Below are 144,179 nucleotides of genomic sequence, written 5' to 3' on the forward strand. Positions count from 1 at the left end.
ATGTATTTGAGCTGTTGGGGTCCCAACTGAAATTCCAACAACCCCTACTTTTTCTTTTTCTTTTCTTTAAGGAAGAGATTTCGGTACGATTATCTCCCGAATGGATTGTATATATGTAAATTTTTTATATATCAGGAATACATATTTAAAATCATGATCTGTGTCGATGATAGATCTGTACCTATGAGATTTTTTGGTCCATGGTTCACCCAGGGTCCATCAAATCCACTAACTAGAGTGGAAGTTGATGGGTGGCCCACATCCTACTCCGATCTCTGCATTGTCGACGGTATGGTGACTTATCTCGGCAATTTCTCAAGAGATCCCCATATTTTGACATTTTTCTTGCAATATTACAGGAAAAATCTCACTAAAAATGAAACATTACAATTATAATTTAGAAAAATGTTCCTGTGCTCTCAGAGAAAAGTTATGGTTGTCCTAGTTGCATTTAATTGTATTTGGGCAGTTGAAGTGTCCACAGATCCAACATGCATTTTATTGGCAACCAATCTGATAAATATTAAACATTTCATCAATGGTCTTTAATTTGGACGGGCAAGATCATTTCCATAGAAGTACATTCAATCAACAATATTTTAGCTCATCTATTCGGTAGATACAGAGAATGACTTTGGTTAGCAATTCTAGCCATCTCATCCATGTCTTGGAAAGAGGAAGGCCATAGAAAATAAGGCAAAAATGTAATGCTGGCCTGATAAATATGTTCAGGACTGGGTCATGGACAACCTTACGCGTTTAAAGGCATGTTCATGATTTATCAATCTCCTTGTAAATGGGAACCAATACAAATTTGGACAATTAGTCATAGATATGTGACGGTTAGATAATCAATCCGGTGTCTCCAGTGGAGAAGTTGAGCTATTTGATATTTTTTGGTTTGTGTATATGAAAATCATATTTAGTGATGCAGGTGTATGACATATTTTCATGGGTCATGTGTGTCACTATTCAAGTTCGAGCATCCCAGATATATATATGTGCCACAATTAATTTTCAAGCATTAAAAATTGTATGGCACGTGTTAAATGCACATATGCACATTATCAGTAAATGTACCTTCACTTATACCACGTTCTATCCATACCATGATCAAGGTGCCTACTAATGAGGAGTGGAACATTAGATTAGCAACAACATGGCATTACTAATTAGAAAGTTGATTAGGTGTGTTGATGAAGAAATTTGGCTCACCCTCGTCGAGCTCTGAGCACTTGTGCCGAGCCCTGTAAGCTTGCACAGGAGGAAAACAAAGGAGACCCTAGCTAGAGCAGGAGGCATTCGATGCCAAAGTCATGCTAGAAATATGGGTCTAAGTAGTGTAGGTGGGTTTCGGGTGAGAGATTTTGCGTACATGTATCTGCAAATGAGTTTCCTATTTATACTGTTTGGTTGGAGTTAACGTGTCCACCGTTCTCGGCATGATCTTTGCCATTATATGGGAGTTAGGCGACTGGAGGTGTTAGCGGTTACCTTGAGATCGTGCACCGGATGTCACTTGCGTGCGTTACTGGAGATAATTCCTGGGCGTGATTATAGGTCGTTTCATCCGAGCTGACCCTATGTTTCGAACCTTACTAAGTAAGGACGATCCGAGTCCATGGCTAGGCCGAGCTCAATCGCTTGCAAACGAGGATCTGGTCGGGGTTAGAGGTTGGAGCATATAATGATTTCTTCTGGGTTCCAGGCCGACATGAAAGCTCTACAAAAGAACTTGGTAGGCAGGCACTTGATCTATCAGTATCCACGTTACACCAACCCGTTAAGTGACCTACTTGGATTCTAGATGGGTCCAACTCTGAGTTCTGCTTGTTGGCTCGGTAGGGGAGTGCTTTACATCTAGGTTCGGGAACACTGATGTTGTCGTGACTCTGCCGAGCTAAGCAAAACCATTTTTCCCATAACAAGGTGATACCTAGGTAGTGCATTGGTGGGTGTTGCCTTGACCTTGGGGCCTACCTTGATGTATGTGTTGTATATCCATGCTATCCATCACTTTTTCCCGCTCATTTAGGGCATGGTCACAAAATTGGAGCAAATCCAAATCTAAAGTAAACTAGGCATGAGGGATTGAATTGCATTTGGTACATGGGCTTAGATGGGATTAGGTGGGATGGAATTGCATTTGGTTCCTTGCACATTCCATATGCTATTTGGGGATGACGGGAAGGGTTGGTATTAGGTGGGATGGAATTGCATTTGGTCCCATGTGGAATTTTTGATGGATTTTGAAATCCACTGCACTTGTGGGTATCACATTGATGCATATGTTTTATTCATTCCATCCATCATTTATGTCCTTTACACATAACATTTTAGTTATATACATGTACAAGTGACTGACATTCATTGTGAATTTGGTTAATTGATTACAATTCCACATTCCACCAAACAAGTTTTTGCTTAATTTAGTATTTTTTTTCTAAGAATTTTATTCCAAACATAGGGATTAAATAGCCAAAATATCATGGTATTTCCAGACATGCAAGCATTGTATAATAATGGTGTTAATCCCATCTAATACAATTCTATACCATTTAATCCCACATACCAAAAGGGCCTAGGGCCACAAAAGTTTTGGATTGAGCTGATATTTGTGTTTTTGGTTCTTCACATCCATGTGACCTTATTAATAACTTGGATGGCAAACAAATATTATAATAATGGCCTTTGGAAGTTTTTATTGGTGGGTGCTCATTAACCACAATTTCCTATAGTATAGTCCACTTAAGATTTGAATCTGTTTCATTTTTGGAACCATGACCTAAAATGAACCGAAAATTGATACAAGGCCTTGATATACAACATATACATCGGCCTTGATATACAACATATACATTAAGGTGGCCCTCACGATCATGGCAACGCCAACTCATGTGTTACCCAGTGACACTCAATCCAATCCCTGCTAACTAGCCTTTAACATCATTCCATGGACCTTGTCACAACTTGGCCCAAATCCAAGTAGGCCCTTAGCGTGGCCATGACATGGGGTTTCTCAACGGATGGACAGATAAGATGTCAGGTGCACATATCACATAGGGCGCACAGAAGTAGAGCTGTATACGAGCAGAGTAAGCTCGGTTACTTGCTCGATTCGACTCGACTCGGCTCGAAATGAGTTTGAGCCGAGCATGAGCTGATTTTTGATACTCGAATGGATTTCGAGTAGAGTACGAGTTGGGCAATACTCGACTCGTACTCGACCAGGGGTATATATATACCCAAAACGAAAATACCGTAAAGGCCTAACTCCAGTCGCTTTCAGCTTACTCGCCCAAAACGAAAATACCCTTCTGCCCATTCCTTCCCTCCCAGCGCCCGTTCAAAACCATTCCCTCTCTCTCTCTCTCTCTCTCTCTCTCTCTCTCTCTCTCTCTCTCTCTTCTCTCATTCCCCTGTCCGGTGCCGTTCGACCCGTCCCTCTTCTTCCCTCTCTCTCTCTCTCTCATGTCCGGTGCTACTCCTGCGGCCTGCCCGGTGCCCTTGTCCGATGCCGCAGCTTGTCCCTGCCCCTGTTCTCCCTACCCTACCTCCCAAAAAACCCTCTCTCCCGTTTGGTCATTCCTTTAAAAAAAAAACCCCTCTCTCTTAAAAAACTCTAACCCGCATGGCCACAGCGACCGTCCGGTGGTCCCTACCCTGCTCGGTCGCCATTTCCCTTACCCTTCTTCTTTCCTCTCTCTCTCTCTCAGGTGCTCACATTTCCCAATCCGGTGGCTACAACGACTGTCCGGCGCCCCTGTCCGCAGCTTGTCACTACCTTACCCTTTCCGCAGCTCGTCCCTGCCCTGCCCGGTGCCCCTATCCCTACCGCAGCTCGTCCCTGCCCTGCTCGATGCCCCTGTCCGCAGCTCGTCCCTGCCCTGCCCAGTGCCCATGTCCGTCCATCAGGTAAGAATTATTATTTTAATCGTATATAAAAAATTATCAGCTGATTTTTATATTTTCATTTCATCCTAGTGATTTTCATCTGATTAATGGGTATGATGAAATTTGAATACGATAGTGGCCACGCACACAAATCTATGGTTGACATCCCATCTCCCTTGTTCCAAACGGTGTGGCCCACTTGAGTTGTACATATGGGTGATTTTTTTTGTCCAGGTCCTATAATCGATGATGAAACCTTATGGACAGATTGTTCAACCAATATGATTTTAGGATTGTTCAACCAATCTGATTTTAGGATTGTGGCTAAATGATAACAGGCTGCATAATTTATATGGTTTAATTTGAATTAATGTATGCCACTCATTGAATTTTCATGTGTAACCAATCATAGCCATTCAAAATCGTGGGCCCCATTGGGGTGGGATAAACTAGCAAAGTACAAAAGATGGATCCTAACCATCTTATTAAAGGCTACAAAAGATCTGGTTCGATATCTACTCGAACTCGACTCGAAAACTCGGACTCGATTCGGCTCGATATCTGCTCGAACTCAGCTCGTACTTGGACGAGTAGAGCACGAGCAGGGCATCCATGCTCGATGCCCGAGTCGAGCCGAGTACGAGCTGGGACTCGGGTAGTGCGAGCCGAGCACGAGCTGGGCAATACTTGGCTCGGCTCGACTCGTGTACAGCTCTACACAGAAGTGAGGTGTTGCGCGCTCTTAACACAACAGCTACAGCGGAAGATTCCATTCCCTTAGGGCTTGTTTGGATATGCGTTTTTAGTTGTATTGTATCGTATTAGATGGTATGATGTGATGTTTACTGTGTTTGGATTAGAGTGAATAGGCGTTGAATCCCATGCGTGTGAATACAACCGCGAGCCAAAATTTCCAAAAAGCGGTAGAGTATTGTCAGGATGGTCATAGTCCGTCAGTACTGCACTCTTTATTGTGCTGTATTCGGCAGTGGACGAGTTTTTCAAAGAGTATTGCATTTTTATGGTCATGATGGTGCAAAACGAAGTGGACCAACATCTCCTCTTTTTTCTTTTTTCTTTTTTTCTTTTTCCTATGCTCCATTGCTTGCTCTATCTTGTTTTAACCAGAAGAACAAATCCATGAATCCACCATACCTTCACCTCTTGAAGATGCATTCTCTGCCCCTTTCTCTATATGGAAATTAGACGACGATGCCGTGAAGTTCATCTTGCAGCTACTAACCTGCTGTAGAAGAATAATAAAGAGTATTGCATTTTTATGGTCATGATGGTGCAAAACGAAGTGGACCAACATCTCCTCTTCTTTTTTTCTTCTTCGTCTTTTTTTTTCCCCCTATGCTCCATTACTTGCTCTATCTTGTTCTCATCAAAAGAACAGATCCATGAATCCACCATACCTTCACCTCTTGAAGATGCATTCTCTGCCCCTTTCTCTATATGGAAATCGGATGACGATGCCGTGAAGTTCATCTTACAGCTACTAACCTGCCGTGGATTCCCATAATTCCCATTGAAAGTCTTCAAATGACCTTGATCACCATTATTCAATCCAATTCCATCGCCCTAAATTAGAGAATTGCTGCCTCTTAATGGCATTGCATCTGAGGTAGTCAGATTCGGAAGTGAACCAAGATGTGCGCCAACGGACCCACGGATTCCAGCAAATTCATCCATCATCTGATTTGTCATCGACCGTCCTTGAGATTTTGCACCGAAGATGGGTAGATTAGGGTTTAGGGTTTAGGGGTCCACATATCACAGGTGGGTTGCTACCCAAACGTGGGTTGACCATTCGTACCGGTAGAGTTGAAATTTGTATGATTGTACAATACCCAGTTTTAATACCTCTTATCCAAACATTGATCTATATAAGGGATTGTATATTATGCCAACCAATACCTCCAATCCAAACATTGATTAGTATTTGCATGATTTGGATGTATTCTGAAAACCGTCCAATGTATACATGAACAATACCCAAATACAATACAATACAATACTATACACGAATCTAAGGGCCTGTTTGGATATGCGTTTTGGGATGTATTGTATCGTATTAGAAGTTATGATTTGACGTTTAGGGTTTAGGGTGAATAGGAGTTGAATGCCATGCGTGCGAATACAAACTCCAACCAAAATTTTGAACTGACGGTAGAGTATTGTTAGTGGGTTTTGTTGCCATCAATACTTCGTATTCATTGCGCTGTATTCAGCAGCGGATAAAAGTTTGAAATTTGTACAATTATAAGATATCTGGTACCTATGCAGTGTAAGATCGGAACCGTTCATCTGGTACATTTCAACGTGAAAATCATCTGGGCTAGAAATTAGAAAGTTCCATACGTCAAACAGGCCACCCGACCCAAGTAAGATTGTACAATACGCAAACATAATACGTCCTACCCAAACATTGATCTGTATAACGTATTGTATACTATGCCAAACAATACGTCATATCCAAACATTGATTAGTATTTGATTGATTTGGATGTATTCTAAAAACCGTCCAATATATACATGAACAGTACCCAAATACAATACAATACAATACTATATGCAAATCCAAACAGGCCCTAAGCAAACATTGGTGATTAAAGGTTACCATCAAAAACTTCCTAAGATCCATTGTGATGTTTGTTTACCATTCAACCTGTTGATTAAGTCCAACGGCCTAGATTAAGGGAAAGCATAAAAATAGCTTGATTCAAAACTTTTGTGGGCTCACACAAATTTTAATAGTGGGTATTCAATCACCACAATTTCCTGTTGTGTGGTCTACCTGAAATTTTGATATGCATCATTGTTTGGTTCGTGCCCTAATGGATGGACAAATACATCGTCGTGGGCTCATCGACCGCGACAGCAGCTAGTGGCTACTGGCAATGTCCATAGAGGCAATCCGCGTTCTGCAAAACCGTGGTTTCATATTAGAATAACAAAAGCCGCTTTTATGTTGCAGCGGTTTTCCAAAACAATTGATAAAGGACAGTATATTTATACTGAAATTCAGCCGGTGCTAAAACTAAATAATTTTAATTTTTAATTTTCCAATATATTTTCCAACACCATTCACCATAGCCCACATAATAAAATGGATGGACTGTTGCACCACCGTCCTGGGGTAGTTGGGGGTCACTGTCCGTAGCCATCAGACACGTCCCAGTGGTAGACTAAAAAAATAAAAGCGGATTAGCTGGTCACACACAACGGACTTGGCTGGTGTGGGTACACGTGGTGCGAGTTGAACAGTTCCAAAGAAATCAAAGTTATGTTGCCCACAATGATGTATTTAACCTTCAATCGTTAGAATATGAGCTCAAAAATAAGTTCTATCCTAAACCTTGGACCACTCCACGGATAGCAATAGGGCCGATAATTATCACCATTAAAACATTGGTAATGTTGACCATAACATTTATTCTCTTGTTGGGGAGCTCAGACAGATATGAGTGGGGAGTAAAATCAAATATCATATTGATGCAAAACTTTTTTGACCTCAAGACGATTTTAACGGTGGACGTTCAATCCTCGTTACCTTTTGCCGCGTGGTTCACTTGATTTGGATCTTTCTTATTTTCAATGAAGACTTAGCACTAGCTCACCAAATAAATGGACGATTTGAATATAACATATGCATCATTATGTGGCCCACAGAACTTAGTGACCTCAAACACACTAGGCCGGTGGGTGGTGTGTGTTATACCCAATGTTAAAAATTTCTTAAAGGCCAGAGGAGTACCTATTTTCCATCCAATCTGTTGATAAGGTGACAAAGATCCGGACGAAGGGACCACATAAATATTAGATTTATCCAAAACTTATGTGGCCCACAAGAAATTAATGGTCAATCACTTCGGTCTCCTGTGGTGCGGTCCACCTGATAGGTTGATATGCTTCAGTTTTTAAGATCATGCTCTGAAATGAGCTGTCAAAACGGATGTACGGCGTGGATGTAAGGCAAATACATCAGAGTGCTCCCCACAGTCAGGGATCTACTCACCTTGGTGGATCCGGGGGTTCACCGAACTCGCGACCACACGCATCACCGGAGCGGGGCCGGGAAACTCACGTATTGCACGCGCTTCGTACAACCGTTGTAAGCAGATTCCGCTACTGCGCAAAAACCGTGGTTTCTATTAAAAAACACAAAAGCCGCTGGTATGTTGTAGAGGAGATGGCGGTTTTCCAAAACGAGTACCTCGTAGATAAAAATCCGCCTCTGGTTTCTGTAACCTCTCATCTCTCCTTATCTGTACTCTATATAATCTCTCTTTGCCACTCCTCTTTCCTCATCCAAAAACACAACAATCCACTCCTAAAAAAATCCCTTCTTTTCAAACCCAACCCAAGAAGTAGCAACATCAATACTGGACAGAGATGAGTTCGGCGAGCAGAGCATGGATTGTCGCTGCAAGCGTCGGAGCGGTTGAAGCACTGAAAGATCAAGGTATTTGTAGATGGAATTACGCTTTCAGATCTCTACATCAGCAAGCGAAGAAGAGCATCGGATCGTATGCACAAGCCAAGAGACTCTCTCCTTCTTTAGATTCCTCTCTCGTAACAAAGAGAATAGATGGAATCGAGAAAATGAAGCAGTCTGAAGAGTCATTGAGGAAAGTAATGTATTTGAGCTGTTGGGGACCCAACTGAAACTAAAGAAGAAAACCAAAACAGAGAAAAATCATGGGCGGGAATCCCACACCGGAGATCCTAAAATTGGATTTTGTATAGAAAGTTGTAATTTTGGCTGGCGATTTATACTAATGTCTATTCGGCAAAGATTAGTTCTATGTGTGTGTGTGTTTTCTCCCTTTTTGTTCTTCTTTTCTACTTTTAATGACTCTTGGACAATCCTATCCGTTGATCTTGCCAAATCATTTTGGTTAACTGGTATGATTAACATACGGATTGCGTATGCATTAATTTCCAGTCAAATGCATTCGCATTACTTTCGAAATCAAAATATTGGGCATCCACCCTTAGGCTTGTTTGGCAGAGAGGATTTCTGTTTTCTGATTTTTCTTTTTGAGGTTAGTAGCAAGGATTTGTAGAGGAATCAAAATCTTCCAAAACAGCCTTTTTGTTTTTTTGGAATTTCATCTTCATCTCAAACTTACTTGCAAAATGCACTCAATTCCACAAGTTGCAAAATACTAATTCCTATATGATTTAAAATTCATATATACTTCCAAACAAGCCCTTGAATTAAGTGCCATTTGGATATTTTCATTCATCAATTCTCAATCTATCATTGCCTTCGTGGGTCGACCCATCTTAGGATTCGATTAATAAGTGCATAGGGTATCTAACCAACCCCAATATTCTAATTGGTTGGATTATTGAACCAGGCCCCCACTTGACACAAATGACTAACTTTCACCTAACCATGGGCTAATTAGGGCTATCAATTTTTACTCGGACCCTTGGCTACCTAATGGAATAATCGGGTTCGGTATAGGTCTACCATTTTGTACCTGGTTTAAAATTGGGTCTTAATTGAGTTGGGGTTGGGTCAACCACTGTCTTGAACTAGGTTGAAATCAAGTTGGGTCAAGTCAGCTTTGAGTCTAGTTAATTTTGTTATAAATATTATTTAAATGAAACATATACTAATTAATGTAGGAATGTAATGAGTTTTGGTAAGGATACAAGTAAGATAGCATGCTTAATCTAAATTAACAAAGCTTTCCATTTGGATGTGAAAAATGAATTGAGTTGTGAAGCCTCAGATGTTGAATCACATCCTAAGGTTGTTTCTAAGAAGCAACCCTCAAATGGCCGTTACATTCTTTTCCAGACCAACTTCAAAGCAACTGGATTCACTTGAAGCCCAACCCCTGCCCACATGAATAGTAATGAAGGTGATGATGATCTTGATCATTTCTTGCTTATCAGAAGAACTATAACACAGCTGAATTGACATCAGTGATGCTCATGGCCAGGAAAAGTAAAACATCCAAACACAAGAACGCCGAGTGCTCGTCTTGAAATTGTACCAACAAAATCCCAATTGATCTTTCTTTCTTCATGTTTTAGTTGGGACCCCGACGGCGCAAATGCATCACTTTCTTTTTTTTCAATTGCATTAGCTTTTCCATCTCTCCTCTTAGGCAGAGAAAAATTGGGATTAGGGGAGAGTCTCCTTGCTTATGTTATGACTTGTCACCTGTTGATGGAAACATGTGAAGGTGTAATTCCATCTACGTCAGCCTCAATCTCGCTTCCAAGGCCTCAATGCTCGCAACAAAGTTCATAGTTTCATGACTCCTTTACTGGAAAAGTTAAACTTAGCCTCGAGTTTAGAATGGTAGTCACTCATTGTGGTGACCTGCTCTTGTAGTGCGTCTTATTTATCTTCGGCAACAACTGATGGTGAAAGCTTATATGATGGATCAGAATTTTATTCGTGAAGTAAAATCTTAGAAAATGCCTTCTTACCTTCCATTTCTTTGCAATCTTTTGCATGTGATGCATAAATGTATGCCTCTTTTGTAGCAATGGATTTGCGATCCTCACTATTGGCCTTCGACACGTGTACTTCAATTGTTGTTGTAAAGGTAGAAGGGTGTTGATCTTGTAGAACATGAAGAGATGATCATGAAAGTATTCATCAAGTCATTGTATTTGTCAATATCGGTATCCTGTCTATTGATTCATCTGGTATCCTGTCTATTGATTCATCCATAAATTAAGGTTTTGCCTAAATTAGTATTTTCTTAGATTAATTGTCAATCCATCTGTGGCTCCATACAGCAATCCAATGGTTGTTTCCTCTTGGTGTCATGGCGCATGTTGATACATGTGGGGAGCATTCAATCCATCATTGGATCCATTAAGTAATTTGATGGTGGATTCCTAGAGAATAACTCCTTCATTCACAATGGTCAACTCTTTTTTTTTTTCGTCCTCGAGTAGTAGTCTTTCATCTGCATGGATCTGATGTTCTTTTTCAATATTTGACTGGCTGAAAAGCATTTGACCATAAACCGATTGACTATAAGACCTTTTGACAGTCACAAGTCTTTTATCGCCGCGATTGTATTTGCAATCCATGACCTTAGTCAACCAAACTATTGTTGCATTCATCTCTTGCATTGATAAATTCTGTAAGGACCTAAACTTCAGCTCAGGTAATGCTTGCTTTCCAAAGGAATACCACCCTTGGGAATTTCGTTCCTCAATTTTCTATTAGGTGCTATGACTCTCCAGGAAAGACCTCGCATAAATACCAAAGAACTTAACGGATGCAAGAACAAAAAAAAAGATTGCTAACTTCTATTCAAAATAGCTTTTGAATCCATAAGAAAAGAGAAATTTCTAAAAAAGTTTTTTTTTTTTTTAAATCATTGATTATTCAATTTGTAACTTTTGTGAAATAGCAAAACTTTCATAAAATAATAAATTTATTAAAAATGGTAAATGAGTTCTAAAGTGATTCAAACTCTCTCATAATTCAAACAAGAAAATTAAGCTATTATAGAACTCTTAAAGCCCTAAAATACCTTAAAATAGTGAAAATTATAACTTCCTAAAAATGATAAAACTTTCAGTTAAAAACTAAAATTAAACCCTAAGATATCACATAGAGCACGCAGATAACTTTCCAACTATGCGTGAAACAAATAACTAATCCCAAAATATGGCCACTGGAAGCTATAGTGCGTGTTGGGTCCTTGGATTGAATTCTCAGCCTAATTTCTTTTGGTCTTAACCATTCATATAATGGTCCTTTACTTTTTCCTACATCTTTGTTTCCACGTGCGTGCACATGCTATAATGCTTATGTAGAAAAAGAGAGGAGTAATTAAATTCAAAAGTTCTCCATTTTTGTTGAATGTTCTAGAATGATCTCTTAGTCACAAACATCACGGTGGCCCCACCTACCTTCTAATGTTGGAACTTCCCATGACTTCCAACACAGGAACTTTCTGCGAAAGGCTTTTTGCAAGAAATTTGCTTCCCATGTTGCATGGCAAAAACAACATCGTAGTGGGCCCCTAAATTTTATTTTATTTTACTACCAAGCATTCAATCCATATTGTTTCTTGTGGTGTAGTCTACTTAAGCTTTAGATCTGTCTCATATATGAGCTTATGCCCTAAAAATAGCTAGCAAAATGGATGGACCACCAACTCGAAAATTAGATAGCATACTAGATAGAGGCGTACACGAGTCGAGCCAAGCCGAGCTTTGCCCAGCTCGCTCGACCTTTGAGCTCCGAACAGCAGCTCGTGCTCAGCTCGACCAAGTTCGAGTAGAGTTTTCGAACTGACCGAGGAGGAAGAGAGAGAGGAAGACGGGCCATCAGCCGTGTGGCCATGCGGGTAAGGGAGGATGAGGGAGAGAGTAGAGAGAGAGAGAGGGAGGAGCTTTGCCAGCCGAACTGGCGGAGAGGGAGGAAGATGGCCATGCATCGGTGCGACCATGCGGGTAAGGAAGGATGAGGGAGAGTTAGAGAGTAGAGAGAGAGAGAGAGAGAGAGGGGGGGGGGGGGGGGAGGAGAGCTTCGCTGGCTGGACTAACAGAGAGGGAGGAAGAGAGGGAGGAAGAGAGGGAGAAAGAGGTGGGGTAGAGTTAGGGTCGTGCGGGCGAGATGTATTTTGAAAAGGGTAGGTTTTTTTTTTAAGGGTATATATACTCTGTACCGAGTCGAGCTGAGTTCGAGCAGTATTCGAGTCGAGTCTAGTCGAGATAAGTCCAACTCGGACTCGACTCAAAATGTTTCGAGCTTCCAAAAAATGGCTCAACACGGTTCAAACAGAGTTTCGATCTGAGTCGAGTCGAGCTTTTTCGAGTTGATTCGAGTGAGTTACCTAGCTTTTACTGCTCCTGTACAGCTCTAATGCTAGATAACTCAATATGCTTTACTGTACTAGGTAAACTCTTTTTTTAAAAAAAATTTATTTATTTACACTGGCACTCACATCCCCACGCCACAATGGGTACTCGAATTCATGACCTCGTCTATTAAGCAAACCTTAGTAGGCTCACCATGATTGCACGTGGCTAATGTGGCTTATCCACCATTGCTTTCTCCGTATCATTGTAAGGGTTAATTATATCAAAAACTCAATTACATCCCACCCCAGGAAACAGTGGGGACTATGAAGTCCTGGTGGAAACCTTCCTCAGGATAAGAATGATATTTATTTGCCGAACAACCTTTTGATAAGGTCACACGCAATCATAGATGAAGGGAAAACTCAAATATATCCAAAACCTGTGGCCTATTACGATTTCAATGGTAAGTATTCAATTCACTTTCCTATAATATGGTTTACTTGAACTTTGGATGTGTTTCGATTTTGGTCTCATGTTTAAAATAAGGATATGGATGGATAAGACTCATGAATCACCATGGGCCCTATAGAGTTTACACACTACCTCTTTGGCTAGTTGCATTAGGTGAGATTAAGGTGGATAAAATTGTAAAAGTAACCATAAATGCATGTGTAAGGTATTTTACCTGAACTGGGTGTCTCCTATGTTTTTTAATTCTATGTTTGGAACGTATGCATCAATGAATAAATCCAGAATTAACTTTCAAATTGCATTTGCATTGAACTACATGAAACAAAAATCCATCTTCAGTGGGATTAGTAATTTCATCTCCCACTTTCCAACATGGGACTCATTTTCCAAAGCATACAGGCTTAAGGGCCCGTTTGGCCGGTCGGATTGGAAGGGACTGGATGGCATTGGAAGGGATTGGAAGTTAAATCCCAGGATTGGCCGGGCGTGCCAAACAGGGCCGGTGATCTGATCCCAATCCCATGGATCTCAAGACAATTCACTGACAACACCATCATTACCTTTAAATCCCATCCAATCCACCCTAATCCGTTCAAATTTGCCTGGGACGTGTTTGGTTTGAGGGATTGGAAGGGATGGGAAGGTTGAATCCCGGGATTGGCCGGGCGTGCCAAACAGACTGGATATAGAAATCCAGGGATATAGCAATCCCATGGATCTCAAGACAATCCACTGACAACACCATCATTACCTAGAAATCCATGCCATCCACCCTAACACCATTCAATCCCTTCCAATCCACCCGGCCAAACGGGCCCTAATTTTAATCCCATCTCACACTCTTTCCCAACATGCCATTCCGAATTTCAAAGTGGTATTAATAATGCAGTCCCATTTCATACAACTTAATACCACTGTCCAAACGGAAGGCCGATTTCACCAACTTGGCAGTGGACGGGGTCACTATCCAATCCGAGTCGTCCATCATACACGCGTCCCGTTGGGCCCAAGAAACTCACGACGTATTGCACGCTCTTCGTACAACAGGTGTTAAAGCAGATTCCGCTCCTTTGCAAAACGGTGCTTTTTATATAAAAAACAAAAGCCGCCGGTATGTTGGATAAGAGAGAGCGGTTTCCCAAAACGAGCAAAACAAAGCCGCCTCTGGTTTTTGTAACCTCCCATATGTCATGAGCTGTATATATAATCTCTCTCACTCCCACTCCTATCTCATCAAAAAAAAACCAACAATCCACTCCTTGGAAATTCCCTTCTTGTCAAACCCAACCCAAGTAGCAGCATCAGCAGTGGACAGAGATGAGTTCGACGAGCAGAGCATGGATGGTCGCTGCAAGCGTGGGAGCAGTTGAAGCACTGAAAGATCAGGGCTTTTGTAGATGGAACTACCCTTTGAGATATCTACATCAGCAAGCAAAGAAGAGCATCGGATCGTATGCACAAGCCAATAGACTCTCTCCTTCTCTCGATTCATCTCTTGTAACAAAGAGAAGAGATGGAGTTGAGAAAACGAAGCAGTCAGAAGAGTCATTGAGGAAAGTAATGTATTTGAGCTGTTGGGGACCCAACTGAAACTATAGAAGAAAAGCAAAATAGAGAAAAATCATGGGCGGGAATCCCACGACGGGGATCCTAAAAGTTGAATTTTGTATAGTAGTTGTAATTTGGCTGGTGATTTATACTAATGCCTATTTTGCAAAGATTGGTTCCAAGTGCTTTTATTTATTTATTTATTTATTTTAATTCCTTTTTTTCCCCTTTTGTGTTTCTTTTATAATTTTTGATTCTCGGACAATCCTCGCCGTTAGTCTTCCCAAATCATTTTGGTTAGCAAATATAATTCTTCTTGCTGCATTTCTGACTCCGAGCAGCGAAAAAAAAAGAAGAGATTTTTCAAGGGTCTGAATCATGGACTGCAAATACACCCATGTGGCCGGGTGGATTGGAAGGGATTGAATGGTATTAGGGTGGATGGCATGGATTTCAAGGTAATGATGGTGTTGTCAGTGGATTGTCTTAAGATCCATGGGATTGCTATATCAAGTCTGTTTGGCACGCTCGGCCAATCCCAGGATTAAACCTTCCCATCCCTTCCAATCCCTCGAACCAAACACGTCTCAGGCAAATTTAAACGGATTAAGGTGGATTGGATGGGATTTAAAGGTAATGATGGTGTCATCAGTGGATTGTCTTAAGATCCATGGGATTGTTATATCCCGGGATCAGATCACCCAGTCTGTTTGGCACGCCGGGCCAATCTCAGGATTTAACTTCCAATCCCTCCCAATACCATCCAATCCCTTCCCATCCGCCCGGCCAAACGGGCCCTTCACAGTATTACTTGCAAATTCAAAGTATTGGGCATGCACCCTTCAGCTCGTTTGGCAACCTTCTGAATTCCTGTTTTTTCATTTTTTTAATTAAGGGGTTCGTATGTTATAAAGGACTTTTAGAGGAATCAAAATTCCTCGAAAAACTTTTTTTTTTTGTAGCATTTCCAACTCAAAGCTAATTTGCAAAATGTACTGAATTTCATTAGTTGAAAGATTCAAACTGCCAAACAAGTCCTAGCAAATTCCATATGCCTTTTGGGGATGACGGGAAGGATTGGGATTAGGTGTGATGGAATTGCATTTGATCCATGTGGAATTTTTGATGGATTTTGAAATCCAATGCACTTGCGGGTATCACATTGATGCATATGTTTAATTCATTCCATCCATCGTTTATGTCCTTTACACGTAGCATCCTATTTATATAAATGTACAAGTGATTGACATTTGTTGTGAATTTGGTTAATTGATTACAATTCCACATTCCACCAAGTAAGTTTTTGCTTAATTTAATAATTTTTTTATAAAAATTTATTTCAAACATAAGGATTGAATGGCCAAAATATCATGGTATTTCCAGACATGCAAGCATTGTGTAATAATGGTGTTAATCCCATCTAATACAATTCTATACCATTTAATCCCACATACCAAAAGGGCCTAGGGCCACAAAAAGTTTTAGATTGAGCTATATTTGTGTTTTTGGTTCACTGCATCCATGTGACCTTATTAATAAGTTGGATGGCAAACAAATATTATAACAATAGCCTTTTGAAGTTTTTATTGGTGGGTGCTTAATGACCGCTATTCCCTATAGTGTAGTCCACTTAAGATTTGAATTTGTTTCATTTTTGAAACCATGACCTAAAATGAACCAAAAATTGATACAAGGCCTTGATATACAACATATACATCAAGGTTGCCCTCACCATCATGACGACTCCAACTCATGTGTTACCCAGTGACACTTAATCCAATCCCTGCTAACTAGCCCTTGACATCATTCCATGGACTACGTCACAACTTGGCAGGTGCACATATCACACTGGGCGCACAGAAGTGAGGTGTTGCGTGCTCTTAACACAGCAGCTGCAGCAAAAGATTCCATTCCCTTACAAAACTAGACGCGTATTGATTTTGAGCCATTGACACTGCCAGTAGCCACATAGATGGTGCTCCACAGGCCTCAATGATCTATGTATTTCATGCACGTTGTTGATCCATTTGAATTATTATTTTGGAATACGAGTCAAAAAATAAGGTAGATCTAAATCTAAATTTGACCATACTAAGCAAACATTGGTGATTAAAGGTTACCATTAAAAACTTCTTAAGATCCATTGTGATGTTTGTTTACCATTCAACCTGTTGATTAAGTCCAATGGCCTAGATTAAGGGAAAGCATAAAAACAGCTTGATTCAAAACTTTTGTGGGCCCACACAAATTTTAATAGGGGGTATTCAATCACCATAATTTCCTGTTGCGTGGTCTACTTGAAATTTTGATATGCATCATTGTTTGGTTTATGGCCTAATGGATGGACAAATACATCGTGGTGGGCTCATTGAGCACAACAACAGCCAGTGGCTACTGGCAATGCCAGTAGAGGCAATCCGCGTCCTACAAAGCCGTGTTTTCATATTAAAATGACAAAAGCTGCTTTTATGTTGCAGCGGTTTTCCAAAACAATTGATAAAGAGCTTTAAGGACAATATATTTATACTGAAATTCAGCCGATGATAAAACTAAATAATTTTAATTTTTAATTTTCCAATATATTTTTCAACACCAATCACCTTAATGTCTCACGTCCTTTTCAAACCCCCAAGGTGTAATTTGCAGAGCATTTGCAATTCATCTTACCCCACATAATAAAATGGATGGACCGTTCCACCACCGACCTGGGGTAGTTGGGGGTCACTGTCCATGTAGCAATCAGACACGTCCAGTGGTAGACTGAAAAAAATAGAAGTGGATTGGCTGGTCACACACAATGGACTTGGCTGGTGTGGGTACATGTAATGTGAGTTGAATAGTCCAAAAGAGATCAAAGTTACATGGCCCACAATGAGGTATTTACCCTTCAATCATTTTAGAATATGAGCTCAAAAATAAGTCATATCCTAAGCCTTGGACCACTTCACAAATAGCACCAGGGACAATGATTATCACCTTTAATACATTGGTAATGTCGACCACAACATTTATTTTCTTTCCAATCTCTTGTTCGGGAGCTCAGATAGATATGGATGGATAATAAAAACAAATATCATATCGAAGCAAAACTTTTTTGAACTCGAAACGATTTTAACAGTAGACGTTCAATCCTTATTACTTTTTGCCGTGTGGTTCCCTTGATTTGGATCTTTCTTATTTTCAATAAACACTTAGCACTAGCTCACCCAATAAATAGATACTTTGGATATAACACATACGTCATAATGTGACCCACACAGCTTGTGACCTCAAATACACTCTCCCGGTGGGTGGTGTATGTGTTATACACAATGTTAAAAATTTCTTAAAGGCCGAAGGAATACTTATTTGCCATCCAATCTATTGATAAGGTGACAAAGATCCGGACGAAGGAACCACATAAATGTTAGATTTATCCAAAACTTATGTGGCCCCACAAAAAATTAATGGTCAATCACTGCAGTCTCCTGTGGTGTGGTCCACCTGATAGGTTGATATGCTTCATTTTTAAGATCATGCTCAAAAATGAGCTGTAAAAAGGGATGTACGGAGTGGATGTAAGGCAAATACATCAGAGTGCGCCCCACAGTCAGGGATCTACTCACCTTGGTGGATCCGGGGAGCCACCGAACTCGCGACCACACGCATCACCGTAGCGGTAGCGGATTGCGTACTGAGTAACTCAGTACCTTCAGCGTACTGAGTAAACTCTGTGGGGTCCACCGTTATTTATTTATTTTATCCACTACATTCATCCGTCTTAGTAGATAAATTTAGGTCTTGAATACAAAAAGGAAGCATATTCAAAGCTTAAGTGGACTACACCACAGAAAATAGTGTGATTGAACCTTTACCATTGAAAAATTCTTGTAGTCCCTAGAAGTTTCTCCATGTCTTTTTAATATTATAAACAGGTTGGATGGCAAATAAATATTACTGTGAGCCCTAGGAAGGTTTCAGCGTTGAAAATCATTATTCCATGCTGTTTCATGTGGCATGGTCCACCTGAGCTTTGAATTTATTGCAATTTTGGGATCAACTTCTAAAATTAGCAGGAAAAATGGATGGACAGTGTGGATAAACCACATACATTCACAATAGGCCCAACTGAGTTTACTTAGTATGATAAAAGAATAACTCGGTACGCAATCCGATTTCCTACGTGGAAGCGGATTGCCTACCGAGTAACTCAGTACCTTCAATGCACTGAGAAAACTCTATGTGGTCCACTGTTATTTATTTATTTTATCCACTCTATTCATCCATCTTAATAGATAATTTTAGGTCTTGAAGATAAAAAGGAAGCATATTCAAAGCTGATGTCTGTGGCAAGGCCAGAAACTCACGTATTGCACGCGCTTCGTACAACCGTTGTAAGCAGATTCCGCTACTGCGCAAAAACCGTGGTTTCTATTAAAAAACACAAAAGCCGCTGGTATGTTGCAGAGGAGATGCGGTTTTCCAAAACGAGCACCTTGTAGATAAAAATCCGCCTCTGGTTTCTGTAACCTCTCATCTCTCCTTATCTGTACTTTATATAATCTCTCTTTGCCACTCCTCTTTCCTCATCCAAAAACCCAACAATCCACTTCTAAAAGAATCCCTTTTTTCAAACCCAACCCAAGAAGTAGCAACATCAATACTGGACAGAGATGAGTTCGGCGAGCAGAGCATGGATTGTCGCTGCAAGCGTCGGAGCGGTTGAAGCATTGAAAGATCAAGGTATTTGTAGATGGAATCACGCTTTCAGATCTCTACATCAGCAAGCAAAGAAGAGCGTCGGATTGTATGCACAAGCCAAGAGACTCTCTCCTTCTTTAGATTCCTCTCTCGTGACAAAGAGAATAGATGGAGTCGAGAAAATGAAGCAGTCTGAAGAGTCATTGAGGAAAGTAATGTATTTGAGCTGTTGGGGACCCAACTGAAACTAAAGAAGAAAACCAAAACGGAGAAAAATCATGGGCGGGAATCCCACACCGGAGATCCTAAAATTGGATTTTGTATAGAAAGTTGTAATTTTGGCTGGCGATTTATACTAATGTCTATGCGGCAAAGACTAGTTCTAAGCGTGTGTGTGTGTTTTCTCCCTTTTTGTTCTTCTTTTCTACATTTAATGACTCTTCGACAATCCCATCCGTTAATCTTGCCAAATCATTTTGGTTAACTGGTATGATTAACATACGGATTGCGTATGCATTAATTTCCTGTCAAATGCATTCGCACTACGTTCGAAATCAAAATTTTGGGCATCCACCCTTAGGCTTGTTTGGCAGATAGGATTTCTGTTTTCTGATTTTTCTTTTTGAGGTTAGTAGCAAGAATTTGTAGAGGAATCATAATCTTCCAAAACAGCCTTTTTGTTTTTTTGGATTTTCTTCTTCATCTCAAACTTGCAAAATGCTCTCAATTCCACAAGTTGCAAAATACTAATTCCTATATGATTTAAAATTCATACTTCCAAACAAGCCCTTGAATTAAGTGCCATTTGGATATTTTCATTCATCAATTCTCAATCTATCATTGCCTTCGTGGGTCGACCCATCTTAGGATTCGATTAACAAGTGCATAGGGTATCTAACCAACCCCAATATTCTAATTGGTTGGATTATTGAACCAGGCCCCCACTTGACACAAATGACTAACTTTCACCTAACCATGGGCTAATTAGGGCTATCAATTTTTACTCGGACCCTTGGCTACCTAATGGACCTTCTCTGGAACTGTTGTGTAATCGGGTTCGGTATAGGTCTACCATTTTGTACCTGGTTTAAAATTGGGTCTTAATTGAGTTGGGTTTGGGTCGACCACTGTCTTGAACTAGGTTGAAATCAAGTTGGGTCAGGTCAGCTTTGACTCTAGTTAAGTTTGTTATAAATATTATTTAAATAAAACATATACTAATTAACGTAGGAATGTAATGAGTTTTGGTAAGGATACAAGTAAGATAGCATGCTTAATCTAAATTAACAAAGCTTTCCATTTGGATGTGAAAAATGAATTGAGTTGTGAAGCCTCAGATGTTGAATCACATCCTAAGGTTGTTTCTAAGAAGCAACCCTCAAATGGCAGTTACATTCTTTTCCAGACCAAATTCAAAGCAACTGGATTCACTTGAAGCCCAACCCCTGCCCACATGAATAGTAATGAAGGTGATGATGATCTTGATCATTTCTTGCTTATCAGAAGAACTATAACACAGCTGAATTGACATCAGTGATGCTCATGGCCAGGAAAAGTAAAACATCCAAACACAAGAACCCCGAGTGCTTGTCTTGAAATTGTACCAACAAAATCCCAATTGATCTTTCTTTCTTCATGTTTTAGTTGGGACCCCGACAGTGCAAATGCATCACCTTCTTTTTTTTCAATTGCATTAGCTTTTCCATCTCTCCTCTTAGGTAGAGAAATATTGGGATTAGGGGAGCGTCTCCTTGCTTATGTTATGACTTGTCACCTGTTGATGGAAACATCTGAAGGTGTAATTCCATCTACGTCAGCCTCAATCTCGCTTCCAAGGCCTCAATGCTCGCAACAAAGTTCACTGTTTCACGACTCCTTTACTGGAAAAGTTAAACGTATCCTCGAGTTTAGAATGGTAGTCACTCATTGTGGTGACCTGCTCTTGTAGTGCGTCTTATTTATCTTCGGCAACAACTGATGGTGAAAGCTTATATGATGGATCAGAATTTTATCCGTGAAGTAAAATTTTAGAAAATGCCTTCTTACCTTCCATTTCTTTGCAATCTTTTGCATGTGATGCATAAATGTACACCTCTTTTGCAGCAATGGATTTGCGATCCTCACTATTGGCCTTCGACACGTGTACTTCAATTGATGTTGTAAAGGTGTAAGGGTGTTGATTTTGTAGAGCATGAAGAGATGATCATGAAAGTATTCATCAAGTCATTGTATTTGTCAATATCGGTATCCTGTCTATTGATTCATCCAAAAATTAAGGTTTTGCCTAAATTAGTATTTTCTTAGATTAATTGTCAATCCATCTGTGGCTCCATACAGCAATCCAATGGTTGTTTCCTCTTGGTGTCATGGCGCATATTGATACATGTCGGGAGCATTCAATCCATCATTGGATCCATTAAGTAATTTGATGGTGGATTCCTAGAGAATAACTCCATCTACAATGGTCAACTCTTTTTTTTCGTCCTCAAGTAGTAGTCTTTCATCTGCATGGATCTGATGTTCTTTTTCAATATTTGACTGGCTGAGAAGCATTTGACCATAAACCGATTGACTATAAGATCTTTTATTTGCAATCCATGACCTTAGTCAACCAAACTATTGTTGCATTCATCTCTTGCATTGATAAATTCTGTATGAAAGGGCCTAAACTTCAGCTCAGGTAATGCTTGATTTCCAGAGGAACACCACCCTTGGGAATTTCGTTCCTCAATTTTCTATTAGGTGCTATGACTCCAAAGGAATACCACCCTTGGGAATTTCGTTCCTCAATTTTCAATTAGGTGCTATGACTCCAGGAAAGACCTCACATAAATAACAAAGAACTTAACGGATGCAAGAACAATAAAAAAAAAGATTGCTATCTTCTATTCAAAATAGCCTTTGAATCCATAAGAAAAGAGAAATTTCTAAAAAGTTTTTTTTTTTTTTTTTAAATCATTGATTATTCAATTTGTAACTTTTGTAAAATAGTAAAACTTTCATAAAATAATAAAGTTATTAAAAATGGTAAATGAGTTCTAAAGTGATTCAAAATCTCTCATAATTCAAACAAGAAAATTAAGTTATTATAGAACTCTTAAAGCCCTAAAATACCTTAAAATAGTGAAAATCATAACTTACTAAAAATAATAAAACTTTTAGTTAAAAACTAAAATTAAACCCTAAGATATCACATGGAGCGCGCAAATAACTTTCCAACTATGCGTGAAACAAATAACTAATCCCAAAATATGGCCATTGGAAGCTATAGTGCGCGTTGAGCCCTTGGATTGAATTCTCAAGCCTAATTTCTTTTGGTCTTAACCATTCATATAATGGTCCTTTACCTTTTCCTACATCTTTGTGTCCACGTGCGTGCACATGCTATAATGCTTATGTAGAAAGAGAGAGGTGTAATTAAATTCAGAAGTTCTCCATTTTTGTTGAATGTTCTAGAATGATCTCTTAGTCACAAACATCACGGTGGCCCCACCTACCTTCTAATGTTGGAACTTCCCATGACTTCCAACACGGGAACTTTCTGCGAAAGGCTTTTTGCAAGAAATTTGCTTCCCATGTTGCATGGCAAAAACAACATCATAGTGGGCCCCTAAATTTTATTTTTTTTACTACCAAGCATTCAATCCATATTGTTTCTTGTGGCGTAGTGTACTTAAGCTTTAGATCTGTCTCATATATGAGCTTATGCCCTAAAAATAGCTAGCAAAATGGATGGACCACCAACTCGAAAATCAGATAGCATATTAGATAGAGGTGTACATGAGTTGAGCCAAGCCGAGTTTTGCCCAGCTCGTGCTCGGCTCGGCTCTGCCTTTGAGCTCGGAATAGCAGCTCGTGCTCAGCTCGGCCGAGTTCGAGCAGAGTTTTCGAACTAACAGAGGAGGAAGAGAGAGGAAGACGGGCCGTCAGCCGTGTGGCCGTGCGGGTAAGGGAGGATGAGGGAGAGAGAGAGAGAGGGAGGAGCTTCGCCAGCCGGACTGGCAGAGAGGGAGAAAGACGGCCGTGCATCGGTGCGACCATGCGGGTAAGGAAGGATGAGGGAGAATTAGAGAGTAGAGAGAGAGAGAGAGAGAGGGGGGAGGAGAGCTTCGCTGGCTGGACTAACAGAGAGGGAGGAAGAGAGGGAGAAAGAGGTGGGGTAGAGTTAGGGTCCTGCGGGCGGGATGTATTTTGAAAAGGGGGTAGGTTTTTTTTTTTTTTTTTTTTTTTAAATTTTTTAAAGGGTATATATACCCTGTACCGAGTCAAGCCGAGTTCGAGCAGTATTCAAGTCGAGCCGAGTTGAGATAAGTCCAACTCGGACTCGACTCAAAATATTCCAAACTTCCAAAAAAATGCTCAACGCAGTTCGAACAGAGTTTCGATCAAGTCGAGTCGAGCCTTTTCGAGCTAATTCGGGCGAGTTACCAAGCTTTTGCTACTCGTATACAGCTCTAATACTAGATAACTCAATATGCTTTACTATATTGGGTAAACTTTTTTTTTTAAAATAAAAATTTATTTATTTATTTATTTACACTGGCACTCACATCCCCATGCCACAATGGGTACTCGAATTCATGACCTTGTCTACTAAGCAAACCTTAGTAGGCTCACCATGAATACACGTGGCTTATGTGGCTTATCCACCATTGGTTTCTCCGTATCATTGTAAGGGTTAATTATATCAAAAACTCAATTGGATCCCACCTTAGGAAACAATGCGGACTATGAAGCCCCAGTGGGAACCTTCCTAAGGATAAGAATGATATTTATTCACCGAACAACCTTTTGATAAAGTCACTCACAATCATAGATGAAGGGAGAACTCAAATATATCCAAAACCTCCGTGGCCTTTTAAGATTTCAATGGTAAGTGTTCAATTCACTTTCCTATAATACGGTTTACTTGAACTTTAGATGTGTTTCAATTTTGGTTTCCTATTTAAAATAAGGATATAGATGGATAAGACCCACGCTATGCTATAGAGTTTACACACTACCTGTTTGGCTAGCTGCATTAGGTTGGATTAAGGTTGATAAAATTGTAAAAGTTACCGTAAATGCACATGTAAGGTATTTTTCCTAAACTAGGTGTCTCTTATGTTTTTTAATTCTATGTTTGAAATGTATGCATCAATAAATAGATTCCGAATTTACTTTCAAATTGTAATTGCATTGAACTAGATGAAACAAAAATCCAAAACTCCATCTTTAGTGGGATTAGTAATCTCATCTCCCACTTTCTAACACGGGACTCATTTTCCAAAGCATACAGACTTAATTTTAATCCCATCTCACACTCTTTCTCAGCCTGTCATTCCGAATTTCAAAGTGGTATTATATTAATAATGCAATCCCATTTAATACAACTCAATACCACTGTCCAAACGGAAGGCCGATTTCACCAACTTGGCAGTGGAGGGGGTCACTATCCAATCCGAGTCGTCCATCATACACGCGTCCCATTGGGCCCAAGAAACTCACGACGTATTGTACGCTCTTCGTACAACAGGTGTTAAGGCAGATTCCACTCCTTTGCAAAACGGTGGTTTTTATATAAAAAACAAAAGCCGCCGGTATGTCGGATTAGAGATAGCGGTTTCCCAAAACGAGCAAAACAAAGCCGCCTATGGTTTTTGTAACCTCCCATATCTCATGAGCTGTATATATAATCTCTCTCACTCCCACTCCTATCTCATCAAAAAAAAACCAACAATCCACTCCTTGGAAATTCCCTTCTAATCAAACCCAACCCAAGTCGCAGCATCAGCAGTGGAAATTCCCTTCTAATCAAACCCAACCCAAGTAGCAGCATCAGCAGTGGACAGAGATGAGTTCGACGAGCAGAGCATGGATGGTCGCTGCAAGCGTGGGAGCAGTTGAAGCACTGAAAGATCAGGGCTTTTGTAGATGGAACTACCCTTTGAGATATCTACATCAGCAAGCAAAGAAGAGCATCGGATCGTATGCACAAGCCAATAGACTCTCTCCTTCTCTCGATTCATCTCTTGTAACAAAGAGAAGAGATGGAGTTGAGAAAACGAAGCAGTCAGAAGAGTCCCTGAGGAAAGTAATGTATTTGAGCTGCTGGGGACCCAACTGAAACTATAGAAGAAAAGCAAAATACAGAAAAATCATGGGCGGGAATCCCAAGACGGGGATCCTAAAAGTTGAATTTTGTATAGTAATTGTAATTTGGCTGGTGATTTATACTAATGCCTATTTTGCAAAGATTGGTTCCAAGTGCTTTTATTTATTTATTTATTTTTTTAGTTCTTTTTTTCCCCTTTTGTGTTTCTTTTATAGTTTTTGATTCTTGGACAATCCTCGCGGTTAGTCTTCCCAAATCATTTTGGTTAGCAAATATAATTCTTCTTGCTGCATTTCTGACTCCGAGCAGCGAAAAAAAAGAGAGGAGATTTTTCAAGGGTCTGAATTATGGATTGTAAATACACCCATGTGGCCGGGTGGATTGGAAGGGATTGAATGGTATTAGGGTGGATGGCATGGATTTCAAGGTAATGATTGTGTTGTCAGTGGATTGTCTTAAGTTCCATGGGATTGCTATATCAAGTCTGTTTGGCACGCTCGGCCATTCCCAGGATTAAACCTTCCCATCCCTTCCAGTCCCTCAAACCAAACACGTCCCAGGCAAATTTGAACGGATTAAGGTGGATTGGATGGGATTTAAAGGTAATGATGATGTTATCGGTGGATTGTCTTAAGATCCATGGGATTGCTATATCCCGGGATCAGATCACCCAGTCTGTTTGGCACGCCGGGCTAATCCCGGGATTTAACTTCCGATCCCTTCCAATACCATCCAATCCATCCAATACCATCCAATCCCAATCCCTTCCAATCCGCCCGGCCAAATGGGCCCTTCAAAGTATTACTTGCAAATTCAAAGTATTGGGCATGCACCCTTCAGCTCGTTTGGCAGCCTTCTGAATTCCTGTTTTTTCATTTTTTTAATCAAGGGGTTCGTATGTCATAAAGGACTTTTAGAGGAATCAAAATTCCTCGAAAAGCTTTTTTTTTGTAGCATTTCCAACTCAAAGCTGATTTGCAAAATGTATTGAATTTCATTAGTTGCAAGATTCAAACTGCCAAACAAGTCCTAGCAAATTCCATATACCGTTTGGGGATGACGGAAAGGGTTGGGATTAGGTGGGATGGAATTGCATTTGATCCCACGTGGAATTTTTGATGGATTTTGAAATCCAATGCACTTGCGGGTATCACATTGATGCATATGTTTAATTCATTACATCCATCATTTATGTCCTTTACACGTAGCATTCTAGTTATATACATGTACAAGTGACTGACATTTGTTGTGAATTTGGTTAACTGATTACAATTTCACATTCCACTAAATAAGTTTTTGCTTAATTTAATATTTTTTCTAAAATTTTTATTTCAAACATAAGAATTGAATGGCCAAAATATCATGGTATTTCCAGACATGCAAGCATTGTGTAATAATGGTGTTAATCCCATCTAATACAATTCTATACCATTTAATCCCACATACCAAAAGGGCCTAGGGCCACAAAAAGTTTTAGTTTGAGCTATATTTGTGTTTTTGGTTCATGCATCCATGTGACCTTATTAATAAATTGGATGGCAAACAACTATTATAACAACAGTGTTTAGAAGTTTTTATTGGTGGGTGCTCAATGACCACAATTTCCTATAGTGTAATCCGCTTAAGATTTGAATTTGTTTCATTTTTGAAACCATGACCTAAAATGAACCAAAAATTGATACAAGGCCTTGACATACAATATATACATCAAGGTGGCCCTCACCATCATGACAACTCCAACTCATGTGTTACCCAGTGACACTTAATCCAATCCCTGCTAACTAGCCCTTGACATCATTCCATGGACCACGTCACAACTTGGGAGGCGCACATATCACACTGGGCGCACAGAAGTGAGGTGTTGCGCGCTCTTAACACAGCAGCTGCAGCGGAAGATTCCATTCCCTTACAAAACTAGACGTGTATTGATATTGAGTCATTGACACTGCCAGTAACCACATAGATGGTGCTCCACAGGCCTCAATGATCTATGTATTTCGTGCACGCTGTTGATCCATTTGAATTATTATTTTAGAATATGTGTCAAAAAATAAAGTAGATTTAAATCTAAATTTGACCATACTAAGCAAACATTGGTGATTAAAGGTTACCATTAAAAACTTCTTAAGATCCATTGTGATGTTTGTTTACCATTCAACCTGTTGATTAAGTCCAACGGCCTAGATTAAGGGAAAGCATAAAAACAGCTTGATTCAAAACTTTTGTGGGCCCACACAAATTTTAATAGTGGGTATTCAATCACCACAATTTCCAGTTGTGTGTTCTACTTGAAATTTTGATATGCATCATTGTCTGGTTTATGGCCTAATGGATGGACAAATACATCGGGATGGGCTCAGTGAGCACAACAACAGCCAGTGGCTACTGGCAGTAGAGGCAATCCACGTCCTACGAAACCGTGGTTTCATATTAAAATAACAAAAGCCGCTTTTATGTTGCAGCGGTTTTCCAAAACAATTGACAAAGAGCTTTAAGGACAGTATATTTATAGTGAAATTCAGCCGGTGATAAAACTAAGTAATTTTAATTTTTAATTTTTGAATATATTTTCCAACACCATTCACCTTAATGTCTCACATCCTTTTCAAACCCCCAAGGTGTAATTTGCACAGCATTTGCAATTCATCTTACACCACATAATAAAATGGATGGACCGTTCCGCCACCGGCCTGGGGTAGTTGACGGTCACTGTCCGTGTAGCAATCAGACACGTCCAGTGGTAGACTCAAAAAAATAGGAGTGGATTGGCTTGTCACACACAATGGACTTGGCTGGTGTGAGTACATGTAATGCAAGTTGAACTGTTCAAAAGAGATCAAAGTTACATGGCCCACAATGAGGTATTTACCCTTCGATCATTTTTGAATATGAGCTCAAAAATAAGTCATATCCTAAGCCTTGGACCACTTCACAAATAGCAACAGGGCTGATGATTATCACCGTTAATACATTGGTAACTTAGACCACAACATTTATTTTCCATCCAATCTCTTGTTCGGGAGCTCAGACAGATATGGATGGATAGTAAAAACAAATATCATCGGGAAGCAAAACTTTTCTGAACTCGAAACGATTTTAACGGGAGACGTTCAATTCTCATTACTTTTTGCCGTGTGGTTCCCTTGATTTGGATCTTTCTTATTTTCAACAAAGACATAGTACTAGCCCACCAAATAAATAAATACTTTAAATATGACACATACGTCATGATGTGACCCACACAGCTTGTGACCACAAATACACTCTTCCGGTGGGTGGTGTATGTGCTATACCCAATGTTAAAATTTTCTTAAAGGCCGAAGGAGTACTTATTTGCCATCCAATCTATTGATAAGGTGACAAAGATCCGAATGAAGGGACCACATAAATATTAGATTTATCCAAAACTTATGTGGCCCACAAAAAATTAATGGTCAATCACTGCGTCTCCTGTGGTGCGGTCCACATGATAGGTTGATATGCTTCATTTTTAAGATCATGTTCTGAAATGAGCTGTAAAAACGGATGTACGGTGTGGATGTAAGGGAAATACATCAGAGTGCGCGCCACAGTCAGGGATCTACTCACCTTGGTGGATCCGGGGATCCACCGAACTCGCGACCACAAGCATCACCGTAGCGGAAGCGGTACTGAGTAACTCAGTACCTTCAGCGTACTGAGTAAACTCTGTGGGATCCACCGTTATTTATTTATTTTATCCACTCCATTAATTCATCTTAGCAGATAATTTTAGGGCTTGAATACAAAAAAGAAGCATATTTAAAGTTCAATGGACCACACCACAGAAAATAGTGTGATTGAACCTCTACCATTGAGAAATTCTTGCAGTCCACATAAGTTTTGGATCAGGCTGATGTTTGTGTTTTCCCTTCATCCATGTCTTTTTAATATTATAAACAGGTTGCATGGCAAATAAACATTACTGTGGGCCCTAGGAAGGTTTCAACCGTGAAAATCATTATTCCACACTGTTTCCTGTGGTATGGTCCGCTTGAGCTTTGAATTTACTACAAATTTGGGATCAACCTCTAAAATTAGCAGGAAAAATGGATGGACGGTGTAGATAAACCACATACATTCACCGTGGGCTCAACTGAGTTTACACAGTACGATAAAAGCGTACTGAGCGTACTGAGTAACTAAGTACGCAATCCGATTTCCACCGTAGCGGGGCCAGAAACTCACGTATTGCACGCGCTTCGTACAACCGTTGTAAGCAGATTCCGCTACTGTGCAGAAACCGTGGTTTCTATTAAAAAACACAAAAGCCGCTGGTATGTTGTAAAGGAGACCAATTCTTTGGGCCCCACAATAATGTATGGTTTATATCCACGCCGTCCATCCATTTGGAGAGATCATTTTAAGTTAACATACAAAGAATGAGTTACATCCAAAGCTCCAGTGGACCCCACCACAGAAAATAGTAAGGAGAGTGACACCACCGTTAAAAACTACTAAAGGCCACAAAAGTTTTCGATGAAGCTGATATTTGTGTTGTCCCTTCTTTAATGTCTTTGTTGACCTTTGAACAGGTTGGATTTGGAAAAAATATCATGGTGGGCCTTAGGAAGGTTTCAACGGTGGCCATCAATCTTCGGGCTGTTTTCTTTGGTGGGGTCCACTAAAGCTTTGGATCTGCCTCGTTCTCTGAGACATGCCTTAAAATAATATTTCCAAATGAATGGACGTTGTGGATACAACACATACATCACATACATCACAGTGGGGTCCACAGAAATTGGTGACGTCACCTCACGCTCTCGTACAACCGTTGTAAGCAGATTCCGCTACTATGCAAAAACCGTGGTTTCTATTAAAAAACACAAAAGCCGCTGGTATGCTGTAGAGGAGATGGCGGTTTTCCAAAACGAGCACCTTGTAGATAAAAATCCGCCTCTGGTTTCTGTAACCTCTCATCTCTCCTTATCTGTACTCTATATAATCTCTCTTTGCCACTCCTCTTTCCTCATCCAAAAACCCAACAATCCACTCCTCAAAAAATCCCTTCTTTACAAAGCCAACCCAAGAAGTAGCAACATCAATACTGGACAGAGATGAGTTCGGCGAGCAGAGCATGGATTGTCGCTGCAAGCGTCGGAGCGGTTGAAGCACTGAAAGATCAAGGTATTTGTAGATGGAATTACGCTTTCAGATCTCTACATCAGCAAGCGAAGAAGAGCATCGGATCGTATGCACAACCCAGGAGACTCTCTCCTTCTTTAGATTCCTCTCTCGTAACAAAGAGAATAGATGGAATCGAGAAAATGAAGCAGTCTGAAGAGTCATTGAGGAAAGTAATGTATTTGAGCTGTTGGGGACCCAACTGAAACTAAAGAAGAAAACCAAAACAGAGAAAAATCATGGGCGGGAATCCCACACCGGAGATCCTAAAATTGGATTTTGTATAGAAAGTTGTAATTTTGGCTGGCGATTTATACTAATGTCTATTCGGCAAAGATTAGTTCTATGTGTGTGTGTGTGTTTGTTTTCTCCGTTTTTGTTCTTCTTTTCTACTTTTAATGACTCGTGGACAATCCTATCCGTTAATCTTGCCAAATCAGTAAGCGTGCGTATGCATTAATTTCCAGTCAAATGCGTTCGCAGTACTTTCGAAATCAAAATATTGGGCATCCACCCTTGGGCTTGTTTGGCAGAGAGGATTTCTGTTTTCTGATTTTTCTTTTTGAGGTTAGTAGCAAGGATTCGTAGAAGAATCAAAATCTTCCAAAACACCCCTTTTTTTTCTTTTTTTTTTTCGTTTTTGGATTTTCATCTTCATCTCAAACTTACTTGCAAAATGCACTGAATTCCACAAGTTGCAAAATACTAATTCCAATATGATTTAAAATTCATACTTCCAAACAAGCCCTTGAATTAAGTGCCATTTGGATATTTTCATTCATCAATTCTCAATCTATCATTGCCTTCGTGGGTCGACCCATCTTAGGATTCGATTAATAAGTGCATAGGGTATCTAAACAACCCCAATATTCTAATTGGTTGGATTATTGAACCAGGCCCCCACTTGACACAAATGACTAACTTTCACCTAACCATGGGCTAATTAGGGCTATCAATTTTTACTCAGACCCTTGGCTACCAAATGGACCTTCTCTGGAACCTTTGTGTAATCGGTTCGGTATAGGTCTACCATTTTGGACCTGGTTTAAAATTGGGTCTTAATTAAGTTGGGGTTGGGTCGAACTAGGTTGAAATCAAGTTGGGTCAAGTCAGGTTTGAGTCTAGTTAATTTTGTTATAAATATTATTTAAATGAAACATATACTCATTAATGTAGGAATTTAATGAGTTTTGGTAAGGATACAAGTAAGATAGCATGCTTAATCTAAATTAACAAAGCTTTCCATTTGGATGTGAAAAATGAAATGAGTTGTGAAGCCTCAGATGTTGAATCACATCCTAAGGTTGTTTCTAAGGAGCAACCCTCAAATGGCAGTTACATTCTTTTCCAGACCAACTTCAAAGCAACCGGATTCACTTGAAGCCCAACCCCTGCCCACATGAATGGTAATGAAGGTGATGATGATCTTGATCATTTCTTGCTTATCAGAAGAACTATAACACAGCTGAATTGACATCAGTGATGCTCATGGCCAGGAAAAGTAAAACATCCATACACAAGAATGCCCAGTGCTTGTCTTGAAATTGTACCAACAAAATCCCAATTGATCTTTCTTTCTTCATGTTTTAGTTGGGACCCCGATAGCAGCGCAAATGCATTGCTTTCGTTTTTTTCAATTGCATTAGCTTCTCCATCTATACTCTTAGGTAGGGATTAGGGGAGAGTCTCCTTGCTTATGTCATGACCTGTCACCTGTTGATGTAAACATCTGAAGGTGTAATTCCATCTACATCGGCCTCAATCTCGCTTCCAAGGCCTCAATGCTCGCAACAAAGTTCATAGTTTCATGACTCCTTTACTGGAAAAGTTAAACTTATACTTGAGTTTAGAAAGGTAGTCGCTCAGTGTGGTGACCTGCTCTTGTAGTGCGTCTTATTTATCTTCGGCAACAACTGATGGTGAAGGCTTATATGATGGATCAGAATTTTATCCGAAGTAAAATTTTAGAAAATGCCTTCTTACCTTCCATTTCTTTGCAATCTTTTGCATGTGATGCATAAATGTACGCCTCTTTTGCAGCAATGGATTTGCGATCCTCACTATTGGCCTTCGGCACGTGTACTTTAATTGTTGTTGTAAAGGTATAAGGGTGTTGATTTTGTAGAACGTGAAGAGATGATCATGAAAGTATTCATCAAGTCATTGTATTTGTCAATATCGGTATCCTGTCTATTGATTCATCCAAAAATTAAGGTTTTGCCTAAATTAGTATTTTCTTAGATTAATTGTCAATCCATCTGTGGCTCCATACAGCAATCCAATGGTTGTTTCCTCTTGGTGTCATGGCGCATATTGATACATGTCGGGAGCATTCAATCCATCATTGGATCCATTAAGTAATTTGATGGTGGATTCCTAGAGAATAACTCCATTCACAATTGTCAACTCTCTTTTTTTCGTCCTCAAGTAGTAGACTTTCATCTGCATGGATCTGATGTTCTTTTTCAATATTTGACTGGCTGAAAAGCATTTGATCGTAAGCCGATTAACTATAAGACCTTTTGACAGGCACAAGCCTTTTATCTAGAGGTTGGCATATTTGACCCAATCTGATGGATCCTACTCGATCAGACTCGACATGACCCATTTTGAGCTGATCCGGCGGTCTGTATCAGTGCGGATCGAGTACGGGCATCTAAATTTGACAAGGTTTCGGATCGAGATCGGATAATAGTCAATTTGGACCGATCCGATCCGAAAACCTGATCCGAATGAATCCGGACCGACCCGACCCGATCTGGAGTTGTCGTTATCAAAGCTTCTACTTATCCCTTTGGTATGGTTCACTTTAGCTTTGGATATGCATCATTTTTAGGCTCAACCACTAAAATGATATGGAAAAACGAATGGACGGCGTGGATAAACAACATGCATTCATGGTGGGCCCAACAGAGTTTACTCAATACGATAAGAATGGTATTCGCTGGTTTGCCACACTCTGCCACACTGGCTACAGCTGTTGTAGGCTGTATCCCGTAGGTACGTGTTTTGCGAAGGCGAGCACTGACGCTCCTCGAGCTCCACGTTGTACGAACAGTTTAAAGGAGATTCGTGATTCATGATGTTGCACCTAACTGGTATTCTCTTCACAACCATCTTTCTTTCTGTGGATGCATGGCCCTCCATGTCATTGTTGCACATGTGGCATTTATAAATGAAATCATAACCGTTCATTCAATGAGTCTAACTTTAGATGGGACACATATCTGAATCACATATTTTTGGATGGAGTCCGATCCTCTGTTATCAGGTTAATAGAGAATTCCTGATACTCTAATTCTCATTGGTCCACGTCACCCCCACTAAAAAAATAAAAAAAATAAAAAACAGCTTGGGACGCCAAACCATTAGGGTAACAGGAATTCCCTGTTGACCTGATAACAGAGGATCCCGACTCTTTGATGATCCTAGCATTTAATTCGATGTCGTCCTAGTTTTCGGCCAGAGGACAAACGTTAGCGATGGGTACATTCATGTTTTTTTATAAGATGCTTAGGATCGTGCGATCAAAGGATTTTTTGGTGAGTGGGTCATCTATTGTGGACCCCACAGGATTAATGGTTCGGATGATTAGATCATGCACAATTTGTACAGTCCATGACATGGGATCATGGAAATTCCATGCACCGGATGGGTATTGGATCTCTTCCTATTAAACATCCTATCCTCTGTATTTAATTTTCATTATGTTGTGACAATGAAACTTTGGTAAGTATCGTACGGATCTCCACACGCGGCACGTGGACGGGACATCTCAACCATGTATCACAGGGGCCTCTTTATTTAGATGGATTGGGTCAAAAATCTGGATGGTGAGCTTATACGTCTCGTCATGCATGTATGAAAACAAATGAACGGTCTACAAAGATCCGTAAGGTATCCTGCGCTCACTACGACTTCCTTGCACAGCACGTAAACACAGTTACATAGCTGTACGCGCCTCGACTTCCGAATTGTACGAGCGGCTCACATGAGATCAATATTACATGGCTCACAATGATGTACTCCGTGCCGTTTTCCTATTTTTCGTAAACATTTTAGAGCATATGAAAAAAAAAAAAAATCATATCCAAAACTCAAAATAGCAGTGATGATAATGATTTTAACCATTAAAAAAATCTATCTAAATTGTACCCAACCCAATCCGACTCAGTTTTTCTAATCGAGTCGAACTCGGTTTGGGTCAGGCCAACCGCGCATTGAATCGGTTCGGGTCTGATGTCTCGGACTCGGCCCCGGATCCGATCATGTTCGGGTTGGACCATGTGAATTTCGGACCAAATCGGGTTGAACCAAATCCGATCCGACTCGGTCCGATGCCCAACTCTACTTTTATTGCCCCGATTGTATTTACAATCCATGACCTTAGTTAACCAAACTATTGTTGCATTCATCTCTTACATTGATAAATTCTATATGAAATGGCCTAAACCCTAAGATATCACATAGAGTACGTAGATAACTTTCCAACTTTGCGTGAAACAAATAACTAATCCCAAAATATGGCCATTTGAAGTTATAGTGCGCGTTAGGCCCTTGGATTGAATTCTCAAGCCTAATTTCTTTTGGTCTTAACCATTCATATAATGGTCCTTTACTTTTTCCTACATCTTTGTGTCCACGTGCGTGCACATGCTGTGATGCTTATGTAGAAAGAGAGAGGTATAATTAAATTCAAAAGTTCTCCATTTTTGTTGAATGTTCTAGAATGATCTCTTAGTCACAAACATCACAGTGGCCACACCTACCATCTAATGTAGGAACTTCCCATGACTTCCAACACGGGAACTTTCTGTGGAAGGCTTTTTGCGAGAAATTTGCTTCCCATGTTGCATGGCAAAAACAACATCGTAGTGGGCCCCTAATTTATTTTTATTTTTTACTGCCAGGCATTCAATATATATTGTTTCTTGTGGTGTGTAGTCTACTTAAGCTTTAGATCTGTTTCACATATGAGCTTATGCCCTAAAAATAGCTAGCAAAATGGATGGACCACCAACTCGAAAACTAGATAGTATATTAGATAGAGGTGTACACGAGTCAAGCCAAGTCGAGCTTTGCCAAGCTTGTGCTTAACTCGGACTGCTCGAGTCCTAGCTCATGCTCGGCTCAGTTTTTGAGCTCAGAACAGCAGCTCGTGCTCAGCTTGGCCGAGTTCGAGCAGAGTTTTCAAACTGATAAAGGAGGAAGAGAGAGAGGAGGACGAGCCGTCAGCCGTGGGGCCATGCGGGTAAGGGAGGATGAGGGAGAGAGTAGAGAGAGAGGAAGGGAGGAGCTTCGCCAGCCGGACTGACGGAGAGGGAGGAAGACGGTCGTGCATCGGTGCGACCATGCGGGTAAGGGTGATTTAGATTAAGAAGAACAGAGATGGAGGAAGAGAGGGAGAAAGAGGTGGGGTAGAGTTAGGGTCGTGAGGACGGGATGTATTTTGAAAAGGGGATATGTTTTTTTTTTTTTTTTTTTTTTGTTTAAGGGTATATATATCCTGTACCAAGTCAAGCCGAGTTCGAGCAGTATTCGAGTCGAGCCGAGTTGAGATAGGTCCAACTCGGACTCGACTCAAAATGTTCCGAACTTCCAAAAAATGGCTAAACTCGGTTCGAACAAAGTTTTGATCCGAGTCGAGTCGAGCTTTTTCAAGCTAATTCGAGCGAGTTACCAAGCTTTTACTACTCATGTATAGTTCTAATAATAGATGACTCAATATGCTTTACTATACTGGGTAAACTCTTTTTTTTTTAATAAAAATTTATTTATTTACACTGGCACTCACATCCCCACGCCACAATGGGAACTTGAATCCATGACCTCGTCTACTAAGCAAACCTTGGTAGGCTCACCATGAATGCACGTGGCTTATGTGGCTTATCCACCATTGGTTTCTCCATATCATTGTTAAGGGTTAATTATATCCAAAACTCAATTGGATCCCACCCCAGGAAAGGAAACAGTGGAGACTATGAAATCCTAGTGGAAGCCTTCCTAAGGATAAGAATGACATTCATTACCCGAGCAACTTTTGATAAGGTCACATGCAATCATATAGGAAGGGAAAACTCAAATATATCCAAAACCTTTGTGTCCTGTTAAAATTTCAATGGTAAGTGATCAATTCACTTTCTTATAATACGGTTTACTTCGAACTTTAGATGTGTTTAAAATAAGGATATGGATGGATAAGACTCATGAATCACCATGGGCCCTACAGAGTTTACACACTACGCTATATGGCCTGTTTGGCCAGTTGCCTTAGGTGGGATTAAGGTCAATAAAATTGTAAAAGTTACCATAAATGCACATATAAGGTATTTTTTCTGAATTCGGTGTAGACCATGTTTTTTAATTCTATGTTTGAAATGTATGCATCAATAAATAAATCACAGATTTACTTTCAAATTGCATTTTGGATGAAACAAAAATCCATCGTTCTGTGGAATTAGTAATCTCATCTCCCACTTTCCAACATGGGGCTCATTTTCCAATGCATACATGGTTGATTTTAATCCCATCTCACACTCTTTCCCAACGTGCCATTCCGAATGTCAAAATGGTATTAATAATGCAATCCCATTTAATGCAACTTAATGCCACTGTCCAAACGGAAGGCCGATCTCACCGACTCAGGCAGTGGAGGGGTCACTATCCAATCCAAGTCGTCCATCATACACCCCGTCCTGGTGGCCCAATAAACGACGTATTGCACGCTCTTCGTACAACAGGTGTTGGAGCGGATTCCGTTCCTTCGCAAAACAGTGGTTTTCACATAAAAAACAAAAGCCGCCGGTATGTTCGACAGGATATAGCGGTTTCCCAAAACGAGCAAAAAAACCCGCCTCTGGTTTCTGTGACCTCCCATTTCTCATGAGCTCTATATATAATCTCTCTCACTCCCACTCCTATCTCATCAAAAAACCCAACAATCCCCTCCTTGGAAATTCCCTTGTCAAACCCAACCCAAGTAGCAGCATCAGCAGTGGACAGAGATGAGTTCGACGAGCAGAGCATGGATGGTCGCTGCAAGCGTGGGAGCAGTTGAAGCACTGAAAGATCAGGGCTTTTGTAGATGGAACTACGCTTTGAGATCTCTACATCAGCAAGCAAAGAAGAGCATCGGATCGTATGCACAAGCCAATAGCCTCTCTCCTTCTCTCGATTCATCTCTTGTAACAAAGACAAGAGATGGAGTTGAGAAAACGAAGCAGTCAGAAGAGTCACTGAGGAAAGTAATGTATTTGAGCTGTTGGGGACCCAACTGAAACTATAGAAGGAAAGCAAAACAGAGAAAAATCATGGGCGGGAATCCCTCAATGGGGATCCTAAAGGTTGAATTTTGTATAGTAGTTGTAATATTGGCTGGTGATTTATACTAATGCCTATTTTGCAAAGATTGGTTCCAAGTGCTTTTTTTTATTCTTTTTTTCCCCTTTTGTGTTTCTTTTATAATTTTTGATTCTTGGACAATCCTCGCCGTTGGTCTTCCCAAATAATTTTTGAATTTCTTCTTCTGACTCCGAGCAGCGGAAAAAAAAAAAAAAGAAGAAGAAGAGATTTTTCAAGGGTCTGAATTATGGATTGCAAATACATTAATTTCAAGTAAAATGCATTCGCATTACTTGCAAATTCAAAGTATTGGGCATGCACCCTTCAACTTTTTTTTTTTCTTTCGGGTTAGCTTGTTAGTACACCCGTGTCAGTACACACACTCTATGTTAGTCACCCCCGCTAGGGATCGCTGTTGAAACAAGGTATCTCCACTCAGTTTGCCAGTTGAGCTATGGATCTGGGTGTATGCACCCTTCAGCTCGTTTGGCAACCTTTTGAATTCCTGTTTTTTCATTTTTTTTTGTTTTTTTTTTTTTAATTAAGGGGTTCGTATGCTATAAAGGACTTTTAGAGGAATCAAAATTCCTCAAAAAGCTTTTTTTTTTTTTTTTTTTTTTTTTTGCAGCATTTCCAACTCAAAGCTGATTTGCAAAATGTACCGAATTTCGTTAGTTGCAAGATTCAAACTGCCAAACAAGTCCTCGAGTTAAGTGCCATTTGGATTTTTGCATTCATCAATTCTCGATCTATCAATGCATTCACAGATCGACCCATCTTAGGATTCGATTGGTAAGTGCGTGAGACATCAAAACAAGCCCAATATTTTACTAGCCCAGGTCCAATTTTCCAAAAGTGTTTATTAATCGGGTTAGATATACTAGGTCTAGCATTTTGGACCCGATTTAAAATTGGGTCTTAATCAAGTTGGAGTTGGATCGACTGTCTTGAAGTAGGTTGACATCAAGTTGCATCAAGTTCGGTTGAGTCTAGTTAATTTTCTTACAAAATTTATGTTATATGAATATAGGTATGTATATAATGAGTTTTGGCAAGACATGAATTAAAAAAAGTTTTGCATTTGGATGTGAAAAATGCCTTTGTTTTTGGATCACATACTAAGGATGTTTCCAAGAAGCAACGAACGGAATGGCAGTTACATTCCTTTCCAGATCCAATTCCAAAGCAATGGGATTGCATTCTGAAGCCTAAACCATTCTCACGTGAATAATAATGAAGGTGATGATGATTTGATCATTTCTTGTTTATTGAACTGACTATTGGGATCCAATTCAATACTGCATCCAAACACAGCTGAATTGAGATCATTGATGCTCATGGACCACAAAAAGAAAAGTAAAACATCCAACCACAGGAGTGGTAAATGTTTGTCATGAATTATATATATCAACAAGGGCCTTCTTTTTGTGTTTTAGTTGGGAACCCAACAACTTAAATTCACCACTTTCATTCTTTCCATTGCTTTAGCTTCTCCTCTCATCTCTCCTGTCAAGTAGAGGAGAATTGAGGGTATGAGAGACTCTCTTAGCTGATGTTACTATTCTTATTCACTTGTCGATGTAAACACTTCAAGGCATAATTCCATCTATGTGAGCTTTGACCCTTCTGTGCTTCCATGGTTTCAACTCCTGCAGTGATGATCATAGCTCCATAACCTTCCACTTGAAAAATTAAACTCGTCCTGATTTTAGAATGGCAATAACCCCATCTCGAAGACCTGCCTTTGTTGTGTGTCATTTTGGTATGGGTAACAACTGATGGTTCAGGCCTACACATTGAATTAGAATTTTATTCATGAAATAAGTTTTATAAAATGTCATCTTACCTTGCATTTCTTTGTTTCTTTGCAGTCTTCCATGTCTAATGCACGAGTCTTCACCTATTTTACACCAATGAATTTATGATCCTCACTAATAACCCCCGATTCATGCATTTTAATTGTTATTAAGAAGCTACGTGGGTGTCAATTATAGTAGAGTATGATTGGATAATCATGAAAGTATTCATCTCATTAGTCATTGAGTCATCCATTTGTTTGATCCATTCATCAATTGAGCTTTTGACTAAATTGAAATTCTTTCTAAACCAACTATCAATCCATTCATCAATTGAGGTTTTGACTAACTTGGAATTCTTTATGAGCCAACTATCAATCAATCTATGATCCATCCAACAATCCAATGGCCCTAGGAAAGTTTCAAGCGGGCGTCATTGTCCCCCATTGCTTTCTATGATGTGGTTCACTTGAGCTTTAGATATGTCTCATTTTTTGGCTCATGCTTTAAAATGATGCAAAAACATAAATGGATGGTGTGAATACGACACGCACGTCATAGTGGGCCGGGGCTCACATAATATTTCCACATCAACACATTACCAACCGAGGGTGCTGCATTCTATACTATGATACGTGCCCAATTTTTGCAGTGGAGAAAGATATTGAGAGCCTAGTGTAGAATGCATCACCAACATCCGGAACCTATACTCATGGCAAAACTATGGGCTCCACCATAATGGTCCATTAATTATATATATATATATATATATATATATATATATATATTATTTTAGAGCACAATTTAGCTGAAACCCTGTAACCACCCATGTGGCTGAGACCTTAATGGTAGGGCCTACCTTGATGTATGCACCGTATTTTGTGCTGTTTATCTGTTTTTACAACTTATTTTAGCCCATAGTTGTAAAACTGAACCAGATTCAAATTTTAGGTGGACCACAGAACAAAAAACAACGGCTATTGGTAATTAAAACCTTTTTATGAGCTAAACAAGTTTTAGAATAAGCTGGTATTTGTTTTGTCTTTCCTTTCATCCCCGGATGTGTTACCTTATCAACAGGTTGGATGTTCAATAAGCATCAATGATGGATGCTAAGAAGGTTTTAATCGTAAGCGTTCAAAAATCATTGTTTCTGATGGTGTGGGCCACCTGAAATTTTTATCTGTTTCAATTTTAAGAGTATATATTAAAATGAGTTACAAAAATAGATGAAAGACCTGGATATACGATGAACACATCCAAGTGGGCCCTACATCGCTGGTTCCAACGTCGCAGCCAAAGTCGCGCTCATCATTTTATGAATCCAAACCGCACAGTAAGCATGTCAAACACGCGTCACGGTGGTGTCACGGTGGTGGGCCCAGTAATCTCACGTATCGCACGCTATTCGTACAACAGGTGTCGGAGTGGATTCCGTTTCTTTGCAATACCGGGGTTTCTATCAAAAGACACAAAAGCCGCTGGTATGTTGGAGAGGAGAAAGAGGTTTTTCGAAACGAGTACCTTGCTGCCAAAAATCCGCCTCCGTTTTTTGTAACCTCCCATCTTTCCTTGTCTGTTTATATAATCTTTCACTGCCACTCCTCTTTCCACATCCAAATACGCAACAATCCACCTCTAAAAAATTCCCTTCCTTCCGAACCCAAGAAGCAGCAGCGCAGGACCGAGATGAGTTCGACTAGCAGAGCATGGATCGTCGCCGTAAGCGTTGGAGCGGTTGAAGCACTGAAAGATCAAAGTATTTGTAGATGGAATTATGCTTTCAAATCTTTACATCAGCAAGCAAAGAAGAGCATCGGATCGTATGCACAGGCCAAGAGACTCTCTCCTTCTCTTGATTCTTCTCTTGTAACAAAGAAAAGAGATGGAGTTCAAAAACGAAGCAGTCGGAAGAGTCATTGAGGAAAGTAATGTATTTGAGCTGCTGGGGACCCAACTGAAACTAAAGAAGAAAGAGGAAAACAGAGAAAAAATCATGAACGAGAATCCCACTATGGGGATCCTAAAAGTTGAATTTTTTGTATAGAAGTTGTATTTTTGTCCGGTGATTTATACTAATGTCTATTCGGCGACGATCGGTTCCAAGTGTGTTTATTTTTTACCCTTCTTTTTATTTTTGTGATTCTTGGGCAATCCTAGCCATTAATCTTAACAATTCATTTCAGTTAAGACCCAATCTTTCCAACCTCAGAGCTGGTGGGCTCATTAAGCACAACAGCAGCGAGTGGCTACTGGCAATGTCAGTAGAGGCAATCCGCGTCCAATAAAACCATGGTTTCATATTAAAATAACAAAAGCCGCTTGTATGATGCAGCGGTTTTCCAAAACAATTGATAAAGAGCTGAATCAAGCTTTAAGGACAATATATTTATATGTGATTTAGTCCGGTGGTAAAACTAAATAATTTTAATTTTTAATTTTCCAATATATCTTCCAACACCATTCACCTTAATCTGCCCTTAATGTCGTACATCCTCTTCAAACCCCCAAGGTGCAATTTGCACAACATTTGCAATTCATTGGCCCACATAATAAAATGGATGGACCGTGCACCACCGACCTGGGGTAGTTGGGGATCACTGTCACAGTGGTAGACTCAAAAATTGAGAAGTGGATTGGCTGGTCACACACAATGGATTTGGCTGGTATGGGTACGTGTATATATTTACCGTTCAAATCATTTTAGAGTGTGAGCCCAAAAATAAGTCTCAATAAAAAATTAGTCATATCCTAAACTTTGGACCACTCCACAAATAGCAACAGGGACCGCTCCAACATAACATTTATTTTCTATCCAATCTCTTCTTAAGGAGGTCAGAGAGATATGGATGGAGAGTAAAAATAAATATCATATTGATGCAAAACCTTTCTTTGACCTCAAAACCATTTTAATGGCAGACTTTCAATCCTCATTACGTTTTGCTTAATCCAGATCTTTCTTATTTTCAATGAAGATTTAGCACTAGCTCACCAAAAAAATGGATAGTTTGGATATAACACATAGATCATGATGTGACCCACGGAACTTGGTGACCTCAAACAAACCAGCTAGGTAGGTGGTTAGAGCTGAGCATGTCTGACCTGATCCGAATCGAATCGATGGCCTGGATCGGTGCGGATTAAGTTAGGCCATTCAGATCTGAATGTTTTTCGGATCGAGTTCGGATCGTGATCAATCCGGACCGATCCGATCCAACCCGATCCGGAATGGATAAACCACATCCATTCAGGGTGGGCCCCAACAGAGTTTACTCAGTATGACAAAAGAGCCCACTGAGTTACACCATTCATATATTTTTCACCTTACCGATTTAGGATAAAAGACGGACAAAAACCTTCACCTTACTGATTTCAATAAATAAATGTCTATTAATGGTGCATTAACACTCACGTAGTCTTTATCATTTACTCTCTACATCATCAACGGTGATCTAATGTTTTGAATTGTGTGGAATGATGTAAATACATGATCGCAGGCATTGGATGGGTCTGAATGATTATGATGATGTTTTACTCTTCTAAAGTACCTTACACCCTAAAATATCTCACGCATCGGAAGCAGATTGGCTAGTGTTGTACCTCACACTAGCTACATAGTTGTTGTAGGTACATGTCATGCGAATACGAGTACTGACGTTCCTCGAGCTCCGAGTTGTATGAATGGTTCAAAGGAGATCAAAGTTATATGGGTCCCACAGTGATGTATTTATTATATCTACACCGTTCATATATTTTTAGAGATCATTATAGATCATTATCCAAAAAATGAATAATATCCAAAGATCATCTAGACCACACCACAAATAGCAATAGAGATAATGATTTTCACCGTTCCACAATTCATGTGGTCCACTTGATGGTAAGATATGTCTTATTTTTCATCTCAAGCCTTAAGATGAGCTCGCAAAATGGATGGACAGTTTGGATATAACACATACCCCATGATCAGACCCACAGAACTTGCTAACGTCAATACAACAATGCACTGTGCACAACTGCACTTTTGTGCACAGCACGTCAACATTGTGTAGATATGTGTCGTGTAAAGGTGAGCCGAGACGCGCCTCGAGCTCCGAGTTGTATAAACGGCTCAAATGAGATCAAAATTACATGGGCCTCACAATGATGTATATTAATTATATCCATACCGTTTATCCATTTTTCGTGATCATTTTAGAGCATTTGAAAAAAAAAAATAATCGAATCATATCTAAAGCTCAAATGGACCACACTGAAAATAGTAGCTATCAAGTGGTCGGTTTGGGTCATGCCAACCGTGCATCTCGAATAGTGGAAATCCGATCCGACCCGATCCGGAATGGATAAACCACATCCATTCACGGTGGGCCCCAACAGAGTTTACTCAGTATGATAAAAGAGCCCACTGAGTTACACCATTCATATATTTTTCACCTTAATAATTGAATCATCTCGAACTTGGTTTAGGTTATGCCAACCGTGCATCAGATCGGTTCGAGTCAGATGTCCCAGACTCAAATTGAGTTCGAGTTAGCTTACGTGGATTTTAGACCGAATCGAGTTGGACCCAATCCGATCCGACTCGGTCCGATGCCCAGCTCTATGGGTGGTGTATGTGTTATACCCAATGTTAAAAATTTCTTAAAGGCTAAAGAAATACTTATTTGTCATCCAATCCGTTGATAAGGTGACAAAGATTCGGACGAAGGGACCACATACATATCAGATTTATTCAAAACTTATGTGGCCCACAAAAAAATTAATGGTCAATCACCACGGTCTCCTGTGGTGCAATCCACCTGATATGTTGAGATGCTTCATTTTTAAGATCATGCTCTGAAATGAGTTGTCAAAACGGATGGACAACGTGGATATAAGGAAAATACATCAGAGTGGGCCCCGCAGTCAAGGATCTACTCACTTCGGTGGATCCGGGGATCCACTGAACTCGCGACCACACGCATCACCATGGCGAGGCCAGGAAACTCACGTATTGTACGCAAGAATGGACTGGCTACTCCCCCTGCCACCAGCCCCGTGGCTGGTGGTCGATGCTCTGTGGACCCCACCATGATGTATGTGTTTCATCCATTTTTATAGATCATTTTAAGGATTTATTTCAAAAATGAGAGGAATATAAATCTCAGGTGGACCACTATAACATCCTGGATTTTCATTGTTTTGGATTTCCAAAAATCCTTGAATTTTTTTTATTAATTAACTTATAATATCACTTAATGACCATTAGCACTCAATGATAGTTTAAACACGGGTGGAACCAGTAAAGAACCGCACAAGTCCGTTTAATCAACTATATGAAGCCAACGAATCCGCCCGATCACCTGAACATCAAGTTTAACCCCATGATTCACTCACAGGAGGCTCAAATCTAACCGACCCATGGCTAATAAATCAAGACAATCATAACTAAATTAAAGATCCAACCGAAATCGAGTCAGACAAGGCCCGGATCTTGGCTAATAGACCAAATAAACCCCATTACTTTTTTAACCTAAAACCGATGGTTTAAAGTGATCATGACCAAATCTCCACTTCCACTAGTTATAAATAGGCCACCTTATAAATATAGTTAATCCAAACCCTGATCATTGCCATGAGAAATCTCAATACCTAATTTATTTCAAAAACGTCCCGATTTTTCAAACAAGATCTAGACCGCTCGTTGGTGGGCCATTAGTTCTAAAATTATAGAGTAATATTCGTCTCACTGGGCTCGACGTCCATCGCGGGAGTCGGACCTGGGTAGTATCCAGAACCGCTTAACTTGAGCTGAAGGACGAGTGCATGAGAAATGCAAATACCCTAAAGAAATGAGCTGGAACTTAAGTGAATTGAGTCATCCACTCTTATGCAAAGTTAAGGATTTTGGACCGTTGGTTTGCGACCAAACTTCACACGTGGAGTAAGGTATTTTCCTGCTCATATCCGTATAGTTGTGGCCCCGATCGACCATCGGTGACCGTTGAACAGACTTCTAATCATATCTGTCAATCGGCGCATCCAAATGGCGGGCCAATCATGTTTATACGTAAATCATCATTAGGGCTAACTATCCTACGGTGTATATCAATATGTACACCCCATAGTGGGCCCTAGAGCTTAGAAAGACCCTCCCATAGGTCTAGTATAGTAAAAACCTAACACTTGGGGCCATTTTCACCAAATCTGGCATTATAAAAGGGCCTCATTTGGGCACCCCCTCTCCCCATACGATTTTGCCCTAGAAGAGAGGGAAGAGAGAAAGGGGAGAAGAGAAAGAGGAGAAAGAGAGACGAAGAAGAGAGTGAAGGAGGGTGTTGTTGATAGTGGGGCCTAAAGAAGCTCAACCTTGCAACTCTCTACCTATTCTCCAAAGAAACCCTCCACCACAACCACAAGAACCGCTTCCGTTGATTATGTAGGTAAATCCCTCACCCCTTTTTCCTTAAAACCCTTGTGATGAGAAGGGATTTCATGAATTTCTAACATGCAAATGGTTGTTTTAGGGAATCTGGCCGTCCGACCCCGAAAGCTTCATTCCTAGGTCATTTTCGAAGTCTCCAACAATTCACAGGTGCAGACTATTATCCTTAGGTGGCCTAACACCAATTATACCATGAGTCTAATGATTTTGTTTGTTTGAGATGTTATATTGGAGAATCTAGAGAGGACCTAGGGATTGTATGTTTGTTGGAACTGTATGGATTTGCATGTTTAGTTCTCATTTGATGTTGATCTTGCCTCTCAGATGATTTAATATATAAATGATTGCATGCTCATGTTTGTTTGATTCTTTTTCCCCATATGTGTTGTTTCATAGTATGTAGGATTTATTACTCTTGTGCATTTGATTCCTTGAGATGTAGGAAGTGCATAACTTCCTCACAAACCCACACAATTCACATGCAACTTGTTCATGATAATGTAGCTTGCTTGTAGGAGTGTTTGGATCGTATGTTGAGATGTATGCAAACATGATACTATTATGTTAATTGATAATCTTGATAGTTGGCATGCTATGAATCATCATCAAACCCTTGAGTTGGTCGGAAACATGAGGAGAGACGGTAGTCCCATTGGTAGGGCTACCCTGAGGCTAAACCTGTGGGTCCGGTCGGGTGTGTATGGGCGGTAGTAGTTCGACTACATGGATCTCTTGATGTCATTCATCACATGCCCGCCTGACTCATGCGGTTTAGTCTATTTACTGACCAATCTTGATTGTTAACCCTGGTTGCTCACATATATATGGAACTTGGAACACCCTACAACCGTTGTAGCCCACCGATAACCACATTGAAATCGATCCATCGTCTCGTGAGCCAGGCATGGTGGAATGGGATACTATGTCCAAGCTGTCGGTCTACGCTGGAGTGACGTGCCTCCCCGTAGTGACCACGAGCGATCCCTTTCTCTCAGCACTCCCCATGTGCTTGAAGTCGGGGATGGAAAACCCGACGGGATCAAGGATCGCGGGGTCTCGGCCTCACACATTGGAGGGCCTTGGCCTTGCAACCAGTTCAGGGCATTGATACGTGGGGTATATCAGTTTTCCTAACCTGCTGGATGAATGAAATTAATTAAGAACTTGACTAACATTATCATCGCATCGCACTAGCTAAGTTGGCGACTCAGTAGTCGAGGTAGCTCTAAGGGAGTGTTGGTCATATGCGATCATTAGACGGAGTCACTCGAGGGAGTGTTGTGGCGAGGGCATGCATCATATCATCTATCATGCATATACATTAACAAGATTAGTTAGATGTTCTTGAATGATTACCTTCCATTAAATTCATAATATAATTGATGTTTGTTACGACTTAAGACTAATAGCACCCACTGAGTTAATTACTCACTCCCACTCTGGGACGGTGTTTTAAAACACCAACCAGACCCTTTTCTAGATGCAGGTGAGGTGGAGCTCGATGAGCCGAGCAAGGTGAGCAAGGATAGGGAAGAGGAGCTTCTCTGCTTCCAGACTTTCGACGGATCCGCTTAGTTGAGTTCGGGCTACCGCAGGGTATGGACCAGGGCCCTAGTCGCTTTGGGTCGTGTATGGGTGTGACTAGTTCCCTATTCAAATGACTTTGGATTCATTGTCTAGATATTTTTATAATTAGTAGCAATTGATATTGCTTATAACGTACTTCTGCTTCATGCCTTGCTAAATCCTTCATTGTTTATGAGATCATCTAAATGTAATTAAAATATGAAGCCCATTAGGGCACTCATGACACCTGGGAATTCAGGAACCGAGTTCTTACACGGCCCCTGAAAACCCGTGGTGTTACAACTACACCACAGGAAAATAATAGTGATTGGATATCCACCATTAAAATGCTCCTAAGGCCCATTGAACTGTTTATTTGACATTCAACCTGTTGATTAGGTCATACAAACCCAGGTGAAGGGAAAAAACAAAGATCAGCTTGATCTAAAACCCTTATGTCCCCCAAAAAGTTTTTAATGGTCGAAGTTCATTCAACACTGTTTCATGTAATGTGGTCCACTTGAGATTTTTATTTACCTCACTTTTAGTCTCATACCCTAAAATGTTCTATTAAAATAGATGGATAGTGTGGATTAAACACATACATTATGGTGGGGCCCACATAACACCGACCACCAGCCATTGGCTGGTGGCAGGGGGAGTAGCCCATCCATTTCCATTGCACGCACTTCGTACAACCGTTGTAAGCGGATTCCACTGAATCAGGGAAGCAGATTGGCTGGTGTACCTCACACCAGCTATATAGCTGTTTTAGGTACCTGTCGTGTGAAGACAAGCACTGACGCTCCTGGAGCTCCGAGTTGTACGAACGGTTCTAAGCAGATCAAAGTTACATGGGCCCCACAGTAATGTATTTATTATATCTACATCGTTCATCTATTTTTAGAGATCATTTTAGAGCATTATCCAAAAAATGAATCATATCCAAAGATCATCTCGACCACACCATAAATAGTAGCGGAGATAATGATTTTCACCGTTAAAAAATTTGTAGGGCCCATCATAACGTTTATTTTACATCTAATCTGTTCATAAGGTCACAAGTACCTGAATGAAGAGTAAAAACAAATTTCATATTGATCTGAAACTTATATGACCCTGAAAAGGGTTTCAATGGTACACGGTCAATCTCCCACTGGTTTTCGCAGTGTGGTCCAGTTGATAGTTAAAGCTGTCTTATTTTTTGTCTCAAGGCTTAAAACGAGCTTACCAAATGAATGGACAGTTTACATATAACACATACCTCATGATCAAATTAATAGAACTTGTTGACATCAATACAATAGTTATATTGTGTGAGGTATACCAGCCAACCAGCTTCTTGAAATGGGATTGCATACCGAGATATTACTTGAGTAAACTCTGTTGGCCCACCATGAATGTATCTGGTCTATCCACCCGTCCATCCGTTTTTCCATATTATTTGAAGGAGTTGAGACCAAAAATTAAACATACCCAAATATCAAGTGGATCATGCCATTGGAAACAGTTAGAATAATGACTACCTCTGTAGAAACCTTTTTACAGCCCACAGTCTTGTTTATTTCTCATCCAAACTCATAAGATCACGTAGACATGGATGAAGGGAAAACATAAATACAAGCTTGATCCAAAACTTCTGTGGCCCCAAGAAATTTTCAACGGTAAATCCACTTCAGGTTTGGATATACTTCATTTTTAGTTTCGAGATGTAAAATTCTCTATTAAAATGGACGGACGGAGTGAATAAAATACATAAATCGGTTGACCCCACGGAGTTCACTCAGTACGCTTACTTCATTTTCAACGGTAGATCCCCTTCAGGTTTGGATATACTTCATTTTTAGTATACTGAGTTACTAAGTACGCAATCCGCTTCCGATTCCGCTGCTTTGCAAAAACCGTGGGTTTCTATTAAAAAACACAAAAGCCGCTGGTATGCTGTAGAGGAGATGGCGGTTTTCCAAAACGAGCACCTTGTAGATAAAAATCCGCCTCTGGTTTCTGTAACCTCTCATCTCTCCTTATCTGTACTCTATATAATCTCTCTTTGCCACTCCTCTTTCCTCATCCAAAAACCCAACAATCCACTCCTCAAAAAATCCCTTCTTTACAAACCCTTTTTTTTTTTTTTTTTTTTTTTTTGTCGTCTTCATCTCAAACTTACTTGCAAAATGCACTCAATTCCACAAGTGGCAAAATCCACTAATTGCCTCCGTGGGTCGACCCATCTTAGGATTCGATTAATAAGCGCATAGAGTATCTAACCAACCCATATTCTAATTGGTTGAATTATTGAAGCATGCCCCCACTTGACACAAATGACTTTCACCTAACCATGGGATAATTAGGGCTGTCAATTTTTACTCGACCGGTGGTTACCTAATGGACCTTCTCTGAACTGTTGTGTAATCGGATTTGATGTAGAGCAGGTCGTGGACACTTTCATGTCTAAGATGGACATGAGAAGGCTTGATGGAAGGCAGGAAGTGATCAAGACAGTCGACCACTAAAATTGGCATATCTCACAAACCTTGATGAGTTATTCTACGTACCTGTTATGTCGGGTTGCCCACGCTGAATTTGCGAGATTCTATAGATCAATAGTTGAAAATTTATCTTATTTTTGTTTTTACTATTTATAATAAATTATAGTTTAATAATAATTCTTCATCCTTGGGGCCTTAGGAGTTGTGTTCAACATGAAAAAAGCTTAGAAAATTTAAGAGAACAACGTGGGCTCACCAATAGGACATTTATTATTTTTTGGTTGAAAATACGAAGTCTAGTAGGAATAATGTCTATCTATAAATATTAAGTTTACTATTTATGGTAAGTCACTAATTTTAGCGAGTTTAAGTTGAAATTTCTATAATTGATTCAAGGAATCTTTGTGAGTAGTATAGGAATCTTTGTGAGTAGTGTAGAGAAGCTAAGACGGTGTTCGACCTCATCACATGCATCCATGTTAGGTTTGGTATGAGTCTACCATTTTGGACCTGTAATTGAGTTGGGGTTGGGTCCACTATCTTGAGCTAGGTTGAAATCAAGTAGGGTCAAGCCAGGTCTAGTTTTTTTTTTTTCACACAATCACACTGTGGTGGATTTTCACCACCTATGGGTACTCGAACCCTCAACCAGGTGTTGGAACTCCCGAGAGTCTACCACTGCAGTAAGAGTAAGGACCCCAGTTGACTCTAGTTAATTTTGTTATAAATATTATTTAAATGAAAGGTAAACTCTTTTTTTTTTTATTCTTTTATTTATATTACAAACAGGCACTCACATCCCCACACCATAGTGGGCACACGAACCCATGACCTCATCTATTGAGCAAACTCTGTTAGACCCACCATGAATCCATGTGGCTTATCCACAGTAGTTATCTTTAGATCATTGTATGGGTTAAACCCAAAATTGAAGCATATCCAAAAGCTGGATCCCACCCCATGGTGGAAGCCTTCCTAAGGATCATAATGATACTTATTTGTCTTACAGCCTTCTCATAAGGTCACACACAATCACGAATGAAGGGAAAACTCAAATATATTCAATACCTTTTTGGCCTCTTAAGATTTTAATGGTAAGTGTTCAATTCACATTGTGTCGTCATATGGTATGGTTTACTTGAACTTTGGATGTCCTTCGATGGCATGGTCTACTTGAACTTTGGATGTACTTCGATTTTGGTCTAATACTCTAAAATAAGGAACTCCGTGGATAAGGCTCATGAATCACAGTGGGCTCTGTAGAGTTTACACACTACGGTATAGCGTCTTGAGTTACCAGTATGCAAGGCCGATTTCACCAACTTGGCAGTGGAGGGGGTCACTATCCAATCCGAGTCGTCCATCATACACGCGTCTTGTTGGGCCCAAGAAACTCACGACGTATTGCACGCTCTTCGTACAACAGGTGTTAAAGCAGATTCCGCTCCTTTGCAAAACGGTGGTTTTTATATAAAAAACAAAAGCCGCCGGTATGTTGGATAAGAGATAGCGGTTTCCCAAAACGAGCAAAAAAAAGCCGCCTCTGGTTTTTGTAACCTCCCATATGTCATGAGCTGTATATATAATCTCTATCACTCCCACTCCTATCTCATCAAAAAAACCAACAATCCACTCCTTGGAAATTCCCTTCTTCTCAAACCCAACCCAAGTAGCAGCATCAGCAGTGGACAGAGATGAGTTCGACGAGCAGAGCATGGATGGTCGCTGCAAGCGTGGGAGCAGTTGAAGCACTGAAAGATCAGGGCTTTTGTAGATGGAACTATGCTTTGAGATCTCTACATCAGCAAGCAAAGAAGAGCATCGGATTGTATGCACAAGCCAAGAGACTCTCTCCTTCTCTCCATTCCTCTCTCGTAACAAAGAGAAGAGATGAAATTGAGAAAACGAAGCAGTCAGAAGAGTCACTGAGGAAAGTAATGTATTTGAGCTGTTGGGGACCCAACTGAAACTATAGAAGAAAAGCAAAACAGAGAAAAATCATGGGCGGGAATCCCTCAATGGGGATCCTAAAAGTTGAATTTTGTATAGTAGTTGTAATTTTGTCTGGTGGTTTATATTAATGCCTATTTTGCAAAGATTGGTTCCAAGTGCTTTAAAAATTAAAAAAAAAAAAAAAAAAAAAAGTCCCTTTTGTTTTTCTTTTATAATTTTTGATTCTTGGACAATCCTCGCCGTTAGTCTTCCCAAATCATTTTGGTTAACAAATATATTTCTTCTTGCTGCATTTCTGACTCTAAGCAGCGAAAAAATGAGATTTTTCGAGCGACTAAATTATGGATTGCAAATGCATTAATTTCAAGTAAAATGCATTCTCATTACTTGCAAATTCAAAGTATTGGGCATGCTCCCTCACACAGGGAAGGAGGTGAGGTTGAGCACCGTCTTCCTCGAGGGGATAATTGTTTTGAAATTATAAAACTTACTCTTCTAGACTCCTCACTGGGAATACTCTTATCCACGAGGAAAAGAATAAGAATAATAAAAAATAAATTCTATAAAATCTAAAATTGATTGGTAATTGAAATAAACGAGTTCATAACTCTTTAAATAGGGACACCGAAGAACGAGAGGAATTTTAGAATCATATTACAACTAAAACTCCTCGAATTCACAAGTTACTATAAATAGTAAACTTACTATTTATAGATGGTCGTGATGTCTACTGGTGTGCAAGGTTTTTGGCTAAAAATAGTAAGTTCATATTTGGCTTTACCAAGTTATTCTCCTAATTATTCTAAGCACTTCTCGCGTTGGGCGCAACTCCTAAAGTTCAACCGATGAAGAGTTATAATCAAACTAAAACTTACTCTTTATAGTAAAAATGGAATTAAAATAGGAAAATTACCGTCGATGTGGTGGTATTTCGCAAATCCGACTTGCGCAACCCAACATAGCGGGGTTGGGTGGCTAAAGTAGCTCGTTCTACCCTAAAATCGTATATTTTACGCCCGATAACTCATTCCGGACTGTGAAATACGCCCCATTTAAGGTTTAATGGTCCGGATCGCTTTTGTCGTCGACCAGGCCTTTTCTGATCAATCTTGGCCATGAAACTGTCCACAACCTGCTCTACATCAACTCTTTAGCTCGTTTGACAGCCTGAATTTCTGTTTTTTCTTTCTTTTTTTTTAGGGGGTTTTATGCCACGAAGGTCTTTTAGAGAAATCAAAATTCCTGAAATAGCATTTCCAACTCAAAGCTGATTTAAAAATGACTCAATTTCATAAGTTGCAAGATCCAAACTGCCAAACAAGTCGTCCAGTTAAGTGCCATTTGGATTTTTGCAATCATCAATTCTCGATCTATCAATGCCTTCACAGATTGACCCATCTTAGGATTCAATTGGTAAGTGCGTGAAACATCAAAACAAGCCCAATACTTTACTAGCCCAAGTCCAATTTTCCAAAACTGTTTATTAATGGGGTAGATATACTAGGTCTAGCATTTTGGACCCGATTTAAAATTGGGTCTTAATCAAGTTGGAGTTGGATCGACTGTCTTGAAGTAGGTTGAAATCAAGTTGCATCAAGTTCGGTTGAGTCTAGTTAATTTTCTTACAAAAATTATGTTATATGAATATAGGAATATAATGAGTTTTGGTAAGACATGAATTAAAAAACCTTTGCATTTGGATGTGAAAACTGCCTTGGTTTTTGGATCACATACTATGGATTTTTCCAAGAAGCAACGCTCAAATGGCAGTTACATTCCTTTCTATGTCCAATTCCAAACCAATGGGATTGCATTCTGTAGCCCAAACGATTCTCACGTGAATAATGATGAAGGTGATGATGATTTGATTATTTCTTGTTTATTGAACTGACTATTGCGATCCAATTCAATATTACATCCAAACACAGCTAAATTGAGATCATTGATGCTCATGGCCCACAATAAGAAAAGTAAAACATCCAACCACAGGAGTGGCAAATGTTTGTCATGATTTATATTAACAAATTCTCAATCGGGCCTTCTTTTTGTGTTTTAGTTGGGAATCCAACGGCTTAAAATTATTAGCACAACTCAGACCCAGCATGACAAGGAGACGTTGGAAGATTAGACAAGACAAGGAAGGTGGTGTTTGAAATTTGAATGTTCAAAATTTGAAATCAGACAAGATTGGAAAGTGGTGTTTGAAATTTGAAATCAGACAGATTTCATGCAATTTGCTACTCTGTTTTTTGTATGTTTTTATACCAGTCCTCTGTATTAGTTAAATGTATATCACCACTGCTTGAATACAATCACCATTGCTAAGTGTTTACATTTTCAACACTTCCATCATTTTTCATTTTTTTCTTCTTGGTATCAAAGCCCTGTGTGACCACACGGCACAACCCAGCAGCTCCTTGCAACCATGACTTCACTATTTCTCAATATTGGTAACTTCATTACCCTCAAACTCAGTCCTACAAATTATCCCTTGTGGTGTGAACAAGCCTTGGCTCTTGCAGAAAGCCAAGAACTAGTCGGCCACCTTTCTAATGAAGATCCTGCACCCACCAAATACACCATACTAGATTCAAATAACATCACAGATATATAAAGTTCTGCACCAAGATTAACCGAAGCATACATTGCCTGGCGAAATGCGCATCGTCTTATTCGTGGGTGGATAATTGGAACACTCTCTGAAGAAACTCTCGGCCTCGTTGTTGACTTAGACACAGCCCATGCTGTCTGGGATGCACTCAAGAATGCATATACAGAAGATTCACAAGAACGTGAATTCACACTCAGACAATAGGTAACATATCTTCGCAAAGAAGCTGACAAACCCATTGGAGAACATATTCGCACCTTCAAGGGTTTATGTGATAATCTTGCATCTATCGGGAAACCTATCCCAAACAAAGAAAAAGTTTTCTTCCTTCTTACTAGCCCTGGCCCTTAATATGAAACTTTCACCACTACCATGATAAAACCACCAAGGCCTTCATATGCTAAGCTGGTCTCACAACTCTAAAGTCTTGATCAGCGACGCAGTTGGTTCTCTAATCATACAAATGTCCCAAACTCGTTCACTCCTCAAATGACGTTTTATGGGTAGCAACAACAACACTTCCAGCAATCCTCCTCAGGATATCATAGCAACAAACAAAAATTCATATCAACTGGGAGAGGATTTCAGGCACAACACCCAAAAGAATGAAACCATGCTTATTCTGCTAGTCCCACTTCGGGCTCTCAACAAAGACGTCCTCTACCACCTGGAGAACATCGTATGACCTCTGCAGAACAAGAGCTTTACCGTGAAGAAAAATGTCAGTACTATGGCACGATGGGACATATTGCAAAAATATGTTGGTGGGTGCCCAAAAAACCAATTCAACATGATGACATACCACAAGCTCTTGTAGCTCTCACCTTGGATAACACCATCACTTAAACAGAGTGGACCTCAGACACAAGAGCCTCTAACCACATGACAGGTAAGCCAGGTATGTTAACCAATATTCGCAACTACTTTGGTGCAGATTCAGTTCTTATTGGTGATGGATCTTCTCTACCAATTCTTGGTATTGGAGATTCTAGCATTAAGCAAAAAAATAATACCTTACCTCTTCACGATGTCCTACTAGTTCCTGACTTAAAACAAAATTTGCTCTCTGTAAGTCAGCTAACAACTCAGTTTCCTGTTAATTGTGAATTCTCTAATATTGACTTTTGTGTTAATGAATGACAAACCGGACAACCGGTGATCACAAGGAGGCACAAGGGTGATCTCTATGTTCTTCCCACTTCGCCAAAGCTCTATTTTTCTCATCGATTCAAATCCGGCTCAACTGATGTTTGGCATCAACGCTTAGGACATCCTTAGTTTTCTGCTTTACAGTTATTAAAGAATAAAGGATTGATTGATGTTATAGGCGTTATAAAACCTGAACACATTTGTGATAGTTGTCAATTAGGAAAGCTTAGTAGATTACCGTTTTCCTATTCTGAACATTCTAGTTCTAGTATTTTTGAAAAAATTCATTGCGACTTGTGGGGACCTGCTCCTATTTTATCAATTGGAAAATTCAGATATTATGCATGTTTGGTAGATGACTTTTCTAAGTATACTTGGATCATTCCCTTACAACATAAATCTGATTTTGCAAATGCTTATTTAGTCTTTGAACAATATGTTACTAGACAATTCAACAAACAAATCAAGATTTTTCACTCTGATGGAGGAGGAGAATTCATAAACTCCAAGCTATCATCTCATTTTCTTTCCACAGGTATCATTCATCAAGTATCATGCCCATATACTCCAGAGCAAACAGGTATGGTTGAAAGGCGACATAGGATAATACGGGAACTAGGTATGACTATGTTATTTCACAGTGGTGCCCCTTTATTTTTATGGGTCTAAGCTTTCACTACCGCTGTCTACCTTATTAATCGGTTGCCTTCGTCTGCTCTTAATTTTAAAACTCCATACTTTACACTGTATGACACTCATCCTGATTATTCTTCACTTCGTGTCTTTGGGTCTAAATGTTTTCCTTACACCTGGGATACACGGCGACACAAGTTTGATCCAAAAACCGTACTTTGCATCTTTGTAGGCTATAGTGATAAACATAAAGGATACAAGTGTTTTCATCCCTCTAGCAAAATTTTTTTTATCTCCCACCATGTGGTTTTTTATGAGTTATTTTTTCCTTATAAACGTACTCAAAATCAAAGCATTACTCCTCCTACATCACATGTCATTAGCATCTTTGATTCATGGTTACCTCCTACTGACTCCAATCCTGTTGTAAAGACTCAGTTGCCAACCCTTACACGACTATGTTTGAGTCCTTTACCGACAGTGTCAATATCCCCTCCAGATTCAAAAACTTCTGCACGTTCTCTCTCCCCAACTGAAAATACAAGTCGACATGGGACCCAGCAGCTCAGGTCTGAACCTGAGTCCGAGATGCAGTTGGCACCCCTTAAGCACGAGTCACTCTAACTCGAGTCTAAGATGCATGAGCAACCCCCACATTCTTCACAGCCTGAGTCTGAGCCCTCTTAAACAGTCTCACAGCCCCAAATTGAAATAATTCAATCTCCACAAGCACAAGCACCTCAACAAATTCAACCTCTACAAGCACAAGCACCCCTCTCATATTCCATGGTTACTCGCTCACATAGAGGAATTGTTAAACCCAATCCAAAATATGCCTTGACTTCCTCCACATCCTCAGCCAATATCCCTCGTGAACCTCAAAATATTCGATCTACCTTAGCTCACCCTGGCTAGAAGGCTGCAATGGATGAGAAACTTGAGGCTCTTCATAAAAATCAGACTTGGCAACTTGTTTCTGGCACTTCTGACATGCATGTTATTGGCTCTAAATAGGTGCTCAAGCCAAAACTCAAACCAGATGGCTCACTAGATCGTCTCAAAGCTCGAGTTGTAGCAAAGGGGTATCATCAAGTTGATGGGTTGGACTGCACCGAGACTTTTTCTCCAGTAATCAAACCTGGAACTATCTGCATGGTCATCACTATAGCACTTGTTCAGAAATGGTCCATACATCAACTTGATGTAAAAAATGCTTTCCTGCATGGTTTAATTTCGGAAGATATCTACATAGAACAACCTTCATATCCAACACATATTTGCAAACTTCAAAAAGCTCTCTATGGCCTAAAACAAGCACCTCGTGCTTGGTTTGATCAGTTTAGTGATTTTCTTCTTAAATATGATTTCTTTTGCAGTCTAGCAAACCCATCCTCATTTATTTTTCATTCTGATTTTGATACACTAATTCTCCTTCTTTATATAGATGATATACTTTTCACAGAATCCTCTATTGCTCTCATTACAACCTTCGTTCAGCTTCTGAGTTCTGAATTTGCGATGAAGGACTTGGGACCAGTTCATCATTTTCTTAGGATCGAGATCTCTCAAACACCTGCTGGCCTCCAGCTGTCCCAGTCATGCTATGCCTTTACCATCCTTGAACGAGCCAGCATGGTTGACTGTAAGCCCATGAGCACACCACTTGAAGCAAAGACCAAGACCTCATCTAATGACGTCTTATTGGAAGATCCAAGTTACTTTTGGAGGACTTGTCGGTGCTTTACAGTATCTAACACTCACATGTCCAGATTTTCATACAGTGTTAACTATGTATCTCAATTCATGCATGCTCCTACTATCGTGCATTTAAAAATGGTTCGCCGTATCTTAAGATACGTCAAAGGGACTATTGACATGGGCTTACACTTTACTTCCAATAATACATTTGATATATGTGCTCTCTCAGATGCAGATTTTGCAGGCTGTCCCACCACAAGGCGCTCCACCACTGGATATTGTACGTTTCTTGGAGGAAATCTCATATCCTGGTGTGCAAAGAAACAGCATACCATCTCTCGATCTAGCACCGAAGCGGAGTATCGTGTCATGGCCAACACTGCAGCCGAACTCACTTGGATGACATTTATTCTAAAAGATCTTCACATTCCACTTGCCTCTCCTCCAATCCTCTACTGCGACAACCATAGTGTTCTTCATATGACAGTTAATCCAGTGTTTCATGCTTGTAGTAAACATATTGAGTTGGATTATCATTTTGTGCGCGAACGAGTTACACTTGGCTTTCTTATCACTCACCACATTTCCACTAATGATCAAGTAGCAGACCTCTTCACTAAACCAATGTCCAAGGGACGTCTCAGTTACCTTCGAACCAAACTCTGCTTCCAACCCCGGCACCGTTTGAGGGAGAGTATAGCACAACTCAGACCCAGCAGGACAAGGAGACGTTGGAAGATCAGACAAGATAAGGAAGGTGGTGTTTGAAATTTGAAATCAGACAAGATGGGAAGGTGACGTTGAAATTTGAAATCAGACAGATTTCATGCAATCCCCAGATTTCGTGCACAGATTTCATGCAATCCCCAGATTTCATGCAATTTCCCCCAGATTTTATACAATTTGCTACTCTGTTTTTTGTATGTTTATATACCAGTCCTCTGTATTAGTTAAATGTGTATCACCATTGCTTGAATACAATCACCATTACCTAGTGTTCACGTTTTCAACATCTCCATTGTTTTTCATTTTTTTCTTCTAAAATCACCACTTTCATTCTTTTCATTGCTCTAGCTTCTCCTCTCCATCTCTCCTGTTAGGTAGAGGAGAATTGAGGGTACAAGAGACTCTCTTAGCTGATGTTACTATTCTTTTTCACCTGTCAGTGTAAACATTTCAAGGCATAATTCCATCTACGTGAGCCGTGACCCCTCAAGTGTTTCCATGGTTCCAACTCCTCCATAACCTTCCACTTGAAAAATTAAACTCGTCCTGATTTTAGAATGGCAATAACCCCAGCTCGAAGAACTGCCTTTGTTGCGTGTCATTTTTGTATCGGTAACAACTGATGGTGCAGGCCTACACATTGAATTAGAATTTTATTCATGAAATAAATTTTATAAAATGTCATCTTACCTTGCGTTTCTTTGTTTCTTTGCAATCTTCCATTTCTAATGCATGACTCTTCACCTCTTTTACACCAATGAATTTGTGATACTCACTAATAACCCCCAATTCATGCATTTCAATTGTTATTAAGAAGCTACAAGGGTGTCAATTATAGTAGAGTATGATTGGATAATCATGAAAGTATTCATCTTATTAGTCATTGAGTCGTCCATATTCAATCCTCCAACCCCTCTTGTTTGATCCATTCATCAATGAGGTTTTGACTAAATTGAAATTCTTTCTAAACCAACTATCAATTCATTCATCAATTGAGGTTTTGACTAAATTGGAATTCTTTCTGAACCAACTATCAATGGATCTATGATCCATCCAACAATCCATTAGCCCTAGGAAAGTTTCAAGTGGGCCATTGCTTTCTGTGATGTGGTTCGCTGAGCTTTAGATATGTCTCATTTTTTGGCTCATGCCTTACAATGATGCGAAAACATGAATGAATAGTGTGAATATGACACATACATCGGAGTGGGCTGGGGCTCACATAATATTTCCACATCAACACATTACCAACCTGTGCTGCATTCTATACTATGATATGTGTCCAATTTTTGCAGTGGAGAAATGAATTGAGAGCCTAGTGCAGAATGCATCACGAACATGGGGAACCTATACTCATGGCAAAACTATGGGCTCTACCATAATGGTCCATTCATTTTTATTTTTTTTTTAAATTTTAGAGCACAATTTGGCTGAAACCCTAATGGTAGGGCCAACCTTGATGTATGCATTGGATATCATGCTGTTTATCTGTTTTTACAACTTATTTTAGCCCATTGTTGTAAATTTGAACCAGATTCAAATTTTGGGCAGACCACAGCACAATAAACAATGGTTATTGGTAATTAAAAACTTCTTATGAGCTAAATAAGTTTTAAAATAAGCTAATATTTGTTGGTTTTTTTTTTTTTTTTTTCCATTCGTCTAGGTCGGTGTTACCTTATCAACAATAAGCATCAACGATGGATGGTAAGAAGGTTTTAATCGTGAATGTTCAATAATTACTGTTTCTGATGATGTGGGCCTCCTAAAATATGTGACTGCTTCATTTTTTGAGACTATTTTAAAATAAGTTTTAAAAATCGATTAACAAACTGGATATACGACGAATACAGCAAAGTGGGCCCTACTGTCGGGGTCTCATCCACATCACTGTTTATCAAAGCCTAGTCACGCAAACCACACAAGAATAGAGGTGTACACGAACCTAGCTCGGTTAGCTCGACTCGACTCGACTCGAAAAAGCTCAATTTGACTCGTTTTGAAGCTGAGCTTGAGCCGAGTTGAGCTGATTTTTTGAGCTCGAAAATGAGTTGGAGCCGAGTTCGACCTGGCCCAGCTTGACTCGACACGGATCGAACCCAGCTCAAATGGAACTCGGATTGAACCAGTTTAGTGACTCGGTTACTTTGATTTGCTCACCAAGTGTTTGATGAAATGACTCAAAGAAAGGCCGTTGGTGGCAAGGTATGTATATGAAACCAACACCTTTTTTTCTTCTTAATTTTTATGTTGCTTATAAGGTATTTGATAAAATACCTATAAAACCATTGTTGCTGTTTCAAATAGAGTGAGTTTTTGAAAGTGCAGTCTAGGTGTTTGTGAAAATGCTGCAATGGCGAACTCAGCTCGATCTTTGCTCAAACTTGGCTTGAACTGACCTGAGCTGCTGACCGAACCGAACCGGGCCAAGCCGAGTTCGAGCTGAGGTCAGCTAGCATAGGCCAGCTCGGCGACTCGATGTGCACCCTCCGACAGGAAGCATGTCAAACACGCGTCACGGTAGTGGGCCCAGTAATCTGACGTATCGCACGCTCTTCGTACAACAGGTGTTGGAGTGGATTCCATTCCTTTGCAATACCGTGGTTTCTATCAAAAGACACAAAAGCCGCTGGTATGTTGGAGAGGAGAAAGCGGTTTTTCGAAACGAGTACCTTGCTGCCAAAATTTCGCCTCCGGTTTTTGAAACCTCCCATCTCTGCTTGTCTGTTTATATAAATCTCTACTGCCACTCCTCTTTCCACATCCAAATACCCAACAATCCACCCCTAAAAAATTCCATTCTTTTCAAACCCAAGAAGCAGCACCAGCACAGGACAGAGATGAGTTCGACGAGCAGAGCATGGATCGTCGCTGTAAGCGTTGGAGCGGTTGAAGCACTGAAAGATCAAGGTATTTGTAGATGGAATTATGCTTTCAGATCTTTACATCAGCAAGCAAAGAAGAGCATCGGATCGTATGCACAGGCCAAGAGACTCTCTCCTTCTCTTGATTCCTCTCTTGTAACAAAGAGAAGAGATGGAGTTGAGAAAACGAAGCAGTCGGAAGAGTCACTGAGGAAAGTAATGTATTTGAGCTGTTGGGGACCTAACTGAAACTAAAGAAGAAAGAGGAAAACAGAGAAATCATGAGCGAGAATCCCACAACGGGGATCCTAAAAGTTGAATTTTTTGTATAGAAGTTGTATTTTTGTCCAGTGATTTATACTTATGTCTATTCGGCGAAGATCCGTTACAAGTGTGTTTATTTTCCCCCCTTCTTTTTATTTTTGTGATTCTTGGGCAATCCTAGCCATTAATCTTCCCAAATCATTTCAGTCAAGACCCAATCTTTCCAACCATGCATTCAATTCCACGGTTTGCAAAATCCAACAGATTTCATGTGATTTAAAATCTAGTTTGCAATTATCAATTCTCGATCCATCAGCGCCTTCACCGTTTGGCCCATATCAGGAGTGGATTGACGAGTGCATAGGACATTAAACCAATCCTAGCATTCTAATGGGTTGGATCATCGAACCATTAGCTTTATGTCTGCATCCTCTAGAACCAAAAATAATAATAATAATAATAAATAAATAAACTACGAACGTCCTGCATCAACCAGCTGTAAACTGAGTGGGGTCCACTGGTACTCTGATTACACTATCCAACCCTCAGGACAATTCAGACCCTTGATCAATAAGGCCAGTCTTATAAAATTCTTACACCAGCACCCCCAAACATCATTTGAAAAAACAAAAAGACGGGCCGCTTGAGTTTGCCATCAGGTTGTTTTTTTTTTCTTTGGCTTAGCTTTCTATCCAAATCCAAAGTGGGACCCGCTTGATAAACAGATCATATAAACGACACTTTGGCCGCGGAAAGGTTTGTATGCTGGTTTTGAGACTCAGGTGGACCACGCCACACAAAACTACATGGAGTGAATGCTCATCAATGGAAACTTTGTGGGACCAGAGAAGTTTTGGATAAGGTTATGCTTACAGTTTATCCTAATGCTAATAACCTTATGAACTGTTTGGATGGCATAAAAACATTATTGCGGGCTCAAGGAAAGTTTCCACCATGGATTTTTCCGTTCTCACTGATTCCTGCCTGGCCTACCTGAGTTTTTGATGCAAGGAAGGATGTGATGAGGTTGATCCCCGTCTTCACCGGAGCACTCCGAATCCATAGAGCTCATTGGATTCCTTGCAGAGTTTCCTCAAATCCATAAGGTATAAAATAGAAAAAATTTCTAATAAATTTAAAAACAAATTAATTGATAATAAAAACGAAATTACAGCCCTTCAAATAATAAATTCAAACCTAGGACGCTCAACCTCTCTAAAAATATGACTTATTATAAATAGTAAACACACTATTTATAGACGTTCATCATTTCTACCGGACTTCATAGTTTTTAGTAAATAGTAATAAGTATCCTACTTAAACACATTATTCTTATAATTTTTCTAAGCCATTTTCATGTTAGACATGATTCCTAAAATTTAAAGGATCAAAAGTTATGATGGAATTAAAACTTATTATTTATATTAAAATGAAAATAAAATGGACTTTTAACCATCAATCTTATGAAATCTTACAAATTCCGCGTGGGCAACCTGCCCACTGTTGGGATTTGGTCTGCGGAATCACACAAATTTGGATCTAGGATAGCAATCCAAGAGCACCAAGCAAACACAAGAGAACACAAAGATTTAATGTGGAAAACTCTTTCGAGAAAAAACCACGGCACAAAGTAACAAAATTTCACTATGTAAGCATAAATTACAAAGAGAAATGACTTACTTAATTCGAACAACCTTTAATCTCACCCTTGCTACATCCTTTAAAACTCTAGAACCCCTTCAAAAAACTCTTAGAATACTTTTAGGAAGCCTTAGCATCACCTAGAATGGCCCTAGGAACTCCTATTTATAGTTTATAGAACTTCACTTATGCACCTCTCTGAAACCGTTTCAAATTTACGCAGTCCGTGCACCATCTGCGCTCGACTGGTCGAAGACCTCAGGAATTTCAGATACATTGTTGCTGGACTTTGAGTCGAATTTGCTTCGACTAATCAAACATTTTTCAAAAGTTTTTAGATTTAAGACATCTTTTTTTAAAAACAATCTCCACCATATCTTCAATCTTCAAACGTATAGTTTTTTTTACTTCTTCTCTTATTTCTGTATCACATCATAATTTCCCGTGCATATTCCATCCTTCTTTTATGTCATTGCCAAGCACAGAGAAGTTGCACAGAATTTGAACTTCTCTTCAGGAACGACCTGGTAATCATGTCTTTCGTATTCATGCTGGTGTAAATCTTCTCTAGAGTTATGCCTTCTTTCTCAAGTACCGTTGGATAACATGGACATCCAACTAATTGCTCCACCCGCTGATACAAACAAGTAACCTGAAGTCGACTTCCTATAATCTACACTACTTGCGTAATCTGAATCCACATACCATACCAACTTTGTCCCTGTCTTCCCAAAAGTAAAGACGTGGTCTTTTTACCATCTCATCGTCACCCAATATTGTTTGCCGGGGTATTTACTCATAACACTGTTAGCCTGTGAAATAACCAGTCTAATATAGACCATAACATACACTGTCAATCGCATTCGAATAAGGCTCGTGAGATATATCCTGCTTTTCATCATTTGTTTTATGACATGTTCCGAGGAAATCCTTGAATTGAGCCACATAGGGAATGCTCACAGGCTTTACCTGGTCCACCACATCCTTGATCAATACTACACAAGGTATTCTACCTGTGATTACTAAAACCTGCTCCCCTTCTAGTGTCTATGAATGTCATCGCCAAGAACCTTCTTTGCAGCCCCCTGACCCTTTATCCTAAATGTACCAGTACTTAACCGAATCTTTAGTACACTGATTTTAAACAAGACGCGTCTCAGCCTTCATACCCTGCCTGCTCATGTGGCCATGCTCAGCATGCCACACACGTACAGAGGTGGAATCCGCTACAGCCACTGCATCTCCACCTTTTGAAGTGCTCTCGATCAACCTGTAAAGATTACCGAGTTGTTGCACTTTCATGATCACCCGTGCCCCCTTAAATACTTTAAAAACACCATCAATACCTGTGAACTTGCAGCCCATTGCCTCAAGTACACCAAGAGAAATCATATTCTTCTTCATGTCGGGAACGTGCCTCACATCAGTCAGGGTACACTGTCCCATCAAACATCTTGATGCCCACCGTACCAACAGTCACAACATTGCATGCATTGTCATTACCCATAAACACCTGTCCACCATCGCGCTCTCCGTAGCTGGTGAATCAACTCCGATGAGGAGTCATGTGAAAAGATGCCCCTGTGTCTAGAATCCATTTGCCCTTACGATCATCGTATGGGCGTCTGATCGTTGACACAAACAAGACATCACCATCACATCCACTCAATCCATTCGACGTGGCAGCGTTGACCTCCCTATATGAAGCCTCAGATTCTTCTCTCTTAGATTTAAGATTTGTACAATCTTTCTTCATGTGTCTTTCCATCCCACAGTTCCGGCACTTTATTTTACCTTTACGCTTGCCCTCTGATTTGGATCAAGAACTTGAAGATCCTGTACCTTGTTCAGAATTTCTACCCCTCGTAAACAATGCATCAGAAGATGTTCTCATGTCACCGTTTAGCTTTCTCATGGCATTCCCTTGAAGGACTGAAATAATGGTGTTGACACTCAGGGTTTTATTTGTGGTGCACATTGTGTCCTTGAATGACCCATACGGTATCGGAAGAGAATTCGACAACATACATGCATATTTCTCATCTTTCATCACTTCCTCCATATCTAGCAATTTGCAAACCAATTTATTAAAGTTGCTGATGAGAGCCTCCAGATCTCCACCCTCTGTCATCTTGAAGTTATACCACCGACGCTTCAAGTGTAGACGATTTTCAAAGGATTTTTTTCACAAAAACATCCTCTAACTTCACCCATAACTTAGCCGCAGTTTTCTCCCTCATGACATTGTAGAGAACTTTATCCGTGAAACATAAACGGATCAAAGATAAAGCCTTCTTATCAAGAGTATTCCAATCATCATCAGTCATAGTAGACTTTCGCTCCTCATGAACACATCTTCGCCTTACTTGATTAAGGAACTAATCATCTTGATCTTCCATAACTAAAAGTTATTTTTCCCTGAGTACTTCTCAATATCATACCTAGTGCTTACCATTATTGTTTATCCCTCATATTCAGATCTGTGCCCTAACGATTTCTCTAATACCACTTGTTGGGATTTGGTCTGCGGAATTACATAGATTTGGATCTAGGATAACAATCGAAGAGCACCAAGCAAACACAAGAGAATATAAAGATTTAACATGAAAAATCCTTTCGGGAAAAAACCATGGCAGAAAGCGATAGAATTCCACTATGAAAGCATAAATTACAAAGAGAAATGGCTTACCCGATTCGAACAACCTCGAATCTCACCCTTACTACACCCTTTTAAACCCTTAGAATAGTTTTAGGAAGCTTTAGCATTACTTAGAATGGTCCTAGGGGCTCCTATTTATAGTTTAAGAAACTCCACTTATGCACCTCTCTGAAACCGTCTCAAATTTACGCAATCTGCATGCCATCTGCGTAACTTTCGACTGGTCGAGCTTGTCCCTCAACTAGTTGAAGACCCCTTCGACTGGTCGAGTCTGTTCCTTAACTGGTCGAGGACCTCGGGAATTTTAGATACATTGTTGCTAGGCTTCGAGTCGAGCTTGCTTCAACTAGTCGAATTTTTTCCATAACTTTTCAAATTTAAGACATCCTTTTTAACAACACCCACTGACAAGTTGATTAGGTTGGCTACTTAATTAAGTAGTTTCTCATTCTAGTTTGTGACATACAACTGTTTTAAGGTTTTAACAATCAGGTCATTTCTAATTCAGTCCGTCTTAAGTATCAGCGGCCAGGTTAATTTTCGCATTCCTGTCCACTGTGACCTTGAAACTGATGCTACATCAGTTTTGGATGCTGCATTCCTGTATGTCGTGACCTTGAGAAACTGACGAACGGAGTAGATTTCTCACGCGCATCTCTGTAGCCCACGTAGCTTCCAACTACAGGAACTTTTTGCGGGCAGGTGGCACAGGCAATTGCCTTTGCAAAACCGTGGTTTCCTATTAAAAAACACAAAAGCCGCTGGTATGTTGGAGAGCAGACAGCTGTTTTCCAAAACGAGCAACTTGCACCGAAGAAACCCGCCAATAGTTTATGTAAAACCTCCCATCTCTACTAGTCTGTTTATATAACTCTCTCTGCAACTTCTCTTTCCTCATCCAAAAACCCAATACTCCACCCCTTGGAAATTCTCTTCTTTTCAAATCCAAGAAGAAGAAGCATCATCACAGGACACAGATGAGTTCGACGAGCAGAGCATGGATCGTCGCTGCAAGCGTGGGAGCGGTTGAAGCTCTTAAAGATCAAGGCATTTGTAGATGGAATTACGCTTTCAGATCTCTACATCAGCAAGCAAAGAAGAGCATCGGATCGTATGCACAGGCCAAGGGACTCTCTCCTTCTGTAGATTCCTCTCTCGTAACAAAGAGTGGAGATGGAGTCGAGAAAACGAAGCAGTCGGAAGAGTCACTGAGGAAAGTAATGTATTTGAGCTGTTGGGGACCCAACTGAAACTAAAGAAGAAAATCAAAACAGAGAAAAATCATGGGCGAGAATCCCACAACGGGGATCCTAGAAGTTGAATTTTTTTTGTATAGAAGTTGTAATTTTGTCTGGTGATTTACATACTAATGTCTATTCGGCAGAGATTGGTTTCAAACATGCGTATTTTTTATTTTTTATTTTTGTTCTTCTTTTGCATTATTAATGACTCTTGGACAATCCTAACCGTTAATCTTCCCAAATCATTTCACTTATGGCTCCCACCAGTGAAAAAATAAGTTGCTTATTTCATAAACGACTAAAAATTATATTATTTTTATTTTAGTTTTTTTCTTCTGTATTTCTTAATTCTCAATCCATTAAGCCCATTTTAGAATTAAGTGAAAAATCTCACTTCCAACTATTGGGCATGTCTTCAGGCCGTTGAGAGATAGACCACTAAAGACTGTTTCTTAAATCATAGCCATGTGAATCGGTTTTGATTAATTAAAAAAAAATCTAAATATTCCACTCACCAAGTGGAAAAACTAACAAATCTGGCAATCACCAACCTCATGGCATGCCTTTGATTCCCTCGGTGCTTAACTGAATTGCTTCAATTCATTTCACCTTACACAAGCCATGAACCGACCGTCATAAAATGATGGACTGATATTATGCATTTATAAACATTATCATCATCATCTAAGCCTTATCCCAAATAATTGGGGTCAGCTACATGAGTCTACTTGCGGCATTCCACTCTATCATGATCTGTATCGTTTAAACCATATGCCCTCAGTGCCCTCAGTCTTTGATTACTAAATTAGTTCACATTCTTCAGTCTTTTCTCACTGTGCAAGCTCTTGGATTGGAAATCTCTTGGTTTTGAAATACCTTGAATTTGGAATCCTCCGGTTGTGTTTGGTACCCTGGATTCTGAATCCCTCAGTAATCCAAAAGTAGTTATGAATATTTGAATTTAATTACTAAACTCTAATATCCCTAATTAGAGTACATATGTAATGTTTGACACAATGATTGTAATAAGCCAGTTGAAGTATATACTTTGGCCGAACATGATGAAATTCCAAGTCTCATATGGCCCACAATCATAGGATCACATCCGAGTGATTAACCATTGATTTACATGGATAATGTTAAGAATTTTAGTGATTTAGTTGATAATCAACCCCATTGTTTTGGGATTTCATCAATGGGCCACGTGCCTTATAGATTAGTAGCCTAGTAACACACATGTTACACACGTGACTCATGAGAGGATTTTAAGACATAATAATCGCTTTCATCTAGGAGGGGATTTGAAATTTCCAGTTATTTTATGGTACCAAACAGATAAGTGATTTGAAATCCCCCAAATTTATGGTGCCAAAACCCCTCAGTTTTTTCTTACCGCCTTTGCATGCATTCTCTCAACCCTTTCCTTTTTAGAAACTTAAGACTTAAGCTGACTAGCTACTTGTAACTAGTACAATTCTTGAATTCTTCTACACATGATTTAGTCATGTAAGTCTGCTCTCTCATGTATGACTTGTGTTCCTTACCTAATATGTTTTAATATAAATATTAAGAATATATACGTGAAGTAATTATGAAATGTCAATCTCTGCTTCATTGAATCACTCAACTCGGTAAGTGCATGCAGTGGTTACTTTAACAAGGACTGCAGTGATAGAATCAGTGGAGCTTAAAAAAGAAGCCAAGCAGTCTAGGCCAAAGAACATCAGTGTCTTTGAACTTGCAAGATGAAATTGGAACTTGAACTTATTAAGACTATAGCGTAGGCTGAATTTGGTTGCACCAAACTTCATGTGAAATATCACGAGACTTTGAACTAAATTAGACTAATTAATCAAGAAATTTGGTGCAATGTGAGAGTCGAAATTAAATTAGCCGAGGGTATGGTGTAGAGTAAATAGAGGGTCTTTTGACAAGAAAACATGATGGGTGTAGCAGTTCTATGATTCTGTGCTTCAGACAAGACACTAGGGGGTCATTTGGATGGTGGTAAATGAGATAAGTAGCAAATCATTTAATATTTGTGGTTGGATGTTCTAATTTACTAGTAAATTATTTATTAGTTATAAATGATTTACTAGCAAAGCTCCCTCCTAAAAAGGTGAGTTTTTATTTATTAGTAAATGAGGAGATGGTAACGGCTTCATTGTTTTGAATTAAAGCCTATATAATAGATTTCATTTGCCATTTACAGGCTATCCAAATACTGTAAATAATTTACTAGGAAATGATTTACTACTTAAAGCCAAACAGATGGGCTGTAAATCAATTTACAGCCTTCAAGTAATTTACTAGTAAATCATTAACAATGTAAATCATTTACCATTTACCACCATCCAAACGAATCCTCGAGTAGATTGTTGAGATTCAATTCAATAGTGCATCCAAACACAGCCAAGTTGACATGAGAAGAAGTAAAACAACTAAACCATCATAATAGCAAAAAAAACATTTGTAATGAATCCGTCTTATTGTATATGTATTTCTAGTAAAAATTACAATTAGGTAGTGTGATTATCTTCATTTGACAAAATCTCAGGTGGGTTTTCTTCCTCTGCGTTTTAGTTGGGACCCCAACAGCTCAAATACATAACTTTCCTCAGTGACTCCTCTGATTGCTTTTGCTTCTCCTCTTCATCGCATCTTTTCTTCAGTGCTGCTATACGAGAAGAAGAATCGATAGAGGGAGAGAGTCTTTGGGCTTGTGTATATGATCGGATGTTCTTCTTCACCTGCTGATGGAATGATCTTAATGGGTAGTTCCATCTGCAGAAGCCCTGATCTTTCAGTGCTTCTACGGCTCCCACGCTGGCAGCGACGATCCACGCTCTGCGTGTCCAACACATCTCCGTCTCTGTATTTCTGTGGTTCTGAACTGATGTAGAGAGAGACAGAAGAGGTGTTTATATATAAATAAGAGGTTGTGAAAACAGGAGGCCTTTTCCAAGTGGTTTTTAGTAAATCCACCGGTTCTTCGTTGGTACTCTGAACCAGGATTCCCAAACGAAAGCAGAGGAATGCTTGATGCTTTCTGGTTTCTACTTTATACAATTCTACTCGGCCCCTTCTTCAAGCGCCGCAAACAAACGTACCATACGTTCTAAAGTGGTACAAGTGCATGGATCTGCTTCCTTTATGAGATTCCAAGATGAACACTCGATGAGTGGGCCCCGCCTAATTCTATGGTAGGAGAGATAAGATGAACGGACCATCGGATGACGAGGAGGTTTGTTAGAGTACATGCCGGAGGTATTCCGCACACAGCTCAGGCACAAATCCAACATATGTGCGGTAACTCTCAGACCAAAGCCAGCCTAACATGGCTAGGATTCTGGTTGAGCCGGGACTCAGTTGCATTCCTCTGCCTCCATTAATTATGTTGGAACTCAGACAATCAAGCAAAGTAATCACAATTGCATGAACAAGTTTAACAAAAAAGCAATATGAATTTTATCATGAGAAAAATCACAGCATGAAGTAATACATTATGAAAGTAATACTACAAGAGATGCCTGATCTTATATGTCTTATCTATGCGCTAAGAATAACTTGGAAAGCCCACATCCAGATTACACCCGATATATATATTATCACAATCAGAATAGGAAACAAATCGCACACAAATGCAATTCTACACGTGCCTTAGATAGAACCTTTAATGGCATTTACAGCTATCGAGGACTAGTTGATGATATCAAAAATCCTTCAATGTTAATGAGAAGTAGCTTTTAAAGCTATCCAACAATCAAGTAGGATTTTTATTTTTATTTTTTAAAAAATTTTTATTGATGGAATCGAGCATTTGTCGATGGCATCGACATGTGCTTGATGGGATCAAGTGGTCTTTCGATGTCATTGACAAACCTATTTAAACCTATTTATAGATAAATACAAGACATTGACAACAAACGATGCATCCAATCCCCTCCAATAACATAATCCGTTGATCTAGTAGGCTAGCTGTACTATCACTGCTAACCATTCCATGTATAGGATGAAAATATAGAGCCACAAATTAATGTCCTCATCAGACTTGAAGAAATCTGATGGCTAGGATATTTTATTTGGATGGTTAAGCTTTTGAGCAGATCACCCATCCATCATGGGTCCACCACAATAACTTATTTGAATCGGTAAAAGTCGAACTAGGGGTGCAACTTAAGTGGGTCTGGTTGGGTTGAGGGTCAATCACCAACCTCAACGCCACGTGGAGTCAGCAGGAGGCATGACCCGACCTGAGACCCAACGCAAGCTATCAAACCCAAGGTATTGAACACTTGAAACCTGAGGCTCGGCAAGTTGTTTGGCTAAGCTAGAAACTCTTATTATATTGTCTAAACTTTAATGACGTATTTGAATTGATCACATACCATCATAAAGTATGTAAAGGGATGTCAAAGATCATGTTTCAACGATTGAAACCATTCATCGTGGATAGAGAAGGATGCTCCCACAAACTACTGAGATTTAGGCATGACTGTTTTCATTGCCTTGGTCTAGCCCTACCCAACAAGGCTAAACCAGGGCCAAGGCCTTTCTAGACTGAACAGGGTTAAGGCTGGACCATGGCAAGTACTTATGAGGACTAGGGACCGTTACCCACCCAACTTCAAGTTCGAGGGTTCCATTTGAACTAAATCCAAGTTGCACATAGGGGTAGAAGTGAGACAGGTTTGGGCCAGACCAAGATAAGTTCAAGCCTAGCATGGGCCAAGCCAGGATCAAGCTCCAGCAGACACATATGTCTAAGGCCCAAACCAGCATGGTCTTAGCATAGTAGGTTTGGCCAGGTCTTGAACTGGCTTGGCCTGGAAATTGATAAAACCCCTACTTTCCACTTGAATCATAATCTACCCATTGACTTAGGCCTAACCCACCCAAAAGTTGATTGGGCTACCATGATACCTAACAAGATGGGTTGGATCGGACTAAAATGACTTACACCAAACCCCACCCAAAAGTTGATTGGGCTACCATGATAGCCCAAGCTCAGTCCAAAGCCTGGCAGTTCTCACCCTCAGTTGCACCCTAGCTGGACCCCACATGTACAAATAAAGCTCCATTCAGAGTAGTCTGTTTCCTCTTTTTATAAAACTGGTGTCGCGTTTCCAGCAGCTACGGTGGTTCCCACCTCCCCACCAACTCCTGGTTTCCTCCAAAACCACGTTCTATTCCAAAAGCAAACTCCTGCTGTGATTGGCTGGCCTCCCTTTTCATCTCCCTATATAAATACAGTACTAACACATCCAACCCTTCCAAAGAAAACCATTCCTTTCTCTGTCTCCCATATCTTTATATTCCAAAATTCAAATTTCTCCAATGAATAGGATTTTTAAGACAGTGCAAAGTATAAAGGACCAAGTATCAAAAGGGGTGGCCAGTCTCGGATCCCCTCAATCGAGGGCCACAACAGATTCCAGCTCTTCCAATCAAGTGCGGCGGTTTTCGACTGTCTTTGATCATGTGACCATGAAGACGGGCTCAGATGAGAAACGCCGAATAAGGGAAGCTGAGAAAGCTGAGAAGGTCATGCATCTTATCTGTTGGGGGCCCAACTAGAAACGGAGAGAAACTGAGAGATGATCAACGGTGGGTGGCGATTGATGGGTTAAAAGCTTGTTTCTCCAGAAATAAGAACTAATGTAATGCAGGTGTATATCATTTGTGTGTCATTTCCGCTTCTTTCTTTTTTTTTTCTACTCCTGAGTAAAAAAAAAAAATTCGGTACTCTGTCAGCCTGTGGTGGGTGATGATATATAGCAACTTCTAAATTACTTGGAAATAGAAATGTGTAATACAGTCTATTCAATAAAACTATCCAATTTATGGGTCCCAGTCTATATGTATCATGAACCAAAAATTAGGTTTATTTGGTCATTTGATTATCAGATGGGTGGACATTTGTTGGACAATTAAAAAATAAAAAATAAAATCCAATGGTCCTGCTTCATCAGACAAGTGTCCACAAACCAGAGGTTTATAATTTCTAAATGCCTAAGCATTGAGCATCATGCACTGCCGGATTATCAAATAACTCTCCCTTCTGTTTTTTAATTTGCCAGTCCTTTTCCCTTTTGTTTCTTCTTCAAAATTTGTGATTCTGAATCCGTGACGGTAAGGATGCGTATTGATGGGTCCAGATAAGGTTCCTATTAAAGATGGCCTAGATCTCGGAGTACTCAACGCCCATGGCAATGTGGAAAGATCTAACTCTTCAATGGATGGGGCAAGAAACAGAGGGCCATGGAGAAAGAAAAGGGAGCCATGAGCCACACTTTATGTAAACTAAGCATTGTATAAAATTTCAGCCCAAACATTGAAAATTTTCTATCCAAATTGAGCTACAAATTGCTGTCTTCATCACAACAATGAGAATGATGTCCAAATGCTCCCAAAATTGCTTAGTTCACATGGTATGGCCCGCCTGAGTTGATGATTTTTGTATCTTTTATCAGATCTCGTGTAACTGGTGACTTGCACAATATTAACAACTTTGATAAAAGATAGAAACCACCGAGGCCCCACCCACAAACTTATGGTTGACATCTCATCTCCATTGTTCGGAGGACCAATTATATTTTAGCTGTGGTCAAGATGTAGAGCTTGTTAATAACTTTTAAACTACGTATTGTTATGGGTAAAATTGAGATGACCATAGGCATGGGACACGTGACAAAAGAGAAATTAGAGCAGACACTTGGAACTACCAAAAGACTAGAGAAGATGAGCGAGCAAGATGACTCATTGACCGAGCTGAAACAGTTAAACTGGTTTGGAAACAAGACTCATCAACGGACATGTAGGCCTTGCATACGAGCACCAACTTCAACTTTGACTTCAAACGACGACCTGAAAGTCAAATACTGACCTCGACCTCGAATACTAATCTCAGGCTCGGAACGGAAACATTTAAAGAAAATCTCGCATTGTATATAGGCAAAACTATTCAGAGATATCTTAGCTGAATATTATGTCAATTGAGGCATACTCAAAAAAATACTTAAGAATAAATTTCGATTCTAATACGAGCCCCTCCAGTGTATCTTATAAATCTACTTGAATATGGAAGTTGCCTAAGATCACTTGTAAATTCATCACCCTCTTCAAAGAGAATGCACACACAACTATCTCGATTCTATTACGCTTGTAATGAGTCCGCACCCCCGACGTAGGCATTGGAGGGTCCTATACCACAATTGGCACCCCTAGTATTTCTTAGTTCTCCATTAATTTACAGGTACCCAGCAGTTCCCTGGAGGTGAAACAGGATCAACTGAATTTGAACATCAACACATATTACATGCAGAATCTGATAAACGCTCACATAGTTATGAAAACCATGTTGTATATAATTTATTGGATCAAACTTTTTTTTTTATATAGCTTGGTTGCTTTCGATCATGGCTGCACGGATGGTCCGTGACTTTGTCCTGTTCGCCCAACCAACCTAACTTGAACTCGGATTAGGTGAGGATAGGGTTGACCAGTTGCAGCCCCAGTAGAGGATTCTGGCCAAATGAAAAGATCTAATTAGGAGTCCAATTAGGGCGGGTTGGGTCAAGTCGGGTAAGTCAGGTTGAAGGTTAACTCAAGCCCACCGATCCCAAAAGGATCCAACCTGACCCGAATTCCAACCTAAGGTGCCCAAACCCAACCTCAAGTCTTCTCTATGCAAACCAATCCAACTGAACCGACTTAAAATGACCCAAATATATATGATTTTTCACAGCCTGACCTCAACAGACCTGAATTTGCTCCATCCAAACCCAACCCAAATTCAAACCGGTTGCATTTTTTCAACCCAAACCCAACCCGATCTCAGTTGGCAAGTTGCAGCTCTAGATCTAACCTTGCAGGACAAAAGAGAAAAAGAGAGCTTCGGAAACACACGCCTGTGCAAGGCAGATCACGTACCTGCCATCACAGCTGCTAGGGGACTGACAGCTGTAATATCCAAGCAGTCCATCAGGCAAGTCTTACCTTGTAGATACAGTGGACAAAAATAAATCTGACCTGCTCAGCAGGTGGGCCACGATCTTTGAAATAGTTTGACACGTAAGAAAGTTTCAGCTACACATTTGTTTCGTTAATTGAATCTACGGCAGCATGGTACATTACTAGTAGATCACTGTGGGCCCCACAAAGTTTCCTCACCACTCTTTCGTGTGGTGTGGTCAACCTGAGTTTTGGATCTGCCTAAATTTTGGATTTCTGTACCATTGTTATCTTGAGAAACTGATGGACGGAGTGGATTTGTCACGGGCATCTCTCTCGACCCCAAATAGCTCCCGACTGCAGGAACGTCCTGTGTGGCCAGGGGGCACAGGCAATTCACGTTCGTTGTTCCCCTTCGTCCCTGTGGGACTCGCCTTCTGAATGGTTTGGATTGAATATAAAAATCACGGTAAGGCCGTAAGAAGGTTTAATAGTAGTTTCTGATCCGATTCCCCGCTGTTTTACCTTTTCCGTGGTGCGGCAAACTTAAAATGAGTTTTATGGCTGTGTCATATTTGGACTTACATCCTGCGACGGACGGACTGGATGTCACCGGTACATCACAGTGGTCTCCATGGATCATTTTTATATGTCTTATCTATTCCGTCTATCCTTTTTATCAGTTCATTTTAGGGTATGAACCCAAAATTGAAGCATGTACAAAATTTAAGCGGACCACCTCACTCGAAACAGTGGGAATTGAATGCCTACCGCTGAAAACTTCTCAAGGGCTACATAAGTTTTGAATCAAGCTAATATTTGTTTTTTTCCCCTTCATCCATGATTGTGTGAGCTTATGAACATGTCAGATTATAAATAAACATCACTTTGAGCCATAGGAAGGTTTCAACGGTGAACATCATTATTCCCACGGTTTCCTATGGTGTGGTCGACTTGAAATTTGGATATGCTTCGATTTTAGAATTATTCACTAAAATGAGTTTATAAAAAGGATGGACGGCCTAGATAGGAACATACATTACTGTGGGCCCCACAGAATTTACACAGCACGCAATGCCAGTCACTTCTTGCCCGGGCTCTTTACCGCAGGCGTAGTAGGAATTCTCGTCCAATCTGTACGGCTCCAATGAGACCATTGTATTTCTCGGCTGATTTTCCCGGTAAAATTCTGCCAGAAATTCATCCCGCCAAATTCAAATTGAAACGAAGACCCCTGTAATATTTCCGGCATTTTCTTTCCCCCTCCCCCGCCAGAACTGAAATCCCTTTCTCTATCCCGGCTTTTCTCCTCATATCTTTCAAACCCTCTCTCTCTCTCTCTCTCTCTCTTTCTCTCTCATCATGGAAAACACCAACCATGGCCTTCCTCCTCTCAAGAGATTCAAACTCCTCCAACAGACCACCTCCGCCGCCGCCGCCACCTCCTTCCTTCCCGCCAAGAAACGGATCGAGTCTCGTGGTCCCCCGACTGCCTACTGCCTTCCCGCCAAGAAGCGTGTCTGGGCTCTCCAACCCGACTTCCCCCCTTTGGATACCATCGAAGAAGACCCGCCATTTCCAGAGAAGAAACCCATCAAAGGTGGCCCCAATCTCAACGCGTTGGATGGCGATTTCAATGGAAAATCAATAAATGGAGAAGAATACGAAGTTACAAAGGATACCTATTTCGAAGAGGAAGCTGATGAAGAAGATGGAATCATTTGCAGCGTCTGCCATAGCACGGATGGTGATCCTAAAGACCCCATTGTCTTCTGTGACGGCTGTGATCTAATGGTCCATGCCTCCTGTTATGGAAATCCGCTCATCCAGGCCGTCCCCGAAGGAGACTGGTTTTGTTCACGGTGTGAGTTTTTGAAAGGTGGGGCTAAGGGAGAGGACGATGATCTTGATTGTTGCCTCTGCCTGCTGAAGGGAGGGGCGACGAAACTAACGGTGGATGGTCGGTGGGCCCACATCATGTGTGCACTTCTAGTGCCTGAAGTATTCTTCAGGGATTCGGAAGGGCGGGAGGGCATCGATTGCTCGTGCGTCCCTACAAGAAGATGGGAAGGAGTTTGTTATATCTGCGACTCGAAGCGCGGATGTGTGATTGAATGCTCTGAGCCCAAGTGTTCTTCTGCATTCCATGTTTCATGTGGATTGAATGAGGAGCTCTGTATTGAGTACAGAGAAGGGAGGACTGGAGCAATCATTGCTGGATTTTGCGAGATTCACACGCAGCTCTGGAAGAAGGTTTATTTGATTCGCTTTTCTACTAACTCATAGTTCTTTTTTTTTTTCCTCATGTGTTTGCCTTGCCTATCTTGATTGTACAGTTGGTGGGTGGGCCCATCATGAATGGGCCACTGCCTGATATCTTGACTCTTGCTACCAAATTCTTAGAAGTTAATACAAGAGAGGCAACTATGTAGAATTCAATAGATTGAAGTTGCTTGATGGGGTTATTAGGATCCTTGATCAGGAAGAATCTTAGGCAATGGTACATCCATGGTGGGCACTGTTGGATGGATGGTCTGAATCACTGAGTGCTAGAAGCAGAAAGCATCTATGATGCTGGAAAAGAAGAAGAAGAAGAGCTTTTAGCTCCTGTTTGGGTGCCACCCAAAAATGAGTTTATCTCATTTAATCTTAATAGTGTATTAGAGATCATACTTCTTTTTGAAAAGGATTAAAAATAATCTTGATTATGATTAACTAAAATGAGATGAACCCATTTTTATGTGTCACCCAAAAAGGCCCTTGGTCATCCTCAATAGCTACTTAGAAATTACCAACTTATGTTTCAAAATTCCTCAGTGAGCTTCTATTTCTAAAGCCTTTGTTAATTCTCTATTTTGCAGCAACAACAGACTGGAAAATTCAAAATTGTGCCCAGGGAGGGAAACATGAAGGCTTGATGGCTATGCTTCTGTTTCTGGAATTTGGTCTCGAAGCTTGAGAGGATTCGGAAATGGGTTCTCTGGAATTACTCTGTTCCATTTTACATAGATTAGATTAGGCCTTGATCTGTATCTTGTATGCTAATCCTAGAGTTACACTATCTGGCCTTAAAGCTATTGTTTGGAAGTTAATGTAGAGCTCTTTATTTTTAATGCAAAAATGATTATGAGATGCTATTCAATTAGAAGATCTTTGATACTCTGACAGAGTGTGATAGATGATCCACAGGCACTTAGAAATTGTTTTGGAAATTGCTTTATGTTGCATAGAAGTCATTCAAATTAAGCTGTCCAAATTATCAGCACCAGTTTAGATGTATCATGAGCCAAGCATTAAATTTTGTTGATTATCTGACAATTGGATTGGTGGGCATTTATTGGACTGTTAAAAATGAAAAATATTAAAATGTTCTTATTTTAACAAACTAGTGTCCAGGAATTAGAGTTTGGGATTGTTCAACCCATCTGATTTTGGGACTGATTTAACCAGTGGTTTCCAAAATCTAGTTGGTTTAGTTTAGTTAATTTATGCCATTTGTGCAGCTTCTGAGCTCCTGTGTATCATGCCTTACATGCTGTCTGAGCATCATACGACTCCCCTTCCTCGATAGGGCAGTTGATGGGCCAGGATGGGTTGGTTTGGACCTGGTACAAGTGGAGCATATTTTAATGATCCAAAGTATTGATATGATGGGCCCCACCATTGATGACCTGCAAATTGAAAACCCCCCAAATTGGAAGATCCTACCTTCATGATATTGAGGTATCATACAATGCTCTGGATGAGAAATTGAACACTATTGTTTGTGTTTTCAGTTTATACAAGTGTGGGCCCCATTGGTATGTGATCTGAACTGTTCATTTATGGGTCCCACTGTGAATGTTCCATGTACCAAGAATCTGCCATATGAAGCATCCTAAGCCTTTGAATGACAACAAAGAAAGGGTTAATGGAGAAAACTCATTGCCTAATACTCTACAGGTAGGATCTTCAATCTGGGGGATTTGTGGTGCATGGCTCATCCATGGCAAATCCCATCATTTTGAAGTTTTGGATCAGTAAAATATTTCTGGCTCAAGCATTGTATAATGCCTCTATAATATGTGGCCTTATTCTAGGTTGAGTAAGGCAGGTTATTGAAGGGTTATGATTCTTCCAATTTGGGGGATTTTCTTTGGCACATGGACCATCCACAAAGAGGCCTGTGACCATGGGCCCCACCTTTCCCCACTTGTGTAAATTAAAAGCTTGTACTGCAATTACTGGCCTAATTACCTGAGCGTTGCATGATCCCTCATAATTCAGTGGCATTTGGGAAATGTTATGTAAGGACTTCATAACTTGAATATAGTAGGCCCCTTTCTCCAGTGGCCTTTGGAGGAAGTGGTGGTGATTTCTGTCCCATGCAGTGGGCCCTACAGTGTATGGACCACAGCTTGTGAACCATTTAATTTCTCATTCTGATTTTTTTTTATTTTTTTTTCTTGCTCTTCCTTGTATATTTCTAGATGAGCTACACAGTAGCAATCGAATGAGGATATTTTGTGCTTGCAGGTCTGCTCGCAGGCAATCAACGGAGAAGGGCCATGTAGTCGTGCTGTCGTATGATCTGGGCAGTCCATGTTGGTCTTTATGACGGATGAGGTGGCACTCCAAAAACCATACTCACCAAACAATCCTAAACGAGCCCCTCTCCAATACAAATCTTTGCATGCTAACCTTAATGAACAAAATGTCCTAATGCTTCAATTCAACATGCATTTGACCTCATCTACTTAGATGCATTTAAACACTGTTAAATTCATGTTGTACATTAAGCTGAATGTACAAATCTTTCAATTGGATCTGGACAAGGGCTTGTGGTATCTTAACCATACATCTGGTAGGTCAATGTATTAATATGGGCCTTCCATCTAGTGGGCCTTAATGTGGATGTCAAACATTTAAAGACATGTAGATTGGATGGTCCCATCAATACAATAGGTGGCTTTATAGGAATGGTGGAAAATAAAATTGATTGACAATCTACATTGCCTGTTTGGATTGGTATAAATAAAAAAGAAAACTACGTCACATCTTAAAACTAATTGTGTTAAAGGAAATGACCCTTTTTCTGAAAAATCTGAGGGAACCATCAGATGTGATGGAATTGATTATCTTTCCTCTGTTACTTTGTGATAATTTCCACCAATTCAAAATATTTCCATTCTAATTTATCATCTTTATACGAGGACACGTGTGGCTCCATGTGTCACACGTGTGTTGAAGTGGCCCGGGGCATTCATCAGGGATCTGTTCATGTCCTAAAAAGTTAGGCTAGTAGGTACACATGCAGTCTGGATTTAGATAGTAACCCTTATTTTATTTTATTTTTTAAAAAACAAGGCAGGTATTTTCACGTGTGGACCACCTGATAAATGGAGGAGCTGGATTTTAGGTAAGGGACATGGACCTTCTCATGGGACACGCGGATTGGGTACCACGCCCAACAGGACTTAGCTTGAGAGGGGCAATCCTGTTAGAGGATCTGTGGGGCCACCGTGATGTATGTATTTCATCCATGCCGTCCATCCATTTTGAAAAATCAATTTAGGTGATGATCTCGAAAATAAGGCTGATCTAATTTTCAAGATGACCACACCACTGGAAACAGTGGAGATTGAACTCCTACCATTGAAAACATCTTGGGCCACAAAAGTCTTGGATCAGGCTGATATTTATAGTTTCCCTTTATCCATATATATATGGCCTTCTGAACAGGTTGGATGGAAAACAAACATCACGGTGGGCCATAGGAAGGTTTTAACGGTTGAAGTCATTGTCACCACTGCTTCTTGTGGTGTGGTCCACTCGAGCCTTCGATCTGCCTCCATTTTAGGTTCATGTCCTGAAATGATACGTCAAAATGGATGGACCGTGTGGATAAACACATACATCACAGTGGGCCACTGTGATATATTAGAGGATCCAGCGTGTGACTTACCCAGTGGGGCCCAGATGCTGAGTGGTCCCATGACTGGAACCGTCCATGTTGATGACTGTATGACCATAAGAAACTTACGCGGAACAGATGATTGTGAACATTGCCGACTATAGTCGAATTTAAAACAGTGAAAAAATATTTTAATGGCCCTCATTCAACCCTAAAAAATCAAAGGCTAGGATCATCGCAGCAGGGTAATAATAGGATGATAGCTTATGTAGAGTAGTGCTGCGAAACATGGATAGTTCAAATCATTGGACCATCTCAGTATGTGGGCCCAGTGTCTGGCGACACGCTGTATCCCGAGTGGCGACAGAGGCAAGAACTCATTTTATATTCCACCACACGTGATTACATGTTTGGAATCTTAGGTCTGTGTATTATTATACTGCATACCGCCCAATGAAAGATCTGCCCTCTACAATCAGTCATCTTTCATTGGTGCCTGGAGATGCACCTATACCGACTACCTGGATCGATCTAGTGGGTCCCATCATAGGTGGGCCACAGGGAAATCCAAACTCTCCAACCGTGGCTTGCAAACACGAGGCACAAAAAAGAAAAGGAAAGGAGAAAAAAAAGAGGTTGTGTGACATGTAGAGGTGGGCATCGAGTTGAGTCAGACTGGATTGGATCCGATTTTTCAAAAACCTGACCTGAACTTGATCCAATCCAGGACTGAGTCCAGTAGGGCTGACTCGATTCGATCCAAATCTTTGCCTCTTTTGGGTAGAGAAAAATGGGTAAGGGTTCGTTCGGATATCGGATCGGATCGGTCCGGATTAACCACGATCTAAACTCGATCCGATGTACAATCGAATTTGAGTGGTCCTACTCGATCCTCACCAATCTAAGCCTTCGGATCGAGTCGGATCTACTAGATCGGGTTGGATTTTGCCCCGCTCTATTGACATAGCTTTAAAACTCCAGCAAGTCTAATGCAACTTGTCCAAGTCAACTCAGAATCATTTCTATCTGATCCGGCCGTTCGATGCCATGAATACCCACCTCTACCACTCTCCTTCACTTGGGGGAGTAGGACCGATTCAGCCCCAACTCAGTGAGTTCATTTTTCCCGAGTCCAACCTACTGAAATCCACATGCTGAGTGATCTGATGATCAGAACTATCCATGTTGTTGACTTGATACTATACAGTCATGTCCCATTGGAGCTCACATGCTGTGTGTTCCAATGATCAGATGTGTCACTGATGGATGATTAAGACTATCAATATCTTTAGATGAATATAGAGTAATGAAAAATAATTTTTCAATGACTTGCATTTAACTCTAAACTCTAGACATCAAAGGTAGGATCATAACTAAAGCGTTATTTTATTGACAATGGTCAATTTATGGTAGTATCAAGAGTGTGGATGGCTCTATCAAGAATCTGGACGGTTCAAGCATGTCGGCCCAGTGGTTGGCCACACACTTAGGAAAGCTCGTATGAGTTTCTGAGTCAACTCAACCTCGGTTTTCATGTTTTTAAACTATGATTTGGCCATGTGGTGTGGAATGGGCCAGTAATAAATAATCATAATCATCCAATGGTAGCTTAAAATAAATAAATAAATACCATGATTCAGAAGGTGATCTGGTAAAGCTGCACAATTATAGGCAGATGTGTTAGATTTGATAAGGCTAGTTGTGTGTGACTATTTGTGACATTAGTCAAGTAGGTACTGAATCACGTTTAGAGGTGGGCATCAAGTTGAGCCGGACTGGATTGGGTTCAACTCAACTTGATCCAATTTTTCAAGAACCTCACCCGAACTCGATCCGATTTGGGACCGAGTCCAGCAAGGCTAACTCAATCCGATCCGAATCATTGCTGGCTTGACCCGAACTGAGTCCGATTCAGTTTGGGAAACTGAATTGAGTCATATCGAGTTAAGTCTAGGGAGAGAGGGAAAGAAAGAATGAGATGTGAGAAACCAGAGAGAGAAAGAAGGAGAGAAGGAATGAGAGGAGTGAAATTGGGAGAAAGAGGGAGAGAAAGGAGGAGAGATGGGTGGGTGCGACGCCTCCTTCGGGTAGAGAAAGAGGGGTTAAAGTTCGTTTAGATTTCAAATTGGATTAGTTCGGATTGACCACGATCCGAACTCGATCAGATCTAAATGGTCCCACTCGATTCACATCAATTCAGGCCTTCGGTTCGAATCTGGTTTGATCCACTGGATCGGATCAGATTTGCCAGATCGAGTCGGATTCTATATCCTTTGCTTGCTTACAAGTAAGAAATTCTTACCTCCTGCATCATTATCGGTCAATGTCATCGATCAATGTCATCCGTTACATTGTCAACACTATTGTATTTATTAAATGCAGAGTGTGATGATGTGGTCCACTTAAATTGTAATAACATATATTTTTCTGCATGTGACAAACAAAAGATCCTGATCCATTCAATGACAACCGTTTTCTTACGTCTTTCTAATATCAAGACGACATTACCGTTTAAGGTGGTCATTGCTGGCCTTACACGACACAAAAGATAAGAGAATATACAGAAATGTGCGAGTACCATGTTGCGGTGAGTGTCCATAATGCATTCCATTCTAAGAACTCACTGAAGTTGTAGCAACTCATCACCAGCACACAGGGCATATTTATATTTTTGTCCAGGCCGTTCAAACCGTGTACTATAGTGTGGACAGGCGATCTCGTGGGATAGCAGCTAAAAGGCTGGCAATCGGTCTTCCGGATGCTATTATCGCGGACGGTTACAATCACCCAAACTATGAATTTCAGGATATGATCCAACCATGATGGTCAATGAGTTGGACGGTCTGGATAGGCATGCACGTATGGCACGTGTCCCATTTATGTTTTGCCACAGTTTAGTTGAGATGCACAGTTGGCTGTATGGTGTGTGATCCACGCCATGCGATTGTAAGGGGCGCGGATTTCCTGCGAAAGCCTTTCGCAGGAAGTTCCTGCCTGGGAACTTAGGTGGGGCCCACTGTGATGTTTTTGAGAAATCCTCCCCGTCCATCCGTTTTGTGAGTTCATTTTAGAACATGTTGTCAAAAATGAACCGTATCCAAAGCTTGAGTGATCCGTACTAAAGGAAAATGTTGTTAGGGAACTTACTACCATTGAAACCTTCCTGGGTTCAACAGTGATATTCAGATGCCATCCATACCGTTAATAAAGTCATTCCTATTGGGATGAACTGGAAACAAAAATATTAGCATGAATCAAGACTTATGTGGCCCACAAATATTTCAACTGTGGACATTTAATTATCACGTTTTTGGCTCACTTGAGCTTTGGATACGGTTCATTTTTGGTAAATTGTCCTAAAATGAACTTACAAAACGGATGGACGGATAGGATTTCTCACAAACATCACAGTGACCCCACCTAATTTCCCAGCGCAGGAACTTGCAGGAAATCCACGTCCGATTGTAAGTGGGTGTGGATTAGGTGCGGCCCCGGCCTCACCCGAGATGGTACGGCCCTTACCATGGGGCCACCATCATATATGTATTATATATCCATGCCGTCCATCCGTTTTGAAAGATCATTTTAGGCATGAGCGAAAAAATGAAGCAGATCAAATCTCAGATGGACCATAGCGTTGGAAACAGTGGTGACTGACTATTAAAAAGTTCTCGTTAGCCACAAAACTTTTTGATCAAGATGATATTTTTTTTCCTTCATCCAGATTTTTGTGACACTATCAACAGGTTGGATGTAAAATGAGCATTACTTTTGGCCCTAGGAAGTTTTTAATGGTCAGTTACCAATATTTCTTATAGTATGGTCCACCTGTGATTTAAATCTGATTCATTTTTGGTCCCATACCCTAAAATGATTTCTAAAGCAGATGGACAGTGTGGATACAAAATTTATACATCAAGGTGGGCCCCATGTTAAGGGCCGCACCGTCTTTTGTTGTCGCCGGGGCCGCACCTAATTTGCTCCCATTGAAAGGACGCGGATTGCGTCCTACCCCCGGCCGTCTCTAGCCCCGAACGGGCAGCTCTGTGGGCGGGCCCACCGTTATGTATCTATTTATCCAATCCGTACATCCCTTTTCTTAGATCATTTTAAGGTATGTTAAAAAAAATTGATGCAGATCTAACAATCAAGTGGACCACACCAAATAATAAGCTTGGTTGCATTAAATGCTTTAAGATGGAAATGCCGGTTGCATTAAATGCAAGAGTCATCTCTGGTGTGATTCATTTGAGCGTTGGATCTTCCTCATTTTTTCTACTCGTATCTTAAAATGATATGAAAAAAGGATGGACGGCTTGGATAAAGAGATCCATCACGGTGGGCCCGCCCACAGAACTGCCCGTTCGGGGCTTGAGACGGACAGGTGTAGGACGCAATCCGCGTCCTGAAAATAGACACGGACGCGATTGTTGGGGGAAGATTCGCACTAAATAAAAACGATTCGAAGTAAATAAAAACGAAGGGATAGATATTGATAAAGCTTTGTCAGAGTACGGTGGAGGATGCGCAGACAATTACAAATTGCATATGTAGCATTTAAGAAATTTAAATTAAACTGTTCAGATTGTGGGTCCCAGTTTAGATGTATTATGAACCAAAAATGACAATTGTTTGATAATCTTACAACTGGATTGGAGGAAATTTACTGGACGGTTAAAAATGAAAAAAACCGATGGGTTTGTTTCCACAAACAGGTGGCCAGGAATCAGTGGCTAAGATTGTTCAACCAAGATGATTTTAGGACCGTTCAGGAAAACCAGGGTGGGGCAACATGGTGGGATTATATGAATATCTGAACCATGTAATTTCTGCATCGTACTCCATAAAGGCTACTGTATAAAAATTACACAGAACGGGCGATAACATTCATCACCATGTTATATGATTGTAGAACATCAAAAGATTGACGGTTCGGATCATGGGTCGATCTCTACATGTAGGCCCCAATGGGCGACGGATGCTGTAAATTCTCAGTCGCGATGCATTCAAAACCAAATCGGGAGGGCGAACGAGGCATGTGGATTTAAAGTCCCCCCTCTCTCCCTCTCAGGGACAGTTCTTGCATTTCTTTCTCAGTTCCCGTCATCAAACGCCACTCCTCCTCTCTCAACCGTCTATTTCTCTCTGTTCTCCCACTTTTCCCTGTCATCCAGACCGTTCCCTTCGGCCTTCGCCAACTCGAACGGGGAGGAGCCGTGGGGTCCGTCGCGTTTCACACGCTGGGGTTCGTCGGCCTATATCAGCGAAGCTACCGTCCGTGCACCTGCCGAACCGTCGGGCTAACAGGAATGGAGGTGAGACTCCTACACCCATAACCTGAGACGGTCTCTCTATGAGGCTGGTTCCTCTACAATTCTGTGTGAACCCCACTGTAGTGTGTTCATGATATCCTCTCCGTCCATCATGTGGGCCCCCTCCTGTTCTCCTCCGAGCCCAAAAATAAGGAGGACCCAAACCTCAAGTGGGCCACGCCATGTAAAAATCGTGTCTGAAGACACTAAAATCACCTGTTGTGGCCCACCTGAGTTTTGGAATGGCTTGATTTTGGGCTGTCCGTTCATCGTGGTGCGGCACATCTTCTGAAAGACACGGTGGAGCTTACACACAATCTGGAAGGTTTTAATGGTGGGCTTCCCCATCCCAACTTTTCCCTGTGGTGTGACCTACCTGTTTTGTGGATCGTCCTGATTTTTGGGATTGGGGGGACGCACCTTACTGAGTGGATTTTGGGCCCTATGTTACAGTGGGGCCCAACACGCAATCCGGAAGGATTTAATGCTGGGCGTCCCCAATCCAGCTGTTCCTTTTGGTGTGACCCACCTGTGTTTTCGGTGGGGCCCAACGCAATCCGGAAGTGGGCCCCACCGAAAACACAGGTGGGTCACACCAAAAGGAACATTATCGACGGAGTGGAAGTGGGCCCTACCAGGTGGGGCCCACCTGCAAAAATGTAGAATAAGCTCAGTATACAATAGTTGGAATATCAGAAATTATTTTCAAAATAATGTTGGTTGTTTTGCTATAGAACGTCTCACCTGCAACCAGTTGCAGACGAAGATAAGGTGCAACTAACTGCCTGGGCCCACCTTTGATGACTGTTTTGCATCCAACTGTCCAGCAGGGTCGCTCCACTGAAATAAATAAATAAATGGGACACGCCAATAATCAGGCTGATCCAACCATCAGGTGTGCCACACCATAGAAAACAATGGACCACCGCCCAAAAACCTCCAAATTCATGTGGTGACCTACCTGATCTATGGATCCAACCATTTTTTGAGGATTTCATTTTCGTGCTGGGCAGCCGGGATGACCCTACTGAGCAAGTTGGATGCCATACACAAACCACCATGGCCCCACACAGCTAGTTGCACGTTTTCTCAGTACATAATATCAATTATTTGAAATTTTTTTAAAAATAAAAAATTGTTGTTATTGTAAATTTGTAATATGAGTAACATGAACTCAGTGTTATGTGATGTGGACCCTGTTTTTTGCTTTTGTTTTCTTTCACTTAATCTAATTACCTTTTAAAATAAGACTCAAGTCAACTTGAAAACTTGATCATTTATTTATTTTGGATTTTTTCCTAAATTTCTTCAGTAATATTTAATATTTAAAATATATAATATATAAATAATGTTGAGTTGTACCGAGTTGAGTTGAGCTCTTCTCGAGTTTTGGCCAAGTGGTGATGAAATGGAGTTTTTCCTGAATCTTGCTCAAATCTGCTCAAGTCGAGGTAAACTTGGGTGAGTTGAGTTGAGCTTTTTAAAGTTTTTAAACTATGCTAATTAACAGTCTTATTATATCTTCTTTTCGAATTTGCCTCTCAAAGAAACCTTTTGTATTAGTTTTTGGTAGATCAAGTCACCCATGAGTTCCAATTTCGAGTAGATAGAGAAAAACAATAATCCATTGGCAAGCATGATGATCCAATTCCACCCCCATGCATGCAACAATTGCATTTAACTGGAGTGATGGCCCCCACTGTAGAAGGGTCATAGCCTGAAAGTAAACCACGTGATCCTGTCTGATTGGTGGCAATCTTTAGATAGTTCAAAGAGAGACTGCCAACAATCAGAGGTTCCGATGTCTTAATCAATTTGATTTTGGGTCAATGGCCCATGTAGAGTGGATCTGCCATTCGGGCAGTTTACGGTTTGTTCGATGCCTGGGAGAGGGCCTGAAATGTGAAGTCCATGTCCATGAATCTTTTTAAGTCCCGCATAAAGGTTGAATGGGTGTTCAAATTGTGTTTGGATGTCAAAATTTAGAGTTCCATAGATAAAGATTATTATTATTATTATTATTATTATTATTATTATTATTATTATATATATATATTTTTTTGTGTGTGTTTGGATGACAACCTGTAGAAGTCTCATGATTCAGAATCCAAAAGCATACCGCAGGAGCATATATGGAATAGGTGAGTGGAACATGTGCCATCATGGCACGTGCATGAGATCTGGGCCATGTACTAAGTGGGTCCTAAAATGTGAACATGCTCTGTCCTAATGGGTTGTATATGTTTTGGATAGGGTGCAGCAAGGAAATAGTGCGGAGAGCAACATTTGTGGATTCCTTCTTCCATGAAGAACAACATTTCAGCTATTGGGACCAAAGCCCAGGTATTCAGTTTTCATGGAAACTTTTGTCCGACCAAAACCCTTTTCCAACAAGTTGAAGACATCCAAACCATTGAAGCCTTTTAATATCATGAACACCTTTATCTTAAAATGTAGATTTTCTTGCATCCAAACAAGTCCTTAGATTAAGGTACATATATGCTGAGCAACATACACATTGGAAACTCCTTGAGTTGATGACCCATTTGAGATGATTCGAGGACCTCAAGTTTCAAGATAGACTCTAATTGCAGATGGAAGAAAGGAATCAGATGAAAGAGAAGCTGATAAGGGATGCTGATGAATTGCAAGGTGGGACATACGACAAACCACTTCCATGCTTTGGCTGTGGCATAGGATGGTTTGCATTCCTACTAGGATTCGTGTTCCCGCCAATGTGGTACTATGCTACAATCCTATACTTTGGAAGCTACTACCGCAAGGATCTAAGGGAGCGACTTGGCCTCGCTGTGTCTGCATTTGCTGCATTGATCTTTTCGGTGGCAGCCTTGATCACAGCAGTGGCTCTTATCATCCTGGCCATCCAGTAGCACCATAGAGATTCAGATGCATGACTTTCTCCTTTGTAAGCCTCCGAACGGAGCAGCTGTAGTGGCCAGAGATTAGATGAAGAAGACAAGCTCTCTGTGTAATGTAGACTAACCAACTTGAGAATTAAGATAGATTTCCCTTTTTCATTTATTCGATCTCCAACTTGCATGTTTTAACTACTGGAGTTTTGAGTGAAAAGAGCATGACGACAATTTGGATGGTCACTGATGAGATATCTGTGGATGATGAAAGTTTTTTTTTTTTGTCATGTGGATCTCCCACTCTAATACCATGAAAAGTCTTAAAGGGTTTCAATTTAGCACCATGAAGATTATAGATCTTTTCCTCTAAATAGACAAGTATACACGGACTGTACTCGGTGAGGATATTCACAAAAGCATATACAGGCAAAGTTTAAATTCAAATACAAAGGGTGGAGGAAATCTTTTCCATGTGACAGAAGAAGAGTCCTTTGGTTTCTTTGAAATCATCATGTGTCTTGAATTCTATGTTATATTCTATACCTATTACCATAGTGGAATTTGTTGCAGGACATGGGATTTTAGTGTCGATAAGAAACTAGGTTATTGTGGAATCCAAGGGTGCAATTTACTTACCTGATGCTTTTCAAGACAATCATCTTTGCAGGTGGTGCTCATCCTTTGGTGATCCAGGCCCCAAATCTCACCAATTGGATGATCTTACCCTTTCAATTGTTGACCTGTAAAACCAATGGGTGAACAAGAAGTACTGCTAGCATCCAACGAATAATGGGAAATATGCACTTTGTTATGTGTGAGAAGGGAGCCTTCTTTTCCTTATGGCATTGTCCAGCCAAGGTGGGCCCACCACATGAACAGTCTTGATCAACAGATGATGGACCCCACCTACAAAAGAGAAACTCTCTCTGACGGACTTTGTAACTATAAAGATAATCAATCCTCAATTTAGATCTTCAAGAACTTCACTGTTGGATTTTCCAAAACACAATGTATATGAGAAAAATACAAGGGTGATAGTCCACGGTCACCATCACCACCTCCCACCCGACAGAAGATAAATGTAAAGAAAAATAAGACCAAAACAACAGGAACAGGAAACAATAAAAAAAATTTAGAAAAAACACTTCTAAACTACCACGACAGAAACACTGTACAACAAACAACCAGGAGAGTATTGTGAAACTCAAATGAGATGAGAAATATCAACACCGTCTGGAATTCTGAATGTCTCTGCCGCACCAAACTTCCTCTTTTCTTCCAAATCTTCTCTGTAGTCCTCGTCACTGTCATAATCTTCCTCATCATGTTGGTGACTGGCTGATGAATGTGACACAGAATCATTGCAACTTCTAGACCTGCAGTCTTCTGTGGCGAGCATTCTGACCTGACCACAGTGAGAGATCTCGACCACGACGCTGTCATCATCAGCAGGGAGAGGTTGCTTCCATGGCTCTCCATCCATTCTCATATGTGTATGGTCAGCCGCACCCTTGTGAAACACGAAGCGTATTCCATGTGCCTAAATGTGGAAAATCAATTCAATTCAATTCATACATGGCTTAGCTATAGCTTCAAAGGAGTTGACAATTTAAAGTCCAACAATGAGATATAGTCAAATGCCAGTGAGTCTTCGACTGCCGGAAATGCCCTAGCCCTTGGCGCATGGAGGAACTGGGTGGTGGGCTACCAACATATACGGACATTTTCAGCTGAGGCAAGACCAAAGGGACCAAGGGCTTCCAATCTATGCAGGTCTACAGACCGGAAGTTCCTTAGCATAGACAACCCAAAATGACAGTACTGCCTTCAGCTCGAAAGAGATGCTCTCTTCTGTATTTCGGTCACTCCAGTGTTCTGTTCTGGAAGAGCAACCTTCTTAAAAAGAAGAGATGCTCTCTTCTGTATTTCGGTCACTCCAGTGTTCTGTTCTGGAAGAGCAACCTTCTTAAAAAGAAGAATTAGGAAACCCTCTCCTTCCAAAGTACATGAAAAGAGGGTTTTCAAGTACTTTTAACCCTCCATCCAACTGGGAAGGGTTTCTTTCTACTAAAACTAGTCTAAGTAGCATCCAGAAATTCTGGATGTAATAGCAGGAATTTGAAAAACAAACACACACACACACACACACACACACACACATATATATATAAGTTGCAATAGAAACATTCTGGAAGAAACTGACAAAAACAGGCCAAAATAGACCCATGCAGCCCAAAATGGGCTGCCAAAATCCCAGCCCAAACGGAACAGAGAATCTGTTTCATTTTTCTGTCCAGTACATTTTGGCCAAAACAAAATTAAAATTGACAATTGTATGCGTATGCATGTGCTTGCACCATGCACATGCATGAGTCCACAAAGCCATGACAATTGAAACCATGTGGCATTTTGTTATAATTACATGTTATTTCTTACCTGTGCAAGACGGGTTCCATGACCTTTGGGAGCAAGTAAAACAAGCCCATGCCAGGCATCTCTAAAGCCCACCACCTCAAGAAGACCATCGTCTACAAATGGCGCTGTCAAGTTTCTCTGTAGAAAACCAAATGCTTCATAAGTTGAAATCACTGAAATGATTGAAAAAGGGAATTATGTTTAAAAAAAAAGAAAAAAAAATCACATAGAACTCACATCTTGTGATTTCTTCTTATTTGGTGTTCCCCAGGGGTTCAATCCACCAGAAAAGCTAGGTAGGTTGAGACAAATAATTGATCTGATGCTGTAGATGAAAGACAGGAACAGTCAGTACGATGACCCATCAAGGCTATCCCAAGGTGCATCAGCACATCAAATCTATGATTATTATCTGCAGAAGCACAGAAAAATTATTGGAAAAAGTTGGAACCTATTACATTTCTCAGGAGCAAATGCGAAAGGAAGTAACAATCATGAGTTGGAAATGCAGAAGATAGTATCATTTCTATCCATTCATGTGACTGATCATCAACCACTGCCCGGGGGGGGGGGGGGGGGGCGCACGGAGATGCGTGCAGAATAATGTGTCAAAGAGAAACCAAGCTCATTTCACATACAAAAGCCTTTGTAATGAAAACTGTTTGAAATATTATGCCTTCAATGATTTTATCCACATGAGTAGATAAATAATCTGTGTCCAATAGTTCTATCAACAGCATCATCATCTTAGTCTTTCTCCCAGCAAATTGGGGTCTATTTTTCAAATGGGATTAGCATGAGTTCTATAATTGGCTGCCCACAGGACATCAACCTTCCTCTTTTACCGGGGTTTTGGTGGGAACCACCTATGCATGCCAAAGAATCAGCCAGGGTGGTGAATAAGATGACTGGTCACTTCAATTACTTAAGGCTGCATTTGGAAGTTACTATATTTGCATTGAGCGGCCATTTTGCACAATTCAGCTCTTTGCTGCATCGAGCTCACTTGCCATTTTGAGCTGGTTTGACTAACAGACTTTCTCCATTACACCCAGTGCATCATGGGTTTCCTGTTCCACAACCTATCCATTTTCCAGACAGCTCCATTCGGTATTTGAAGTCAGTGTCATTTAAATCGGATGCTATGGAAATTTGCATCTCATTCAAAATGAAGCCTAATAAACTTTTGTCATGGCTCTCTTATAACCTAGTATGAGGCATAAAAATAGAACAAAATAGAACATTGATCAAGATATAGTGACTGAGAGAAGCTCCTTTGAAATGTTCCCAAACAACCTGTAAACATGTGACAGTTTCACAAAAGGGAAGAACCAGTAGGATACATGTAATCTATTATAAGAGAACATAACAAGATGATATTATAAGACCTTATAAAATGTATCATGAGATTATATAAAACTACGCCTTCAACATCATTAAGAATTGATGATCATGGATTCACTATTTGTTATCTGGTAACGATAGGGAACAGCTTGCATTACAGAATTAAATGACTGACCGCAAAGAATTTCCAGACATAAAAGTATTGACCATATACAATAGAGAGCTTTTCTGAGCCCACATGCATTTACAAGTCAGCTAATGCACACACCACCACATATGCCAGCATAGCTCACAGGTTAAATATCCAACCCATCCATCAGGTGGACCTCACCGCGTTGATGTTACTGCCCAAAGATAAAGGCAGTCCATTCAGTAGGTGTGCCATAATAATAGAAGTTAGTTGACAGGTCCGAGAACTAGGGATGATTTTTTCATGATTGTACATTTATTCAGTCAATTGTGGCCCACCTGACTAGAGGTCCGAGCTGATTTTTTAAGGTAGGAATCTACATAGTGGTACCCTTTGATGGATGGCTTGGATATTGCACGTTGCCATGCTGGCTAATGTGGTGGCGAGCACATTAGCTGACTTGTGCATGTGTGTGGTGGTGAGTGCATTTGCTGACTTGTACATGCGTGTGGGCTTAGCAAAGCTCTACAATAAAAACTAAGGTATAGCATGGATGGAAATTGTTGCTGAAAACAAAGTACATTTTGTAGACACCAAGTGCTCGAGTATGCATGGTTTTTCACTGATACCATATATAAAATGTGAGGAATGGGCAGAACAGAATAACAGTGGAAATGAAGATGTTACCCTCGAGGTATGTTGAGGTCTTCCCATGGACCATGTTTGTGCATGATCATGACCTTTGCAAGCTGCGCAATGTTCCTGCAGTGAAAATAAATCATTTTGAACATCAAGATGTAAAAGAATTTGCTTTTTTTTTTTTTTCCTGGAATTATGGCTTTCCATGTGTTTATAACTAGCTCAGACATTATGCAGATTGAAAGCTCCAAATCCTAGGTTGTGTTCGAGAGTTCTACATGGCCCCTACTTCTTGTTGAAAGGTCCACACGCTCAACATATGTGATGACTTTTAGTGAAGCTTAATTGATGCAGGACAATTAACTGCTTGCTCTAAAAGCTCGAACTAATAGAGCATGGGTTCCGCTTCACACAAGCTACCCGCCTCACACGGGCCGCCCACTCTGATTGTGCCCCTACATCCCACATGCCACCCCACTCGAGCCTCATGTGAAAATGCCCCCGCATTAATCACCCCTAGTGAGGAGTCTCGAACACGAGACATCCCACTCTGATACCACTTTGATACAGGACAATTAACTACTTGTTCTAAAAGTTCGAACTGATAGAGTATGGTGAATTAATCTATTTATCTCATAGCCCAGGCCCCACATCCCATGGGTTAGGACCTCGGCCGAACCCCTCTCGTGGGGCCCACTTCACACGAGCTACTCGCCTCACACGAGTCACTTGCCTCACACGGGCCGCCCACCCCGAGTGTGCCCCTGCATCCCACAGGCTACCCCACTCGAGTCCAGTGTGAAAATGCCCTTGTATTATTAATTTAGTCCAAGTAGTTTCACCAATTGTTGTTGGTCATTGCATCAATTGGACAAAATAATGCGTTCTAGCATTGAAACCTATAGAATAGGTAATGTCTCTACCACCATGATTTAAAATTAAGTGGGTGGAAGCAAGGTGTTCTATAACGGTAACGATGGTTGTAACGGCCACCACCGTTACCTTTACGATACGGGTCGTAACGACTGTTACAACCCCGAAAAAGCTGTTACGGTCTCCTTTTTTATTGACAAAAAAAAAAAAACCCAAAAACCTATATTTGCCCCGTAATGTTGATTAAAAAGTATGGAAAACCTGTATATTCCCCATAACAGACAATTACGGGGTTGTTATGTCCTTTATAGGAGACATAACATGTCGTTAACGGCAATTATGGGTCATTTTTATTTTTATTTTCCATTACGGTCGTTACGACCTGATAATGTGTAACGGCTACCACCGTTACCTATATGGACCTGTAACGGCCTTTACGGCACACCATGGGTGGAAGAAAAGGTCAACCAATGAAGATGGTGATCTACGGGCTAAAAAATCTTTGGGAGACTGGTTTGAAAGAAATCGTGAGATGTTTTTAGTGACAGAATTCTGTAGAAATAGTTAGAACACTATATAGACATAGGGCTGCAACTTGCATTCAGGTCAAACCGAACCCAATTGACCCAACCCAAGTTTCAAGTTGGGTTGGGTCGGGTTATTAAGATCCTTGGGTCAGGTTCGGGTTTGAAAACACCAACCCAATTCAAAATCGGGTTGGGTTTGAGACTTTGAGTTGAGCAAATTCTAGTCAGGTTAGGTCGGGCTATGAATAATCACATGCATATGGGTCAGGTAGGGTTGGGTCAACTATAGAGTAATTAGGGTTGGGTTCAGGTTGGGCACCTTGAGTTGGAATTTGAGTCGGGTTCAAGTTAGGTCAAGATATGAATAATCATATGTATTTGGGTTAGGTCAGGTTGGGTCGACTATAGAGGAATTAGGGTTGGGTTCGGGTTGGGCACCTTGGGTTCGAATTCAAGTCGGGTTCGGTTGCGGGTTGGGTCCTCTTGAGTTAAGGTTGAGGTCAAGTTGACCTTCAACCTGACCCAACCCAACCAAGCTGCATCCCTACATTGATGCCATTGTTCTCATTGGGAAGATGGCATTACACTAGTGTGGATGAAAGATCACTTTTCCCGACTTTGATATTAAAGGTTCTGGATTGCTTTGAAAGGGTATCTCCATTTCTCAATGGAATTATACTATACACGTCCTTAAGGAGACCGAAAACTTGGTGCAATGCATATTGATCTTCTTTGAACAGAATTGTCCCCTTAGTTCTGATGAAGGCTAGCATGTATGTAGACCCATCATGAAGAATGACAATGAAACCGATATATCCAAATATCAGTGGAACTGATTGCGCTAATTTGTGGGAGTTATAATCCAATTTATGCTTGTCCCTTAGGTTCCTAAGATACATGTTTTTCATGGATCTTAAGATATGTTAAGACCTCTCCTAGCCAAGGAATTTTGTATTCATCGAATGGACATCATCATTCTTTTGGTTACTGCATTAAGGAGCACATTTAGCTCATTAGCGTCAAAGTGTCTTTTCTAATTTTTCTTACTTTTAGGAGGTATGCTAATCTCACGTGTATAGGCCAATCTATACGCAGCACATGGGCTAATATGGCATATGTATGAGAGATCAACGTCGAGTATCAGTTGGGTCCATCATTTTAGATGATATAGCCAAGATACCGAGGCTGTCCACCCATATGATGCATAGTGTATAAACAAATTTAAGGTTCTCCACATATGAGGTTGGCATAGTGGCTTTGATACCAAATAACATGGTGACTTTGATACCAAACTGGTGTAATGGCACTGATACTAAATAACGTAGCAAGTGCGTGGATAAAGAGCAGAGATTGCCATCTTCTTCTCAAGATTAGCCCTTGAATCCACTAAGGAGAGAAAAAACTCTAAAAAGGAGAGATGAAATTGATATTATTGATGAAAGTCTGATTACAAAGTCCTTTCATATGACTCACATAAGTCTTAAACCCTAAATCTGATAACTTTCCTGAAATAGTTAACTTTCCTAAATAGTAAATTTACTAAAATAGCAAACGACTTCTAAACTGATTCAAACTCTTTCCCAGGACTCAAATAAGGACTTTAAGCTATTCTAGGACTCTCTAAACCCTAAAATACCCTAAAAATAGCAAAAATATGAACTTACTAAACACAATAAATTTTATCTTAAAATTCAAAATAAACCCCTAAAATGACTTTATTTTGGAAAACCATTCAAGGGCCAATTGCCTATGGCATTGGCCAGCATGTAGATCTTGTCAATAGCTTTCTAGCCACATATTATACGCGGGAAGTCGATAATTGGTCACAAAGTTATGACCATCAACAGCTATAGTGCTCATCGAGGCTGTTTTTGCCCAATTTGGGCCCCTCCATTGAATTTGTGCAATCCTGACCCTCCATTGAGTAGTTCTCTACATGTTCCACATCATAGGTGTGCAATAGTGTACAAACAAATTGACAGCTAAACCTTTTTTGCTTCAGAGCAGTCAATTTGGTACATCTAGCATGCAAACAAGATGAGTGTAAATGCCTAATTTGTTATGCACTAAACCTACAAGGGATGATCCCGCTGAAGTACAGCTGGGATGTTGACCACATGTGCTAGCTTTGCATGTGTTCTGGTGTGTAGATTCGTTAGGCTATACGTGCATATGGAATTAGCACAACACCGCTTTTAGATATTCTAATCCATATTATCACACTCACCTCTTTGGAAGGGAAAAAAATAAAATCTGCACCAAGCTCAGGTGACAATGTGACATAAATGATAAGTTGATAACCAGCATTCTAGCACATGCTTCTTATCCAAGTAATATAATAAGCATACTAAGGAGATATGATTGATAATGTTTCTTGAGATATATCAACTAGCATACCTTGATGAAGGATGAACAAGAGAAGCACAAAACCACCCTTGCGTACATACCAGCTTGGCATATGTTGTCTGAGTAAGACAAAAATAAAAATGAAAATTAGCATCATAAAATTGAAGGATATTAATAATGTGCAACAACAACTCACATAAAACCTATAACAGGGATTAAACCACATACTTCAATTGATTGAGATTTCCTATATCATCATCATGAAAGCCTTGTCCTAGTTATTTTGAGGTGGCTCTAAGAATCATGTTTTTCAAGTCAATCCTATCTAAAGGCCTATCCTCAATAAGATAACCAGCCTTCATGTCCCTTCTCACCACCTAAATTCAAGTCCTCTTAGGTCTTTCCCTCATCGTCTTTTTAGGCCCTCAACGCTAATTAATGTTACCCTCCTTACAAGAGTTGTCTATGGGCTTCCTTTTGCATGACCACACCATCTCAATATGTTTTCCATCTCTAAATCTCTTGCTAAGACCACTTCTAGGCTGCTTTGAGTGACCACATTCATAATTCTACCCTTCGTAGTCTTCCACACATCCATTAAGACATCCTTGTCTCTTGAACACTTGTGCCTCGTCCTTTGGTCATGCTGCTAACTACCCAACATCCTGCACCATATAGCATAGATGACTGAATAGAGAGAAGGTATAGCCATGCAGGTTCTAGGAATTTCACGACCATCAATTGTAATTAAATCCTCCCCTCGATAACTATTCTTACTAAAGTCATATTCCAATACTTCATATGGGTTCTGCTAACTTCTAAGCCTCTTGTCTTTATAACCTTTCTCCAAACCCCTAGTTTCACATTTTCCTGCTCTAGTTGATAGCTGTGATAATTGATTTACTTTCCATGTATACTAGTCTCATCAATCAACCATGTGATCTTATTTGACATGGTTCCCACATTTTGAGTGTGACATGCAGATGAGGTATTAGACATGTTTGTCTTTTAAAAATCAGTTTTGGAGAAAAGTTGGTATAATTATTTTATATAACTAAAATATGTTATTTTGTAGTATATTGCAATTATTTTTACGTAAAAAGACCCAAAAATAAATAAAAATAACAATAAACCTAGAAATAAATGTTAGAAAATGATCCAAAAACAAAAGATAATGATATACGAAAAATTATTTCATATGACACACAAACATAGACACCCATCTGCATGGAAAATTTTAGGAAAAGAAACGAAAGATGGAGTGTCCTTGTTTCATGACCAGCAACATGATCACCTACATCTGTTTGGCGTACATGCTTCATCAAATCTACAAGATAAGCCATAAATTCTTTCCTTTTGTTTTGAATCTTTTGATGGAATAAACGTTACAAGATTTACAAACCGAGCAAAGCAAATAACTACCAAGAATTACTTAATACAACCGTCTTCCAGTTCCATCTACGATAAGATTTTTTTTTTTTTTTTTTTTAAAAGAAGCAAACAATGTGCATGATATTAGTCTTTCATAGTTTCCATTTTAAAAAAAAAATGATATTCATCTTCCACCCATAACTGCCTCTTTAGACTGAAAAATCAATGAAGTCGGCTAGTGAACTGCCTTATTCAGCCAAAGCACACTATCCATGCTAAGAGTACAATCAAGACCACTGATTCAAACCTTGAGTAATTCCTAAATGATCTCAGTGATTGCATGTCAGTTTGATTCTTACCAGTTCAACTAATTCATGGTGTAAATGCATCAGAATAAGAAACACAATAACTGAGAACATTACAAAATAGCAACCATGCATTCCGTCTAAACAAGAAATAAATTTTAGGGGTCAAAATTTACCTGATTAACTATCTGATTTTTGAATTTTTCAGGATGTGACTTCCGCTCCGAGTGAAATGCATAAGATACTTGAGCGTCCATTCCTGTATGAAACAAGATAGAATTGTTTGCTATCTCATGAGAGTTTTTTGATATAACATCTAATACCCATTTATAAGAACAACTTTCAAGGAGACATTTATTCTAGGACTAGAAAACTTATCTTTCTCAAGCTAAATAAAATGAAGAAAACATAACAATGAAATTTCTACACATCTGAAGCTACATAAGAAAGATGCTTCGTACTTTAAAGGCTATTACAGACCAGGATAAATAAATAAATAAATGAAAAAAAAAAAAAGAAGAAGAAGAAGTGACAGAGCCACTACGGAACTAACAGTGACAAACAGATCTCAGCATGCCAAAAGCATCTTGAATGGGGCCACCCTTGACCAGTGGTCCTATAAACTCTCACAAGGCTAATTGGTACTATAAATAATTGTGCAAAGGAAAGTTCATACCCAAGCTAAAGTAGTTCCAGAATCCCCCGCGAAATGTGTGGCAACCTTCCTGAGAAGAGGCCACCCTTAAGTAAGTCAGTGATTAAACAAGATACTGGTATCAGAAAGTAGTTTCCCCATTATTTAATTAGATAAAATCAATCCGTGTTTCATATGAAAATATTCTTTTTTCTTTCCAAGTACTTATGTGACCAATGAAACAAGAAAACTTGCAAAAATAGATAAAACAGTTTTGACATTCTGTGGTAAGATAGATATTAAGGTATTCAAACAGTAACAGTGGCCGCAACAGCCAGGCTTATGGCCATTACAATACAGACTGTAACAGTCGTTATGGCCCCAGTAACATCCATTACGGCCATGTAACAGTCAGCATTATTTTATAAGAAGAAAATGTAAAATGTATTGACCCCATATCAGACTGTTACGGGCCTGTATTGGCCTGTTACTGCCTCGTAGCAACCCATTATGGGCCATAACAGGCAGCTGTTACAGGCCATTTTTTAGAATGGGCATTACAACCCCATATGGCATAACAGGTCACACCGTTATCGTTATGTAACCGATTTTTAATACCATGATAGGTAGGCAATGTCTTCCGTGCGATGATGGATAGTTTTGTATTTATTAATTAACAAAAGAGAAGGTTTCAAGTCCAACCAGTTGGACCATAGTTTATGGTCCACCACCCAGCAAATAACTTCCAACCAATCAAGTTCGTGTGACATCCAACCCTTTAGGCAAAATTCAGCCCCATCCACTCTTTAGGTGGGCCACACCATAGAAAACAATGCTTAGCCATAGATAAATAACAAAATATAATTGTGGTCCACTCGGTGGATGTGGCTGATTTTCTGCAAGGTGATCCCATTGATTGGGCCACCTATTCGACGGGTTGGATCTCGCACACAGATGAAAGGTTGGAAGTTATTTGCTGGGTTGACCATAAATATGGTCCAAGTGGTTGGATTGAAACCTTCTGTTATAAAAAAACCGCTGAAAAAAATCAATTCATATATTCTTTTCATCCCAAACAGTTACAAATTTTGGCAACCCAATAAATAGTTCAGATTGGGAAACCCTATTTTTGAGATTTTGTAATATAAGTAAATATTCCTGACACATAAAAAAGTTATATCCATCAAGATAATGGAATGCTAATGGAGATTACCAAATATGTAGAATGTATGCATATTAAATGTCCCATTTCTAGTCAATAATCACAGAGAGATTCATATATCGACTCTGTCAGACCCTTATTGCCCCTCAAGAAAGAGTGCCATTTTTCCAAAACACTTCCTCATCTTCTTCTTAATGACATCTTTCTATAATTTCCTCCTTCATGCCCATCTGCCATATTTTAATGTTCTTCAACCCATTTACTGCTTTTTTCCTTCCCTAGAAACTCATGATTGGTTTGCTTCAACTGATATTTAGGAAAGAAAAATTAATGTAGAATTCCGTCTTCTGATTTTAAATTTGACTTGGTTAAGTCAACCAAACTCGAAAGTTGCTTGACTTGTAAATCACAAAAAATAAAAGGGCTAGCGACCTATAACTCTTAATCTTTTCAGGAATAAAGTTTTTCTTCTATTTTTGAAAGATAGGCAAATTTCATTAATCAAAGCCAACGAGAAAAGACTCCAAGCTTGGACGTGATGATGAGAAATCATCATAAGAGAATTATATGGTTTTGCTCGCCCGATTAAATTTGAGGAGACAATTTTTTTTTGGTAGAAGAAAGATCAATAGAGATCAATCGAGGATGGGTATTATTAAGTTTAGGGAAAATAGGCGACAAGAAGCGAAGGTAAAAGAAAGTGGTTCTTTTACATATACTGGATTGATGAGGGCGATTTTTTTTGTCTCAGTCAATTCCAAGTCCGATACATATTTATTGTACATTGTACTCATAAAAAGAAGAAAATATGGGCAAATGTGGATGCCATCAATGGAAAATTACATATGAAGTTCAAACTGAACTCTGGAAGAACAATCAATGTGGATTTCATGGTAATAAATATGTTGTTTTATGATGAATGTCATCCACAAACTTCAACAATTTCGTGATTTCTTAGTTCTTAGCAATAGAACCACAAACTGGCAAGTACATCAAAAGGCATAGGAAACTGTTTTACCTTGTTCAGTGAGTCACTATTGGACACACGATGAAATGCATGCAAAGAATGTGGTAAGTCTGGAGGTGCAATGGGATCGCAAGGACCTCCTTTGGGAGCTTTCATCCTCATGAGAATATGCCAGCTGGAAAAATACATTAACAAAAGCAATCAAGGGACATGCAGTCATTGCCAGATACAATTGCACCAAAATATGCATTGATTCTTGCAATATTCACTCACTGTCTGGACACATAAAGTTACTCAAATAATGCTAGGAGTGGAGTCCTCATACGCCAAATTCCAGATAGATCAAATTAACACAAAATGTATTTTGGTTCACACTCCCAATCAGACTTATGACCCTTATCTATGTTTTTCAGGTATAGATGAGGTATAGCATCTATATTTAAAATCAAAGTGTTGACAAAGGTACACATTTTTTTAAGCCTCAAAAGTTTATATATGATGGAAGGTATTTAGCAATTGTTCATTGTCCGAGTGACATTTATGATACAAGTTACTCAGAAATGGCAAATCTTGCAGCATGTCATAAAAGCTAGATACATTATTTTTACTTTATCTCAACCAAGGGAGAACGTAAAATGTAATACCTATCTATTTTCATTTCTTTTGCCTTCATTACTTGATCCAGAAACAACATCACTGACTGTCTATCTGTCCCAGGATTTTTCTTCCCCTGAAAAGATCACAGCAAGGTGCACATTAGTAACAGCTATAGAGTGATGCAAAACTCTATCTATACCCCAAACTGAATTTACTCCATGATTTCAGAGACCTAACCCAAGATGTGTAATTAAGTAATTCCTCGTAAGATAGGCTTATAGGATAAAAAAAATACTGTTATAAAGATTCAATGAAGAAATGAAGAAGCTGAATGATGAAAATGCTATGTTTTGAAGTATGTAGTATCTCTGTGTTGGTGAACCAAGTATCGGTCTCAAAATTGCTGATAAATCTAAATCTCGAGAAACAGAGAAGGTTTATGTTAAGAGTAAAATGATAGTAAGACGCACAAGAGTTCATCGGGAGCATCAACAAAGGTGTCGTGATTACGTAAACAATAGATACAATCTTGCTAGAGCAAAATAAAACTGACAACATGAACCCCTACTGAAAATATGACTATGATCCTTAAATTGAATATTTGACCTTCATGGTAACACAATGAAAAGAATATAAGCACTTGCAAAAAGCAGCATAGTGCTTAAATGACAACTGCTTCCTTGCCTTACTTAATCAATGAGTCAAGGCATGTCAATGTAACATATTTCACCCACCGGAGTCTTGATCAATGTTGTCAAATGGCATAAGCGATCAAGTGCGACCCTAGGGGGTTCTGTGCTTATGCAATGCCACAACCCTCAAAACAAATTTCTTTTTTTCTTTTTTTTTCTTTTTTTGAAAATAATAATAATAATAATAATCAGAAAAATCAAGGGAAAATTGGGAAAAAAAATTGTAAAAATACTACAAGTGTAGGGAATTGTTTTTTAGTTTTAATTCCAATTTCATTACAAATTTGTTATATTTACTACATCTGTTAGACTATTAGATTATAACAACTTAACAAGTCAACTAACAAGTACAAAAATGAATGTATGTACTAAAAAATATGAGAGAGAGAATGAAAGAATTTGAGTGAGAGAGTGAGAGAGTCAATAGAGAATGAGATTATGAGAGTATAAGAGTGAGGGGGGGGGGGGCGGGGGGGTTATAGGCAAAAAAGGAGAGAAAAGGAAGAAGAAGAAATAGTCCCAATGGTTATAAATCTATCCATTGGGACATTTTTCCATGATGGCATAATCACAAAGTCATGGCTTCTGTGGTCACATACTTCTTTGTGCAACCACATAATGCCCAACATTACAAAAACCGCACATGTCACTATGGCATATGCAATCCATGGTCTCTAGATGGCATATGTGATCGCATAGACAACACTGGTCTTGATGTTTTCAATACTTCAGGATTCATCTTATAGAAAACCATCACTAAAGAAACAGATAGCGACCCACCCAACCAAATGAATATGGAAGATTGTTTCCAGTTCCCAGCGGCACTGTAGCAACAGGAGGTGGATGAGCTAGTTTGAGATCAGAAACCACTCCGAGTAGCCAACTTGCTGTACCATCTCCACCTGCAACCTAATCAATACAAAAACATAAACATGTAAGCAGGTAGACTACCTTGGAAGACAACCACGTTAGTCGTTACTCAATATGAAAATTCATCTTCCATGGTTCTGAAATATTCACAAAAGAAGACACAAAGCAATACACCAGAATAAACATTATCCTCATAGAACCATTTCAGACCCAACTCACTATTAATCTCAATTTCTTTTCAGTTTCGGAAGCAAAATCATCACCGCTTGACTTGAGCCTTTGTAAATTGCCATAGAGCCTGTGTAGAACCTTATCAGGAGCCTCTTCCCTTAAATCGAAAACCTGAAATTACAGGCATCCAAATTAAGCCTATCCATAACGAGGAATGCATTCATAAGTTTGAATAGTCTGTGCAAATCAAATTAATCTTAAAATGATCCCAGAAGATGCAAGCCATAATAAGTCAAACAGTTGCTAGAATAAGTGGGTACATCACTTTGAGCTTGAGATTTTGACATAGTTGTAGGTTTTAGATAAGTTGGTGTCTAAGTTGACTTCGTCTACAATAATGTCCAATAAATTTGCTTATAGAAGGTCTCCATCAGTGTCTTAAAACCCAGGATGGTGTGTAAACTCTTCAGTTACCTTTTTTTTTTTTTTTTTTTTTTTTTGTAACTCAAATAATACATCCAATGCGACAATAGGAGTTGAACCCATGACCTCCTGCTCCTAAACCCTCTGCTATGGATGCTTTTGTTGCCCAAATACCATAAATTAATTTATTTACTGTAGTTAAACTTCATAGGTTCAGACTGGTTAGACCATCAGCTGACCATTTTCAAACCCACTGCTGACAGAAACGGGTCAGCGTCCAGTCACCGAAAACATTGGTTTTCATAGTAAAGGCTAGCCATGACTGTGACAGATTTTAGGTTATTCCTTTCTAAAGAGTTTGTGGATGGTCTGGTGTGAAGCTATGATACTCCAATCATTCAAAAAGCGGGAGTCTCTATGTTAGATAGGCAAGGCTAAAGAAAAGGAATTCCCATCCCCAAGACCTCAAATAGATATACACAGGGATTTTGAAATTTTATAGCTGTTAGATATGTATAATTTACAGTGAATGATATAAATCAGGTTGTCTTGGTCCAAAAGTAAGCAACTCATTTTGTACAGGGAACCAACTAAGTTTTAACTCAGTGAGGTTTCATTGGTGAAGTTAGGTTTATGTTGTAACAGGTTTCAGGGACCACTAATGCAAAATGCAGAGGAATGTTGTGAGTTATCCTCATGTTGAGAGTTTCAAGTTGGAGTACAATGTGAAGTAGGATAGGAGAGAGAGTGTGTTGAGGTGAAGAGACAACAAGACATAAAGAGACAATTTCTTCTAGCAAATGTTGTGAGTTATCCTCTCTTGTTGTCTTTCCATCTTCTTCTGCCTATGTCACTTCTCATGTTCTCGCTGTGTATCATGCATTCGCTTTCCCTCAATTTCTATTCCGCGCTCAGGGCCACAAAGCCTTTCAACATGCAAAACAGAAGTACCTGAGCTTTGTTGAGAAGACTACAATACGTCTTCAGCAAATCCCCACCCAACTGCCCGCCACTTTTGGAATTGATGAACACTATCACAGGACACTTGGGTGTATAAGAAAGAGTTTTCGCATTGGATCCTGATACCAGTATGTAATCTGGTATATGGAACTCCTTCAATAACTGATGTTCCTCAGAGTTGTAATCACCCATTCCTTTCCCACAACTGCAGTGTTACATCGCAAGCAATCATTATCATGAGCCTGAAATAATAAATAATTCACTCAACTCATAATCACCCAGAAATTGTTAATGCATAGGATCTCCCTCACAGCTGTCTACAATTACCATTCTATCATATGGTGTGTAAGAACATAAATTACAGATAACACATGTTTATCAAACCTCATGCAACATTTTATTGGAACAGAAGTTTCAGTTCATACCTTAAACCAAACTCTGTGACTTGTTTTGCTAATCATACTAAAGAAATGCCACTTTGTGTTTCATGTGAGCATTTTTCTCTCTATCTCTCTGTTTGGTTTTCCAATTACAATGGTAAATGGCTATGGGTAATGATTATTTACTCTTGTAATGACAATGGTAAACCAAACAGGCCCTCAGTCAATTACGTTGAGGGCATGTTTGGTTCTCCAATTACAAATGTAAATGGCTGTATATGGGTAATGATTATTTACTCTTGTAATTGTGTGGTGACATCACTTATATTTGTCTGCAATGGTGATTTTCCCACATTGTTTGTTTCACCCACAAATCAATGAAAAATGGTAGTTTTATGATGTGAAAATGTAATGATTACAATTTACTTTACCAACTTCCGTTACAAGTGTATTTGACTCTCAATTTACGAACCATAATTCCAGTTTAAACCAGCACCTGGAAATGATAATGATGACTCATTTACTTTGCATTTCATGGGAAATTGGAAAGCCAAACAGGTCCTTATGTCTCTGGACAAACGCAGCATGTGTCCAGGACAATCTGGACTGTTAGCTGAGGGACCCACCTAATAGATGAGTCATTCCAAAATCAATAGAGTGAACAAACACTCGACTTCCCATGGGCAAAAATTGCAAAGAGTGGACAGGTAAGCTTCCTCAATCAAAACAATCTTTCAGTAGTGATCAATCTAAATGGTCCCATGCGTGATTAACGGTCCTGATCATCCTAGATGCATGCCATGTGTATAGTGGAGATGATAGTCAGGGAGGTCAAAAAAAAAAAAAAAAAAAACAACAAAACAAAAAAACAAAAACACATTCGAGGTTGTAGCCATTGCTAGCATTTTACTAAAGAAAATTATGCTTTTTTCTTCATAATAAATCTTGTAACCACATGATTTAGAAAACTCCAGCTGAGACACTATAAATCAAAGCTAAGGCTGTTTTTAGATGAATAATCAACTTGGGTTGAGATGTCTAAGTTGCAACCAAGTGACACATCCAAAACTGGGCTAATAGACAGTCCTGAATCGTATTACATACATATTTGTTAGAGAATGTGTCTTTTCTGTTGTCCTTTTGTTATTGTATATTCGGTGCTCCCTCGGGGCGCCACACCTTTACGTAATTAGGCTATTGTGAATAAAGCGGGTCAGTGAGGACTAACTCTCTAATTCCATTCTCTCCGAAACTTCTCTCCTCTCTTCTCCTCCTAAAACATGGTATCAAAGCTAGCATTTTACTGGCCCTAGTTTGCACCTTCCCCCCTCTCTCTAACAGTATGAAGCTGGACTCAGAACAAGAACAATCGCAATGATCTCGCAGGACCAACATTGTACTTCAGAAGAACATTGCAATCATCCAATTCTACTCTGTCGCAACTTATCACAATTGTACATCCAAACACGCCCCACAAGTGAGTTGAATTGCGATCGTTCTGTTTAGTCAAGTGGAATTGACAAAAACCAACGATGTTTCCAATAATTTATAATGAGGAAGAGGAAGTGGCCCACAAATTGCAGTTTTTCCACTCCAATAATTTGGAACAAAGATCCCAATCCAAATGCTCCCATAGGAAATAACAAATTGGTTTTTCCACTCCATCAGACTAATTATTGCAATCCAATTGGATAGTGCATCCAAACACATCCTAAATCAAAAGTTCAACTAATTAATACAAACAAAAATACCATCCAAACAGATATTATTTCCGAAGACTTTTCAAGTTCTTGGAACCGAATTTGACTAAATTAGCCCAAAATAAAAAAAATTAAAAAAAAAAATCTAGCGAAAGATGGTGATTCTTCATTGATCACTGAAATTCTACCTGTTCGGGTGGCTGTTTGGAACCAAGCCCTTGAAACTGGGGCACAGAAATCGAGGTCCGGACATGAATAGAGTCTAAAGCAAAAGACGCTTACCAGGAGGAGAAGAAAGAAGAGGGGTTGCGAAGAGATTGCAGCGATAGGAAGGAGAAAATTCGGTTGCTTTTTATGGGATTCTTGCTTTTTATGGGATTCTTTCTCCAGATCTGAATGAAGGATCGTAAGCAAAAACGCGTCTTCCTGATGAAGCTTCGAAGGAAAATTTAGAGAGAGAGAGAGAGAGAGAGAGAGAGAGAGAGAGAGAGAGAGATGACCTTTGCAGGTATTTTTGAATAATGTACGACAAGCGGCGGGGAGGGAATCTGCACTGCCTTTCTCGGCCGGGTTTTAGCTGCTGAGGAATATGCAGTACGGTACTTTGGTGGACTATGTTGGATTGTACTCACGCATTTTGCAACGGTGGCGGAAGCGGACGCGGATTTCAAAAGCCTTTCGCAGGAACCTGCGCAAGTATGCTGATTGGGGCCCACCGATATGTTTGTGAAATCTCCAATCCGTACATCCGTTTTATGAGATCATTTAAGGACGTGATAGCAAAATTAGGTGTATATAACACACAAGTGGGCCACACGATAGGAAACAGTGAGAATTCAGTGAGCACCGTTGAAGCATTCTCATGTCTATAAAAGTATTTTTATCATGTTATTTTTTTGGTTTTTTCACTTCATACCATTGGGAATGACCTTATAAACGGTTTGGATAGCATATAAACATCAAGGTGAGCCTAGGAAGGTTTCAACGGTAGAAATTTCTTTCCCCAAATTTCCCTCTCGTGTGACCCACAGGAGTTTTTTTATCCACCTCGTTTTTGGTCTTATGCCCTAAAATGAGATAGAAAAAACGGATGGACGGAATGGATTTCTCACATACATTGCAGTGGGCCCACACAACATCCTTGCGTAGGAAATTCATGCGAAAGGCTTTAGCAGCTCCGGCGGATGCGAATTGGCTGCTGTATCAAACACCACCAACCTAGCTAGTGCAGTACGTGTCATGCCAAGACGAGCGCTGACGCTCCTCGAGCTCCCAGCTGTACCAACGGTTCAAAGGAGATCAAAGTTACGTGGGCGTCAAAATGATGTATTTATCATATTCACACTATTCATCCGTTTGGCGAGATCATGCAAATAGCAGTGGGACCATGATTCTCACCGTTAAAACATTTGTAGGGCCCATCATAAAGTTTATTTTACATCCAATCTGTTCCCAAGGTCACAAAGACCTGGATTAAGAGTAAAAACAAATATCATTTTGATCCAAAATTTGTATGAGCCCAATAAGAGTTTCAATGATAGACGTTCAAGTCCCCACCACTTTTTACAGTGTGGTCAACTTGATTTTTTGATCTGTCTTATTTTTATGCTCAAGGATTAAAACGAGATCAACAAGTGGATGGACGGTTTCGATATAACTCTTACTTCATGATGGGACCCACAGAACTTGTTGACATCAACACACCAGCCAGGTAGGTGGTGTGTGGTACACCAGCCAATCCTCTCTGTGGTGTGGTTGTTTTTTCCTTCTAGAACGGTCGAGGTGTGTAATCTGACGTGAATTGAAAGGAAGCGGATTGGCTCGTGTACCACACACCAGCTATCAGCAAGTTCTGGGGGTCCATTATGAGATATGTATTATATCTAAACCGTCCAGTCATTTGGCAGCTGGTCTTAATGCTTGAGACGAAAAATAAGACAGCTCTAATTATCAAGTGAACCACACTGCAAAAGGCAGCGGAGGATTGAACGTCTACCATTGAAACCTTTTTTAGAGTCGCAGAAGTTTTGAATTAATATAAAATTTGTTTTTCCTTTTCATCCAGGAATTTGTGACCTTATGAAAAGATTGGATGGAAAATAAACGTTATGGTGGGCCTACGAATTTTTTAAACGGTGAAAATCATTATACTACCTCTATTTGTGGTGTGGTCCAGTTGATCTTTGGATATGATTCATTGTTTTGGGATAATGCTATAAAATAATCTCTAAAAATGAATGAACCGTGTGCATATAATAAATACATCACTGTGGGTCCCATGTAACTTTGATCTCATTTGAACCGTTCGTACAACTAGGAGCGTCAGCGCTCGTCTTCCCACGACACGTACCAACACTAGCTATATAGTTTTGTGCGGTACATCAGCCAATCCGCTTTCGAATTGAAAATGGCATTGGGTTAGAAAGTTCAATCCTTTTTTTACTATTTCAGAGAATCATATGGTTATGATTTTTTATTTTTTATTTTGGCTATGCACTAGAATCCATAAACTCTTGAATAACAGTTTGGACGGCTAGGATTATTGTGACGAACCCTTCTTGTACGTACATGAAGTGGGCCATCGCTATACGAGAAGAAGGAATTGTTTGAAGACACTTGCCCATGGTCCACATTCATGGCACATGCACCAGAAGATTGTAACCTAAAAGGGACGGTGATACCTTATGCACGGCTCAGATGTGCCAGCAGGTGACCACGTGAGCTGCGTGCAAAGGTGCGTGTGGAAATGGGTTCGTATATACCAAACCCTTTGAATGAATAAAGAAAAATCTCAAGCTCAACTGGTTGGACCACAACGTAAGGCAGTAGATAATTTCTGATTTATAAATTGAATATAAAATCCAGCCATTTCAAAGGTTGAATTCACGATGAGGATGATTTACTACAAAAATCAGCCCTATGTATTTATTATGTAAACTATGCCATAGAGAATAACAATAACCATTGATAAAATATAATTATAAGTATGGTCCATTCGATTAATGGATATGATTGATTCACATAAATATGATTCTTGTGAAAGTTTGAAACTATTGGACGGGTTGGATGCCTCAAACAAATGAAAGGTAGGAAGTTGTAGTCCAACCAGTAGAATTGTACCTTCTTATAAATAAATAAATAAATACCGAGACACGTACAAAACATGCCCCAATAGGATTCATTTCGCTGAGAAAATATATTTTAGGCAGGGATTTTGACCGTACTAACGTCGTTGTACGGTCAAATTATCTTAATATGTTCGACCTTCCAGATATTCCGACGGTAGTTTCTGACCTCTTTTATATCGGATCCTTGGCCTAGCTCGGGTGGTAGACTCTCGAGAGTGTCAAAACCCGGTCAAGGGTTCAGTTATCCATAGGTGTGTGCGTGTTCTAATAATAATAAAAAAGGATATTTTATACTAAAGTATCTTTGAATTAGTAGTTGAATGGTTTTTTGTTAGTGTATAACAAGTTTCTTCATATTTAATTATAAGAAAGTGAGATGGATGGAAGTTTTATTAGTGTGTGCAAGGCTGGACTTATAAGGCTCACATTGATGTATGTGTATAGTCCATATTACATATCCTTTTTGTTGTGTCATTTTAGAGTTAGAGCTTAAATATCAACCTGATCCTAAGCTCATATAGGACATGTGATAGAAAATAATAGTGACGAGGGCACTTACTAATGAAACATTTCAAACTTATGGTGATGTTCATTAAAAGTAGACATTTTCCAAGTCAGAATTTTTTTGGCCCACAGCATGCTGGCCAACAAGGTGAGATAATCAGCATCACATAACCAAGTGAGCTTAAAAAGTTTCAACAATAAATGCTATTGTCATAATTATTTTATATCATGCGGCACACATGAGTTTTGGATCATAATCATATTTTGATTATAGCTCTAAAATGACACAGCGAAAAGAACATGCGGCATTATACACATCAACGTGGCACATGAGTTGGGCCCTTCCCATGCCAAAAAATACTTACCTCCGCATCACTTTCTCCGACACAATTTCCAAAGCGGCCACCCTCGGAATGGGAAAGTGAAGCTTCTTTCTGGCATTTGAACATTAAACGAAGTATCCATGCTGGACAAGAACTTTGTTACTCTGGCTGTGCATGCTGGTTGATACAAATGCACTAAAATATTGTACATGTGGCATATAAATAACTAAAGATGGACCGTATCACATTATATAGATAAAGAACCCAAAGTTATGCTAATTTTATTCCTTAACCAGTCGACTAGTGGACATCAATTACATGGTGGAGATGAAAAATAGCCAACGGTTCAAATTCGGCAAACAAGTATCCAATAACTTGGAGGTTGAGACTGTTAAAGGAATCGGATCCTGATACGATGACCCATCTACAATGGTTCTCAGAGTTTGAATAGTTTCATTTGAGTTCATGTATGCCAGGTGTACATTTTGTAGTGCCGGCGTATCAACGATAACGTTGCGCCCGTGCATCGCACAAGCTACCTTTGAAAATTGACCAGTCTGCCAGCATTTTCGAATCCTGGCGGCTTTTCCAACGAACACGGCGGTAGTGAACGGAAACGAGGAACACGGATTAAAATTTCGAAAGAGACGTGATTCTACAAAGCGTATGTATAGTAAGTTACGATACATCCATTTTTTTAAACCAGAAATATAACAATTTGTAGAATATCCAATCCGTGAAGAAGTTGGGACCCATATGATGATCACCTACTCTGAAAAAAAAAGGCGAATTACTCATTGTTCTGGACACAATAAAGAAATCAACGGATTGCCAATGGTATGAATCAGTGTACAGGCGTGGCCCATCCAAAGACTGGATCAGCCAGATTTTCATTTCTGGTAATAACGGTAATGCGACGCACCTTTTACACTGTGGACATTAGTGAAAAGAAGCCTATCATAGCTTACGATACAGCCGCTGTATCTGAGCCTTTTTGCTTTTTAAACTTTCAAAAAAGCTAGCGAGGCGCACGAGGATAGGTGAAATAGCCATTCGCAGCTACTACTAGCAGCGCTGGCCCCACGTCGGGCTAGCTTGGGCTGATATACTAGGACGGAGGGCCGGACGTATGCCTAAACTTTAATAAAGGTACGGGCTCTGGCTTTCCTCCATGGATGGTTCCATGTTCCTCCATGGATGCTTCCATGTTCTTTTGAATTTTTCCACCGGAGGCTGCCGTCACCTCAAATGACGAAAATACCCCCCGTGCACATCGTCTCCTGCGTTTCCTGGAGGGTTGCTTTGACATGCGGGAGAGAGGAATGTTGTGAAATTTTGAGGAATTAGAGGATTCTATGTATCAGAACATGAATAGTATCATGATGCATCAAATCTGTACAAGCAGCATGGGAGATGTTTTATGCATTGTCCATCCATTGGTTCCTTCAAATCAACGGTGTGGATCATCAAAACATGGGCTACATTGGTCACTTTTCTGATGCGTCAGGACGGGATAGTTCCTAGTCTTTTTACGTACATCATACATGGCACGCCGAAGCTGACTTAAGTAGACGAAGAGAGAAAAAGGACAGCCAAGGTCAAAGAAATTACAAAGCGTGTGTCATATATTTAGAGAAATGCTCACATCCAACGTCTTGAACTATGAGTCACCGTCATACGGTGGATAACTTCCAAACTGTTATGTGCACGTGACATCCACCCCCTACAATAAGTTGGCCCCACCATGAGGATCATGTCATGCAAAAATAAACCCCATGCATTCATCAACTGGGCCACACTGTCGAAAGTCATGCAGAGACAATGATAAATAACAAAATATAAGTATGGCGCTCCTGATGAGTGGATGGGCTGATTTTTGTACAAGGTGATCTCATATGGTGGGGCTAACCTATTGGAAAAGGTGGAGGTCGCAATAACGGAGGTGGATTGCGTGGTGTGCCACCCACCACGGACTTCCATGGTGTGTTGACATCACCAAGTTATGTGGCCCCACAGTGATGTATGTATTATATCCATACCATTCAAACATTTTGCGAGATTATTTTAAGTCATAAAGCCAAAAAATGAGGTAATCCAAACTTCAAGTGGATCACACCATAAGAAAGCAATGGGATTGAACGCCTGCCCTTGAAAACTTCTTGGGGTCACATAAGTTAGTTTTAGATAAAGCCAGTATTTGTGTTTCCCTTCACCAAGTGTTCAAGTTAGAATGCAAAAATAAATAAAAATGTATAGTGAACCCTAACAAGGATTTAGGACTTGGAGTCATTGTCTTCGCTGCTTTCTATGGTGTGGTCTCCTTGAGGTTTGGATTTATTTCAATTTTATCTCATGCCCTAAAATAATATCACAGGATGAATGGTATTGATATAACACATGCATTACAGTGGGGCCCATGAAAATTGGTGATGTCAACCTATAACGAAGGTCACACCAAGCAATCAACTTCCCTCCCCATCACGCTACGCTGAATATCTTAGTCCAACCGGTTGGATGTGAGCATTTCTCGAATGTCTTTGTGCTCGATCCTGGCTCACCTTTAGCACATAAATCCATTGATCTGATGGATTCTTAAATGGAATGGCTTTCATCCTTAATCTAAATCACCCGTGAAGATCTAGCCATCCCATGAAAACGGCTGGACAAGTACGATCCGGAGTACCTCTACATGTGGCCCAACATTGCAACCTAATATGTTTGTGAGGGGTTCGATTAATGCATAAAGGTCTGCTTCTCCGTGAAGATGGCTTGGCCCAAAAATCAGTGTGTCCCAGTCATCGGGCAGGCCAAATGTGTACAGTTATCAAGCTTTTTAAAGAAGGCGTGGTTTTTGGGACAGGTCATCAACTAGGTGGGCCCTGCTCGAGTCCTTGCTCAGATGTCCCATACGTGTCAAATGATCACATATAGGCGCATGTGGAGGTGCGTGTGGAGAGATGACTTAGACCAGTTATGATGACTGGCCGACCTTCTAGAAGTTCTTTGAGGCGGGTCAACCGGAGCAACAGGGCGAGCTTGACAAATCAGCGTCAACATAGATAAATGGAGGAAAAATCATCAGGTTGACGATGGGAGTGAAGGACGCGGATTGGGTAGCAGGTCCGCACCCGTTAGGGGGTGACGTGGAAAAATGCTATTGATTAGGCCGTATGTTTTCAGATATGAACCAAGGTGTTCGATTGGAGTTTTTGGTCTGACCTCGTGTTGTGATGTGACTGTAGCAGGAGTCTTTTCCAAACGTGAGATTTTTTTACCTTTCCAGGCATCTTTTTATTCTTACGGACATGAAAATATTCCTCTACCAAAGTTGCTCATTTCACGATGAATTCTTGTCACGAAAATAGAAATGTTTTTCGAAAAAATGGTGTAGCTCCACCAAAAATAAGAATTTTGCTCGTCTCTTGAATGATTTAATTCATTAGGGCTTGTTTGATTTTCCATAATACATGCAGATCAAAGTATAAAGTAATTATTACTTTTCCACCCTATTTGAAAAAATATGAGGGTACTTTGAAAATCGAAACAAATTTATTAACTTAAATATGTGGACCCCACTATAATGTATATGATATATCCACACCGTCCATCTATTTTATTAGAACATTTTGAAACATGAATGAAATATGAACAAAATAATGAGGCAGATCCAACACTCAAATGACCCACACTAAAGGAAATAGTGGCCTTAATTTATCCACCATTGAAAGTTATTTTCTTCACTAGGCCCACATTGAGGTTTTTTCATCATCTAACCCATTCATAGGGTCACACAGGCATGGGTAAGGGGAAAACACAAATATCAGCTTGATCCAAAACTTTTAAGGGCCCCGAGAAGATTTTAATGGTATGCATTTGATTCCCATTGTTTCCTATGATGTGGTCCACTTGACCTTTGGACCTGCCTATTTTTTTGCTCATGCTGTAAATTCGACTGGCATAACAAATGAGCAGTGTGGATATATAGCATACATCACGATGGGCCCCACATTGATGTTGTAAATTTCTCGATTAAAGTGTTAAAAAAGTAAGTTATTTGCATCAGGAAAGATGTGATAATTACCTAGGTAAATAATTATTACCTATTTATATGGTTATTACACTTGAGCTAGAAATTCAAATAGCCCTCATTTTAATTAATTAGACAGTTATAAACTTACAAAAGAATTTTTCTAATTGTTTTTTTACTGAACACTCGATGACACTCATAACTTCAATAATTTTGTGTATTAATTTTGAACTATTTTCTCCGATGTGGTTCATCTGTGGTGAGTTTTACACTCAAATTTGAACTGATGACATAAAATTAAAACCATTTAGAAATTATTAAAAATATTATTATTTTTTCTAAAATTACAATTTTAAACAGAAATGGTACGTTTTCTTACAAAATGGACAGACCCGACCCGTTACGAGGTCAGTTGACCTCAGATGGCCCGCTATATAAAGATTGATAGGCCATGCATTTCGTGACAATGCCAGATCAAAAGTTACAATTGATTTATGACCCAAACTAGAAATAGTAATTTCTCATTATTCGCAATGAAACTTTTCAAATTGACATGCTTCGGGCCCAATTACATCATACTCTACATGAGACTGGGCCCAAATCTAATGGACTACTGCTTCTCTTCTGGCTTCTTTTGGTCCAATGGTGTTAAGAGCATATTTACAGCCTGCCCTACATCACTACTATATTGTAAAACCATCAACATTCAACAGTTCAAAGATAATTAGTGTTATGGATAGTGATGCATCTATTGTAGGCCCTCTGAATTTTCATACACCTAGACTAGTGACAAAGATACAATCATAAAATACGAATTAAAAGGTCCTATGCACTAAAATATTAAGTGTCAGGATGCACCACCCTACACAAGCACGCCCATAGTTAAGTGACTGAATTCAATGCCAGTAATCTAATGTGCTCTCTGATTCCCAAAAACTATAAAAAATTTTAGAGGCCAATGGATGGACAAGAAACAATTATAGCAAATAAAAGTCCAAATGTTGGATGGTTTGGATCTTCCTTTGCGAAAAATTTTAGGCACAAATCAAGGATAAACTTCTAACCATTTAATCACAGCATACAAGAATTCTCTTGGAGCTTTCCTATCTAACTCATAATAACAGCGTAACAAACAAGAAGAATGCTATGTACTATCTCAACTGCTCGTTGTTATGAGTGAAGCACAACGCTTGTCGATTTAAAACAGTGTTTGGCTCAAGACACAATTTAATTGATGGGCTTTTTAAAAAAAGCCAAAGCCCACACCGTTATTAAAGCTTAGGCTTAGGTCCAATCCTCAGTCCTAATATATCAGTCCAATATATGGCCAGCCCAGCCCATCATTGATAGTAGTAGATGCGAATCGCTCTAGATGTGAATCGCTCTTTCACCTCTCCTCGTACCCCTTGCCAGCTTTTTGAAAGTTTAAAAGCAGAAAAAATCAGATACAACGACTGTATCATAAGTTAATTAATGAATTTTTGTAGTGGAAGAATGTAGTACTGTATTGATTATGGAAGAATTTTGAATGTTGTGAGTTTGTGAAAGATAGGAGGTGTGATGGTTCCATTTATAATTGTTTTTATTTTTTATTTAGTTGAATAGGTTTGGTGGGAGCTTGTGAAAGTGAGGAAGGTGTGGTGGTTTCCTTTATAGTTGTTGTGGTTTTTTTTTGGTGTATGAATAATGGAAGTTTGTGAAAGGGAAGAGAATTGGAAGTCTCATTTTTTATTGTATGAATGGTGAAATAATATGGATCGCATAATTCATTGTGGACCATAAATATTAACATTGGACCAGGAGTGCTAATATTAACAGTGGAATTCATTATGGACCGCAAATATTAACGGTGGATTGTTGATATTCAGTTGAGGACCACTTATATTCAGTTAAAGACCATTGATATTTCAAGATCAACTGAATCTCAGTGGTCCACTACTAATATTAGTGTACCATAATGAATATCAACAGGCCATTGTTAACATTAACGGTCTACAGTGAATATTAGTAGGCCACTGTTAATATTAGTGGTGCGTAATGAATATTAACATGCCATTGTTAATATCAGTGGTCCATAGTAAATATCTGTCATCCATGTTGTCTCAAACGAAAAAATAAAAACAAAAAATGGGACCCTACACTCTCATACCTTTCACAAAATCCCACCATTAAAAATGACAAAAAAAATAAACCACGATAACCAAACCCTCCCTTTCACAAACTCCCATTAATCATAACCAACCACACAAAAAATAAAAACAAGCATAAAGGAAACCAGCACGCCCCATCTTGCACAAATTCTCATCATTCATACAAAAAAAATTCGAAAAACAATTATAAAAGAAACCAAGGAATGAAGAAGGAAGAATGAATGAAGAATGGAACCAAAAAACACCTTCCTCCCCTCCCATGAAAAAAAAAAAAGAAGGAAAAAAGTAAGGAAGAAAATAGCCAAATGACCATCGTGTAGCAAGAGTCCCACATTTGAACCCATTCATATCTTATGTGAGGCTAACTGGATTGTGGTGAATCAAATTTATCTTATCCACACGTAAAGAGTTTTAATTTGATGTCACAGTTCAAGTTTAAGGGCAAAATTCATCATAGATGGATCACATGGGAAAAAATAGTTTAGAATTAATGCATAACATTTGTGGAATTGTAGGTTATAGAGAACTTCAATTAGAAAATAGAAAAATTCTATTGTGGGTTCATGGGATAAAAATGTACCAATTAGATCGATTAAGAGGTGGGCCAAATTTCAATTTTTAGTTGAGCCCATGTCCCTTTAAAAAAAAAAAAAAAACACTCTCTTTTCAATATGAGAGCCAGCCCTATGATGGGCAGCTGTGGTATAGGGATAATTTTATCTTCTCAAAAAATTTTTAAAAAAACTAAATTCAAGCTAGAAAGCTTAAGTTTGGAAAGGACAGGCTCCTACACAGGCAAGTCACCATGCATTGTTACTTGGACTAATAGCATGGGGAATTGAATTGTGTGAGAACGGTTTTTGCATGTTCTTGCACAATGAAGGTAGGGGGGGCCCTCCATGATGTTGGCGAGAAATCCACTCTGTCCATCCATTTTTCTAGATCATTTTAGGACCAGTACAAAAATGAGGCAATCCAAAACTCAAGTGTGCCACACTAGATATAACTGTGGTGTTTGAAATGCCTACAGTTTAAACCTTCCCAGGTCTACCTTGATGTCTATGTGCCATCTAAACCCTTTATAAGGTCATTATCACAGGGAGAAATTGAAAACGCTAAAAACTTAGCTAGATTCAAAACTTTTGTGGCCATCCTAACGTTTATAGTGGTTGCTTAATCCTTGCTATTTCCTGTCTTGTGGCCCAGTTGAGTTCTGAATACGCCTCCTTTTCTTTTTTATTTTTAATCCCATTTCCTAAATCGAGATGGAAAAATGGATGGTCGGACAGAATTTCTCACAAACATGACATAGGGCTGCACCATTTTCAGGAAGTTTCCCAGCAACTTCCAGCTAAAGCCTTTCTCAGGCAATCCGCGTGTAATTCCAAACCGCGTTTGGGTACTACCCTTCCATCTTGAGCTTGGGATAGGATGGGGCTCCGAGGGACACTGTAATGTATAGATTCTATCATTTTGGGATTGAGCCCAAAATCGAGGCAGATAGAAAGCTCAAGTGCACCACACCATAGGAAGCAGCAATGCTAATGATGCTCACCTTTGAAACCTTCTTAAGCCCACTGTTATGTTTATTTGCCATCCAACCTGTTCACGAGATCATGTAGATCCTGATGTAGGGAAAACACAAATATCTACTTGATCCAAAACTTCTATGGTCTCAAGAAGTTTTCAATTTATTCCCCACCATAAGGTCCACCTGAGGATTGTATCTGACTATTTTTGAGCTTATAAACTCGAATTGTATTTCAAAACGGATGGGCTGTGCAGACAAAATCCACTTTCGTGATATGGAAAAATAGATGGACGGTCATGGTGGCCCCTTAGAGCTGCAGCCTGGCTCGAGCTCGGAACATGCGAGGTAGTACTAAATCCGCGTCCAGTAATTACCTAATGGGAAAGTTAAAAAAGCCCACACACCTCTCACAACGAACAGCCCCACCAATTACATCTTGCTACATCACCACTTGAAAATGGTGTGAGCCTGACTACCTAATCCGCATCAGCACCAATTACATCTCGCTACATCACCACTTGAAGATGGTGTGAGCCTGACTACCTAATCCGCATCAGCAAAGGACATACGGCAAGACACCCCAAAACCAGCTCATTTGAAAACCACCTGATTTCTGGGCTGCAAGCAGGACACATGGGGATTTATATGATAGACAGATTGGATGTCATACAAGCATCATGGTGGGCCCCACTTACATTTTATGTTAACCTACAGAGCTGGATTTGTCCTCTTGTTAAATATCACATCAACTTGCAAATCCTGACCGTCCAACCATTGGCCAGTAAATTGATGGTTAGAACAAAAGTGTTCGTGTTTCACATGTGAACTATCAATTGGAATAAAAAAATGGGTATGCACCGACTACGGAGATAAAATAAATAAATCAAGCCTATCTATTTAGAAATATATTGCCGTAGGAAATTGTTGAAGTCTTCCGCACCTTACGCGTGTGTCAATCTTTCGTACCTTAGGCTTATATGACCTAGATCCACTGGTATGCTTCGATCATATCATACAGCCCTTAGAAAAATTCATACCCTTGATCAATAAGGACCACTATATAGAATTCTTACCTTACATTTACCAGAGATCCCTTGCCTGAAAGCATAAATATTTTTTGGATTGGATTGAGACATTTCCATGTGGTTCATTGGCAGTGGGGCCCATCATCAAAAGGTATATGGATCATGGATGGTGGGCCTCGGTGTAGCATCAAAGGCCACGTGTCACAATTTAGGTACCCTAAGTGGACTAGATGTGCCAAATGAAGTTAGGTGAATATCTATGCTTTTTCTCTTAATTTAATTAACATATCATGACATATACACGTGAATCTCATGTCTGCCCAATAAAGTCAGAGATTTTTGGGTTAGGTCTCATGAGATTCCTTCAATTGCACCTGCTTCACATGGGGCCCACCACCGACAAAACCATCACCTTTAGACCAGGTCAGACCACTGACGAGAAATTTTAACTTGAGGGTTGGTGCAACCAAACGCACCAATCGGTTTTTATTTCTGATAGATCCCATACCTCCAAAAGATGGTAACCGTCCTTTTCGTGGGCCCCATGGATTCTATCAACGGATGTGGTGGATAACTGAATTGGTTATTAATGCCAACTAAGCTTGTCGTTTCCTATCCAAAATGAGGCCGGATGTACATCCACTGCATAAGCTACCACTTAGCAAATGGAACTATAAATCACAAGATTATCAATCTTGTGGATTGATCTACACCGACCAAATGAATGGGTCGCTGCTAATTGACCATTCTATTTATTTATGTACAAGTGAATGATAATGTGTTAAAATGTGCCGTGTTAATCCAATCAAACACAAGGCCACATGTGGTCGTGGGCATATATTAGTATTTTGTGTGTGATTATGATGTACGAGTATACCAAAATCTACTTGGCTCAATTTTTAATTGAACCACTGGTGTCCCTGCATCGAATTGGACTAATTAGAGACGCGACACGTAGTGAACTAGTTATCCTCAACCACTACTTGTGACAAGCCATCATGCCGTTTGTGAAAGCATAAGGGTTAGCCCTTCCTAGTGAATTCTCTTTAATTTTTTACTATATTTATTTACTTCATGCACATGCACTCACACCTCACACATACACTCGTACCACAATAGGTACTCAAGCCCATGGCCTCATGTTGAAACTCTTGTGAGTCTACCACCAAGGCATGAATAAGGAGCAATACATACTCAGGCCAGAGTGTGATTTCACCACAATGAGTATTGAACCATGTTGAAACTCTCCCGCGTCTACCATCAAGGCATGAGTAAAGATCCAATGGACGTTTTACCTTGTATCAATGAACTTAAGTACTTGTTCTTTCAACAATACTTTTACTTGATATTGCTCAAAGGAACATATATGAATATATAAATAACAGAAAGGCTAAATAATGTTAATTTTATTAATATTTGAATATATGACCTAATACAGTCGACAAAGTATCAAACAATCAAATAAAATAAATAAAAGACAGATAAATACTTAACTCATTTGCTATCGAGGAGAATAGTCAATAGAATGTGACCAGATAAGTATAATCACGTAAATCAGAACTTAGTTGATTATGATCCAACAACTTAATGTTGTGGATATTTAATCTACTTTTAAGGTTTGTTTATTTCAATGTAATTATATGTAATTGCATAGTAGAAGCATCATGACTAGATCCATCTTATATTTAAAAAGAGATGAGTTATTTCATAAAAACTCAATGCAATTTCATCATCAGAACTTTGTAGGCCTCACCATGATGTATGAATTATATCCAGATGATCCATTCATTTTTTAAAAGATGCATGAGCCTAAAAATGAAGCAAATCCAAAGCTCAAGTGGACCACACCAAAGAAAACAATGGGTTCAATGGCGGCATCATTATTCCCACTGCTTCCTATGATGTGGTCTACTTAAGCTTTGAATCTACCACATTTTTTGGCTCATGCCTTAAAATGATCTAAAAAAAATGAATGGATGGTGTGCATAATGCATATATCATGATGGGGCCTACATAATCTGCATCATTTTTTTAGTCAAAATCTACTAAAAAGTGTAGATGTCAACATCGCACATGAATTGCTATTGACATATAATGTCGTAGTTAATAAATGCTATATTCAAGGAAAATATAAGTAATTACATTGAAACAAATAGGTCCTTATGGTACTCTAGAACTAAACTAAGTTATGCAAAGATAAAAGAAAGATAAATTGTAAAATATATATATGTGTTTGATGTAAGGCCTCAAACCCTTCACCGCGTGCTTTTATAGATTGTTGAGGTAGTAAAACCCTTATTAGGTTTTCTTGTTGGTCCTGAATTCTTCGCATTTATGACATCTCTTCTAAATAAGAAAATATCCAAGATAGATTCATAACTGCTAGCTTCTAGAATCTTCTTCTTGTAGTTAATCCCTTCATGGAGATATTCATGGCTCACTAATTGGGATATCGATCATAGCCACTCATCTGATTAGATTCTCTGTTTCCTTCGCTTGAGGTGTTGGATGGTCAGATCAAACCATCAACTACATTTAACTGTTCACTCTATGATGGTTTGGAGTGCTGGAGAGGATAGATGGACATGATCTACCCAATACCAATATGTTATCAAAGATGGGTCCAATCATATTTGCCATCCAATTTTTTAATTTTTCTTGATACTGATTGAACTATGGCCACATGATTGGATCATCACGCTCTCTCGTTCTTTTTATCCCCGTCAATGCATTGTTTGAGACCTAATCTAGCCGTTGTCCATTTCCTCCCGGTTTAGGTTCAAACCATAGGTAGATTTGCTTGGATATCAATCCGATCCTCATATATTCGGAACCATCTTGAATGTTGCAAACCCTTCTAATCTTTGGGAGTATCTCCTATTTTAGAATAAGTACGAGAGACGACCTCTTTGAGTGTATTATAACCAGTGATAAAATATGTTCTCTCAACAAACCTTTTATAAACGTGCTGGGTACACTGCCTTATTAATTATCACATTAGTCGTGGCACCCATTGATTTATTCTTCTAAAGGCATATGTAAAGGTTATGCTTACACATTAATAATGAAATGCGTATCGACAAAGGAAGATTAAACGAAGATACTCCCGATTGTGAATATAATTTCTGTCAATGACACCATCGCAGTGTCGATATGCAACGACTTTCCATTAACCCATGTCACGGCGCCAAATTAGGTGTAAACAAAATATATGATATTAAAGTGTTAAAGTCCCTTGATATACATTGATACACCATCATCTAACAACTCAAGCTTTTAGAGAAAAAGGCAGTTTGACATATGATATGGTAATGACCCTGCATTCCCACTGAATGGGGTCTACCTGTGATGTTTGTATTGTATGTAATAGGCATCTTCATTTCTACATCCTGAACCAAACTGAGGTGGGACATCCTACAGGGAACAATGACTATCACACAAACAACCTATATATTCCCGCCGTATGGCCCACCTGAGTTTTGGAACGGCCTGCATTCAGGCACACCTGATGAATGAGTTGGATGGCTCACACACAATACGGTGGGACCCACGTTCGGTTGAAATTTTCTATGGTGCCTTACCTCCCGTGTTCCTCATCGTTCCCTTTAGAGTGGCCCACCTGAGTTGCAGATGAGGCTGGAGCGTGGGATTGGGGGTCATAAAATGGATGGGTTGGATTGCACTCACACATCACGGTGGACCCCAGACAGCTTGAACCTACCATGCATTCGAACACACATGACAGTCTGGATTACACTGACATCTGAGGCCCTTGCCTAAAAATTAAGCCCATTTATTAATCGGGCCAGGATAGGGCTATATCTATCCATCAATCCTGGCCCACGTTAGCCCAGACAGGCCCATTTAGGCTTTCAAGGAATTATTTTTTCTTCATATTATCATTATATCATGCATGTTAGGGCCCACTTAATGAACAGCCTAGATCTTGCACAAAAGTGGGTGGCCTGGCTTGAGGTCAGGCCAGGCCAGGCTCGGGCCATTTCTTTTGGCCCGTCACGGGTCCAAGCCAGACTCGAGCTCAGATTTTACTTACGGGCTCAGGCATGGATAGCAAAGGTCCTGGCACTAGATGAACCAGACAATCTAGGAAGGTGTGAATGTGGTGATACAGTCCTGATCAAGGGCCCATCACAGTCGACGTGAAAACAGGTGGAAGCAAGATCTCAACTGCTCGTCGACACATTTTCATTTTGGGGAACGTTATATATTGGATTTGGAGATTGAATCAGTCTAGATATCAAGTGATCCATAGTTTCACTCAGTTCAATTTTCATCAGCTATGACTGAACCTGTAATGGACCTGTTGGGCTCGTTGGTCTCTTGGTAGGCTTTAGCCCATCTTCACCACCAACCGAATCTAGGCTACATGTTTAGCCATACAAGCTGGGTTAGACCCAATTATCAGGCCCAGATAAGTGGGTTGGGTTTGGGATTAGACTCAACAACATTTTCATATTGAGTAACGGTTCCAGGCCCTCAATGGTTTCATTTATGGGCCTAGATACTGGGCCCATAGTCAAAATTGGCCCACACCAAAATTTCATTCCTGAAACAGCCCAATTGAATGAATTGCTAAATTCTTACCGTTGGATTGATCTTGTTGGCCAGCTCCACTGAATGACTCTGATATTCCAATCTGGGTAAATCTGCTCCGTTGTTTGGGCCATGCATGATTTGAGATCAAGCCCATGAAGACTTGAAAACAAGACGTGTGTTCAGATTTCTACTGACTTCACAAATCTATTGTTTGGTAAGTAGAAATAACATAGAGCGAGGGAAATAAAATTATAAAATGGGCCCCATCAATAACCCACGACCTCCAACATCTCACATGTGTGCATAACATCCAACCATGCAGAAATTGATCTCATCATGACCATATAAAGGTGGGCCGATCATGAATCTTGTCCAATGCCTAATACATTTGAGTCCATGTGAAAGTGGGGCCCACTAGTAATATCTTAGTTTTAACAATTGATCATCCACTAGGGCTCTCTAAAGGCCCGGCTAGCCCGTCCTGTTTTCAGGCTAGGCTTATGCTGAAATACTAGGCCTGAATGCCAGACTCAGGCCTAAAATTTTAATGCCGTTTACTGGGTTGAGCCCAGGCATCGTTTAAGAGCCCGCCCGGCCACAGTGCGGCCTGACCCAGGGCCTTTCGTCATATATCATGTATGTTGGGGTACAGTTAATGAACAGCCCAGATCTTGTACGAAATTGGGCGTCTCGCTTCGGGATTAGGCCTAAAAATTACTTTGCCGGCTGGGCTTGGACAAACCTCAAATTGGTTATTTTAGTATCGTCGAATGCAAGGATCCAAATGGCCCATAAAGAGTGATGGGGAATTGCTGAATTCCATTTCATCCTACTGGGCCTGTGATTTCCAAAAGATGCAGTTGATCAATCTATATTATAACAAGATAGGGCACCAATTACAATATGGTTTCTGGCATCTTAAAAGCAATTTTTAAGAAAAAAATAAAAATTTAAAATTAACTTTATATGACTGTTCCTCTTCATCCATTGTTGCCCTACCCTATTACATACAACATGTTGTATTGTATCTTTTCCCATTAGCAATGAGTACTCCCTTAGCATACAAACCAATGTTTTAGGGCTCTTTTGGTTGTATCCAAATCAAGATTTGATCAGCTGTACATTTTAATCTAGATGGGGAGGTGTTATTTGATTGGTAGCATTTATAGATTTTATAGTAATCAAGCACAACTCTAAATATTCAATTATGTAACTCAAACATGAGACTTGAAAATTAAATGCGACGGCTGACCCATTGCAATCATGTGAATGGTATCGAAGATGAAAGGACTTGTTTGGACGCACCCTCAAGAGGTCCTTACGTATTTGAATGAACTTCCTGAAAACTCATCTGGTCCCCACTCAACAAAATGAGACTAAAAAGCCCACTCGTCGAAATCTAGCCAGATTGTCGGCGAGAAAAATAAAAAATGTCAATTGAGAAGATAGAGATATGCAGAAACCTTTTTTTTTTTTCTTCTTCTTTTGTGGGAGACGTCCAAATGGGTTTCATGGTATAAAGATACAAGTTGGGTTGTCCACTAGCAGCCAATTAAGAACTTTTCGAGCCTGCACCCTAAGTATGTACTTGTTGGCCCTTTGGTTGGGTGAATCAGACCATTGAGCTTGTAGGTCACATCATCCACGGACTATCCTCATAGAACCTCTTCAATGGGACAATATCAACCTTTCAGTTGTTGGCATACATCAATTTATACTGTAATAAGGTCGGGCATCAATCACATGATATGTATTTTTGGCTGGCATTCTAAAAGCACTTTTTAATAATAATAAATAAATAATTAATTAATTAATGACTTTATATATTACTCCCTCGTCACTGATTAGTGTCATACCCTATTAAATACAAGTTACAACATGTGGTATTGTATCATTTTCCAAGTAGATGAGTAGTCTTTTCACATACAAACCTACGTTTTAGGGCTCTTGTAATTATATCCAAACCAACATTTGATCAGCTATACATTGTGGTCTAGATGGGAGGGTGTCATTTTTGGATTTTATAGTCACCCGGCTTAAATCTGAATATTCTATGTAACTTGAAAATGACACTTGGTATGAGGCACATGGACCTGAAAAATGCGACTGCTGACCCATTCAAATCACGTGAATGGTATTGAAGATGAAAGGACTTGTTTGGACACACCCTCAAAAGGACTCTTTATGCATTTGAATTAGCTCTTCAAAAACCCAGCTAGTCCCCACTTGTCGAAATGGGGCCAAAAAGCCCACATGCCGAAATCCAGTCAAATTGATTGTCGGTAATAATTTTATTTTATTTTTTTTCAAAGTCAATTGAGAAGAAAGAGATTTGCTAAAATCATGTTTATGGGAGAAAATTTCCATACCCCACTGAGTATGTGATTTCCAAACCTCCCAGACGACATGCATTTTAAGGCATGTTAACACATTTAAATAACGTGGAATTGTAATCTCTTGGGAAAATGATACCGTGTATCAATTTATATTGTAATAAGGTAGGGCATCAATTATGCTTTCTGGCGTCTTAAAAGCACTTAAACAATAATAATAATAATAATAATGACTTTATATGCCTACTTGCCCTTCACTGGTCAGTATTATATTGTATCATTTCAAAGAGTACTCTTTTTTACATAAAAACCAACGTTTTAGGGTTCTTTTAGTTGTATCCAAATCAACATTTGATCAGCAATACATGGTGGTCTAGATAGGAAGGTGTTGTTTGAAAGGTAGCATTTTTATTTATTTATTTTATAGTCACCTGAGTAAAAATCTGAATATTCTATGTAACTCAAACATGAGACTTGGTGTGAGGCACACGGCTGGCCCATTCAAATCATGTAAATGGTATTGAAGATGAAAGGACTTGTTTGAAGTCACCCTCAAAAAGTCATTATACATTTGAATTAGCTTCGCAAAACCTCATGTGGTCCCACTCATCAAAATGGTTCTAAAAAGCCCACTTGCCGAAGTCCAGTCAATTGATGGTCGGCAAGAAGAAAAAAATATATATAACATCTGTCTTCACTCATAACCCTTGCATCTACACATGAAATTATGAAAATGTCAAATCCGGTACTGCTACGTCACATGGGATACAACCCCCATGAAACTAAAGTACATGTAAGGATGTCAATGGGCTGAGTTTGAGATGGCCTATCTAGGCTAGGCCTGAGGTTGCCCTGCCGACACTTAAGGCCAGAGACCCAAGTCCAGTCCAAGCCTGCCATGAGCCTAGAACAGTAGACCCAAGCACGAACTTAGAAAATTGGTCGGGCTAACCTCACCCAACTTGACCCGAAATTTGATAAAATTGTTATTGACAACTTGAATTTTTGTAATGTACACGAATGCACAAAAAATAAATATTTTAAAGGAATCGATTGTCTAACTTAGGATTGAAATGACATATAACACATGTACGTATAAAGTCAGGTCAGGCTAAGCTAGACTTGGAAGGTCCAGGTAAAATGATCTGAGTCTAAGCTCAACCCAAAATTTGATAGAGCCATGCAGGTAAGGCCGAAGCTTGGCCCATAGGGCCCAAAGTCAGGTCTGGGTTGTAGGGTAGGGTGGGCTACTTGGTCCATTGCCATACTTAGGCATGTCGTGATTATAGGTAGGAAAAACCAGTTTAATTCAGTTTTCCTTTTTTTTATAAAAAAAATAAAGTTTTTCTTTTTTACTATCTTCAAAATATAGAGAATTTTAAACAAATTCGTTGAAGCAATTTTAAGAGTTATTTTTCAAAAACATACAAAATTTAAAAATGCTAACTTACAATTAAATGGATGCCAGTGTACACAAACTCGCCCTAGTGTGATGTCAGCTGGATCTAATCCCTACATAACTCAGGCATGCAACGTGGTTATCAGACAGCCACTGGTAGATGTTATGCTCGCCCTCATGTGGGAAGGGGATTAGCTTTTACCCGGTTAACAGCTAAGTGGGTGTTGCCATTAGAGGTTGTCCATCCGTTTTTTTCAGCTCATTTAAGGCCGTTATCCTAAAACTTAAGTAGATATAAATTTTTGGTTGACTGCACTGCCGGGAAAAAAAAGTGGCCAATGACTATTAAAAGCTTTTTATAAACCATAAAAGTTTTGAATTAAACAAATTTTTGTATTTTTCCTTTATCCAGTTCTGTTTAACTTTATTAATGGGTTAAATAGAAAATAAATATTACCAATCTTCTAGGCCTTAGTACGTTTTAATGGTGAGCATTTAATCACCACAGTTTCTTGTGGTGTGGTCAACCTGAGATTTAGATATACTTAATTTTTGGGACTATGTTCTAAAATGAGCTGAAAAAAATGAATGGCTAGAGTAGATATATAACATATCATCAAGGTGGGTCTTACAGAAAATGTAACACCCACTAAGCTTTTACCCAGGTAACACCTAATATGCACCCGTCATGTGATGTCACGTTGGATCCAATCGCCATGTAGCTCAGGCACGTGTATTCACAGTAGCATGCCAAACAGGACACATTTGAATCTTAAGCCTGTTTAGAACATCTCCTTTCTACCATATAATATTCACACATGCATTTCCTATTTGGGTCTTTTATTTATTTATTTTTAATGGTGGCCTTATCTCCTATAGCTAGTAGATTACAACTTATATACATTAAATAAATGTGCATGGTCACATACATTAACTAAGTTAGAATAAACTTCCTATGCATGAAAGATCTCGTATCCCTAACAAATCCTAAAGAATGTGAATGCTCGTATAAGAAAGGTTGCCTACAGAATAATCAAATCCCACATATTTTCTATGTTTGTTGGGGCTATGGGACACCTAACACAGGCACTGTACTCTAATACCATGTCTGCCAACTAAATACATATGGTCAACTTTAAGACGTGTGCTACTGTTTATAGCATGCAATGCACAAGCAAATCCTAGATTGTTACCATGTCATTACCCAAATGAGAATTTTATATAAGTATATTCATTTTACTATGATAGTGCTAATTAAAGAGGTTGAAAAATGAAATGAGTGTCCCCATAGCGCCAAACACGGAGATATATATATATATATATAGAAAAGGTACTATGCGCTCAACCTCGCGATAAGCTCCCGTGAGGTGGAGCTGTGTGGGCCCCACCATGATGTGTGTCGACCATCAACACCGTGCGTTTGATGGGTCCCCTTTAAATTATGGGATATCCCAAAAATCAGCCGTATACGGAACTCAGGTGGGCCATAACATCTAAAATCATGTGAAGACACCGTTAAAACATATAAAAGCACTTGTTGGGGCCCACCTGAAATTTTCATGCATCTGAAACCTGGTCGGAGCCCTCATCCAAGTGGGACACACATAATGGATGGGCTGGATTTGTAAACCACACAGCTCGACCTCATGTAACAGTGCATCTGACTGATGGGGTAGATGTTCGAAATGCATCACGATGGGCCCCACACAGCTTGACCTCATGGGATGGACTCGTGAGGTCGAGCGCATAGTACCTTTTCCCATATATATATATATATATATATATATATATATATAGAAAACTCATGTATTAGAATTTTATGGCCGTTGAAATCTTATTATATAGAGTAGTGATTAAGTTAAGGGCTCCTCATGTGAGGAGGCGGGACACGTGTTAGAGATTCTGACCATTCATTAGGTAATGTAGATTGTAAGCGTGACATTGACTAAAATTCAGAGACATGCATATACGTTCTTTTTTATTTAATTTTTTTAGCCACATGATTTTTTTAATGTAAGTTTGAATTTCTTGATTGGTGGACCAACATTATTTTTGTCCATGACGTGCCAAAAAGTTACGTGTGAATATCCAACACATGTTGCATGCCACGTATCTCCCGCATGTAATCATGATTCGTCTTATGTCTTATTATAAGTTAATTTCAACTTCATGATTTGATACTAATCCATTTGAAACTTTTACATCATGGGTTTTACACTTTTACTGTTTGGTCTGATATGGTGATCTGGTGAAAAACATGTTGTAATGGTCTCTACTGCACCCACCATGCACGTGGTACACATGTAGACTGATCAACACCGTCCAAATTACTATTAGTAAGAGATCTGCCATGCCCTTAAAATGGCTACAACAATAGCATTAGAGTCATCATGATCGCATCTTTTATCTTACCCATCCATTCCAGATAGTCAATAAAAACTTGAAGTCAGTTGCTTTTTGGGATAAGTAGCCCATTTATAGTGGGGACCTTCCATACGCAAGTCCTTTTGATGAGCATTTCCCACATGTATGAAGGGTCAGATGGTCCAGACCACAATAATACAATGGTCTTTGGACCACTACATTCTTGCAATTCATTGTATGATGAGGTAAGAACGTACTACAAGCAAGATCGAACATGGTAAAATGATTAGTTAAAAAACTCAGGAAATGTTAGTATAAGAATATATTATTGTTTGACCATCTTTTTAGTATGAGAATTGGATGAGACACTCACGCCTGAAATCTCTGTTGTATGCTATCTTAATTCTGGCTTTTTCATCACATACGTGTGTGATCCAGGCGGTTGATCAAGCCCACCCCAGTTTATATGTTCGCTGGCCATGAAAAAGGCCATTCTTGTCATCACGTGGGCCACTTTTTCTTTTTTTTGCATATTTAATGATTGGATTGGGCTGATTTTTGGGCTATTGAAACTCATACAGTTGGGCCTCCAGATTAACGGTTCAGATCATTGAGAAAAATGCTACAATAGCACGTGTGTGGTGTAGGATTCGGATGGCCATCAGCGCGAGTAGCTACAGAATTCCTCCAAGTATCGGTGAGTGAGAGTAGGGGCTCTGTTGCTAGAAGGTAGACAGCTGGGCGCTCGCTTGACACGAGGTGATGTGGTTAGACGTGGATGGATGATAGTCTTTCCGTAGGTGGGCCCCACACGTTGTGGACATGAGAGGCTGCTGGTTGGACACGTGTTGGAGGGAGTTTGATGTCATTGGATTTGAAATTAATTACGCGAAGAATTTCTGCATGAACGTCGTCATGCATTATAATAAGTACGGAAAAGGGTTTAACAGCGGTTTTAATTTTAAAGATAGTTGTTTGATACGCTGGCAGAGTATGTCACTTGATACGCACGTAGATTAAATTCGCATACGTCGCATATATTAACTAAAATTAAACGATTAGATTGTGTACCCTACTGTCTCTAACACACAGTATGAAATTTATATTGTTTGGACAATCATAACCTCTGATTTGTAGACAATTGTTTGTAGAAATAAGACCATTGGATATTTTCAATCTAACCTGATTTCATACGTGCCTGTGTGTGATTTCATACGTGCCTGTGTGTGATTCTTAACACGTGACACATATAATGAGATCTAAACTGTCAATATGGTACTTCTAACGATGGGTTGGCCCATGATACAGAAGTCAATATATGGAGGATTTGTTCCACAAATGATCTGGAGAAGAAGAAGAAGGAAAGGAAAGAAGAAGGAAAAGATGAAGAATGATACGGCACACTCATTGGTATTGTTGTTCAATCCCAACCCGTGTCATGTTTGACTCGAATTAAATTGAACGCCTGAGATCTCAGACGTCAAATTAACTAGATTAAGATTAAATTTATGAAGATTGACTTACCATTTCATAATATATCGTTGAAGCAATTAGGCAATTTATAAAAGAGAGAGCTAATCCTTTTGGATAAGCCTTTTTGATCTCGAAGATATGGACCTTTTTTTGTTCTTTTCTTTTTTTTTTTTTAATTTTTAATTTTTAAATTTTTTTAATTTTTTTTTAACACACACACACACAAACCCCACACACTCATGCTAGTGGAATTTCACAAAAATAAAAATAAATTTTTTATTTTTTATTTTTTCTAACTATGATAGTTTGACTTGTATTTCCTTAACGAATCAATGAGGAATAGAAAAATTAAAAATAAAGTTTTGATCACCAATTTTATTAATTTGAATATAAATACAGTATAATTAATAAAAGGAAAAGGTAAATAAGCAAAAGAAATTACAAATGACGGATAGTATCGGCAAAACAATCATGGTGTTAATTTGTTAAAAACATGGTAGCATGAAAACACTAGACAGTGGTGAGACTTATGATCAACATGATATAACAAAAGAATTACTAAGAAACAATTTACTAATCTAAGAGATTCAATAACAAGGTTGTGGTTATTTCAATAACCTATTGGTGTACTGTAGTAGTGCATTAGACGTTGGTAAAAACTAAGCTAAGAGGCTAAAATAAATATTCTAAGCCTACTGTATCATAATATTGGACAGAGGTAGATGGAACTAAAACTAAACTATTGAATAAATGCATCCATGAGAGACGATATAGACAGTTACAATAGAGCTGAAAGGTTTCAATATGTGATTGTATTTATGTGAAGTAGTGAGCCCCTCCGTGTACTTCTTTTGTAGTTTTGAAGAGGAAGTGAGTTTGCATAAGCATTTCTATCTTAAATAATTAGGTTGTGGCATTTTTGGTGATGTGTCCTATTCATTTTTAAATTTGTTGAGTACTGTACTACCATGATCTTGTTGGGAATTTACGGAAGCAAGCTCTGAATTCTAATCACATAAGATTAAGCAAACATAAACAAGCAATCACAAAACACATACGATTTGACATAAAAAACTCGTCGCGAAAAAAATTCACAACACAAAGCGACAACGATTTACTACGAAAGATGCAATCACTTATAATAATCAGAAAACTCTCATTTTCACCTTCCTTAAGCTCCCAAAAACATTTAGTCATCTTTAAAATAGCTTATATTTACTTTGAATTACCCTAATCCCACAATTACACCTAGATATATTGTTACACTTAGAAGATGAAATAATTCTCGTAATTTTGCAAAACTGTATGCTTCTATTAATGTGATTGATAACAATCTTGGATCAAGGACACTTGATCATATCAATTTAGATCCAAAAATAATTCAGCGTGCAATGAAAATACAATAAGATTTTCTTGATAAGATTAACAATTGCTCGTTGGGATTGAGTGGTCTGTCAATGTCATTAACAAACCTTAATTTTTCATGGCTTTTGGATAATTCTTATATACTCTTTAAAAGTGTTTTTTTTTTTTTTTTTTTGGAATTAGAGTTATGAGCCTGCCATTAGGAGTGCACACGGTTCGGTTTGGTCCGGTTTTGGGGTGAAACCGGAACCGAACTGGAACCGAACCATTAAAACCGGTTCGGTTCCGGATCGGTTCCACGGTTCTTGGCTTTTTATAATCCAACCAAATTGCAAGCCCATGTCCATCCATGTTGTGGTCCATTTGATGAATGGTTTAGATGTTGTATAAGGTGTTCAAAAATACATTTATGAAAATAATTATTCTAGAGAAAATAATTATAAGATATGCAAAAATACATCGGTTCGGTTCAAGGTTCGGTTCCACGGTTCGGTTCTACGGATCGGATCCACAGTTTGGTTCTACAGACCGGTTCACGGTTCGGTCCCGGTCCGGTTCTACGGTTCTACCGGTTAAATGTGCACCCCTACCTGCCATTACTAGTTATACAAGAATTCGATAATGGCGAGTCTTTGACTAGAGTTTTTGAGATTGAGCCGGCTATACAGCCTCTTTTTAAGTTCTGGCTGTGCGTACATCTTTAATAGCCTATACTTTTGGTAGATAAGTATCTTCAGCAAGCAAGTATCCAAGGTATTTATTTTTTTAATGGTTTGGTAGGAGTGGTCCAAGGTGCATCTCAGTCATTAAGGTAGGTAATGCCAACCAGTTGGAAACAATTACATGGCTAAGTTAGTCCAACCAGTGCAACATTTGGTCTATGTCCAATTAATCCCACAGACCACACCATGCCTGGTACAGATCATCATACGTACACATCTTCAACGGGTTAATGTACTTTCTATATCGTTTACATCTTGTACACCATGTAAGTGGTGCACGTTTCTCCTCATTAAAATGTTTTCACACCCTAATTCCCACCATGAACGTAGCCCAAGTATGTTAAAAGTCTCAATGATTGGACTATTTCCACCATCCAATAACTGACCAATAGATGGATGGTTAAAAAGAAAAGAAAATGATCAACGGTCAGATAAGATGATATAATCAATGTACTATTTGACCTATGCTTCATTTTAAAAAAAATCATATTTGGAAAGTTAAAATCATATTTGAGCCATTCTTTATAATAATAATAATAATAATAAATCATATTTGGATGGTTAAGATCATATCAATGTATTATTGTACTACAACTTGTCAATACCGGGACCCATCTTTGATTCGTGCACAGCGGGTGAGATGGACGATTTGACTGATGTAAGCCTAATTAGTCCGCATGGCAATTCATACATACGTGAGTGATCCACCACAATAGGATGACACCGATAATTAATGCCTGATGCTTGATTGAGAGGACACGTGTTTCCTACTCTGCCAAGCTATTCTACAAGTGGGGCCTGCCTTGGGATCCATAGTTTGACCCTGGAGAATAGGTCGCGATATCTTCCTATCAGATAATCCTGTCCATCCAATGAAGATGGACAATCCGAAGCGTTGGTACTCACTAAATGGAATACAATCCGAAGAACGGATCTCCAATAGGAGAAATCATGGTGGATTCACTACTGGCTTCACAATATGAACGGTTTGGATCAGGAGAAGGTGGGCCCTGTCTGGTTCTAGCAGTTGGATTTAGTTTTTCTTCAATGATTAATTCAAACGATTATTTGATGGGACTCCCAGTGGACAGTGATTCCTTGAAGAACTATCGCATTAAATTCACAGCCCTTTGATCATATAAAGATTATGGTGACCGTCCATATTCAAAGAAAAATAATGACTTTATCTGGGAAATAAAATAATTCTAGCGAGTGCTTTTACCTTTTATCATCCTACAGTTGAGTTTCATCGGATAAGCGGTTTGGATGATTGGAAGATGGCTCGGATTCGAAGGAAAAAGTCGCAACTTATCATGTTGCGAATCATTTAAGCATACCTCACTCAGAAGTGCCTGGTGTCCTTTGGAAGTTTTTAATGGTGGGCATTCAATCGCCACAATTTCCTGTGGTGTGGTTCACCTGAGATTTGGTTCAGTTTCATTTTTGAGCGCATGTTCTAAAATGAGCTGGCAACACGGATAGACTGCACGGATGTACATGCATCAAGGTGGGCCCTAGGGTCACGGCCTCACCAAAGTCGGGCCACACCGAATCTGCTATCTTGGATAAGGTTTGCCTGGTTGATGGATTTCAAATCGTGAAATCAAATGCATTGGGAATCCTTAATTATGTTTGGCATCATATAATTGGAATACACTGAAATCCAAAGTTTTTGTTTGGATAAATGTATTTTGAAATGTTTGGAAACCTATATTATATTTGTAGAAGTTGAATTTGATTAACTAAATCATTCACAATATCAAAAAATGTACCTATATAACATTATAAATAATCATTATAATAAACCCATCAAGACATACATTTTGAGCAAAGCTGTAGGTAGTTCCGAGCCTAAAGTGGGCCACAAGAGGTCAATAAATTTTAGGTCAAAGATAATTGGTATACACTTGAAATCTACTCCCACCATTTATGGTAAAAAAATTCAAATTGCCTCGTGATTCAGATGGGCCTCACTGAAGAAAAAAGTAGGGAGAGAAATGTCCACCCTTAATTATTATTATTTTTAAAATTTTAAATTTTTAAATTTTTTTTGTTTTCAAGGCCCAATATTGTAATGTATCTGTTGCATGCCCATCCCATCCATCAAATTTTCAAGATTGTTTTATGTCAAGGTATAAAAAAATAGATTAAAATCTCAAATGGACTGCATCATTGGAAATTGTAGTGATTAAATGGCCACCATTAAAAACCTCGTGGGACCAACCAATATGTGTCATTTGGCATCTGACCTACTGATAAGGTTACACGGACATGGATGATAGGATTTCACCTTAATGGAAACCTCTTGTGCCTCTATAAATCTTTAACAGTGGACCTTCATCCCCTATTGTTTGGTCCACTTGAGATTTGGATCTACTTCATTTTTTAGACTATACCTTAAAATGCTCTGAAAAAATTAATTGAGGTGCGGATATAAAACACATGCATAAAGGTGGCCCCAACTTCCATGTAAATACCTACTAATGCATTATTAATCCACACCCATTCACATGAGGACAAAGTGGATATTAAATACATACATGAATGTGGGGCCATCATAAGGGTTGCACCGTATTAGGTGAGGTTGGGTTACACCCAATCCACTATCATCTGTACTGCATTATGCAACAAACTAACGTTATAAGAAGAAGAAAAAAAATGCTATAAAAAATTTCACCAAAGAATTTAGGCCACAATGACCTGTACCTGAAATCCAATCCTACTATTAGGTGTGTAATCTAACATTGTGTTTGGGGCAAAAAATTCAAGCTAACCTGTGATTTAGGTGGGCCACATAAAAGGAATCAGGTGGGGGAGAAACTTCCACCCTTAATTTTTACAAGATCTATGGTGATGATCATCTGAAATACACCCCAATCGTTAGATGCTACATAAAATTTTGAGCATAGATGTCAAAAATCATACCCGTTCGTGAATGAAATGGACTATCTCAGGGAATATAGTGTGAAGGATCTCTGTTTCATTGTACGCTGGTTCCAATCATGTGGTCAACCTAACAAAAATGGAGTTGAGTTTTTGTTGCTAGGCCTCCCATGGGTTGAAGCACCAGGTGGCCGGGCGCGGATTAGATACTGACAAGGTCAGTATCCAAATGGCTACTGAAGTGACGTTACCAAGCTATGTGGACCCCACCATGATACATGTGTTGTATCCATACCTTCCATCCATTTGGAGAGATCGTTTTATGACATGAGAAAAATAATGAGATGTATGTAAAGCTCAAGTGGACTCCACCATAGAAAACAGTGGGGATAGTGGCATCCACCGTTCAAAACTTCGTAGGGGTTACAGAAGTTTCCGATCAAGCACATATTTTTGTTTTCATCTCGTCTATCTCTATGTTAACTTATGAATAGGTTGGAACTAAAAAATACATCATGGTGAGCCCTATAAATGTTTCAACGGTGGGTGTGACTAATCCCACGGTTTTCCATGGTGGGTCCACTTGAACTTTATATTTATCTAATTCTTTTTCTCATGCCATCAAACGATCACTACAAATGGTTGGATGGTATGGATACTACACACGCATCGTGGTCGGGTCCACATAGCTTGGCGACGTCACATGGCTACTGACTTTGTCAGTATCAAATCCGCGCCCCAGGTGGCCGAAGTGGATTCCACATGGTCGGCTCACATACTAACCCTATTCTCTCTTTTAGTCAGTACCAGTCCAGGCGGCTTAGTAGGGAGAGAGGTCCCTGGGCAATTCTCCCACGGCCAGTAAGGACACCTCAAATCCTGTCGATTTATAAGGACATTAAATCTTCAATTTTGAGAGATTTGAAAGGCATTGAATGCCAAATCTTCGGAGCTACCCGTTTACCTGCCGTATCAAAAAAGTGACGCTATACATCCTAATCTTAGCCGCCAAAGGAAGCGGATTGGCTGGTGTACCGCACACACCTGCTATATAGCTGATGAGTTGACGTCAGAAAGCTCTGTTGGTCCCATCATAAGGTATGTATCATGTACAATCTGTCGTCCATTTTGGTGAGTTTGCCTCTAGGCTTGAGTCAAAAAGTGAGATTGATCTAAATATCAAGTGGACCGCAATACAAAAATTAAGTAAAGGTTAAATGTCTACCATTGAAATTCTTTTTGTTCACTGAAGGTAGACTTTAATATGAATTTTATTTTTCCTTTTCATGGGCAAATTTTTTTACCTTATCAAGAGATTGGATGGAAAACAGATATCATGGTGGGCTTATGAATTTTTTAACGGTGAGTGGTCCATTTAAACTTTGTATATAATTCATTTTTTGTACAATGCCCAAAAATGATGTAAAAATGGATGAACTATATAGATCTAATAAATACATCATTGGGGCTAACGTAACTTTGTTCTCATTTGAACCGTTAGTACACCTCAGTGCTCGAGGAGCGTCGGCGCTCGTCTTCGCATCTTTGCACGGCACCTATCTACACCAGCTAGATAGCTGGTGTCCGCTTCCGTTGAGAAACGGCCGCGTACCCTTTTCCATGAGGATGCGAAATGGCGAGGACACCGGACCGCAATTGGAAGCGAGGTGGTCCACTGTCATGTTTACGAGAAATCCACCCCGTTTATCCGTTTCGTCACCTCATTTATTACGTGGGCCCTAAAAATAGGCAGATCCAGAACTAGAGAGAGTCACATGACAGAAAGATAAAGGTAGAGAAATGCCTACCATTTCCTTTGGGGTTCAGCCCAATGTTCATATGCCATTCAAACCGTTAATAACGTCATTACTACTTTATAAACTGTAAGCACAAAAATATTAGACTAATCCAAAACTTGTCTCCCCACGAATGTTTCCATGGTGCCATTCAATCTCCACTGTTTCCAGTTTGTGACCCATCTGAGTGTCTATATCTTAAAATAAGGTGGAAAAACGGTTGAACGGAGTGGATTTCTCACAAACATTACAGTGGACCCCACTGGCTTCACACCGCAGAGGGGCTGCAGCAATCCGTGTGCTTTCCGCAACGCGTGAAGCCGACCATGTGCTCCCGCAGTTGGAGGGAGGCGGCTGGTGTACAACACACCAATTATATAGCTGGTGTAGATACTCGTCGTGCGAAGACGAGCGCCGACGCTCCATGAGCTCCGAGTTGCAGGAACGGTTCAAAGGAGATCAAAGTCACATGGCCCACAGTGATGTATTTATTATACCCACATTATTTGTCTATTTTTTGAAATTATTTTAAAGAATTAGACAAAAAATAATTATATTCAAATTTTAAATGGACCACACCAAAAATAGCAGTAGGGACAATGATATTCACCGTTAAAAAACTAACAGGAGCCCACCATAATATTTCTTTTCCATATAATCTGTTAATAAGGTTACAAATACATAGGTGTAGAGGAAAAACAAATTTCATATTGACCCAGAACTTCTATTACTCCAAAAGGGTTTCAATGGTAGATGTTCAATCCCTCATTGCATCTTGTAGCGTGGTCCAATTGATCTCTATATCTGTCTTATTTTTCGCCCAAAGTCTTAAGATGAGCTCAAAAAATGGATGGACGATTTGGATATAACACATACCTCATGATGAGACCCACAGGACTTACTGACGTCAATACACCAGCTATATACTTGCGTATGGTATACCAGCCAATCCGCTTCCGTCCAGAATCATATCTACTCTATATTTATAAATTTAGATTTTTTTTTACAAAAAAAGTTTGTGGGTCATCATTCATCAACGGTTCCCATTAGACCGGATCGGATCGCTTGTTTGTATATGGGCAATGCAGGTGGGTCCCACTTTATGCGTAATCGTGTGAGATTGTTTAAGCGGCTAGACACACTCCCTTCACACGTAAAAAGATTCCTTGTGGAGCGTGGAATTCGAGTTAAAATAGATATTTTTTCAACGTTCCATTTTCAAGAGAAATGATTTCGCTAATCAATGATCAGGATTATCCAATGACGATGTCTTTTGACTTATCGTCTATCTGTAGTAGGTCCCATCATTTGGACGGTTTCCGAGTCGATCCGTGAGAAAAATAACGCTCAACGAGGGTATCAAATCACTTGTCGCCATGTAAGTCCTCTCGTGTGGTATCAGCAGCGTCAGTCGCGAGTACGTGGCAGCCGTCGGTTCGTGACAGCTAATATGAATCGAGAAAGCGAGGGCACCTTTTAGCGGGAAAACAATTTGTAAGGTCTGTGATCATAGAAAAGGATGTTTTGATTAAAATGTGCGTCATAACAAAAGTACTAAACGGAGGGAACTCATCCACAGCACACGTGTCATGCATATAAGATAATCCAGACCGTCAGAATCATGGACCCGATTGTCAATGGACCCAAAACTGAAAACCATACTGATCAAACCATCTTAAACACCTAAATTTTGATATAAATTTTCGTTATGCCTAGAGATCATTAAAGGGTTTCAAATAACCCTCCCTTTTGGATTTTCCTCTATTATCCTCCATAAACAAAGTCGCACACAATTTTGATGGTCTTGATTAGTATGAACATAAACATATTTCATGTTTGATGAGTTGACATTTTTTGGATTTGGTACAAAACGCGCACTAGGGATTCTTCCCAAAAGCAGGACACGTCGCTCATCTGGCCGGCACCGAATCCCATTGACTCCTGCTCTTTTCTTCATAACCCCTTTTTTCTCCTTTGTGTGTGTATATATATATACACACGGACACATATTCATTTTACACATTGCTTAAGGACATTTTCTGTAAAGGAAGCTTTGGATTCTGAACTTAGCTTCTATTTCTTTGAAGATTTCAATCGATCGAAGCTTATTCAGTTGAGATCTTTAAAGGGTTTTTTTTAACAAAATGGGAAGGGCACCATGCTGTGATAAAAATGGCTTGAAGAAGGGACCATGGACACAAGAAGAAGATCAGAAGCTGATGGACTACATAAACAAACATGGGCATGGAAGTTGGCGAACGCTACCAAAGAATGCTGGTAATTGCGTTTTTCTTTTCTTTGATTAAGTGAATTCAAGGTCTTTTTTCTTTTCTTTTCTTCTTAATCTAGTTTTTTATAGAGTAATTTGGAGTTGGGTTTTGAGAAATGTGTGAATTCTTTGAATGATGTAGGGCTTTCGAGGTGTGGTAAAAGTTGCAGGCTTCGATGGACGAATTATCTGAGGCCTGATATTAAAAGAGGGCGTTTCTCGTTTGAAGAAGAGGAAGCGATAATCCAATTGCATGGTGTTTTGGGAAACAAGTAAGATTTCTATTGTCTTTGTTTGAATGTGGATGCTATTTCATCGAAAGTCAATGTTTTTGAAAATTGCATCTCTCTCTCACATAAATTCAAATGAGTAGTGAAAATGTAGCTAATTTCATGAGATCACGTCTGTGGTTTTTTTTGTTTTGTTTCAGATGGTCAGCCATTGCGGCTCGCTTGCCTGGAAGAACCGACAATGAAATCAAGAACTTTTGGAATACCCACATCAGAAAGAGACTCCTTCGAATGGGAATCGATCCAGTGACACATAATCCGCGACTTGATCTTCTCGACCTCTCTTCAATTCTCAATCCATCTCTCTACAACCCAACTCAATTCGATGTCTCAAGATTACTAGGACTCGATCCTGTTGTCAATTCAGAGTTCTTAAGGATGGCTACAAATCTCCTGTCATCCCACCGTGAAAATCCCAATTTGTTTCTACAAAACCCTCAAGAGAACCAATTCACAAGTACCCAAATCCAAGAACACCCATTTCCCTCGTTCCAAAATCAACAACTTCCAGCCCAAATTCTAGAAATTCCAGCTTGCACCACATCAAATTCTCAGTTTTTCGACGACACCCAAATCCTTCAAACCAAAGTGGAGGAATACCCGACGTATCCCGTCGATTTTAGCTGCCAAAACATCCAAGTGAATCAATGGCAAGACGACGGAATTCCATCTAATTTAGAAGAAAACTTCCCTCCTCTATTAAATTACGGCTACTGTAATTTGGATCAATCCATCATTGACCCGCAATCTGAAAACTTGAACTTTCAGATGAACAACAACCAAAACTTCAAATTCATGTCAGTTCTATCAACACCAGCCTCGAGCCCAACTCAATTGAATTCACCATCGACATATATCAACAGCAGCGCATGCCCGACTCCATTGGATTCATCATCCACATACATCAACAGCAGCAGTACTGAAGATGAAAGGGATACCTATTGCAGTAACATGCTGAAGTTTGAAATCCCAGCTTGGATGTGAACTAGTTGATGTAATAGAGGAGAAGAAAGAAAGATATATGGACTGATTGGATTTTGAATCTTTCAGTCCTTTGTTTTGTGCGGATATTGTAAAATTAATATTAATGTATTAAGAAACATTGGCTTCTTTCATGGTTAGTGCATTGTATTTTTTTATTTTTTATTTCATCTAGTCTGCAAACCATATAAAAGCATTGAAATTTCATGACATCTTTCGTGTTGTTTAATCAACAAAAAGTCTTATTAAAAGATAAAAGAAAAAGGGCAAAAGATCACATTAAGAACGTTATTTTATTTTCTTGTTGGCATACTCACAAGAAGAGCAACTGTTTATTAAATGGTTCTGTTTCTCTTTCATGATATGATAATGATATGAAATGATAGAAATCCACATCCCAATGAATCCAGACCCTCCATTATTGGATGTTGAGATAGTAGCCGTCCATATTAACTGATTTTTTTAAAATTATTTTTAATTATTTTTTCCATTTGGGAATTATTCAAAATCATTTAAAAGGCCTAAAATAGAGAAATCGTCCCTATTTAGAATATAAATAATCAGGTGTAGTGTACGCGCCGTTCAACATTGTCTGATCGTCGTGGGAAAGTGGCTATGAGTGGGGCCCACAGGCGGTGGGCTATTACAAGCAGGTCGACAGATTGAGTGGTCGGTAGGACCCTTGATCAGATGGCAGAGAATATTTAGTGGCAGATTGCCAAATAGGTCCTACCTGTCGCACGTGAGAAGATCACTGCACTGCCTATGAATATCAGGCAAGTCCATTCATTTGATGGGTCACACTGTGTAGTTTGGGCTCTCATGCGGTGTTCCCC

At 39.6% G+C, this 144,179-nt stretch overlaps 15 protein-coding genes, 1 long non-coding RNA gene and 1 pseudogene across 19 annotated transcripts in view; 14 read left to right on the forward strand and 3 right to left on the reverse strand.

The window, feature by feature from the left end:
• Positions 1 to 167, forward strand: part of LOC131237278 (uncharacterized) — a 548-nt gene extending 381 nt beyond the window's left edge. Inside the window, exon 1 of the mRNA XM_058235322.1 lies at positions 1 to 167. This exon is cut by the window's left edge and continues 381 nt beyond it. Within this exon, the coding sequence (XP_058091305.1) occupies positions 1 to 30 (30 nt within the window). The 3' untranslated portion in view covers positions 31 to 167.
• A 7,937-nt stretch (positions 168 to 8,104) lies between these two features.
• LOC131236801 (uncharacterized) lies at positions 8,105 to 8,705 on the forward strand. The gene has a single exon (XM_058234252.1). It carries the CDS (start codon positions 8,293 to 8,295, stop codon positions 8,563 to 8,565), a length of 273 nt encoding a protein of 90 aa, XP_058090235.1. The 5' UTR covers positions 8,105 to 8,292; the 3' UTR covers positions 8,566 to 8,705.
• A 5,610-nt stretch (positions 8,706 to 14,315) lies between these two features.
• On the forward strand, positions 14,316 to 14,906 carry LOC131237964 (uncharacterized). The gene has a single exon (XM_058236197.1). It carries the CDS (start codon positions 14,485 to 14,487, stop codon positions 14,755 to 14,757), a length of 273 nt encoding a protein of 90 aa, XP_058092180.1. The 5' UTR covers positions 14,316 to 14,484; the 3' UTR covers positions 14,758 to 14,906.
• A 4,241-nt stretch (positions 14,907 to 19,147) lies between these two features.
• Positions 19,148 to 19,781, forward strand: LOC131239059 (uncharacterized). The gene has a single exon (XM_058236966.1). It carries the CDS (start codon positions 19,368 to 19,370, stop codon positions 19,638 to 19,640), a length of 273 nt encoding a protein of 90 aa, XP_058092949.1. The 5' UTR covers positions 19,148 to 19,367; the 3' UTR covers positions 19,641 to 19,781.
• A 5,212-nt stretch (positions 19,782 to 24,993) lies between these two features.
• LOC131239804 (uncharacterized) lies at positions 24,994 to 25,562 on the forward strand. Its single transcript, XM_058238022.1, has 2 exons — positions 24,994 to 25,155; positions 25,217 to 25,562. Exon 2 carries the CDS (start codon positions 25,229 to 25,231, stop codon positions 25,499 to 25,501), a length of 273 nt encoding a protein of 90 aa, XP_058094005.1. The 5' UTR covers positions 24,994 to 25,155; positions 25,217 to 25,228; the 3' UTR covers positions 25,502 to 25,562.
• Positions 25,563 to 30,297: 4,735 nt separating this feature from the next.
• LOC131240503 (uncharacterized) lies at positions 30,298 to 30,977 on the forward strand. Its single transcript, XM_058239163.1, has one exon. The coding sequence runs from the start codon at positions 30,565 to 30,567 to the stop codon at positions 30,835 to 30,837; it is 273 nt and encodes a 90-aa protein (XP_058095146.1). The 5' UTR covers positions 30,298 to 30,564; the 3' UTR covers positions 30,838 to 30,977.
• Positions 30,978 to 37,417: 6,440 nt separating this feature from the next.
• Positions 37,418 to 38,037, forward strand: LOC131236806 (uncharacterized). The gene has a single exon (XM_058234265.1). The coding sequence runs from the start codon at positions 37,636 to 37,638 to the stop codon at positions 37,906 to 37,908; it is 273 nt and encodes a 90-aa protein (XP_058090248.1). The 5' UTR covers positions 37,418 to 37,635; the 3' UTR covers positions 37,909 to 38,037.
• A 3,141-nt stretch (positions 38,038 to 41,178) lies between these two features.
• On the forward strand, positions 41,179 to 41,861 carry LOC131236814 (uncharacterized; annotated as a pseudogene).
• A 9,688-nt stretch (positions 41,862 to 51,549) lies between these two features.
• Positions 51,550 to 52,355, forward strand: LOC131241219 (uncharacterized). The gene has a single exon (XM_058240285.1). The coding sequence runs from the start codon at positions 51,942 to 51,944 to the stop codon at positions 52,212 to 52,214; it is 273 nt and encodes a 90-aa protein (XP_058096268.1). The 5' UTR covers positions 51,550 to 51,941; the 3' UTR covers positions 52,215 to 52,355.
• Positions 52,356 to 61,515: 9,160 nt separating this feature from the next.
• On the forward strand, positions 61,516 to 62,260 carry LOC131242226 (uncharacterized). The gene has a single exon (XM_058241123.1). The coding sequence runs from the start codon at positions 61,519 to 61,521 to the stop codon at positions 62,128 to 62,130; it is 612 nt and encodes a 203-aa protein (XP_058097106.1). The 5' UTR covers positions 61,516 to 61,518; the 3' UTR covers positions 62,131 to 62,260.
• A 5,059-nt stretch (positions 62,261 to 67,319) lies between these two features.
• Positions 67,320 to 67,830, forward strand: LOC131236826 (uncharacterized). The gene has a single exon (XM_058234300.1). The coding sequence runs from the start codon at positions 67,423 to 67,425 to the stop codon at positions 67,693 to 67,695; it is 273 nt and encodes a 90-aa protein (XP_058090283.1). The 5' UTR covers positions 67,320 to 67,422; the 3' UTR covers positions 67,696 to 67,830.
• Positions 67,831 to 70,138: 2,308 nt separating this feature from the next.
• On the reverse strand, positions 70,139 to 70,618 carry LOC131236819 (uncharacterized). The gene has a single exon (XM_058234288.1). It carries the CDS (start codon positions 70,548 to 70,550, stop codon positions 70,266 to 70,268), a length of 285 nt encoding a protein of 94 aa, XP_058090271.1. The 5' UTR covers positions 70,551 to 70,618; the 3' UTR covers positions 70,139 to 70,265.
• A 6,323-nt stretch (positions 70,619 to 76,941) lies between these two features.
• LOC131236836 (uncharacterized) lies at positions 76,942 to 78,781 on the forward strand. Its single transcript, XM_058234312.1, has 2 exons — positions 76,942 to 77,892; positions 78,501 to 78,781. The coding sequence occupies exons 1-2, from the start codon at positions 77,002 to 77,004 to the stop codon at positions 78,555 to 78,557; spliced, it is 948 nt and encodes a 315-aa protein (XP_058090295.1). The 5' UTR covers positions 76,942 to 77,001; the 3' UTR covers positions 78,558 to 78,781.
• A 7,577-nt stretch (positions 78,782 to 86,358) lies between these two features.
• LOC131236864 (uncharacterized) lies at positions 86,359 to 87,580 on the reverse strand. Its single transcript, XR_009166902.1, has 2 exons — positions 87,160 to 87,580; positions 86,359 to 87,129 (listed from the first exon to the last, which is right to left on the reverse strand). It is a non-coding gene; the product is annotated as an uncharacterized LOC131236864 (long non-coding RNA).
• Positions 86,402 to 89,960, forward strand: LOC131236857 (large ribosomal subunit protein eL20z-like). 2 transcript variants are annotated; one of them, XR_009166901.1, is made up of 3 exons: positions 86,402 to 86,847; positions 88,933 to 88,985; positions 89,098 to 89,571. XR_009166901.1 is itself a non-coding variant. In XM_058234352.1 (3 exons), the coding sequence occupies exons 2-3, from the start codon at positions 89,149 to 89,151 to the stop codon at positions 89,733 to 89,735; spliced, it is 336 nt and encodes a 111-aa protein (XP_058090335.1). In that variant the 5' UTR covers positions 86,585 to 86,847; positions 89,098 to 89,148; the 3' UTR covers positions 89,736 to 89,960. The 2 variants fall into 2 exon arrangements, 1 of the variants encoding a protein (XP_058090335.1); XM_058234352.1 differs by lacking the exon at positions 88,933 to 88,985 and having other exon boundaries at positions 86,585 to 86,847; positions 89,098 to 89,187; positions 89,439 to 89,960.
• A 700-nt stretch (positions 89,961 to 90,660) lies between these two features.
• On the reverse strand, positions 90,661 to 108,747 carry LOC131236841 (diacylglycerol kinase 1-like). 3 transcript variants are annotated; one of them, XM_058234338.1, is made up of 13 exons: positions 108,724 to 108,747; positions 106,135 to 106,348; positions 104,809 to 104,931; positions 104,500 to 104,628; positions 103,075 to 103,160; positions 102,482 to 102,605; positions 100,344 to 100,392; positions 99,844 to 99,926; positions 98,043 to 98,110; positions 94,294 to 94,368; positions 92,370 to 92,457; positions 92,154 to 92,270; positions 90,661 to 91,257 (listed from the first exon to the last, which is right to left on the reverse strand). In XM_058234338.1, exons 2-13 carry the CDS (start codon positions 106,333 to 106,335, stop codon positions 90,922 to 90,924), a joined length of 1,479 nt encoding a protein of 492 aa, XP_058090321.1. In that variant the 5' UTR covers positions 106,336 to 106,348; positions 108,724 to 108,747; the 3' UTR covers positions 90,661 to 90,921. The 3 variants fall into 3 exon arrangements, with proteins under 3 accessions (XP_058090321.1, XP_058090313.1, XP_058090305.1); XM_058234330.1 differs by lacking the exon at positions 108,724 to 108,747 and adding an exon at positions 108,506 to 108,585; XM_058234322.1 differs by lacking the exon at positions 108,724 to 108,747 and adding an exon at positions 108,412 to 108,585.
• Positions 108,748 to 141,806: 33,059 nt separating this feature from the next.
• Positions 141,807 to 143,553, forward strand: LOC131236865 (transcription factor MYB102-like). Its single transcript, XM_058234370.1, has 3 exons — positions 141,807 to 142,080; positions 142,215 to 142,344; positions 142,503 to 143,553. The coding sequence occupies exons 1-3, from the start codon at positions 141,948 to 141,950 to the stop codon at positions 143,344 to 143,346; spliced, it is 1,107 nt and encodes a 368-aa protein (XP_058090353.1). The 5' UTR covers positions 141,807 to 141,947; the 3' UTR covers positions 143,347 to 143,553.
• The last annotated feature ends 626 nt before the right edge of the window (positions 143,554 to 144,179 follow it).

This window comes from Magnolia sinica, chromosome 1, assembly GCF_029962835.1.
Source record: "Magnolia sinica isolate HGM2019 chromosome 1, MsV1, whole genome shotgun sequence".
Taxonomy (NCBI): Eukaryota; Viridiplantae; Streptophyta; class Magnoliopsida; order Magnoliales; family Magnoliaceae; genus Magnolia; species Magnolia sinica.

Bases quoted from the DNA above. Each gene is read 5' to 3' on its own strand.
- LOC131236826 (XM_058234300.1), top strand. From the start codon at position 67,423: ATGAGTTCGACGAGCAGAGCATGGATCGTCGCTGCAAGCGTGGGAGCG.
- LOC131236801 (XM_058234252.1), top strand. From the start codon at position 8,293: ATGAGTTCGGCGAGCAGAGCATGGATTGTCGCTGCAAGCGTCGGAGCG.
- LOC131236841 (XM_058234322.1), bottom strand. From the start codon at position 108,476: ATGTCCGGACCTCGATTTCTGTGCCCCAGTTTCAAGGGCTTGGTTCCA. The intron at 104,932-106,134 runs GTACTTCTGTTT...CTGTAATTTCAG, and splicing joins GTCTTCTCAACAAAGCTCAG to GTTTTCGATTTAAGGGAAGA. The intron at 92,458-94,293 runs GTAACATCTTCA...TTTCATCTACAG, and splicing joins GACCTCAACATACCTCGAGG to CATCAGATCAATTATTTGTC.
- LOC131242226 (XM_058241123.1), top strand. From the start codon at position 61,519: ATGTCAAACACGCGTCACGGTAGTGGGCCCAGTAATCTGACGTATCGC.
- LOC131237964 (XM_058236197.1), top strand. From the start codon at position 14,485: ATGAGTTCGACGAGCAGAGCATGGATGGTCGCTGCAAGCGTGGGAGCA.
- LOC131240503 (XM_058239163.1), top strand. From the start codon at position 30,565: ATGAGTTCGGCGAGCAGAGCATGGATTGTCGCTGCAAGCGTCGGAGCG.
- LOC131236819 (XM_058234288.1), bottom strand. From the start codon at position 70,550: ATGTGTTGGACACGCAGAGCGTGGATCGTCGCTGCCAGCGTGGGAGCC.
- LOC131236857 (XM_058234352.1), top strand. From the start codon at position 89,149: ATGAAGAACAACATTTCAGCTATTGGGACCAAAGCCCAG. The intron at 89,188-89,438 runs GTATTCAGTTTT...CTCTAATTGCAG, and splicing joins CTATTGGGACCAAAGCCCAG to ATGGAAGAAAGGAATCAGAT.
- LOC131241219 (XM_058240285.1), top strand. From the start codon at position 51,942: ATGAGTTCGACGAGCAGAGCATGGATGGTCGCTGCAAGCGTGGGAGCA.
- LOC131236836 (XM_058234312.1), top strand. From the start codon at position 77,002: ATGGAAAACACCAACCATGGCCTTCCTCCTCTCAAGAGATTCAAACTC. The intron at 77,893-78,500 runs GTTTATTTGATT...TCTATTTTGCAG, and splicing joins ACACGCAGCTCTGGAAGAAG to CAACAACAGACTGGAAAATT.
- LOC131239804 (XM_058238022.1), top strand. From the start codon at position 25,229: ATGAGTTCGACGAGCAGAGCATGGATGGTCGCTGCAAGCGTGGGAGCA.
- LOC131239059 (XM_058236966.1), top strand. From the start codon at position 19,368: ATGAGTTCGGCGAGCAGAGCATGGATTGTCGCTGCAAGCGTCGGAGCG.
- LOC131236806 (XM_058234265.1), top strand. From the start codon at position 37,636: ATGAGTTCGACGAGCAGAGCATGGATGGTCGCTGCAAGCGTGGGAGCA.
- LOC131236865 (XM_058234370.1), top strand. From the start codon at position 141,948: ATGGGAAGGGCACCATGCTGTGATAAAAATGGCTTGAAGAAGGGACCA. The intron at 142,081-142,214 runs GTAATTGCGTTT...TGAATGATGTAG, and splicing joins AACGCTACCAAAGAATGCTG to GGCTTTCGAGGTGTGGTAAA. The intron at 142,345-142,502 runs GTAAGATTTCTA...GTTTTGTTTCAG, and splicing joins CATGGTGTTTTGGGAAACAA to ATGGTCAGCCATTGCGGCTC.